The 142,303-nt window shown below is 47.6% G+C and overlaps 20 protein-coding genes and 1 non-coding gene across 21 annotated transcripts; 10 read left to right on the top strand and 11 right to left on the bottom strand.

The window, feature by feature from the left end:
* Window positions 1-10,466: 10,466 nt before the first annotated feature.
* MFIFM68171_02248 (uncharacterized protein) lies at window positions 10,467-11,256 on the bottom strand (the record flags this gene model as incomplete). Its single annotated transcript, XM_071057670.1, has 2 exons — window positions 10,467-10,886; window positions 10,972-11,256. The coding sequence occupies 2 exons, from the start codon at window positions 11,254-11,256 to the stop codon at window positions 10,467-10,469; spliced, it is 705 nt and encodes a 234-aa protein (XP_070913771.1).
* A 900-nt stretch (window positions 11,257-12,156) lies between these two features.
* Window positions 12,157-12,483, bottom strand: MFIFM68171_02249 (uncharacterized protein; the record flags this gene model as incomplete). The annotated part of the gene is made up of 1 exon (XM_071057671.1): window positions 12,157-12,483. One exon carries the CDS (start codon window positions 12,481-12,483, stop codon window positions 12,157-12,159), a length of 327 nt encoding a protein of 108 aa, XP_070913772.1.
* A 1,304-nt stretch (window positions 12,484-13,787) lies between these two features.
* On the top strand, window positions 13,788-14,264 carry MFIFM68171_02250 (uncharacterized protein; the record flags this gene model as incomplete). The annotated part of the gene is made up of 1 exon (XM_071057672.1): window positions 13,788-14,264. The coding sequence occupies one exon, from the start codon at window positions 13,788-13,790 to the stop codon at window positions 14,262-14,264; it is 477 nt and encodes a 158-aa protein (XP_070913773.1).
* Window positions 14,265-19,040: 4,776 nt separating this feature from the next.
* Window positions 19,041-19,122, top strand: MFIFM68171_t16. Its single transcript is given in 2 exon segments — window positions 19,041-19,077; window positions 19,087-19,122. It is a non-coding gene; the product is annotated as a tRNA-Lys (tRNA).
* Window positions 19,123-19,990: 868 nt separating this feature from the next.
* MFIFM68171_02251 (uncharacterized protein) lies at window positions 19,991-20,461 on the bottom strand (the record flags this gene model as incomplete). The annotated part of the gene is made up of 1 exon (XM_071057673.1): window positions 19,991-20,461. One exon carries the CDS (start codon window positions 20,459-20,461, stop codon window positions 19,991-19,993), a length of 471 nt encoding a protein of 156 aa, XP_070913774.1.
* An 816-nt stretch (window positions 20,462-21,277) lies between these two features.
* MFIFM68171_02252 (uncharacterized protein) lies at window positions 21,278-22,000 on the bottom strand (the record flags this gene model as incomplete). The annotated part of the gene is made up of 1 exon (XM_071057674.1): window positions 21,278-22,000. The coding sequence occupies one exon, from the start codon at window positions 21,998-22,000 to the stop codon at window positions 21,278-21,280; it is 723 nt and encodes a 240-aa protein (XP_070913775.1).
* A 2,959-nt stretch (window positions 22,001-24,959) lies between these two features.
* MFIFM68171_02253 (uncharacterized protein) lies at window positions 24,960-26,835 on the bottom strand (the record flags this gene model as incomplete). The annotated part of the gene is made up of 4 exons (XM_071057675.1): window positions 24,960-25,804; window positions 26,095-26,325; window positions 26,433-26,709; window positions 26,788-26,835. The coding sequence occupies 4 exons, from the start codon at window positions 26,833-26,835 to the stop codon at window positions 24,960-24,962; spliced, it is 1,401 nt and encodes a 466-aa protein (XP_070913776.1).
* A 5,534-nt stretch (window positions 26,836-32,369) lies between these two features.
* MFIFM68171_02254 (Heterokaryon incompatibility domain-containing protein) lies at window positions 32,370-34,109 on the top strand (the record flags this gene model as incomplete). Its single annotated transcript, XM_071057676.1, has 1 exon — window positions 32,370-34,109. One exon carries the CDS (start codon window positions 32,370-32,372, stop codon window positions 34,107-34,109), a length of 1,740 nt encoding a protein of 579 aa, XP_070913777.1.
* A 4,841-nt stretch (window positions 34,110-38,950) lies between these two features.
* Window positions 38,951-39,316, top strand: MFIFM68171_02255 (uncharacterized protein; the record flags this gene model as incomplete). The annotated part of the gene is made up of 1 exon (XM_071057677.1): window positions 38,951-39,316. The coding sequence occupies one exon, from the start codon at window positions 38,951-38,953 to the stop codon at window positions 39,314-39,316; it is 366 nt and encodes a 121-aa protein (XP_070913778.1).
* A 652-nt stretch (window positions 39,317-39,968) lies between these two features.
* MFIFM68171_02256 (uncharacterized protein) lies at window positions 39,969-40,507 on the bottom strand (the record flags this gene model as incomplete). Its single annotated transcript, XM_071057678.1, has 2 exons — window positions 39,969-40,000; window positions 40,069-40,507. The coding sequence occupies 2 exons, from the start codon at window positions 40,505-40,507 to the stop codon at window positions 39,969-39,971; spliced, it is 471 nt and encodes a 156-aa protein (XP_070913779.1).
* Window positions 40,508-41,906: 1,399 nt separating this feature from the next.
* MFIFM68171_02257 (uncharacterized protein) lies at window positions 41,907-44,014 on the bottom strand (the record flags this gene model as incomplete). Its single annotated transcript, XM_071057679.1, has 3 exons — window positions 41,907-42,067; window positions 42,237-42,342; window positions 42,446-44,014. The coding sequence occupies 3 exons, from the start codon at window positions 44,012-44,014 to the stop codon at window positions 41,907-41,909; spliced, it is 1,836 nt and encodes a 611-aa protein (XP_070913780.1).
* A 16,275-nt stretch (window positions 44,015-60,289) lies between these two features.
* Window positions 60,290-62,208, top strand: MFIFM68171_02258 (Retrotransposon nucleocapsid protein; the record flags this gene model as incomplete). Its single annotated transcript, XM_071057680.1, has 4 exons — window positions 60,290-60,733; window positions 60,861-60,870; window positions 61,302-61,710; window positions 61,755-62,208. The coding sequence occupies 4 exons, from the start codon at window positions 60,290-60,292 to the stop codon at window positions 62,206-62,208; spliced, it is 1,317 nt and encodes a 438-aa protein (XP_070913781.1).
* Window positions 62,209-63,697: 1,489 nt separating this feature from the next.
* MFIFM68171_02259 (uncharacterized protein) lies at window positions 63,698-64,288 on the top strand (the record flags this gene model as incomplete). Its single annotated transcript, XM_071057681.1, has 1 exon — window positions 63,698-64,288. The coding sequence occupies one exon, from the start codon at window positions 63,698-63,700 to the stop codon at window positions 64,286-64,288; it is 591 nt and encodes a 196-aa protein (XP_070913782.1).
* A 228-nt stretch (window positions 64,289-64,516) lies between these two features.
* MFIFM68171_02260 (uncharacterized protein) lies at window positions 64,517-72,205 on the top strand (the record flags this gene model as incomplete). The annotated part of the gene is made up of 2 exons (XM_071057682.1): window positions 64,517-71,836; window positions 71,903-72,205. 2 exons carry the CDS (start codon window positions 64,517-64,519, stop codon window positions 72,203-72,205), a joined length of 7,623 nt encoding a protein of 2,540 aa, XP_070913783.1.
* An 809-nt stretch (window positions 72,206-73,014) lies between these two features.
* Window positions 73,015-82,527, bottom strand: MFIFM68171_02261 (BTB domain-containing protein; the record flags this gene model as incomplete). The annotated part of the gene is made up of 2 exons (XM_071057683.1): window positions 73,015-79,406; window positions 79,500-82,527. The coding sequence occupies 2 exons, from the start codon at window positions 82,525-82,527 to the stop codon at window positions 73,015-73,017; spliced, it is 9,420 nt and encodes a 3,139-aa protein (XP_070913784.1).
* A 906-nt stretch (window positions 82,528-83,433) lies between these two features.
* Window positions 83,434-86,786, top strand: MFIFM68171_02262 (uncharacterized protein; the record flags this gene model as incomplete). Its single annotated transcript, XM_071057684.1, has 6 exons — window positions 83,434-83,974; window positions 84,055-84,261; window positions 84,326-84,346; window positions 84,413-85,148; window positions 85,207-85,584; window positions 85,646-86,786. The coding sequence occupies 6 exons, from the start codon at window positions 83,434-83,436 to the stop codon at window positions 86,784-86,786; spliced, it is 3,024 nt and encodes a 1,007-aa protein (XP_070913785.1).
* Window positions 86,787-99,524: 12,738 nt separating this feature from the next.
* MFIFM68171_02263 (Heterokaryon incompatibility domain-containing protein) lies at window positions 99,525-100,708 on the bottom strand (the record flags this gene model as incomplete). Its single annotated transcript, XM_071057685.1, has 2 exons — window positions 99,525-100,397; window positions 100,520-100,708. The coding sequence occupies 2 exons, from the start codon at window positions 100,706-100,708 to the stop codon at window positions 99,525-99,527; spliced, it is 1,062 nt and encodes a 353-aa protein (XP_070913786.1).
* Window positions 100,709-106,658: 5,950 nt separating this feature from the next.
* MFIFM68171_02264 (Enoyl reductase (ER) domain-containing protein) lies at window positions 106,659-107,664 on the top strand (the record flags this gene model as incomplete). Its single annotated transcript, XM_071057686.1, has 2 exons — window positions 106,659-107,246; window positions 107,302-107,664. 2 exons carry the CDS (start codon window positions 106,659-106,661, stop codon window positions 107,662-107,664), a joined length of 951 nt encoding a protein of 316 aa, XP_070913787.1.
* A 14,406-nt stretch (window positions 107,665-122,070) lies between these two features.
* On the bottom strand, window positions 122,071-124,261 carry MFIFM68171_02265 (Vacuolar sorting protein VPS1; the record flags this gene model as incomplete). The annotated part of the gene is made up of 2 exons (XM_071057687.1): window positions 122,071-122,331; window positions 122,387-124,261. 2 exons carry the CDS (start codon window positions 124,259-124,261, stop codon window positions 122,071-122,073), a joined length of 2,136 nt encoding a protein of 711 aa, XP_070913788.1.
* A 763-nt stretch (window positions 124,262-125,024) lies between these two features.
* Window positions 125,025-126,536, top strand: MFIFM68171_02266 (uncharacterized protein; the record flags this gene model as incomplete). Its single annotated transcript, XM_071057688.1, has 2 exons — window positions 125,025-125,107; window positions 125,168-126,536. 2 exons carry the CDS (start codon window positions 125,025-125,027, stop codon window positions 126,534-126,536), a joined length of 1,452 nt encoding a protein of 483 aa, XP_070913789.1.
* A 2,005-nt stretch (window positions 126,537-128,541) lies between these two features.
* On the bottom strand, window positions 128,542-128,742 carry MFIFM68171_02267 (uncharacterized protein; the record flags this gene model as incomplete). The annotated part of the gene is made up of 1 exon (XM_071057689.1): window positions 128,542-128,742. The coding sequence occupies one exon, from the start codon at window positions 128,740-128,742 to the stop codon at window positions 128,542-128,544; it is 201 nt and encodes a 66-aa protein (XP_070913790.1).
* Window positions 128,743-142,303: the final 13,561 nt, after the last annotated feature.

The raw sequence follows: 142,303 nt of genomic DNA on the forward strand, positions 1-142,303 counted from the left end.
CCGAGACCACTAGTATTTAATAAGATCTTACTACTTTTTTAAGCTGCTAAAACAATACGCTAGTATTATACTCAATATATCCTAGGGTAGACTACCTAGGATAGTGAGATACTGCCCCTTTCCAAGCTTTTCCCTAAGTAGAAGTAGTATCTTCCCTACCTCTTTCTTTTCATTATACCCGAAGAGTATAGCGTATACCGTTATTTAAGTGATATTGCCCCTATAATCGTCACTTTCCAGCGAACTCTTAAGAGGTATATAATCACCGTTATAATTACCTCCTTATCAGTAGCTAAGATATCTATAGCGCTATGTAAGTTCGGTAACGGATTCGGTACTGCTATGCTATTCGGACCTATAGTATTAGTAGGCTATAGAGCCGTAGCATCTCTCTTAGCTTTCTTAAGCGCATCTCTATATTTAAAAAGATTATAGAGATTATTGGTTGGGGGAGTAGAATATATAGACTCCCGGGCCTCGAGTTCAATAAAGATGAATAGGTAAACTTACCTGGTCCTACTAGTAGTTAGGAGGGTAAGGGGTTTATATAAGATGTATTTGTAAAAGATTCAATACTTGCCTTTGACGACGGTCCGACCTAGTAGCAGTATCAAGCTGCTCTAGATCTTCTCCTCTAGTACAGTAAGCTGGACCGTATTCCTAAGGTATAGAGGAGGATCCGAGTTATAAATAATCCTGGGGTTAAAGGTAGCTTAAGCTTCTTTGTTTTTCTAGGGGATATATATAAAGAGTATAAGCTTATTCTCGAGGATTAATTAGTAGGAAGAGAGCTCTAGATCAAGAGATTCGTATTAAGTAACTCCAAATATAATTAAATATATAATTATATATATAATTACCTAACCTAGTCTCGACGTACTGTACTACTAAAGATCTTTAATATTTCCTGTATAAGCTTAAAATCTTTTAGCTGGACAGTAACACACTTTGTATAGACTATATAGAGATTAGAGGCTATAAAGTGTCAGTAGAAGATAAGTATGTTAATATACGTGACTTACCTATAAGTATATCAACTAGATATGCCTCTACTGATTCCTGTAATACTTTAAGTACGCTCTATTGGACCTTGAGACTCTTATTCTGCTTATAGAGGATCTCCTTAACTAGTCTCCTTATTATAAGCTTAGGGATAAGGAGATCTATCAACTTCTGGAGCCGCTTTACCTCTCCGAGCTACTTATCTAGTTAAATTAGTAAATATCTGTAATTATCTGTGTAATTACTTTATGATATTGTAGCCTCTTCCGGATATACTTCGACTCTTTGTACGCCTTCCTTAATAACTGTCCTGCTATAGATGTAGGGTCGATATACGTCTTGACTACAGCTGTTTTAGCTATTCCTAGGTAAGAGGTCTGATCCTCAAACTCGGATTCTAGGACCTTATCCTACCCTATATCTAGCTCGACAGAACCCCGGCTATTGACAGAACCCTAGCTATTATCTGTAGTTAAGTTGTTATTTATTGTATCTAAACGAATAACTGTAGGTAAGATATGTATTTCCGGTAGATATGTTGGAAGATATAGTTCCTGTAGCGCTAGTAGTAGATATTTTCGTGTTGGTAATTTTGTTCGTACTATTGTAGAGTAGGGTATAGGTATCAGCTAGGTTAGATATATCAGTTAATATAGCTTTAGTATATTGCTATAGGTAATAAATTGGAAATAAAAGAGGGATATAGCTCGTCCTTATCCCTTTACTCTAATATTTTACTTAACTACAAGTACTATGTTACCTGAACTGCCCCCTACCTAGGGGCTATTACCAATTAATAATATACTTACCGACAGTCTTTTGGATCAACTCGATACGATTGGCGATATCCAATCTGCCCTATTTACCTAACTAATCGGAGAGGAGGATAATAATAACGATATACTGGACAATAAGTTTGACGGTAATGGTTTATTTAGTAATAATGAACCTCAATAGTTAATTAGAGGGCTCTTTATATTCGAGTTAGAGATAGAATTATTTGGTAATAATAACGTATTTAGTCTGTTATCTACCGAAGTAGAGCGGTCTGTTACCAATAATAATTCCCCTAGCTAGAGGATCTGCCCGGACGTAGCTGCAGGAGCTATAAATACCGAATTCATACGATAGTTCTATAGGTAATGTTAGTACTACGTCGAGTTCGACCTAAACGGTACGAAGAAAGAACTTATTAGAAAGGCATTCAATCTTAAGATACGGTTATTAGTCTAGGAGGAATTCGAATAAAGAGTAGATATAGATAATAGAATACCCCTAGTCCGATATAAGAGATGCCTTGCTCTCCTCGCCTATCTAGGCTTTATATCCTAAGGGACCTTATCGATATCGAAATATCTCGGGTCAAAGAAATACTAGTGGACAGACTCTTTATTTGCAGGTAATATATTATGCGATAGAGACGGCCTAGCTAATAATAGAACATTTGTAAGTGTAATTACCTTTGTAATTACCATTATCTACTTATAGCTTAATTAGAAATCCGGCTAGCTCTAGAAAGAAGATGAGTATTAGACCCGGCTTATTGAATTTATTATCGCAATTCGTCGAGATATAAATATTATTACTAATAGTATATTCAAGGAGTTTCTAAGTATACTGAATCCCCTGATAAAGCAACTTCCGTATCTTTAGATACTCCGAAAGAAGGTAAAAGAGATAGTATGTATATCAGTAAAAAAAGGATTAGCTGTAATCCCTCCGGATACCAAGGTTGCAGTAGTCTGCGATAGATAGAGCTCTATCTTCGTCTGTTATACGATATAGGGTATTTATATTATTTTTATCGATAGGGACTAACGAGTGCAACGGGTCCTTATTGACTGTCGTGCCTATAATAACAGTAGTAAGAAGACCTGAATTTGTCGGTTAACAGCGGAGATCCTTAAGGCGAATAACCTAGGTACTAGCGTCCTTAGTTATACCTGTAACAACGTATCGACCTTCGATACGGACCTTATAATATAGTATCTAGTAGAATAGTTAGGGGTTACTCGTAGTATTATACCTAATATATATTAGGTCAGATGCCTAGCCTATATCCTTCAATTAGTAGAGGGTATATTCTTCCGGTTCTTCGATATTAGTATCGCTATAGGGAAAGGGGAACTTACTGCTAGAGCTCTAGAGGAACTTAATAGACCTTCTGGGACTGCAGTAGAGGAGGACTCAGTTAAAATAGTCCTATTTAAAGTAAGTATAATTACCTTTATAATTACTAACCTAAGAATATTATTAATAATTTATAGATCCGAATCCTCTCTATCCTAATCAGTATTAATACTAAACGAAAAGAATTCTTTAAAAGATACTAAAAGCTCTCTAAGGACAAAGAGGCTAATCGAGGTCTTCTGAATATTATCCAGGATATATCAACCCGGTAGAGTTCTACGATATCGATACTAATACGGGCGCTAAAACTCTGCTGGTCTCTCGACCTCTTTATTACTGAGTTTACTGATATCGAGAAGAGGAAGTACCTATATTTCAGTCGGCTTATAATTAGTAAAGAGGGCTAGTGAAAGGTCTGATATATAGTCGATTGTACGAGGACTATTACCTATCTCACTTCCTAGTACGGTGTTTACAGAGTCTACTTACTCGGTTATATGATCCTAGGTCTAGTATAGTATATAAGGTATTTTAAGAAGGTCTTTAGTATATTGAGAATAAAGGAACAGCTAGGGGGGATATTATAGGCCAACGAATTCACTACTACAATCGAGAAGGCCTAAGACAAGTTAATGGATTATACTAATAAGATTAAATACGAAAGTATGTTCCTAGTATATATCCTTTTAGCCTTATTAACCCCCTCTAGTAGCGAGGATCGTTGGTTTAGGAACTGGATTGAGATTGGGATCTAGGGGTTAGAGAGGGAGTTTAAGGAGAGGGTAAAGCAAGTACTAATCGAGGCTTATAAATAATACCGACTACGCTAGCTGCTCTCTAATAGGGTATAAAGGGTAGTAACTAACTCCTATAATTTGACCGAGATTCTTATAGACTTGAGTCCCTAGAAGAGAACTCTATAGAGAAATAGGAGTTAGGATCCGATTGAGAGTAAGATTGAAGAGGAGATTAATAACTTTATATAAGAGAGTAAGTCTATTTAGTATACTAAATTTGATAGGTAGTTACTAAGATGATTATAGCTACTTAACCAGGAGAGGATGTTTTTACTTAGTGGTGTAAATATAGCTATCGCTATCAAGTTCTCTTTCAACTAGTAAGGGATTTCCTGAGTATTCGGCTAATGTCTACCGATATCGAGCGGATCTAGAGTCAGGCATCCGGGCTTACAGAAAAAAGCTAGTTTGGTCAGTAGGACGACCTGATTAGTACGAACCTCTTGATATACTACAACTAGGTAATAGAGATACCGGAGTCTGAGGAGGATAATTCCCTTGAAATACACTAGGCTCGGCTAAATACTATCCGTAAAGCTCTTGATATTCGGTATATCAGTGAAGAGGAGTTGGAAGATATAGAGGGAATTGAAGTTGCTAGGGATAGGAGTTATATAGCGAGTTTTATTCGCTATATCCGCGACACTACTCTATATTCAGACAGTTCTTAGTCCTAGGAGTTGGAACAGACGACAATTCCTACTCAGGGATTGCAGGAGCAGGCAAGAAGGGGAGTTGGCACTTTAAGTAGAGGTAGTTTAAGAATAGGTCAGCTGAATCTAGATAGTAGTAATAAGGAGCTTGGTCGTGAAACAGAGTAGGTGGAAAGGCAAGGGGTAAGGAAAAGGAAGCATCAGAGGCAAGATGCTACTGAGGAGAGTGACTATGATATTACCCTTTATAGTATACAGAGGGGGAGGGCGACAAAAAGAAGGGATTACTATAGGCTTGCAAACGGATTATAGGAATATATGGGAGTCAATATAGTTGAATTTTATTGCAGATAATAGTTATAAGGGTGATTACATTAATTGATATAGTTATATCCAATCACTTAAATTATGGTGGGTAATACCCACCCGAAATATTTTTGACCCATGGGTTATAGGTAAAACCTATACGTACCTACATACATTTGAGTACCTACCCGGCCTACCCACGGTTCAACGGGTTTAACCCATTCGGGTACCCACAGGTTTTTCCCTGGCCTACGCACACATTGAAGCCGCCTCGGATCCATCGGTCCCGCGGCTCGACAACTCGGAAAGGCATAGCATCATGGAAAACCTCGATGACTGGCTCGATAGCGATTATGCTCTAAATTACGGAACCCCCGAACTTCGGACTTCCTACATCCCCAGAATCCTCCTAGCCGCCGACGAACGAGCCAGCCCAGTCACCGAACAGGCCGATCAGCCAAAGTAGTGAGCGTACATTACTACTTCTCCGACTAAGTGGGTGGGTTAGAAATAAATAGTATGATAAGACTAACCCTGAATATATCTACTACGACTTTCGGTAGAAGGTCTCCCAACGTGAGAATATCAGAGCTAGGTATGTTTATTTAGATACAAATCCCGATCTTGTCCTAGCTCCAAACGATTTCTAGAAGATCAACATCCAAGCTCAACTTAGAGCTCTTCTAAAAGACTAGGATAGTTTCTAGGAGATGTATATACGTACGAAGAAATGATTATCGATATATCTATCGAGAGAAGCTATTAGTATGGTCCAAAGAAACGGTTTAAAGCTCTAGAGATTGATTAGGAGATGGTGGACAGCTATATAGAGAGCTTTAGTACTTTGTTTAGTAAGAGAAAAAAGATAATACTTAGTATAAAGTTTATTTATAAGGAAGTTATAAGTAACTCTATAGTAAAGGATAAGAAAAAGAAATAAAGTACTACTAACACTTAAAAGCTTTAGAGAGCTACTGACATTGATCTTTGGATCTAAGTCTATAAGCATCATCGTTATAGAGATAAATAGTACAAGCGAAGACTCTACTGCTAGTTAGACGAGCGAGGAAATTACTATAAACTACTACTAAAGCACCTAGAAGATATTTTCTATTACATTAAAGAGAATATAAAGGAAGGAGAGAAGGAAGAGGAGATTGATATCAATATCGAGATCATATCTAAAATTATTAAAGATATATTGGATCAAAGCTACAAGTAGAAAGTAGAGAACTTTATTGACTATTGTAACTATAAAGTCTATAATAGGTATAAGGTCGAGATGACTCTTAGTAAAGATCTTTGTATTGATATATAAGCTTAGAAAATAAAAAAGAGCAATATATATAACTCTAAGCTATAACTCTAACCCTAAGCTAATATCCTCTTAGCTATATAAGTGGCTCTATATATATTGCAATTGATTTAATTAGTCTTAAACAGGATTAAGATGTTAAAACCTAGCTTTATAGAATCGGATCTAAGGTACTTATATCACACTAGCTCAGACATTAATCCGGATTATTGTGATCCGAAGTTACGAATCACAGTAATTAGTATCTATGCTTGTGAGACAGTTTGTATCTCTGTACCTGAAACCTAGGTCTGAAACTATAGATCTAGAACACTGTGATCTGATATGATCAAGTGTGATCCGAGAGCCCAGATTATTGAGATCTATATGCTCAGACCCATATCCGTATATCTAGATCCCAGTAGTTCAATGCAAGGAAATAAGAATAAGAGGGAGATTCGCTCTCATCTTTAAATTCTGGATAGTGAAGAAGTTAGTGACGTAGGTACATATATACAAACAATTAAAATATACGATCAATTGCACTTACTTTAAAAATACGTTTTGCACTTGAGATTTTAACTCTGAACCTCTACTCTATCAATCAACCTACTTACCACTATACTGGCTGACCGTATTCTCTATTGCAAAAGTCTCCTACTCTCATAGGTTAAGTAGTTCCATCTTAATCTTCTGCTTCTCACCTTGCTCTATGCTAGGCAAAAAGGAGATCTTTACCTCTGGACAAAGATAATAGTCGATCTTAATAACGTATACTTCCATCAGAAGTGGTAGAATATTAAGAAGTTTGTCATGTACTACACTATTTACCAAGAGAACTAGAAAGATAATCAACTGCTACTGGGTGAATTATAACCTATTTAGTTACAGTTATATTACACAATTATAATAGACTTTATAATAGATCTCCTACTAGTTCCTATAGAGGATATCATCTAATATATCAAGGAATTCCCTTTATTCAATATTCTTTATATTACCACCTATAAATTTAGTAAGAAAAAGCTACTGTTAGTAGGAAGTAAGAAGTATTAAGTAAAGGAGTACGCTATTATACTATTCTAGGTCTGGACTTTCGTTGACTAAGATATTCCAGTTGCTATTATTAGCAATAAAGACCCTAAGTTCACTGCTATACTGTTAAAGGAGCTGTTCTAACTACTTAGGACCTATTTGTTGTTCTCGACTATATATTACTTATAGACTAATAGATAGTTAGAAAGAATAAATTAAATGGTCGAAATTGTGATCTAGATAAGTATAACTGATAAACTGGATCTACTATAACTATTACTACTACCAGCCTTATAATATAATCTAAATAACTTAGTAACAGGCCCCGATTAATGGATCTCTAAACTAGATAGTATTAAGTTTCAAGCTACGCTCTATACTCGATATTCTTAAAGAGACTAGTTTAATTAGTAAGAATAATGAACTATTTAATATCTTATACTAATAGTAGTAGAATAAAGCTACGGAATTAATTAACTATACTAATACCCTAACTAAGCTATATTTTTTGATAGTAATTACTAATCTATATAGTTCGATATAGGTGATTATAATAAGAGCTCTCTAAGCCAGACTGGGAGAACTGGCCGAATAACAGTAGATGATATCATAGTACTAAAGATAGATAAAGTCTCTATAAGAAACCCTCGCACGTAAAAGACTTCTGATCTACAAGAATCAGTCTCTATATAGTCAATAGCAATAGGAGGTTGTTTACTACAATATCACTGTAAAGACCAGCTGAGCGGGGCCGGTATGAGGCGCGGTCCGGAAGCCTCGGAGCTGCAGCGTAAGCGAGCCTCGGAAGCAACAACGGTACTAAGCTGGAATAGCATAAATAACGTGTCAGATGAACGTCGAAGGAGCGCACTAACAAGGAAGACGACAAAGCAGCAGAGCGGGGAAGTAAGCCCTAGCGATACTACTACGGGCATAAGAAGGAGGGTGAGAGACAAAGCTTAGAAGGAGGCAGAGTTCAATGAGACCACCATCCCACCCCTAACGAGTACTCTGCTCCTGCGTTGTGTGTGCACTGCTCGTACCCAGTCACTCTGGTCTTACTACCCTTGGATCCTTGATCCTCACAATCGCCCACTAGCTAAAGTCTTTTCGGTACTGAGATATCATAGTCCATCTCCCTCAACGTGTTCCTAGAACAACCCTTTTACACTGTATAAAGTGAGTTGTTCATTTACGACCACAGTCCTCATTTCCAACACCAACCTCCGCCTTTCCCGATTTCAGATAATGTGAACCTGAGGACAGGTTCTATAAAGAGGAGGATAAATTGTAACGAGAGCCTCTGGGCCAGACTAGGAGAATTAGCTAAATGACGGTAGATGATGTTACAGTACTAAGGTAGATAAAGCTCTGGTAGAAAACCCTCCTATACAAGGGACTTCTGATCCGTAAAGATCAATCTCTATATAGTCAATGACAATAGGAGGCTGTTTACCACGATATCGGCCATTAGCCAAGGTTTTTTTAGTATTGAGATATTGTGGTCCATCTCTCTCAACATGTTCCCAGAATAACCCCTTTACAGTTATACTCTTAAGATTAATTAGCAAGGTAATATTACTTAGCTAAGATAATAAATAGTAGGATAGTCTAGCTTAAAGTATTAACTCCTTAGATAACTATAGCCTACTTTCGATTATTAGGCTAGATCTATTTAACTTAACTATAGCTATCTAAGGTAGTAACTACTATAGAGGCGATAATAATGTCTATTATAAACTTAGTTTTATCGAAATTGTATAAATTGTTGTCGAAAATACTATATTTGACCTTAATATTATATATAAGTGTAAACTACTTCCAAGTAACTTTTAGATCTTCGTATTTAGCTCTCTAGTAATTATATTGATATATAAAACGCATTCGAAGTTCTGGTTAGCAGTTAATAAAGTTATAAGTCTATCATACGCTAATAAGAGGCGTATCGTATTCACATAGCAATTAGTTAGCTATATCTTCTATATATAAGAGCTGAGAATAGAATGCATATATATATAGCTCAATTATATATTAAATAATCGTTTTCTCTTCTAAATCTATAAGTTTACACGAATGGCTAGGGCATTATATCACGCAAACCAACCAACGTATCGATAGGAGAGAGTTATTGGTGTCGGAAACACGGCACTGTCAAAAGGATCGGGTGCCAAAGGATCAGGATCACAGGATCTAGTGCAGGAGCTAAACCCATGTACTCTATTGAGCTAAGGAAGACTGGCAGCTAACTGCGCCACTGTACGGACGTCATCCTGTACGCGTATCTCGTCTATAAAAGGAGCAAACTCTCCAGCATAGATAGACGGGCGGAAGACACGAACACAATGAACACAATCAACTCAAGATACATAAAATTCTCAACTGTCATTTTCCCAAGATTCAGAGGTGCCGTGTTTCCGACAGGCACCTCTGAATCTTGGGAAATGACAGTTGAGGATTTTGTGTGTCTTGATTGTCTTCACCGTCTATCTTTGCTGGAGAGTTTGCTCCTTTTATAGACGAGATACGCGTACAAGATGACGTCCGTACAGTGGCGCAGTTAGCTGCCAGTCTTCCTTAGCTCAATAGAGTACATGGGTTTGGCTCCTGCACTAGATCCTGTGATCCTGATCCTTTGGCACCTGATCCTTTTGACAATTGGCAGTACATTATAGATTACAGCTGCATATCGAAGACTAAGGTTTGCGTCCTTTATTAAAGCTTCGAGAGCTAGAATTATTCGAGATTCGGTTGCAAGCGAATCTATAGCGAATTAGTAGTAGGATTAGTGAAAGAAGTTGGAAGGGTGCGTTATACCAAGAAAGTGTACGGCTCGCTTATCTGTACGGCTCGCTTATCACAGACGTTATTGATCCGAAATATTGAAAATATTTAATCTCGCTTATTTGACATCGATATTCTCCTCGGCAGTCCAATCAGCCCCGACTTTTTCCAATGCTTCAAACACTCAAGTACTTCGGTAGTACGTGCTCCCAATTGCATTCTCTCCCAAGATATCGTATAACGAGCTCCTGAAAATACCTATTCGGGTTCCGCGCTCATCACTAGGATCGACAGGACTTTGATTGCAAAATGTGAACTACACAGATAGAATGCGGGGAACACACGTCAACGATAGTTAAGCGCTCTAAGGATCCAGAAACTTCGCCAGCTACGAGTATTCAACAAACTCTCCACACAAGTCGAAATTGGAATCATGGGAACGAGCGTTAGAGGAGTCCGATTATGGCGCTACGGAACGCTAAAACTAGCAGCACATACCCCACGCATACCGCCACGGCGGGCCGGTGCGCCGTGGTTACCGTAACCTGCGTTGGTGTTGAAATTGCCGCCTCTGGGCGCGGCCTGTGCCTGCCAATGTTGCTGGTAGCTGTTGTTGGCAGAGAAGTTACACAGACCGCCCTGGCCTTGGCCATAGTAACCCTCGCTATAGCCACCGTAGCCGTCGCGCTGCCGGTACTGGCCGGCCCGGCCGCCGCGGTTGCCCTGCTGGCCCTTGTTGGTAGGGTTCCTGGACTTCCGGGCGAGGTGGCCCGCCTGGCCGCAGTTAAAGCACAGGCCGTCATTCATACGGCGGAGCTTCTCCTCCTCGGGGATCCTGGTGAGGTTGGCACGTATGGTGTCGACGTCCATCGCGTCGGGATCTTTGGGCTTGCATGTTAAGCGCCTCGCGCATCCTGCGCGATAGCTTCTCGCGGAAACCCCGGACGTGGGCTGCGCCATCCCAGTCGCAGACGTCGGTCAGGTTGGTGAACTCGGTCAGAAAGTCCGTAAATGCTGCGAAGTCGTCCTTTTGCGCCAGCGTGCGGAGCTTGTTCTCGGCGTCCGCGGCGAGGTCAAGTGTAGCGTACTTGCGTGCCAAATGCGTCATGAACTCGTTAGCCGTCTTCCACGGCCACGTGGCTGAGTCGGTCGAGTTCGATGTAACCCTCTCGATGCCGGCAAACACGCCACCGGCGGCGGTGCCTTCCAGGAGTGCTGCAGCGTATAAGGTCTTCTTGCCGTCAGTGTTAATTCCCATTCCCTGGGCCGCGCGACCCAGCGGGCCACGACCCGGGTTTGCCAGGTTCGAAACTGGCTCGTTCGTTTGGCGGTGTTCTTCTCGTCGCCTGTGAACCTGGCCAAACCATGCAGGGTCGGGCGCCTGCAAAGTCTGCGTTTGCTGCAGTGGGAGTGCTTGAAACACATTTTCCATCTGAGAAGTCCATTCTTCGAGCTTTGCGATTATTTCGCCGAACCTAGATAACCATTAGTCCAATCCATACTAGATGGTTAGAGAGACTTACCCTCCATGAGCCACGTGCAAGGCGTCTTGCGTCCTAGTTTCTGATCAGTAGTAGTAGACCTAAACTTCACCTCGACATCCTCAAACCCCCCAGCCAAGTTCACATAGCGTGTCTTCTCTTATCGCAGTAACTTATATTCTGGATATGGGAACAGATTATATACGACTGGATTTCGTTGGTGTACCTCGCTTCTACGCCATGGTCTTTATGCTATCCCTTGTCGTTGCTTTTGTGGTGGTGGTATCTCCTCTTCCTACATACAAACCACCTATCCCGCCGGCTCCAACTCGGGTTAGAGGGAGTGCGTCTGCGCTAGACCAGTCGAGTATAGCGGGAAACGTTGAGGCGGCTAAGGACCTGGTGAGCGGAAGATGCGAAGGAGTAATGGAGCGATTCCTCAGAATTTATCTAGAACTGGATCAACTCTGCCTCGGCAGAGAGCCTCCTTTCTCCAACAGACTCCATAGCTTCCCTCTCGCGCGTTGATGGTCTTCCCCTCCTTCCCAGAAAGAGTCTCGTCGATTGGCTTGTCTAGAGCAGCAGCGTAGCCGAGGATGACTACCACCACTGGCGCCGATCAACCAAATCATAGTGCCAAAGGCGTCCGAGATCAGTGCGATCAGAATGGCGATGACCTACAAGCCCGTGTACAGCTGCGCCGTCGAGAAGCGCTGCTGACCAAACTCGGGGTCGCGGCCGCCGAGCTTGCCGAGCTTGCCGATCACGTACATGCCGACGACGACAAAGATGATATCAAAGAGTAGCCAGAAGTTGGTGAGTAGGCCATAAATGCAGAGCATGGTAAAGACGACGACGTAGTTGCTCAAGAAGTAGCCGAAGTTGTAGTTGACGCGCGACTGCATCTGGGGGAAGTTGTCCGGTCTGTTCACGCGCTTGACGTTGAGAAACTCGGAGATGGGCCGCAGGTTGGAGAAACGGCCGGCAAGCGATCTGGAGCGCATGCTGACAGAGCGTCCAGGATGTTGAGGCGCGATGTCATAAGGTTGCCGACACGTAATCTAGATTATGATATTACGTTGTCCACTTATTGAAATGGAAAATGGAGATGCAGGGATTTATTTGTTTTTGGCCAGGGGCAGATGGTGATTCCCGAAACGGAGCTACAGGCTGGTCCTAGCATCTTGTCCTATTGTCTACCGGCGAGCCTGCTCTTATTCTAAAGGACAAGCTAGGTACGCTAATATAGTAAGAGGGAATAAATAGACTGGTGCTAGTCTGCCTTCTTTAGTGGAGTGCCTGTTTAGCAGCTGTAGAGCGAACTGATCTGGCTCCTCCTTCTGTCCTTGTATTATAGGGCGCGACGAATTGCCGCGCGCGGGTCCTATCGCTGCGTTGGATTTATACTTCAACCAATTCGATTGGTCGGGTTAGTCTTGAGCGAGCTATAGCTGCTCGATGGACAGAGAAGTCCGGATCGCTATACGTTGCTTTGACTCCTAGCCTAGCGCTTGGCTAGCGCTAGAAATGGCTCCCAAGGATATTCTATTCCCACGCCCCAAGTTTTTCCTTCTGAATTCTGACAGTGTAGGCCAATTTTGGCGCCTGTTTTTGGTCTTCACTCTCAGCGGGGAAAAGCGGATAGCGCAAATCTTAGGCTGGGGTTCCGCCTCGTTTCGCCAATAGTCCTCTGACACACTAGTGCGGACGTCGAGAAGGCTAGGGTGATGTGAGATTTGGGATATCACAGAGCAGACCGCAAACGATAAGGTATATGGGTGGGGAAGAAGACGCCGCGAGTTTGAGTATCAAACGGCAGATGTCGCTCTTTGGGCCCTGGGGCAAGATCAACACACACTCCCTTCACCTAACTATTAATTCCTGTATCTGCCCAACTTCCATGTTCCAGACTTGAATATCTGGACCATTATGAAGGGCTTGGGCTGGCAAAGCGCCGAGATGAACCCAAAGACCACATTTGACATGCTGTCTCAGTACTTCCAGAAAGGCGCTAGCGACAGCGACGTCATGATAATTATTGCAGGAATTCGCTACCATCCGCCGCGGATCCTTTGACAGGATGGGGTCGTATCAAGTTCGCATCAACTTCCTGCGCCAGCATATCCATACCTCCGACTTCAAGATGCCAGAAAAGGCGTACTTGTGACTTGCGATCAATGGCATCGCCACTGAGTACTTGGATCTGTACAACCATTCGACAACAGCCCTCCAGAGCGACGGACTCACTTGGGCCGGCTTGATGGCTGAACTTCAGCAAGTGGCCGTCTCGGAAAACAGTCAACTCGCGATGACGAGCGTCAAGACCGACCAGAAGACTCCCAACAGCAGTTCGAAGAACAACAACAAGGTCAACAATGAGGAGAAGCTGGACTGCCAAGTCTGCGACAAACCTCTATTATGGGGGGGCGCTTCTCACTGCAGTGACTGCGGCTACCACCACAGAAGGGACATCTGCTGGTGGTGTAACCCTGAGAAAGCTCCTGACAGCTGGCTAAAGAAGAAGGAAGCTCTCACGAGGAAGGCGGCGAAGAAGTCGACCACGGCTCCTCTCCACCAGCAGTCGGGCATTGCTCACCCCAGTATAACCGACGACCTGCGCTCGATCTTGAAGAAGGGCAAGAAGCCCGCCAACCCCTTGTCCATCACGAACCACGACGACGATGGCGACGATGGCGACGATAGCGACGATGGCTACAATGCCATCGCCATGACCAACATCCCAGTTCAACCGCATTTTCGCGGCGGCCCCCGACGCCGGTTTTAAGCGTCGAAGTCCAACAGGCCCTTAAGGCAATGTCAGGCCCATCTCGACAGGCCATCAGAGATGTGGTCATCTTTGACTCTGGATGCGCAACGACCATCTTCAACGACAAGAAGTAGTTCAAAACAATGAAGATACTCTCAGAGCCGGTCACTTCGCTGGCTTCGAACGGCTCACTGGCAGAGATACTATACAGTGTTCATTTTTTAGATTTAAGGGAGAATCAAAGTATATTGGGCAGGTCCTACACAGGTTGTGCTCGTCTACGTCGTGCTGAGTGAGCTGACTTGGGCTATCGAAGAAGCAATCGTAAACGGTATAGCAATTGTGTACTGTCTCTGCGTGGTCGTCTAGCTCAGACTGGGAGTCGAAATCAGGCTAGTTGGGGGACCTCTCGCAAAGCTGGTGGGAGTTGGAGTCAGCGATATATTGCTGCTTGGTGTGCCTGGAGGGGAAGAGTCGCTAGCATCGCGTACACTTATACTAGGGTGCTTACTCTGAGTATATTGTTGGAGCAATCCCCAGTCATTAACGCACCGGTCGCAATACTAGCAGTCGTTCATGGTAGTGCCGTACTAGCGGGGTTCCAAGCAAGAGGGTGGACGATCAGGAAGAGGTAGGTTTTCGGGCTGAACGTCGTCGAGGTGACTAGAGTAGCTCTAATGCAGGGTTTTTTGGCGTGAGCTCGTGACTCAAGCTGCCGTTATACAAAATGACTGCGCGAGCAGCAAACAAACGTTGATATACTATCCGATTGGTGCCCGAAGCTAGCCAATTTGTTCCTTCCTGGTACTGTCCTTATATAGGTCGCCGTTGCCGCCTCTGGCTGCTTAGCGATCTGTAGCGCCAGTGTAGCAAGTCCCTACATAGAGTTGATCATTGCTACCCTCCAGTCCAGTAATATCAGGCTTCTATCGCGTGAAAAGGAGTCTTTGTCCAAATATTGGTTACAGCTTCTAGGTAAGGAAAGCGTAGAGAGGACTATAATGTCCTAAGATCTGTTATAGAAGCCGAAGAAAGCTAGTGAGGTTGGCAAGCCTGTTCGGGATTACCCCGCATTTGAGTGCTAAACGCCTCAATTGCTGCAAGCCGAGGAGAGATGTCGGTGGCTTGCCCTGCGGGACGTGGCCCCGGCAGGCCATACAAACACCTGCCTATAGGAGACGTAAACCGCAAGCGGCTTGTCCCAAAAAAGCCTCGCAGAGACGTACCGTATAGCACAAAGAGCACCACATAGCAGTTATCTAGATATAGCAAGGTAGATGTCCTTCGCCGGTCGGCTACGAATATCCTTGCAGTCTCTACTATCACGTCAAGGTGTTCTAGGAGGAAGTCAAGCCTATCCTATACTCCTAAGAACTTAGCAGAGCTAGCCTCTATGATAGTATTAACTAAATACGCTCACGCCTATAATCTAACGCTGTTGACGCTCTCTATGCAGCTCTTAAATGGTTGAACTCCAGCGTCTCCCTCCTACACTTAGTGTAGTTGCACGATATACGGTTCGCTCCCTTCAATACCAAGCTGCCGTGACAATCACGTGCTCTCTCACATGCTCTCATTCTATCCGAAGACGACTTCTCTAGAGTAGGGACCTTAGGACCAAATGCGTTGAACTTCATAATATGATCGCAGGTAAGAAGGATAAGGAAGGAGAAATATATTGTGAGTAAAGAGATTAAACGGTGAGAGGAATATTGTAAGCGCACCCAATCACGTCTTTTGTATACCATTTTCCAAGTTATTCCGTTCAACAAAGTCCCCCCAAATCCAAACTAGCTGTTGTACACGCCGAAAGTTGCCCTCGTCCACCCCCTGCCGCCCACAACACCCCTCGCCGCTTTTGCTCAGGTTCCGTCAGGCCCTGCTCAGGATGTCTCAGGATGTCTCAGGAGGAATACTATGAATGGCTTAGACAGGCAGGCAGTGCTTGAAAGTCGGTGGAGTCCGACGAAATAAACACGTCAACTCTTCGCGAGGGTCTCGGCAGGGGGTCAGTTTTCTGCTACCTGTGTGATACCGGTTCCGGTATCTTTCCCAGGATTCCACACCTAGTCCAAGCACCTAGCCCAAGCACCCTAAGCTGCAGCCCACTTACTTCTTACAACTGGAGCTCCCTCTCTTCCTTACTGAATTGATCAACTACCTTTTGACTATATTCTGAATGCCCTCATTTCTGCGTGTATTGCGTATCAAATGGTAGCTGTGACGTAAGTTCGCTTGACCTCACCATCTTCTTCTTGATTGACGGCCTTAAGGCTAGTTATCGCCATCAGAGTATTCCGTGTAGCGCGAATGCGCCCTACGACGGCTCAGTAGTCGTCGAACTGACGAAGTTTCGATAATTGGTCGAGACAACCACCCTCCCATTCTCACTACTGCGCCTGGCGAACTTTGGGTAGTCAGACCCGGTAACCAACTTCCTTTAAGCGAACCCCTTAGCGTTGAAAGGCAAGCTATCCAATTTTCTTTATATCATCAAGCTTGATCCAGATCACCACAGCAATGTTTAGAGTGATATCAAGAGATGTATTTCTATCAAGGTTGGCGAACTCTCGAGGGAGTCGCGCCATCCTTCTGAGCCAGAGGAGAAGGTCCGGCAAGTCTTTGTTCAGAGGTCCGGAGGAACTTTCCTGTAGGTGGGATTAGTTTGCGGAAGACCTTAGAAAAAAGAGCCTCTCAGAGGTAGAGGAAACACTAGCGACTCTTCCCAAAGGGCTTCCGAGGATTTACACACGAATGCTGCGAGAAATTGGCCGGAGCCAGTGGGAGACTGCAGCTGCGATATTGCAATGGGTTGTTACCTCATTACGCCCATTGAACCTGGCTGAGCTCGCAGATGCTACAAACGTCCCAGCATCTGATGTCTTTTCAAGAGATCAAATAATTAGAGACCAAGCTCGATTATACGGGTCGCTACTCACGGTGATAGATTACGAAGTGGAACTCGTTCACCAGTCTGCCAAGGATTACCTACAGCGCAAAGACCCTGACGAAGACGCAGTGTTGGACTGTTTCCGCGTGAAGAGGGAGGAGGCCAATTTGGTCCTCCTACGCCGTTGCTTCAAATATATCCGTCAGCCCCTTGAGTTTGGCCCCATCAGTCTGAACGATTCGACCTCCTCGCGCAACTTTCCGTTGCTGAATTACGCCGTCGTCAGCTGGCCGGAGTACGCTCGACTTTCACCAGAGACCGTGGCGGACATCTTTGATTTCAGTGGTCCCTTTTGCCTTGAAGGATCGAAGCTGTTCAAGCATTGGTCGCTATCTTACCGCTCCGGCCGAAGAGACAAAAGAGAACCGGAATCGTTTTCCCTCCTTCAAATGGCATCGTACTTCGGCAACGTGCCACTAGCTCGAAAGGTCTTTCACGACCCAGACTGGAAAAGAAATGTGTGCCTCGACAATGCCACTAAAGTTGTAGACAGCGAGAGATGGACGCCGCTGTTTTACGCTGGGTACAAGTCAAAAGGCGAAATGGTCCGGCTGCTCTTGCAGAATGGCGCGCGGATATTATGTCAACGGACAAGTATGGCCGGACGCCACTCTTGTTGGCCGCTCGGGACGTTGGTGAAGCGCTGGTGAAACTGCTAAAGAAGGTGCGCGTTCTCCTGTAACGGCCAACTCGTCCAGGTCCGTAATGCCTGGGTAAAGGGGCGGGTCGGGAACGCAGAGGTCGTGGAGGACAGGCGCGGGCCCCTCCTAGGGGTCGGCCGGGCAAGGCAGGCAGCCTCACTGGGGTAATGTCTTGGTTGAAGACGCGGTTGCGGGAAGGCGTCTAGTTCACGTAGAAGGAGCGGACCCGGGACGTTGAGGCAGCGTACCACGATCCTGGCGTGTCAGTCCAGTCTAGCCCTACATCGACGCCGCCCCCGCTGTGGCACGCTGCGCAGCTATACTCCTACATGCCCTCCGGCCTGCAATTCCCGTACCAGCGGGCAGGCTGTCGGGGCGAATCTTCCACGCGGGCATCCTTTTGCTCAGCTCGGTGAGTTCTAGCGCGGCGCTCCAATACCGGCCCCATAATTGGGTAACAAATTAATTGCCGCCCAGCGACCCTCGCATTGCGTCATACCTAACTGGAAACAAAGTCACGGCACACGGCTGCTGCCCAGTGCTCCCCTCTCTTTTCCCTACGTTACGAAGTTCAATTGCAATTTCCATTCCAGCGCTGTGGCTGATCAGGCCGTCCTCCCTTCGCGCGTTTGTTTCAGTACATATTTGCCGTCTTCTGGCTCCGCCGCGGTGGTGGCGGTTCCACGACGCACCATGACATGTCAGCTACGCGACGCGGCGATCGATGCTCGAGGCACAAAATTGCAACAGGAAGTTGACGGCGTCATTACAGCGCTGACCAGAACTGAGCGGGCTGCGCAGTCACGCAGTGTGCCTACGAGGGGGAAGTACCGGCACTTCAAGATCATCTTCTCAAAAATGAGCAGAGAATCCAGCAACTGCAACGAGAGAACGAGGGAATTCTAAAGAATATCGAACAGCTGCCATCCATGGATCCCACGGGCTCCGCGGGTAGCGGCTGAGAAATCTCGCTCTCCTTAAGGTCTGGTGTCTGTCTGTCCTGTTTGCCTCGGTGTTACTGAGCCCCCTGAGGACTGCTTAGCTCTTCACCTCGCCTCTGTAAGAGTAATTTTCCTTCTCGTCTCCTGGATTGCCTTCTTCAGATCCAGCTCAGTCTCTCGCCTCCTGTCGTTCGCTGTGGTGGGCTCCTCGTTAGCAGGTTATGGGGCAACTCCACCTGCTAAAAATAACATAAGACAGCCCGCCCGGCTAGCTTAGTTGGAAGAGCGTGAGGCTTTTAAGAAAGAAGACCTCAAGGTCGGGGGTTCGAGCCCCCCGCCGGGCGTTTTTGCGATGGTTTTTTTTTCCTTCCCCTGGTTCTAATCATGACCCTAACCATCAAGATCGGGTGAACCCCCGTCGGGCAATTTTTCCCCTGGCTCCTGACCGCATCCTCTGGAGATACTTCTTCTCCCTTTCTTGGCAGAGGCGACCGGCAATGGAGAAATGCCAGACAAAAGCTTTGTGACGAGCGAGCAATACTGATCAGGTTAAATGGCACTGCAAATACCACTCAATTGTTCGAATCTAAAGCTAAGGGAAAAGAAGGAAAAAGGGGGGAGAGGCTGCAGGCGCGCATCGGCGGGGGAAAATAGTTAGCGTCGTCGAGCCAGAATTCCACACAGGCTCCACATCATGCATTCTCCGTCGCAAGCTTGGAAGAGCAGTTGGAGAAGGATACTATAGATAAACTTGTGCCAGGAACTGCGTTACCTCTCTACTCTAAAAATACACCAGCGGATAAGGAATTGCATATACATTGAGGCTATTCATACTTCCCGAGGAGGACGAGTTTTCCTGAGCAGGGCCAGTCCCAGGTGTGGTGGTGGGCACATACACTGCTCACGTGCGCTAGCCCCACTTGCTCTAGCATTGAACCCCTTGACCGCAAGATTCTAGCTTCTCTTCCTTTTCTCCCCATATTGTGATTTTACACAATTGAGTGGTATTTGCAGCGGCCTTGAACCTAATATATGCTGCTCGTCCGTAACACAAGGCGAGATTTGCTTAGCTATATCGCGGTCAAGCCCTCCCGTCTAACCTCTAGAACATCCTTGCTGCCTTCATAGTCGGCGACAACCCCTTGTATATACAAAGTCGCCCAACAGTCCCAATGCCCTTTCCGCTTCTCCACTTCTCTATGTCCTATAACGCTAAAAACCCGGGGTATACCACTCCCTTTGTTTGCCGTCGGTCGTCTCTCTTGCAAATTGCTTCGGACAATGCTGGAAGGTGTCGCGTGTAAGGAAGCTGTCGAATCCGGGTTCGGAGCAAAGCTCCTCGGCAACCTCGTCCTTGGCCTGATCAGTAAGCGCCTTTTCCATGTCGTAGTATTTGGCGTCGCGCTTGTTGAGTATACCGGAGATGAAGGCAAGAGCCGGCTCGTAGATGTCATCGAAAGGCTGGGGATCCGACCTTTTTCTCTTCTTGCTGCCTTTGCTATTGGGCAAGCTTGGGGCTACTGTTGTCTTCGGATTACGGGGCAGAGCGTGAAGGAGTATCAGCAGTCCGGCGGATAGAGAACCGTCGGCGATAGTCTCAAGGTTTCGGATATCCTCTTCGCTTTCAAAGCCTTTTCGAACCAACCAGAGCTTTAGTGCAGGGTCCAAGGTGTCGGTCGTCATACGGACAGTAGATCCGTCTCCCTCGTTCCTGGCAATGCCTAGGATGCGGCCGACTACGGTTGAAGACTCAAGAAAGTATGGCCGGACTCCCTCGGTACCCGTCGTTCGCGTCGCGAACCTCAGGGTCTCGCAAAGTCGAGCAGCATGGGTACCTGTCATAGACCATTTGTCAGACGGGATCTCTGGACACCGGATGAATAGGCGCTTTGGTTCAGGGCCCTGTGCGTCGATCAAGGATAGAGGGTACTTGAATCCGCGAAGATCAAGATCCTTTTGTCTTGAAGGCCGAAGAGCTTGGCGAACTATGTCTTCTGCACGGGCACCGCAGACCAAAACGATTCTCGTTTCGCTTGCATTGATGAGTGCCAGGTGTTTGGCTAGCAGGTCTGGGTCTTGAATCTCGTCAGTCGCTATACTACCTCTGGTATCAAGGTAGGAAAGCGTCTTGAAATTGAATGTCCATACGAGAACATTGTCCTCGCTAAACTGGCATCCTCTTATCGCCCAGGGTAGGTTGCTTTCGAAAGATCCGATACGACTGCTGTCAGATAGAGGAGACATTCTCGCAAAGTCAAGTAAGAAGCCAATCTTTGCAGAAAGGCTGCCAGTAAAAGGTATATCGCTGGCTAGATTGCTGGGTCCCTTTCCCTTTAGCTCTGCGGTAAGGGACTGTTGAAGAGGCTGGAAGATCTGGTCATTTCCGACAGCCTCTTCCAGCGCATTCGAAAAGTCGACACGAAAAAGCGGGCGAGAAGCTAAGTGCTGGATGTCGCGTCTTGCCTGCTTCAAGGCTTCCTGAGCTGCGCGAAACTTGGGCTAGTATGCGATTTGGGCGTCGGGAGACCTGAGGAGTTGTTCTTTAGCCTCTGCCTTCAGATTCGGCGGCATCCTTCGGCCTTGCACTAAAGGTGTCATAACGTTGAGGCCAAGGCCGAGCGAGCTATCGCGAGTGCTGCCGGAGTGCAGGAGTCCGTAGTGGAGAGAGAAGGCTTTGATGTTGATACTCTCGTAAAGTATCATCATGACGTCCGTCCACTCCTGACCTCGGCTCTGGCGATACCCTTCTGGCAATTGCCATACCTTTAGGAAGTTCGCCGTTCGATGGCCGTTTCCTAGCCAAAGAAGAAAGTAGTGGAGGCTATCATTACGGCCTCCAACAATAGCCTGGCCGTGATCTCGGGTTATCCGCCGATGCGCAAATCCGGCCTGCCCATGGTACATCCGGAAGTATTTGTTGTCGCGATAGTCAGTAATGTAGTCGATGTAGCCCATATCTAAGGCGGCGGTACTCCATAGGCCCTGGCTGACCTGCAGCTTCCAGACCTTATCTAGAATACTGCGAGTCACAGTTTTGCCCTGGAGGTCTTGGATTTCTGGGAGAATGTAGCGTTTGACCTCCTGAGCGGCAGCGTGCGGTCCTCCATTCTCCAAAATGCTTCTTGCGTAGTCGCGGGCCTCTGATCCAGGGAGTCGGCTAGCCACGACATCCCTCACCGCCGAGAGGCATATCTTGTCAAGGTTGGGAAATACAAACGGCATTGACTCTGGTACAGCCTGTGAGAAGTAACTCGAAATTCGCGAGTGTGTACTATCTAGACACGTACTTCCAGTTATATACTGATATAGAATACAGAATCTTACTCCAGTTATTCTACCAACCTAGCTAAACTGCAATAAACTATATATTATAACAGAGGCTTGACACTCTCTAACTTATAGTTGCTAGCTAATTCAGTATATCCAAGAATAGGATAGCGCTATACTATACCATTTCCTCGATAGGGTTGTTAATAGAACGTTAGTCAGCTTTGTGACAGGCTGAGCCTAGTGTAGGCCTCGGCAACCCTCGGCCCACTCCCTAAAGCACGGACCACCGAACCTCCTGAATGAAGCTATTCCAGAACACGCCTATGGTGTGCCCGGACTACCGCACTCGCTCTAAATCAGAGGGCCTGTATATCTCTAGAATCTTCTATTCTTTCCTTCTTTCCTTAAGTTTAGTGTACTCGTAGAGTTGTTACTAGATAGTTGTAATATACTCCTAGGACCGTTATATTATACTGAACTTCCTTTCTCTTAGAAGTGTTGGACGCTAGATATATAGGCTAATTAGTGGAGGCGGTGTGCCTGAGTTGCGTACTGCAGCAGTGAAAATCTCGATGGAGTTCGAGTAGGTAGTGATGACCTCGGTATACAGGTTCGAGTAGTTATAGCGGTTCTACAAGATACCGGTGATTTCGACCGGTTGCGCGAAGAGCGAGATCATAGTATTATCAGTTGTATAAGCTACTACGTACCTGCAAGATACTAGCCTGTAGGACTAGTTGAGCTGTATATCGGTGAGAGGATCCTACTTCCAATAGTAGTTAGTAGAGACAGAGACTTTAGTCCAAAGGAGCTAAGTAGTCTAGACTACTAGAAGTAACTATCAAGTAAGATCTTAGTTTTTGTCACTGAGTAAGTACCTCGACTATTAAAGCCTATAAACCGAAAATACCTTTGAGAAGAGAGAGAGATAGAAGTAGTTAGAATATCTACCGAGTTGTAGAAGGAGACTGTTACGTGGTGGGACCTCAGATGGGTCAGACGGCCAGGATCCCAGGGGTCATGTGATCCCAGGATTCTGGAACCTTCTCTGGGTACTGACCTATTCCTGTCATATATTACTGGGCTCCCGCACTCTTGACAGTGAAGATAGACAACAACGAATTCTGATCTTATTCTTTCCATTCCCACGCGACAAGTGGTGCCCACTACCAGGTCAGCCTGGCGGCTGAATTCGAACCTGACGACCAATCTCCCGTGTGAATATACACGATGCCATCCCTTGCGTGAAGATACGCAATCCCGACGTGTGAAGATACACGCCTTCTTCGCTCAATGCGACGACCCTTTCGTTAGGCTAGTCGTCGCTTGGCCCGGCTCCTTTCCTTCTTTTTCGCTCAATGCGACGACCCTTTCGCTAGGCCTGTTGTCGTTTCTCTTCTTCCGATCTATATCGATCAGGACGTCGTTGCTCCGTTGGATTCGACTGTAAGGCCTGATCAACCTTGCAGTTAAATTCAGCTCCGGCCCGGCTCCTAGATACTATCTTTTTCTTTTTCCTTTTTCTTTTTTCTTGAATGGAACCCCCAGAACGCAGTCAAGTTCAGTCAACCTTGCCCGGCCGGCCCAGTCAGATTTGACTTCGGTCCCGCCCGCCTACCCAGCCCAGCGATCGGATCCGACAGCTCAGTCAACCTCGCCTGCCCGGCCGCCCCAGCGGTTTGATCCGACAGTTCAGTCGACCTTACCCGCCCGGCCGCCCCAGCGATCCGATCTGACAACTCAGTCAACCTCGCCCGGCCTCCTCGCCTGCCCGGCCAGCCCAGCGATCAGTTTCGACGGCCCTGCAGTCAGATGCAGCCCAGTTACACACTTGCAACCGCTGCAGCCAGACCTTTGACAAGAGACGCCTCCTGATCGGGCACATCTTTCAAAGCCACCGCCCGGCCCAACAATGTCGTCAACAACGTCAGCAACAACAACGCCAGCAACAACAACGTCAGCAACAACAACCGACGGAGAGCCTGTCAGACTTCCGAGGTAGGATCCAGGGTTCAGAGGAATACCAGGAACTTGTGGGCTTGATATCAGCCCGGATGACAAACAATTTGACAGAATTTTTATAAATGGCCCGGATGGCCCTGACGGCTTTATAGCCCTAACTACCTTGAAGATCTTGATGGCATTGACTGCCCTGACTGCCTGATTACCCTTACGACAGCTCCAACTGTCCTGACTACTCTGACGACGGCCCTGACTGTTCTGACTACTCTGACTTTGACGGCCCCGACTACCTTGACGACCTCGACGGCCTTGACGGCACTGACGGCCCTGACTATCCCGACTACCCTGACGACGGCCCTGACGGCCCTAACCGCCCAGACAATACCCGGACTGAATATAACGCCCCTGTCGAAGATGATAGGGACGAGCATCACGATAGGTATGATGCAGTTGCATGGGATAGATCTGACAGATACGACGATAAATGGGATAGATACGATAGACCTGATGGATACGATGGGTATGACGATAGACACGACGGATACGACGACGGGTACGATAGGTTCTGATAGTTGGGAAGTACAATGGGGGCATGGTTTTTTCAATTCAGTCCCGGGCACTTGTTACGTGGTAGGAGCTCAGATGGGTCAGACGGCCAGGATCCAAGGGGTCATATGATCCCAGGATTCTGGAACCTTCACGAGGTACTGGCCCATTCCTGTCATATATTACTCGGCTCCCGCACTCTTGACAGTGAAGAGAAACAACGTGAATTTGACCATCATTTTTATCTTATTTTTGAAATCCTACATAACAATTCCTGATTCTGGTGACTATCAACCGACACAATACTGGTTCATTGCAGACTAGAAGTATCTGATGCTGAATTGAGATAACGAGTTTTTCACCATTCCTGTTGACAAAAGTGACCTGCTTAACCCTACGTCATCTAATTATACTTGGCTTCAGGGAAGTTATTCTCAACATCGTCCCACAGGTCCACCTTATAGACGCCATCCCGGTGCCGTGTCCCATACCTCATCCGCCTGCTTTCACCCTTGGAGTATCCTTTGCTAACCTCGATTTGAGTTGCAATCGCAGCCTTTGTGTCGATACTCCTTCCTTGGGCATGCTTCATAGCCGTATTCAAGAGCCGTGCGATAGGAAGGAAGCTATCGTGGTCTTGGAGGATAACTTTGCGACAGTAGAAAATAGTAGCTGCAATTGTTATTACCTGCCCGGTCAAGATGGCTGCGAGTATGCCTGCGACCCTGTCCCACCTTACTTCTAGGACGACTGTAGCAAAATGGCGTTCGGTGGCCCCTGCTACCTTTTCTATACGCGGTAATTCCGTTTCGGCGCCTATCACGATGGCAATCGGGAGGCGCGCTGCTGCATTTGCGATATGGAGTTCGGCCCCTAATGGTATACTATCCTCAACCCAGGATGCATTATAACCAAAATCCGCTTCTGTAAAGTTGACGATGGGTTGAATTGTGAGGTCGCCGCTAATAGGATACTCAGCGATGGAAATCTTCCACTCCCATTCCATAACCTCAGTGTCGGCGATGGAGCTGAAGCTGATGGTCATGGCTCCACCTCCGTGCACGCCGAAGTAGAGAAGTGCTGCGGCACCAACGGAGGCATTTTGAGTCGGGTGGCGGTTGAAAAGCAATGTCTCGGGAGCGGCCTTGGTATCATGGTCCATGAGGCAGGTTGTGCACTCGTAAAAGCTAGCCACGCATTCCTCAGGCCTATCTAAATCGGTTATAAGTAGTTGCTCCATCCAAAGATCTGTAAAGAAAGAAATGTTAGCCACAAGGCCTAGATACCAGCTGCCGGACTCATCAATAGATTTAATACATGTTCTAGAGCAAGCCCCGTTGTGAGTGTTGAACCCGTCAGGCTGCCATTCGGCCCACATATATCCCGTCACCTCATTTTCGCAGAGGGCCTGAGCAGCATTTAAGAATGTCAAGTTGCTCTTAGGTTTCGTACCGTACTCTAGATGTGAGGCAGAAGAAATCAGCTGTAAGTTTGACTTGCTGCCTGTACATCCGTCGCTCGGGGCCAATATTGCTTACCGAACATTCCGACTTGCCTTCCATCTTCGTATACCGTATTGTTATAAACCTTTCTCCCGATACAACTTGCTGAACTGTGTAATACCGATGTCGTAGATAAGATCTCCTCAACATAGCGATACTCCTTCAAGACGTACGAGTATGTAACGTTATTGCCTTCCACCTTCCGGTCTAGAGTTCTTCCGCTTATGTTCCTCATATTATAGGACGATGTATCCGTATAGCTGAATTCTGGTGTAAACATTGGTAACGCCATCCTTAGATAATTATTCCAATTCTCTAGTACCTTCAGTTAGTTTAAAAACCTTGTAATTATATACAATCGGTGGGGAGCATACTGTAACTCTCGAGACTGAGGGTATTGTGTTCTGTTGTACTGAGCCAGGCTCGAGAGCCCCAATCTGGGACCATGATCGGGTATTCGGTGCGAGGAGTCTCATTCACACTATACGCCAACCCGAGTGCTGCAATGCTTACTCTGCCGAGGAGATTCACGAGCAAGTAGAATAGCACAGCCCATGTCGTTCGTGTCCATCGCCAATGCCGATTTATAGTATGATGCCAAATCAGCCTGAATGATCCACTAGGGTTCGGGATGCCTAGCACCATATCAATCTCCAAGTAGACGTCAGTATTTACCTGCTTAGTGATATATCCACACTTATACTAGAAAAATGCAAATGTTGAACCTACTTCTAGTGGTGTATGCTCCTCCCACGCCAATAGGGGCCAACGAAGCATTCCACCCAATAACCCGAGGAGAGAGCCTAACGACAAGCTCACAAGGGCCGAGAACATGATAGTAAGAACATTGAAGCCACGTTTTTGGGTAGTATCAAGGTCACCTATTTTCTCGAATATATAAAGGATAATAGTAAGAAGGCAACCGAATACAATAGCGCTCGCAAATCGCCAGGCTATATCCATTCGGAAGAGACGACGGCCAGGTCCGGTACGGTAAGGTGCAAACGAAGAAGGCGACCCGGCCGACTCCTCAGCTTCACTAACGAAACCGTATGGGCAAGGTGCTAGAGTCATTGTATAGACAAACAAATATCGACGGGAGTGACAATTCTCTAAGGAGGTAGCTAAGTTGTCCGATCTTGGGAATACAATTCTTTCATTCTGATATATCGGATGGGGAAAGAGGAATTGTTCGCTATAATATAGAGCAGGGCTGCGTTGGGGCCGAGTGGATGCCTTGAGCTTTATAATTAATTTGCCTTGGATATATCCTCTGGCGCTACGCTACTAGTTACACTACATTCACCTGAGTTCAGATGCTAAGTACTCTCCAATACGTAGAGTGTGATAGCACAGTGGAGCCGGTTGGAGCCAGGGTTGTCTAGTTAATTTATATCTAGATCAGAGTTGGAGGAGGTGGCGCATGTAGATAGCGATGTACTACGCCGGGACGTGGTGGCTAGCTAGTTCAATGGGGGCCGATTAGGCGGTAGCCATACACAAAAATCTCACCGAACTCAGGGGTGAGAAGCAGGAAAAAAGGAGTAATCACCTGGGGTAGCACAGGATTTTTTTTGAGACAGCCTTTTCGTACTATAGCAACCGTCTTCCTATACTATGGCCCCACTTAAAAATGGCCCGTGCGTGTACACTAAGCCGAATTCAATTCCGCCGCCTATACCGCCTTTTTTTCTATCATTGCCAACTCACCACCACCATTACCATCACAACTTCCTTTCTACCATACGTACAACAACGCCGACAAGAGTCCTTGAGAGCCCTCAATTGTGCCCGCTTGCTTACGTAGTAAGTAAGTGTGAGAACCGGCCGGGTAGGGTCGGCGTTGGCGCGGGACGGAAGCCCCGGAGCCGCAGCGTCGGCGGGGTTCCCAAAAGCAACAACAACGCTAGGCCAGAAGGGCGCAGATATCGCGTCAGATGAGCGCTGAAGGAGCGCATAAGCAAGAACGAAGAGGGGGCAGCGAGCGGGGTAAGTGAGTCCAGACGCTGTCATCCCAGGGCATAAAGAGGAGGATGGAAGACAGGGCTTAGGGGAGAGACAGAGTTCAATGAGACCACCACCCCACCTCTAACGAGCACTCTGCTCCTGCGTTGCGTGTGCACTGCGCGTACCCAGTCACTCTGGTCTTACTACCCTTGGATCCTTGATCCTCACAATTACCTCCGACGGCGCTATTAAAGCACTAGACTGAGGTCGCCGGGTATACTAGCCGTCCAACTGAACATCTACGTAGATAGTAGCCTAGAATGCCATCTCGTCGTCTAGCTCAGTATAAGACCTAGAGCTCCGGGTCTTCGAGTCTTTTAGTACAGATCTGTAGATAGGAACGCCCGGGTCTCTGATACTAGTTAACCCCGACCTGCGAGCTCTACACTCGGGTCCCCCCTAATTAGTTCCTTTCTCGTTAGAAACGATTAATTAGAGCGGGGTAAATACGTTAGGTGTCCTACTTACGTACAGATGAAGATCGTAACATAGGGCTCTTCTGGGTTCCTTGTAACAAATTATATTATCGCTATAGTCACGACTCTGGGGTCGTTCCTTCCTTTGTTTCTTTAACCTACAAATATACAATTAACGTATATCATTGCTACAGCTTTGTCGCCGTCGATTACTTCGCCGTGACATATGTATTCGATTGATTTTCAGAGTTTCTACGGTGACTGGGTGCCACTAGAATCCATCGTAGATATACCCCTCTCTTCGGGCTTCCGTTTCTCCGAATGCTGGGTCTAGCTGCATCTGCCGTGCCGGCCGACAGTACCCGCCCCCTTATTCAGGGGCTCGTATAATCCATAAAGGCCTAGTTCAGCCCGGAACCCTAGAGCTTCACCGAGGTTCAGATTATATTTGGGGGCCGGTTTAGGAGTTTAGGACAACTATTTATTGGCTACGATAGACGTCGAGGCAGTCGCACGGCACATTTCGGCCCTTTTTTCACCTCGTACTCCATTGCTCTAATTGGAAAGCAGCGCGAATAAAACGGCGGAGATATGTTTATTCGCTCCATTCCTCTGTAAGCCTCGTATCACATTCAGCGATGGCTCTTGACCAAGGCAGCAATCCTCAGCTAATGACAATTCGATCTAGTTTGCCTACGACTCCACTTGTTTAGCGTACCTCGCAGCATTTCTTATCCAATACCTATAGTACTCTGTCGTCTGTTTTCTAATTCCTAGATTAGTATTACTGCTAGCGAAACCCTATACCTATTACGCAATATATTTAATTGATTGTTACTACTACCTACTTCTCTACTATATCTGCTCACCTACTAAAAAGTTAAGGATCAACTTCGAAGATTTTAACCCCTTTCAAGTTCTTCCTGATAAAGAGGATCCGGATACTACGGATCCGGGCTTACTATCTTTACCTCAAAAAGAGCCGACGATACAGAGTATATAAGGATGCTCTTTACAATTTACATAAAACCTCTTAAGGATTATACTAGCTATTCCTTTTCCTAGGTATATCAGTCCGGATAAATTATCTTTAGGATGGACGTTTGCTGAAAGAAGTATCAATTCTTATAATCGTCGCGGTTAACTTGAAGAACCGTACTCCATCCCCTTGGATAAATAAGGTATTAGATACGATAAACGTTGTACAAACCGTTTAGCCCGGTGCATTTACAGTAATAATTGGCAATAGGTTGCGGTCATATGCCTATTAGAGGCTCGAAAAGAGTGTTGAGTTAGGAGTAAGCGTTATTTAAGTTCTTATAAGCTAATATAGCTAATATAAGACGATTTTAGTTCCTCGAGCAGCTTATGATCTTTGACAATAGGTAGTACTCTATAAAGTCCTTAGACCTTTCGTTCCGTTTCGATCTCTACTATTCTTCTCATCCTCCTATAGAGCTTAAGCCCACTAGGCTCTCAAACAACCTCGCACTATATTTTTCTCCAACACAACAACCTAACAAATAAGTCTACAATTATACATTATCGAATAGATATAAGAGTCTTGCTGCTAACCGAAATCAACTGGGGTAATAGTTTTATAGCTTCTCTTCAGTCTACCGATACGTAGCTCCAGTATACTAATACCTCGGACAACTTATCGGCGGCAGATACATTTATCAACTTTACTTCTTACCTAGAAGGTCCTCGGAATACTGGGTTTTTATCTACAGCAGACTTATAGGGAAATATTCGTATTCCTAAACTCGAGTCTTTACCAAAATATACTATTGATAACCTAAAAAAATAGCTGGAGATTCCCTAGGCTAATATAGTAGTCAATTACACCAGTTTTATCGGCATTCCTTTCTCTATACTTAATCTATTAATAGCATCAAGTATATATATATACATTAAGCCTACTTCGACTTCTCAGTAAGTCAAATCTTATTGCTCTTACATATTTGTACTATAGATAGCAAGCTTATAATGTCTTATAGGAATGCTCTTCTTAAGAGACTATACCTATCTAGGATAACTGCCCTTCCCGGAATCCAGACTTATTAGGATCTGTAGCAGGCTATACACTTCATGTTACGTGGTGGGAGCCCAGATAGGCCAGGTGGCCCAGATCCTGGGGTCCCCGTGACCTCTGAGATTCTGGAACCTTCTGCGGGTACTGGCCCACTTCCTGTCATATATTTCGGTGCTCCCGCACACTCTGCCCAGAGCTTTCTTAGAGAGCGCGAATTTGATCTTTTTTATTATTTTTGAAATCCCACGTGACACTTCATATAGAAATACAGGCTTAGATACAATTATATTATAAGACCCTGATTGCCTACTATGAGCTAGTATACGACCAAGCCTCTTATCTAGATGCATTTTACACCGTGTTTCCCTATTCTAATGATTCAATGATAGGTCTCGACGGACGATTCTTTATTAATACCACTACTTCCTAGAACATAAATATCTATTGAATCTACTAGCCGGTATTGATTCAAACTTTATCTTGGGTATTTGATTATCTTCCTACAATCCTATTGAATAATTGCTATCGACTACGAGGTATATCTTGTCTATGAAGTATTACGACGTGAAAGTCACTTGCAATCAGAATGGAATCTGCCCGGCAAGAGGCTTCTGTGCTGCCGTAGCTATTCGTCAAAGCCCTGATCAGAACTTTACCGCCATACAAGACTGCTTGGACTCTATAACGATTTACGTACCAGGCCTAACGATTAACCAAACTTAGAAAGACTATCTTACGTTATTTCCTGATACAGTCGATAGGGGTTTATTAGCAAACGGTGGTCCACAAGGCGTTAGTTAGATTAAGGAGCTGCTGATAAACCCTAATATCGTAGACCCTAACTTTGGGGGCCAAGACATTCAGAATTTTATAGTCCTAGATAGTTTATTCCAGCAGCGCCTAGCACTCTTGTTCAACACGAGGTTTATCTCCGCTGGGCTAGGGGTAGGTGCCCTCCAGGGCATCAACGGCGAGTCTCAGGCAGACCTTATATGCCCCGGGGTAACAACACTAGTCGTAAATGAGACCATCTTAACTTACGTAAACCAGACCACAACATTCAAACTACCGACGGTATACGCCATTAACTCGCTATAGATGATTCTCTTCTTCTTCTCCGACGCTGTTATAATCGCCGCAGCCCTGGTACCCTTGCTTCTTAGACGCTGTTATACGGGCCCGGATATCCTGGGCTGGGTCGTGAGCCTTATGAGAGATTCGCCCTATTTTGTGATGTAGCTCGTGGGCCAAGCACGGGGAGTAGCACGGCCAAGGCGGTCAGGATGCGACAGGTCCGGGTCAAGGTGGGGGATGTCCATTTTAGTAAACGAGAACACTACCCCAGTGCCATCGCTTTTGCCCCCGAGGAGATGGTTGGACCAATCTTGGGGGAAAAGGCAAAAGTTTATATATATAACAGGTTGAAGTGGGGTATGATTTCTCTTCCTGGTATAAATACCTATACGCCTCGAGTGGGACAAACATTACACGTAAACACGAGGCACGTCAAGGTCCGTGCTCGGCAGCTTCACCACAGCCCCTCGCCACCTAGCTTCGCCACGGCGGCTACACCACAGCTCTCGCGCCGCCTTATCCCCGCCACAATCGAGCCGCCACCTCCTAAGCACGGCCCATTTGCCACAAAAATCAAGGCGTCAACAAGCGCCTTACTTCCAGGGCTCGGTGTTCTATTGTGCCGATTCCAGTGGGGCTGACAGCCAACGTCGAACCAGAGGTGATCTGAAAGCTCATAACCTCTCTTCTTCCCTTATTTAACATCGTTCCCAGGCGCTCAAGTTTGACCGCAAGCCTGGGATGAGCTACAATCCCCTTCCGATATGACAATGCCCAACATGGATCCAGCCCAGCGGCAAGGCGAAATTGGGGCGCAGCGCCAGGTATATCAACCACTGAGCCCCCGGCAGACAAGAGTGCTTCGAGTTCATCCTTCGACCGACTCCGATGTCGAGCTTAAATGCGACCTGTTCACAGTAGACCTCAAGAAGAAATCAGGCGCAACAGTTGCGGGGAGCTCCAAGAAGGCCGGGTACGAGGCATTGTCGTACACTTGGGGAGATCCCGAGCCAACCAAGAGAATCTTGGTAAATGGGCTACCGTTCTGGATCTCTGAAAATCTCTTCGTGGCGTTGAGACAGCTTCGGCTCCCTGAACGACCTCGAGTGTTGTGGACAGATGCTATCTGCATCAATCAAAACGACCTAATTGAGAAAGCAGGCCAGGTGGGGATGATGTTCAGCATCTATCTCAAGGCGTACAGGGTCGTTGTCTGGCTAGGTCAAGCGACTAATGATGACGAATATCTCTTCAGCCTGCTCAAGACCCACGGCACGGAGGGTATGCGTGGTATTCGTGGAGAGGTCGAGGACCCAAGAGCACGCAGAGCAGCGACCGAGCTCATCGAGACCAAGCCATGGTTCCAGCGGACTTGGACCCGACAAGAGGTACATGCGGCTCACGAAGTCTACGTGGTCTGTGGAAGTCAGGAATGTTCTTTCGAAGACTTTCGGTTGGGCATAGATCGCCTGCTTCCAGACGTGGATCAGATTCGGGATACGTTCAAACCCCATCGCGACCCTCGGGAACGAGCGTTGAGCGTGAGGAGAGCATACGTCTTCTTCAAACAGCATTGTGAGAACGACATGTACACTGAGGACGGCGGATTTCATCAAGCCTGGTTCAGGATGATTATGCGAAGCAGTCTATATGAAGCGACTTTACCACAGGACAAGGTCTTTGCTGTCCTCGGAATCATTGCAGAGATGACCAAGGAGGCCTACGACGTTACAGAAGGGTTCCCGGAGATTGATTACTCAAAATCGGTTTCGGCAGTATTCGAAAGCTTCCAGAAGCACACAATCAACATCAGCCAGACTCTTCACAGTCTCCAGATCATCTACGACAGAGACGCCATAGGACAGGACTTGCCATCCTGGGCTATCGATCTGCGCCAAAACGTTACCCGCTTGATGCTTCGATTCGGCGTATTCCACTTTGACATGCACTATACGGCGCCTCCAGTGCAGGCATATGACGAAGTTGGGCTTTTGCGTCTCGAGGGAGCACGTATTGGAGTTATCACCTCGACAGAGAGTCTATGGAAAGACGGAATGCACCGGGAGTTCAACTCCAAGATTTTGGTATCTTACTCTTCAGGGGTAGGACTGGAGAGCTGCTATTCGAGCCATGACTGGTGGATGCCCGACAATCAGGGCAACAAAGGCATCGAAGAGGTATACAAGATTCTTGAGAAGCGCTGCTCGTACAATTGGGCAGCCTTGGAACCCAGGAAGAACGATGTCATCGAAGAGTACGATCTATTTCGACATCGCTGCCTAGTATTTGTGTCGCATCTGGTGCGAGAGGGAGATATCATGATTTATCCGTCTGGTGCCGACATGCCTTTCATCTTGCGGCCGGATACAGAAGCAGGACGCTTCAGCTTTCTAGGTCCAGCTATCATTGCGATGGGAGTGGTGAGGAAACTAAAGGACAGGGATATGTTCACATATGCTTTTCCTCGCCGTGGAAGGGGCTGCGATGCCGGCTCGCCCGAGAGCTTTGTGCTCATCTAAGTCGAACTGTGGTCTACGTAACAAGTAGCAACAGAGCATCGCTTGACCGTTATAAGTAGGGGGATCTAACCTTGGTGTCATATTTATGTAACAGTCGACTGAAAGAGTTTCGATGCATGTGGCTAGTTTAAGAAGCGAGAGATTATACTGATTCTCGCAACTTTTTTTTCTCGACGGGCGAATCAAGGTCCGTCTTATGGTTCTGGTTCCCCTCCATGAGCTGATCTTTCTACTACCTTCAATCGGCGCCTAGACTTCCTTTCATTATTTAAGCCCAACCCTGGACGGCGAAATATGCATCGTTCAGTGAATCATGTCTACCGAGAATGATATGGTGAGAAAGTATGTCCAATATCTCGGCCCTTTCAACGCCATTACCAGCCTCAAAGAGACGGTGAATATAACATCCATCAGTCGTCTGACGGGGAAATACAGGATTGCTGCGGAAAGACTTCACTCCTCCGCGCAGCTTTGTCTAGGAGCTTTCCCAACGGTATGTGCTAGCCAGGGCCGCAAAGCCTCATAAGATTGATGGCTGACTGAAACTTCGAGACCGTACCCTTCGAACAAGTGCCCGGGACCTACGAGTGTTGTATAGCCGGCAAGAATGGTCTAAGTACAACGGTGCAGCTAGACTTGCAGGATACGGCCGGAGCCCCCAGATATATCCGCCTAGAGCCGCTGAAGTGGACGAAAGTAGACGTATTTGTGTCTGTTTTGCGATCGACTCAATGGATTCACTCGACAGAGTTCAAGAGAGCGTGAGTTTGACTGTTTCTTCAAATCCGATCAATCTGACCCCGACTAGATACTGACCACTTTGTGTGTAGTGGTTTCCAGAGATCAACCTCTTCCCCATTTTCTCACCCTTTCAAACTGCCATTAGACTCTGCATAGCGTGCCATACACCAAGATCTGAAAGACTCGTTCCGAGAGGCATTGGCGGGTCCAGTAAGGGAACCGGTCTCCTGTCTCCTGTCTCTTTTCCTAGAGTGACTTTGCACTGGAGGAGTTTCTACTGGTGGACTTTCCACCGGTGGAGGTTCCGCTGGTGGAGGTTTACTGGTAGAGGTTTTCTGCTTTCCCGCTTCTAACTCTCCGCTGGTGGAAAGTTCTTCCTCACCAGTAGATACACCACTGGTAGACTTTCCGCTAGTGGAGGCTTCCTTCTCTCACACTCTCTCTGCGGTTATTTATAAGTAGGAACCTACCTTTTCTATCTCTCTATTACTCGATCTACGGCTCGAGGTTTCTTCCCTCTATTTCCCTTCTTTGGGATCTTTACTAGTAGGTCTGCTACTGGATCTGCTGTCTCTTGTGTTAGTAAGTATCTCGGGGTTGCCTACGAGCTGGATCTGTCCGCTAAGTGGAAGCTCCCAAACCTTAGATTGCACCTCTCGCCGTCTCCCCCACTAGTGGGTCTATCCTCAGAGGCTCTCCTTTCTCTTTTCCCATCTCTGAAATTGCTGATCTCCGGCTCTACATTTTTGTTTCATTTTGTTGGAACCTGAGATGTACCAAGCCAAGGCACTGTCAGCTGACCAACAGCCAACCTGGCGATTTTTAGCCTGGTGGTTGTCGTCATCCATCAGAACCCCTCTTCTTGATCAGAACAACCAATTCAATCAATCAAATCTATCAACCATCATCTCCATCTATCTGTTGCTTGCCCACAGCTAGTTACAGAAATGTACTCGATTGCAATCTGATCCTCCCATTACAGCTCGGAAAGAGAGCGTCCAGCCCCAGTCCCTTGTACCTCTGCCAATCATACAACTACTGGGGCAGACGCGAGGCAGCTGGAGCAGACGTCTCTCGCGAGAGATCCTCGCCGCTGCGAATAGCGTCCCAGATCGGACGGCACATGGCCTACAGCGTCTCCGCGGGTTGCCTAGGATAGCTGAGCCGACGTGATAGAGGCACGACAGTCTCCACTTCTACTGCCTTCCTGCACCTTTCAGGTGAGCTCGCCCTCCATGATCGTGCCGTCCCCGACCCACCAATAGCAAGGTAATACTATGCTGAGCTCCCCCAAGAGTTCGTATTTGCCTAACCATCGCTCTAACGAAGCTGTGGAACGTCTGGTATCCCGTAAAGGACCAGATCCGTCGTCAATGCCCCCCCTGTAGCGTACTTCACAAGCGACCCGCATGTAAGCGAGGCTACGTCATCTTAGGGTCTGCCTAGCTTCCTTACCGTACTCCCCTCCTCGCTACAAGAGAGAACCCCCCTCCTACTCTCCACAACTCATCCCATATAGGCCCTTTTCGCCACGGCCTCATTTCCGGCTCGGCTTCAATCTTTACTCGCTCAGCCTGAATCACCGGGCTGTACATCCTGAAACAGGGCAGCTACCGAATCTAGCCCGCACCCGAGCTCCCGTATAACCTGCCTCTATATAGTTCGCTGCCGCTGCGCTAGCAATCGGTCCGACCACGACCAACGACACATCCAGCCTGCAGACGGTAAGGTCCTAAATAAGCCATACAAAGGAGAGGAGGCCTAATACACTGTATTGACAGCAACGACTCGTACAGCAATTTCGTGGCTGGCCAGACAAGGATCCTCCACGCAGACGGAGGCAGCTCTATAGACGAAAGAGGGGAATACAGTAGGCGGTACTAGCGGTTAGATGCTGAGGTGTCATAAAGGAAACGGCAGGCTTTTCCAGCGCAGGCGAAAGTCAGTAGATGAGTACGAGGTCGAGGGCAAGATTGAGATTAAGAAGAGCAGTAGGGGTTAAGAGGGTAGGAAGCACTCGATAGCACGTAGTGGGCTCGCGAAGGCGGGAAAAGTAGGCGGGAGGGGTCCATTACCAAAAGGGGCAGGGCCAGGGTAATTTGAGGGAGACAAAGGTGAAGTCGAAGTCAAGAGTACAAAAAGGGGACGTTGGGGGATAGAGCTCTACTTATGGGCGGACGTCAACACGTGGCGAGCATCAAGCAAAAGCGGCGCGGCACTATACCCGCTCGGGAGGGCCGCTAAGCCCGGCGGGCACAACAGTATATTCGCAATTACAATAGATATTCGATCCTTTATTAATAACGATCTATTATTCACTCTTAACGATACGATATTACTATATTTAAATTGAACAAGCTATTTATTAGCCTTACTTTAAGAAGCTTTTTAGAGTTTAAAAGCTTATAACTTATATAATAAAAAGATTCTGATCTTACTACTTTACTAATACACTAATATGCGTAGAAGGCAAGCAAGTAGTAGAAAAGTTGGAATTTACACGCTAACTTTTAATATCCTGGAGGAGGTGTATATCCCATCTGCTTCTTGGCAAATTAGGTCTGGGAAGCAGTGCTCTGGTCGGCACCCTGATCTGTTCGAATTCAAACCCCGGCGGAGGTATAGGGCCGAATGCTAGAGTAAACTTCCTTCTACATCGGGCCAAGTCCGCAGATGCTCTCCATTGTCGGAGTTCCCAGGTTGCGCTCTCGTGAGTGGCTCAGAGCTTACACTCTCCATCAGTTAAACAACGTCCCGCAGTACACCAATATCTCATGGGGCGGGCACTTCCCCTCCCCCCCAGTGTAGCCTTGTCTGTGGCGACGGCGGTATCCGAGGCTGCTGATTGGCGGCCATTGGACCAGCCCCTCGAAAGGAAGCTCCCGAAAAGGAGACCGGAGAGAATCAGCTAGCGATAACCGCGAACCGGAAGGGTACATCGACCGTCACGGTTACCCGATACGCCCGCGGGTTCCTCGAGCCGTTCTCTGCGATGGTGGGAGCTGGCTCCCGCCGTACGCGCCTGGCTATCGACACCGCTCCCGCAGCAAAGCGTCGAGAGCCTCAGGGGCGGATGGAGCAACAGCCATGCACCTTAACCAATCACCCACCAAGGACAGGGCGACTGTGGCCGTATGCTGGCGAGCTCGGTACGTGACTGTTCACCAAATGGACGTGTGGCCGCCGTCTCATTCCCCGGTCTTCTCAATTTCCACTGCGCCCCTGGTCTATACGAAATATTACCGGGATCAGACATCACAAGTTGGTTGACAAGATGAACGTGGGGCAGTCACAATCATCTGGGCCACGTCAGGGGGAGTTCTCGGCGCGAAGTTGGTAATTCGGAACGAGTGGTTCAAACAAGGGCAACATCGAAAATGAGCCATTTGCGACCCGCATAGGGCCGTTGAAAGCGACCACCAAGTTGGTCGGGTGACCCCGGAGTCCGAATGCTGCTTTGTCGGAAAGATATACACCTCATATGCTGTCGTGCATACATCACAGTACTAGGCTGTTAGTCGCACCTCCGATTAAGACGAGTTCGCTCATTTGGTTTGGAATGAGTCCAGCAGCCCGTCCGCGCCAGAATCCTGTCCACGTTGGCAAAAAAAAAAAAAAAAAAAAAAGACCTCTGTACCAGCCTAGTACTCATTGTGTTGGCGATGAGTGACTCAGGCAAGGCTTCAGAGTACCATTGCCGGAGAAGGGGGCCAGTCAGAGATCGCCGAGTCCGTCCGATACGGCCGTGACAGACGGCGTAGTGGCTCTCCATGCGGCCGTAGAAAAACGGCCGCCGAGCTGACCAGTCCGGGCAGACCCTGGCGTTGTCTTGTTGGAGAGCTATCATGAACTGGCTGGATGAACCGGCCTCGTTGCGTCTCCCCGAGGCGGCTTGACAGTTGCGACCTCCCGGTGCTCTTTCTCTCCAACAATGTTCATAAGCTATTTAATAAATGTCAGGCTCTGTCCATCCTGTGTACTTACAGGACCTCGTCGTGTTCTGCAACACTTCTGCCCAGTCTTCTGTCTTCCTTTGCGGAGGACCCGACAAGTTGAATACTAAGCCTATCGCTACGTCTCCAGCTTCCTCATCAGCAACTATGTCGTCGGCCTATTACCCCGATGATAACGGCTGGGCCTGCTACGTCGACGGTAACGGCCAGACCCAGTACCTCTTCAACGCGGCGGGCAATACCGTTCCGTATGACGAGGTCGCCCCGTCCACCTCCGCGTCCAAGTCGGACAGCGAGAAATCGGGCAAATCGGCCGGCTCCAAGCGCTCCAACTCCTCCAAGGACTCGAAGGGTTCTAAGCACTCCAGTTCCTCCAGGAACTCGAAGGGTTCTAAGCACTCCAGCTCCTCCAGGAACTCGAAGGGTTCTAAGCACTCCAGCTCCTCCAAGAACTCGAAGGCCTCCACGTTCGATAGTGGCGTGAGCAGCAACACCCCCGCGACAGTTGGGTAGGAGTGCGGCTGGTGCGGAACGACCAACTATACGGATCATCAGATGATTCCTTTCATGGGTCCGTTGAGGGACTATAACGGGAATATCCTCTATGACCAACAGGGGAACGTCGATTTCGGCGAATACCCGTATATCTCTTGTAGTGGCTGTAATGGTCACTGCACTCCTGCTTGCAGGCCTCTCGTGGATCCTTTGTGACAAGGCTATGGAAGGCAGAAGGGAGAGGACATGTGAAAGGTTTTGCCGGCGGAGGTGAGACGTCGGAGAGTCTGGGTGTTGGATACCGTACTGGTAGCTTTGTGTGGCAGTTTTTGTCGAGGAGTGAAGTGTTGGAACTGGGGATCGGGGTGTTGGAAGCCATGTTCGGCAGAGTATTGAGTGGCAGCGCAAGACGAAACATCCAAGGATCTTTGCTTTGTCTTTTGCTTTTGGCATCCGGCTTGGCCGACTGGATAGCCTGTCATTATCGATGGTTTAGTGTTGTTTTGCTTCCAATTCAAATCGGCAGCCCAGGTAGTTTGGCTTTGCGTCCGACTCCTCTGGGGGCTACGTGCATCCCAAACTCTGGTGCTGCGTCTAAGACTTCGCATCGTCTTTGACGTTTCCTCCTCCCTTCCAACAACCCTCCACTTGTTCCACCTGCACTAGATCCTTACGGCTGAGCAAGATGGAACAAGTCGGCCCCTGTTTAAGTACGTTAATTAGCACGGACCTAAGGATGCTAATGATGGAGAAAGACCTTGTTGACTTACATTTGACCGTCTTGTTAAACGCTGTGGTTCTGCGTGTTTGGTCGCTAATGCTAATATTCTTGTTGAGCTCTGTGTTCTTGGCTGTCTCATCGGCGAGTTTCTTCTCCTCCCAATATTGCCGGATGTTCGCTTGTCGCATTGCTAGCCAGGCCTCTTCCGTCATGCCCGGGGGTATCCGAACCCCCGGACTCCCACTCGGAAGACGCAAAGCTTGGCCTTTGTTGGCTTGGTCGCAGGCTTGGTCGCAAGTGACGGTGTCCTTGTTGTGCTCTGTGTTTTCGGCGGCTTGGTCGCCGAGCTTCCTGTCCTCCCGAAATTGCCTGCCGTGCGCTTGTCGGGCGGCTTCCATTATCCCAGGGAGGATCGGAACATCCATCCTCTCACCCGCGGGATGGGAAGCCCGGACGTTGTTGGCTTGACCGCCAGCAGTGGCGTCCATAGCGAGATAAGAAAGTTGTTTTGTTATGTGCAACGAAAGTATAGCTGAAGCCAAAGCAGCAGGAGTTGACTTGGTCCAGGCGCCAATACGGTGGAGACAGCGGTGACTGCATTGGCTGGGAGAAGATGGAAGAAACAGTGGAGAATGGAGGATCACTTGATCTCAAGAACAAGTCAGACCACTTACGTCATCCGTCTTATCGTTATCGTACTCCACCGCCTGCTTTGCTGCAATTGGGCTGCGCGGGACAGCTGGTCTGCGAGGCCGCGAAACGCCCATGTCTCCTTCGCCGCATCAGCCGTCGAGGGTTTACAGCCTGTTATCGTTCCACGGCGACACGTCGCAAATGAAGGCCTAGCGAGAAAAAGAAGACGAGAGAGGGAAACAAGAGAGACATCCCGTGGCGAGGCGGACGCTGGGGTGCTTTGTGGCGTGCCTTGGCCACTGCCTGGGCCACCAGCAGACCGCCCAACGACTCTGCCATGTCAGAATAATAAAATCACCCATCATCGTCCGTCCGCCTCACCCACGGTGCTGTACGCGGAACGGGGCCAATTAGTTCCGGGATCTCGCTGTGAGCTCGACTGTGCAGGGATTTCTCGTCGACAAGTGTCTCGGGTGTCCCCAACTTCGAGATCACTGGGATTGGACATGCATACTTCACACAGTTCATGCAGGAGGGGAATTTGCGAGCTCGACGAGACGCATTGTGGAGATGATGGTTTGAAACATACTGCCTCACTCAAAGAATCTTTCATGCAGACGGTAGGATGTACAGTTAGGGCGGCTCTTTGCCTGCGGCGTTGGACGTGCGTGCGGTGGAGCGGTCGGCGAGGCCGCTGGTCGCATCACCTTCGGGGACACGCGTGGCTGATGCTCAGCAGCAGAGGGGTCTTGTTCCGAGCATGCCGGAACAAGCACGCTTTCCAACATGCGAAGTCGAGGATGCAGAGATATTAGAATACATAAAACATCACAACGATTAGAGAATCCATCACTCTGTAAAAGCAAACCGAAAGAACTTCACTTTGGTCAGAGGCCTGCCCAGACGGCCAAAACGCCGTCGTCGTATCCTTCCCGGTACTTGAGCACCATAAGTTTGTGACCGATGAATGCGTTGACATGGTCTTGCAGACGTTGAGTGTCTAGCTCGACAAGGGATCTGGAAGCATCTGAGGAGTTGGTACCTGGATCCTTGAGCTCGGCGAGAAGGTCAACTTCCGGACGGCTAGAGAGCAGCCATCTCACCTTCTGTAAGAGGCTGAGGGAAGTCGAAAGGAGATCGATGAGGTCCAATCGCCCTTGTGTGCAACGTATTAAGTGCGTCAACCGCGCTAGCGCAACAGGCGAGCGCTGAAGTGGAAGTGCAGGGGTGGGCGGGATGACATCCCGCAGATATTCATGCGTGCTTCACACGATGCTCAAGCAGCGTAGTGTACGCGTCGATGCACTCGATGGTCATGCGTAGGCGGCCCAGCATGATGGCGATCAGGCCGCTGGTGCTGGTACCGCCAATCATGTCGTCGGAGTAGTTAAGAAATAACCATCTTCTGCCCGCCACTGTGAACTGCGTACAACATGTGCCATATCAATGTGCCCTGAAAAGCTGCGTTCAACTCTATTGCATTCCAACGGTGTACCGATATCAGATGCGAGTTAAGCTCGTCGCGTACCGTTCAAGCGCATGCCAACGTAGAAGCTGGAACAAATAGCATACTGATCCACTTACGGAAATTCCCAGCCATCCACCCGGCGAGCTGCCGTAGAACCGCGGTAATCATATACATACCAGCGATGGTCCTAGTGTCGCCTATGTGCATGTCGGTAATGATATCCTGATGGCGGTCGCGTTGTCAGTCCCGCAGTACAACGAGAACAGAACGAGAACAGCAGGACAGGGCGGGGGGAGGTGAGGGGTTGAGGGGACGGAACACGTACAATCGCATCCCCTGCGTCGACAGCGAAACTCAACCTCCACTCGTGCTCCACAATGAGTAGCAATGGCAACGTCACGATCTTCTTCCCCCTCATATGAGTCTTTTGCGCCATTAGTGCCTGTATCCGCCGGTGCCAGGCCGCTGTGCAAACACCAAGTTGTCGTCGTCCTTCCTCGAGATTACTCATGCCCGTCTTGGTCTCGACTCCGACCGCAATAGGCGAGTACCGCGGCGGCGCGTATGCCAGTTGGTTCACGCCCACGGACATAGGCATGCTCGCCACTGCCTCGCGGATCGCCTCCGCGAGCGTCGAGTCTGTCTCCCGCTGTCGCCCGGGCCAACCGTGCTGCTCACGCGGAAAGCCCGGGTCCACAAACAACGCCAGGACAAAGTCAAGTCTCTTAGAGTCAACCGTCTCGCGGGCTTCCGTCCCATCCAGTGCGGGCTTCCACGGCGGGAGGAACGGCGGTGCGATGGACGCGTGAGTGACGGCTTCGACAAGCACGTGGGCGCAATCTGGCCGGTCGAGGGCAAGGCGGAATAGCGGGTTGTGGACCTCCATGTTCCATGTGGCCTCATGCCGGCCGAGCACCCGGCAGCTGTTTGCGGCGGCGATAAGGTCGACGAGCATGTCCAACTCGGCAAGGGCGGCCATGCGCGGGCTGGGCTGACGCCGTTGCCGTCGCTCTGAGTACGACGGCCCAGGCGGCTGATCGTCGTCGTCGTCGTCGTCGTCGTCATCATCGTTGTTATTGTCATCGTCATCATGGTCGCTGTCGTTGTCATGGTCATGGTCGTGGTCGCTGTCGTTGTCATCGTTGTGGTCGTTGTCTGTCGTGTCCTGGGCGGCATCGCTGTCCGACGGGCGGGTGTCTACCTCGGGCACTCCTGCGTCATGGTAGAACCATGTCTTTGGGTGGCGGTAGCCGGCGGCGCTGTCAATGTCTTCTCTGATTGAGAGAGGCATGAACGCCTCGTGGTGCACGACAATATTCCGGACGTGCTTGTACAGGCCTCGCACATCAGCCGGCAGCTGGGTTACCGCGTTTTCTGCCATGGCCGGGAAGCGTACAGGCTTGTCGAGATTGCTAAGCGCGATGGTCGTCTTGGCCGGGCTGGTTGAACGCGACCTCGACCGCTGCGCCGTGCCGCCAGAGGCGCCGGAGGCGCCCGACATGGCGGCGCTTGCCTCGCTGACGGATGAAGACGCAACTGATCCCGACGGTTTTGGCCTGAGGTCGGGCTGCCTCATGAGCGTAAGAGCCGTTCCTGACAAGGAGGGCGCGTTAGAGACGACGGATTTGGCCGTGGGTGTCTTCTCCGGGTCCGCGAAGCTGGCGCCATCCTCGGAAGTCCAGCCATCGGTGCGGCGCCGCTTGGCGGGCGACAGAGCCCGGCCGTGCGATGGTGGAGGTGTCGCCATCTCGCCGCGTTTGCGTCGTCTCCTGGCGATTGCGTTGCAAGTGGGGCCGGGCGAAGCTGTGCCTTGCAACCACTGCTCGATAAACCAGGATGCGCCGAATTCAAGTTGTGAACCAGAACGGTCATCCATTTCAAGCTGCGATTGCATCGTCGACGTGTTTTGCCGCAGTCGGGCAGGATTGGTGATTACTGCCTGACCCGATGAGGTGTTTGTGGCTCGATTGGTTGGGTTTGGCGGTCCAAACCATCGCCCGCCCCACGACAATAATCAGAATTCGAGCCCCACTCAATTAACAACACGTCGCTCATTGGCGGGTCCTGCTGAGTGGACACCACCTTTGGATCGCGAACAGCGCGCGCTGTCCAGTGACCCCCCAAAACCGATCAACCAGGTGAAGCGCTCGGGAGCAAGCCACAGGATACAGTAGCACGTGCGGTCACGTGACAGCCTACCAGACTGTGTGGGTTCTGCCGCGCAACCCTTTCTCGGACGTGTCTATCACCAGCTATTGCGCGGGTGGCCGCTCCAATGGGTGTAATATGAGCATAGAGGCTTGATAACGAGTAGAAAGATACTAATAGATGTCGGAAACACGGCACCTCTGAATCTGAGGAAATGACAGTTGAGGATTTTATGTGTCTTGTCTTGATTGTCTTCCTTCTCCTCCTCCCGTCTATCTTTGCTGGAGAGTTTGCTCCTTTTATAGACGAGATATACGTACAGGATGACGTCCGTACAGTGGCGCAGTTAGCTGCCAGTCTTCCTTAGCTCAATAGAGTACATGGGTTTGGCTCCCGCACTAGATCCTGTGATCCTGGTCCTTTGGACTGGCACCTAACCCTTTTGACAATAGATAAGACTGGGGAGATAATGCTAACTTTTCACCTTTAGAATGGCAGAGCTACGTCTTCTCCGGTTATAATGGTCTCAGGTGTGTATTTGCAACTATCTAATGCCGATTCTATTAACGTATATTATAAGCGAGCTGATCATATAAGCGAGCTGACTACTTTCCACTACCTCACCACAACTATCCTCAATTACAACCACCACTAGGAAATAACAACAGCTGAACTAGAAATAAATGAATCGGACGATTCTCCAGCCTCCTGACATATATGTGTATTATAACCAGGCTTGCCATACATACCATAGCACCGAATCTTCGTAGTAGACCCCTTTATACTACTACTATCTTGTTGTCTTTCGTAGATTACCTACTTATCTGCAACCTTTTGATCCAGTAGATCCTATACCTCTTATACGGTAACAGACCCTCCAAGCCATATATATGTTTTTTTAACTCTCTGTCACTTACTAAGCCCCTCATTAGCCTTTCACAGTACCGAGACCTCCGTACATAAAAGGGCTATTTCGTACATCACAGCCATCGTACCTTTAGTTAATTAATCTATAGTAGCTAGTATAGGTATCAGAGAACTACCTTAGTAATTGGATATCCGGCCTTTAATAAGGTTTTTCTATAAGGTAACCTCTTAGGAGTTTTATAGTATTTGAGATTGCTAAGGTAGTGCCATACCTAGCCACGAGATTAATGGAATTAGGGTTTAGAGACATATATCCATCTTAGAAATAACTCTTTCTAGATTGTACAGTATAAGTGTAACGAGAGCCCTCTGGGCCAGACCGGGGGAACCGGCCGAATGACGGTGGATGATATCACTGTACTAGGGTAGATAAGAACCCCGTGGGAAACCCTCTCACGCAAGGAACTTCTGATCCGTAAGGATCAGTCTCTATGTAGTCAATGACAATAGGAGGCTGTTCGTGAAGCTATCGTCCACTGATCGAACCCTTTTCGGTACTAAGACATCGTAGTCCATCTCCCTCAACGTGTTCCCAGAACAACCCCCTTTACAATTCTGATCCTTCTGTTCTACCGTTAGCCGAGATAGCACCTACAATGAGTACCTCCCGTAAGCTGGAAGCAGAGTCGAGTCCAGGGGAAAACACCCCCCAATCACCTACAAATCCTGTACGCCTTCATCGGTCGGAATCACCAGGATTTCGACCTCGTATATCTTCGTATACCCTTTCGGGCTCCCGGGTTCCGCGTCAAGCTCCTTACTATAATAACCTATTGGAATCAACTCGTCTTCGGATACAGCAACTAGAAGCGCTGAAACAACTACGAGAACAAGAAGAGGGTTTACTTCGGAAGCTAGGCATCTCACTAGGCGAATCCTCACCGAAACGCAGGCAATATCGTTCTCCTTCAGCAGGTTCTAGTGACTATAATAAGGACCGAAAGGCGATTAAGGTAAAGCATCTGATTTAGTTCCCTGATAATACTACCTATCGACGCTATTTGGAATAGCTCTAAGATTTATAGCAAGTATTTATAGGAGACCCGAAACGGTTTAAAATAGGTATAAACCGGATCCTTTTCGCCTTAGATCAAATAGAAGAATGTCCTTATAATCGATAGTATAGTTATTATAACAATCTTCCAATAGATATACGATAAGAGGCTGAAAATAACTAGAAAATATTTGAAGATTAGATACTAAACTGTATTCGAGATCTTATAGATTAAGAATCTACTATTATAAAGCAATTTAATGATATTAAGTAACGAGAAAACCAGTTTCCCTTAGACTTTTATTAGTACTTGGAATCCCTTAAGGCCTAATTCCCGAAGTAGGACGAAAAGACTCGTACTCTCACCTTTTATACGAAGCTTTCGTCTATAATTAGTAACTATATCGACTTATATATCTATAATAAGCTAGAGACTTAGGAAGAGATAGTTAAATTTACTACCTAAATTTAATATAGTTTCTAATACTAAAAACCTCAGGAAACCTCTAAATATTCGTCCTAATATCCTTCTTACTCTTCTCCTTTATTGCATTCTTCCCTAACCTACAAATCGTTATTTTATCCTCGAAGAGCATTATTATCCCGTTATCACCAACGAAATATATAGTCAACGACGTTATATACGAAACCTAACGACTACTTTATATCAACCCTATCTCATTTTAATCAGCTGAACCCTATAGATAGTTAGGGAAACCCTTTAACTTATTTTATTTATAGTAGTAATATCTATTTCGCTAATAACTGCCTATAAAAGGAAGTATTAGTGAACAAAGCTACTAGATACCCCAGTCACCGAGGTAGTAGATCGCGCCTAAATCGGTAGGGAAATAGAAGATACTAACGGACGTAAACCCCGATCACGTCGGTAAAGACGATATACTAGGGGTTCCAGTTAAAGAACGAATATATACTTCCGCAACCTTATTAAACTATATCCCTAAATCTATTATAGTCGATCTCGATACTGGAGTAGAGATTGATATTATCAGTCTGGAGTTCGTAAAGTAGAGGAAACTCCAATAGATCGGGATATAATTACCCTATATTCGGTTTATAGATTATTATATCGTTAAAGCATTTAGTGTTTATAAAGTTCCTTTAGAGCTAACAGACTGTTAAGGAATTACTAAAAGGATATATATTTCTTATACCGCTATCAATTACCCCCTTGTTATAAACGATTCCCCTATTCTTCTTAGGATACTAAGTTTAATATCCTATAAGATCTTGTTATACCTAGAAGGGAATTTATAGTAGTTTATAATGGAATCGGAGTGTATTCGGATTGAAAACCCGAAGAAATTCTTAAAAACATGTCGAGGAGAAGCTTGTATTTACTCCTTGATATAGTACCTAGACGTACCGGAGGCGCTTTTTCCAGAGGAGAAGCCTGACATATCCCCTGAAATTTCAGACTTTACGGATATTATAAACTCCAGTAATATAGATATTCTACCTTTTTTTAAAAGTACTGATTATATAATTGATCTACTCCCTAATACTGTTCCTCCTATTAGACCTCTTTACCCTCTATTACAATATGAACTTTCGATTTTAGAGGAATATCTGTACGAAAACCTGGTAAAAGGCTATATTCGCCTATCCTAGAGTTCAGCTATAAGTCCTATCTTATTTGTCTTAAAGAAAGATAGTACTCTATGCTTATATATAGATTACTGTAGACTTAACCGGATAACGGTTAAGAATCGGTATCCTTTACCGTTGATCTTAGAACTCTTAGACCGAATATCCGGAGTAAAGTATTTCACGAAGTTAGACCTGAAAGAGGTATACTACCGGATTCGTATCCGAGAAGGAGACGAATAGAAGACGGCTTTCTATATCTAATACGGTCTATTTAAGTATCTTATTATATCTTTTAGCCTAATAAATGCTCCTACGACCTTCCAAAGTTATATTCAGACTGCTTTAGGTGGGTTACTGGACGATTGTTATATATATTATTTAGATAATATTTTAATTTTCTCCCTAGACCGGGAAACCTATATAACTTACCTCCAACGAATTCTAGAACGCCTAAGATAAGTGCAGTTATACTGTAAGCCCAGTAAATATTCATTTTATTAGGATAAGGTGGAATTTCTAGGTTATATTTTGACTCCCGAAGGTATCGATATAGATTCGGCACGAATTCAGACTGTTTAAGATTAGCCTGAACTACAATCCTATCGAGATATCCAAGTTTTCTTAGGATTTTACAATTTTTACCGTCGATTTATTCGAGGTTATTCGGAGATTATACTACTATTAAGTAATTTACTAAAGGGGTTATAGAACAGACGAAAACCGGGAACCCTCCGGTTAGAGGCCGAAGAGCGTACGGTATTCGCGTAGCTTAAGAGAGTATTTTAAGATACACTAGTCTTACATTATTTCGACCCCGAACTCCCTATCATCATTGAGATAGACACCTCTGACTTTACAATAGGAGCTGTCCTATCGCAGGTCTCGAAAGGGGGCCGAAAACGTCCTATTATATTCTAGTCGGTAAAGTTTTCTGGACCGACCTAGGACTATAGAACTCCTGATAAGGAGATAATAGCTATTATAGAAGCCTTTAAGCATTGGTAATACTATATTAAAGGGAATCGCTATAAAGTCACTGTATTTTCGGATTACAATAACCTATAAAGGTTTATAAAGCAAAACCAATTGAATAGCCGATAGGCTAGATAGTATATATATCTAGCAGGATTTGATTTCACTATCAAGTACCAGTCTAGGAAGCGAAATCCGGCCGATAGCCCCTCGAGAAGACCAGATTATAAGAATAAAGAACGTCCTAACAGATTCGAGTAGATACCTACTTTTAAGAGCAAAATTGCTCGGGTAAACCGGATTAGAAAGCTAATCGCAGAAAGAAATAAGATTGCCTATTGTATAGAAGAGAGTAAATTAGCTTGTATAAGAAACCCTAGCAAATCAGCTAGTACCCAGGTCGGAAAGACGACTGCAGAAGGGGTTAGAGAGCCTATTATATACTAGAGAATAGCGAAGATACTAGTGTATAGGACCCTGGTAAACTAGCTAGTTAGAAACCCGAAATAATAGGTTGTCCTTTAGAAGTTACTATAGGATCGCTAAGTATTTACCTACTAGGACCTTAAGATTACCAAGAAGCCGATTGGCTTAAACGGGAATAGATTATTACTCGTTAATATATAAGAGAGTATGCTCGACTAGAAGCGGTTTATACTACGGAACCGTCGAAATCTATAAGAGAATTGATCCTAGAGCTATAAGCTACGGATCCGGTAACTCTGAAAATCAAGGAAAGGCTAGTAAGTCTAACCTAAAACCAGAGAATTTCGTCCGAATAGGTATTTAGATATAAGTAAGAATTGCTGTATTAAAGACGATTGTTCGTCCCGGTAGAGCAAGCCGTTAAATAGGAGTTACTCTAGCTTTTTTATAACGATCCGTTAGCAGGTCATTTTAGTATCGAGAAGACTCTCGAACTATTGCAAAGAAAATACTTCTAGTATAGTATAACCAAAGATATCAAAAACTACTGCAAAACCTACTATACCTACTAAGTCAACAAGATAAGACGATATAAGCTGTATAGGTTACTCGAATCGTTGCCGATTCCTATACGACCTTGGAGCGAAATCACTATAGACTTCATTATAGGTTTTCCTGTAGTAAAGAGTCCCGATGGCTCCGAGAAGGACGTAATTCTAGTAGTTGTCGATCGGTATACGAAGATAAACCGATTCTTCCTAGTATCTACCACTATTACTAGCCAAGAATTAGTAGAGCTTGTTTATAAAGAGATTGAACTCAAATATAGTCCTATTAATAATTGCATTAGTAATCGAGGTTCTGTTTTTATATTACAGTTTTAGAACGATTTGTATTATCTATAAAAGGTATATAAACGGCTTTCGACTGCTTTTTATCTACAAACCGATAGGCAAACGGAGCGAGCAAATTAAATACTCATTTAATACCTCCGTTACTTCGTATACTAAAACCAAATTACTTAGGTAAATCTCCTCCTAGAAGTAAAATTTGTTATTAATAGTGCTATCAATTCTATAATTAAAATAAGTCCCTTTAAAGTACTAATAGGTTATTAACCTCCGATTTCCTACTATATCGAGGGCAATATATAAGAGAGGAGGATACCCAGTATAATTAAAAGAATTAAAAAACTTGCTGAACTAAGAAAATAGTTAGAATAAAACTAGGCTGAAGCTATAGCAGTCTAGAAACGATATTACGATAAGAAGTATACGAAAAAGGAGTTTAAGAATAGAAGTTTAGTATTATTGTTAACCCGGAATTTGAGATTCAAGTTACCGAAGAAATTGGTACCTAAGTTCATCGGTCCATTTCGTGTTCTAAACCGAGTCAGATCGCTGGCTTATCGTCTGGCATTCCCGGATAAGTATAATCGTTTGTATAATGTATTTCCTATATTAATATTGGAACCGTAGTATAGCCGAAAAGGAGACGATTCGTCTGTAATGCCGATGCTAGACCTTGAGGACAACGGAGAATAGGAAGTTGAAGAGATTCGAGACGAAAGAAAATTCTAGGGTGAAACCTTCTTTTTGGTTAAATAAGTAGGCTGGCTTTCGGAATACAATCAATAGATATTAGAGGAAGATATAGTGAATGTACCTAAGTTAGTATTGTAATTTCGAAAAATATATGAAAACCAGTGAAAACGTAGGCGATAAGACGTTAATTAATATCTATCTATATCAAGTTATATACCGGGGTATCCCAGATGCTAACCCCAATCCAAATAAAAGAAAAACCTCCTGAAAACTATATAATACTTAAAAAATTAAGGTCGGTACTAATACCAAGTCCGGAACTACCTCTACCTAAACCTGCTAGGCGTCCTCCTCTATATTGGTAGCGACCTCCTCCTTTACCGTATTAAGGAAACGGCGTTTAGTATCCGACTAACCTACGAAACCAATATCGCTGAGTAACAAACGAGTAATAGACTGTACCTCCTAGGCACGTACCTCGGACTTATACTATGAAAAGTTAGCGACAATATAGCGGAAATATAGTAACTGAGACTGACCTCGATATTACAGCTGCAGTTCCGGCTAAGGCGGGACGACTACTATAGGCGGAGTTAGCTGTATAGCATAACTATAGAGCAATATACTATATAAGCTTGCTATCGAGATGTCAGCGAATTATATACAAAAGTAAACGAGATAAATATATTTATAGAAGACGGCTTAGTAGTACCGGAAATGCCGAATTAGCGGCGATAAGCGGTCTCGGCGGCGTCGAAAGCCCTAACTAGATCTTTAGCAGTAGTAGCAATCTTTTTACAGCTATAGCGAGATAGTACGGAAACTTGAAGGCGATTACCCTCTTCGTCGAGTTCGCCCTTGGCGTCCTCTATACAATAATCGACGATAGCACGAGCTATATTAACGAGAATTATAAGGTCAACGGAGTCGCTAACTATTCCGGTAGCGGCCTACAATCGTTAGCAAATCCCCTGTTAATCTACTGAAAATGTATATAACTTACCGGCGTATACAACTCTTTCTTTACGTTATAATGGGAGCAACGTAAGGAGGTCGACTATTCGAAAGAACAGTCAATTATAAGAACCTCGCTAGAGCAAGGATTGGTGTTTTTAAATGCCGAACGAATACACTTTATATACGGCGTGACCTCGGCGGCGGAGGCGGTAAAAGCGTCTATCGCGACGGAAAAATAGCCGAAGCGACGACGAAAAGAGAGAGTAAGAGAGAGGGAGAGTGAGAGAGAGGGAGAGAGAGAGGCGAGAATAGGTAGCGAGCTATATGCAGGATCAGAGTGAAAAGCAGGCGAAACAACGTGTAGAAGAGGGCCTGAAGAAGAAAAGTTTTAGAAGAAGTGAAAGAGGAGAGGGGTATTTATACCCGAGTAAAAAGGGTTAATATATATCTGTAATTTGCAGTTGTATATAAGCTATGTAATTGCAAAAGCGTATATACTATTCAAGTTCTGCGAAAAGAATAATGCTTAAAATCGGATGGAAATCCGGGCAACTTAGCGATAATTCGGAACGTGTACCGGAGCTGGAAGAGTGGAGTACCGGTACTATAGAGCCGTACCCTACTAAACCTAGGCAGCAACCGAAATTTTACCGAAAACTCCTCGAGTATAAAAACTTGTTACCCCTTACCAAAGTCACAATTCTTTTTCACTACGCAATCCCCGGAGCAAAGGAGCCCTATAAGGTATAGCGCTTCAATCCTTATCCAACTTTGTGCGGTTCGAACAGTACTCGATACCTACCCGATGTCATCCCAACTACTACCCTTCCCTGAGTTCAGATAATGTGAATCTGAGGACAGGTTCTACAGAGGGGAGGATAAATTATAACGAGAGCCCTCTGGGCCAGATCGGGGGAACCGGCCGAATGACGGTGGATGATGTCACTATACTAGGGTAGATAAGAACTCTGTGGGAAACCCTCTTATGCGGGGAACTTCTGATCCGTAAGGATCAGTCTCTGTGTAGTCAATGACAATAGGAGGCTGTTCGTGAAGCTATCGTCCACTGATCGAACCCTTTTCGGTACTGAGACATCGTAGTCCATCTCCCTCAACGTGTTCCCAGAACAACCCCCTTTACAATAAGACCTACTCTAGCAAAGGCTCTTTAGATATTCTTCTCGGTAAAGAAGCAAAAAACATTACTCTAAACACATAAAGGAATTCTAATTTAGTGATATATATAATATACATATATATAAGTTCCTCGATTTAGTAGCCGTAAGCTCTCTTCAATAATCTAAAACAACCAATATCTAATAGTTGTACTAGGTACGAAGAGTATAGAGATATATAAAGTATAATAATATTGTATTCCTAGTAGTAGACCTCAAATTAGTCGGAGTAGTAGCTCTCATGGCTATTGAGAACTAGGAGCCAGTATTTGCCTTTAGTATGAGATGTTATATAAAAATCGAAGTATCCGATCTAATCTAGGCCTTTCTTATTGGTAGTCCAACTATTGAGTTGGGGAAAACAGTCCCCAGAGGGCAGGGTCCCTCTGATCAGAGGGACACAGTTGCTAGGATGGTACCGCGGGGGCTGGAACCTGCCGTGGGCCCATTTTTCTTTCGCACCATAAGTAGGGCCGTCCTGGCCATTGCTCCTTAGACAGGACAATCAATTCAGTACCTTTCTTCACACTTCTTGCAAGCTCAATTGACGAGCTCTCCTTGCGTGCAAAGCGATCTCCCTCTGATCAGAGGGAGCTCTATCTGCACATGTTGTTTTGACCTTGTTTAGGCTGCAGGGATCCGATTTGTGGTGGTGTCGCCTGGCCTGTCTTGTCTATCTTGTCTGTCGGGCATTTGACCGTCTTTGCCCTCCCCCTTGTTTTTGGTGGGTATGTGGGTGTAGATGTGTATTTCTGCACCATTTCACTATTATCGGTTATACTAATATACTAAGTAGCTAGAAGATTACATTCTCGATACTAACTTTTCTAGTGATATTTCTCTTTTAAAAAGATGAATAGTAGAATAGCTTAGCCTTAAATATTTACTCCTTAGATAATCGTAGCCCATTTATAATTACTAGACTGAACTTTTTTAGCTTTTCTATAGCTATTAAAGATAGTAACAACTATACCAGTAGTAATTATACCTATCATAAACTCGGTCTCGTCAAAGTTATATATATCTTTATCGAAAATACTATATTTAGCTTTAGTATTATATACAAGTATAAATCACTCGCAAATAACTTTCGAGTCTTCGTATTTAGCTCTCTGGTAGTCGTATCTACATATAAAACGCGTTCGGAGTTCTAGTTAGCGTTTGACGAAGTTATAAACCCAGAGCTTACTGACATGGGGCGTATCACATTCGTATAGCAATCAGTTGGCCATATCTTCCACAAAACGAAGCCGAGGAGGAAATGTATATATATACAACTCAGTTATATACTGAATAATCGTACGCTCCTCTAGATCCGTAAGTTTCTATAAGTTGAGTCAAGCATCTTATCGTACAGGTATACCCTTACATCAACTTCGAAGAGTGGTTTTATTAACTCCGTAGAGCTTTATTGCAACTCAGATACTAAGTTTTAGATTGTTTTTAGGAGTGTCGATAGCCAGGTTTATCTTAGCTTCTTACAAAGTTATTACCATTATTAGTTGTAAAGAAATTTAGTATTTTGTGTAAAAGAGACGTGTCACGGTAGGTAGTAGTCAGCTCGCTTATATAGTTAGCTCACTTATAATATATGTTATACATAATATACATATATATAAATTCCTTGATTTAGTAGCTATAAACTCTCTTTAACAGTTTAAAATAACTAATATCTAATAGTTAGACTAAGTATAAAGAGTATAGAGGTATATAAAGTATAATAATATTGTATTCCTAATAATAGACCTCGAATTAGTTAGAGTGATAGCTCTCATAGCCGTCGAGAACTAGGAGCTAGTATTTACCTTTAATACGAGATATTATATAAAAATCGAAATACTAGATCTAATTTAGGCCTTTCTTATTAGTAGTCCAGCTATTATCAGTTATACCAATATACTAGGTAAGTCAACGTACCCACCTGCCGGACACCCCACTTACCGGACAGCCCCCAACTTATACCGAGATTTTTACCTACCTACTTCAATTTACCATAACACAATCAATTCCAAACCAAATTGTACCAAATTTTACCCACTTCTTTGTCAATTACCGATAATGGCCTATACTGAACAGGATATTCAGGAAGCCTTTGGTTACCTAGAAAAGGGCTGGTCTTTCCGTAAGGTCCAGACCCACTTCGGAATTCCACGCTCTACTTTACACGATAGAATTCAAGGTCGGGCAACCAAGATAGAGGCATTCGAAGCCCACCAAATCCTATCTGTATCGCAGGAGGCTCGATTGACTGAATGGGCCTTAACCCAGGAGGCCCTGGGCCTCCCCCCGACCCACGCGCAGTTACGGGAATTTGCTGGCCGAATTCTGGGCCGCGATACCAAGTCTTCAGCAGTCGGGAGATCCTGGATTCGGCGGTTTCTACGTAGGAACCCAGTCTTAAGAACCAAAAGGACCAGGCGGATAGATTCAGCCCGGCTTAATGGGGCTACGAAGCCAGTAATCAAAGAGTGGTTCAAATTCCTGACAGTCCCTGCCATCCGGGACATTCTTCCCGAGAATCGATGGAATCTTGACGAAGCTAGGATAATGGAAGGTCAGGGAGATAACGGCTCAGTTGTTAGAAGCCGCTTTTGCAAGTCGGTTCAGAAAAAAGACCAGGGCAAGCGTACTTGGATGTCTTTCATTGAAGCTATCTCGGCAACCGGGGTATCACTTCCTTCAGCTGTCATTTTCAAGGGCAAGAGTATTTAACAATAGTGGTTTCCTATCGACAAGGCCGAATTCGATAACTGGCTCTTCACTGCTACCGACAAAGGTTGGATTACCGATACCGTGGCACTGGAATGGCTGCAACGGGTCTTCATCCCGGGGACCCGACCCCGGGACCCTTCTTCGAAGCGGCTACTTATCCTGGATAGCCACGGCTCCCACATAACAACTGACTTTATATAGGAGTGCTTCAGCAACAATATCTACCTACTTTTCCTACCTGCACATACCTCCCACGTCCTCCAACCCCTTGATTTGGCTATCTTCAGCCCCCTGAAGAGGGCCTATTGAAAGAAGCTCAATAACTTAGTGGCCTGGATGGATTCTACAGTCGTAGGTAAAAGGAATTTGTTGATCTGCTTAGCGGCTGCCCGGAAGGAGGCACTGACGGCCCAGAATATTAAGGCGGGTTGGAAAGCGGCCGGGTTGTAGCCGGTATCAGTGGCCAAGCCACTGATGAGCCCGTTATTGTTGGATAATTCGAACAAGACAGCTGGACCCCAAGAAACGGATCTCCCTACAAGGCCAGGACCCAGGGCAACGGATCCACTAGACTGGCGGGTCAATGGGCTTGTTATTCCGACTCCCAGGAAGAGGTCCGACTTACAGTCCCATCTTACCACATTGACTACCGAAGAACGACACCCAACAGCTCGTCGGTATCTGCTCCGCAAGGTCGAAAAAGCATTCCACGACAAGGACTTTGAATTAGCTAAACTACGGTACGAAAATGAGGCTCTGAAAGCCCAGATTAAGAACATTCGACCTGTCAAAAGGAAGAGGGTTGAAATTGACCCGAATACCAAGTTCGCTACAGTCGACCAAGTCCACCAAGCCCAAATCGAGGCCGGGCGTATTGAAGATAGCCTAGATGAAGAGAGTAGGTCAGAAAGTAGTAGTAATAGTAGTAGTTCAGTAGTTTTCTGTATATTAGTCCAGGTAAAAAGAAGGTAATAGATGGGGTGTGGTTTTTGGTGTGGGTCTTACAGACTGTCCGGTAAGTGGGGTGTCCGGCAGGTGGGTACGTTGACTTAGCTAAAAGATTATATTCTCGATACTAACTTTCCTAGTAATATTTCTCTTTCAAAAGGATAAATGGTAAAATAACCTAGCTTTAAACATATACTCCTTAGATAACCGTAGCTCATTCGCGATTACTAGGCTAAACTTTTTTGGCTTTCCTATAGCTATCAGAGGTAGTGTTACGTGGTGGGAGCCCAGATGGGCCAGATGGCCAGGATCCCCGGGGTCATGTGATCCTAGGATTCTAGAACCTTCCCTGGGCACTAACCTATTCCTATCATATATTTCGGTGCTCTCGTATGCTCTGTCTAGAGCTTTCTTAGATAGCGCAAATTTTATCTTATTTTTTACCATGTAACAGGTTGTAAATACTATACTAGTAGTAATTATACCTATTATAAACTTGACCTCGTCAAAGTTATATATATCTTCATCGAAGATACCATATTTAGCTTTAGTATTATATGCAAATATAAACTACTTACGAATAACTTTTAAGTCTTTGCATTTAGCCCTCTAGTAGTCGTATCTATACATAAAATATGTCTAGAGTTCTGGTTAGCATTTAACGAAGTTATAAGCCTAGAGCTTACTGACAAGGGGGTATATCGCATTCGCATAGTAGTTAGTTAGCCATATCTTCCACAAAACGAAGCCGAGGAAGAAATACGCATATATATAACTTAGTTATATACTGAATAATCGTATGCTTCTCTAGATCCATAAGTTTGTATAAGTTAGGTTGAGCCTCTTATCGTATAGGTATACTCTTACGTCAGCTTCGGAGAGTGGTTTTATTAACCCCATAGATTTTTACTACTAAAGTGGGGAATAGTACACTGGCCGGATGGCGCTCTAAGACAACTCTAGGATTTCGAGTCCAGCAGTATAGGTCTGGGATATCGGGTTCCCAGCTCTCCAGGCTGGGTCAGGTGATCGGACTGAGGACCTACTTTTTTTTCTGTATTTAAGACTGTCCTGACTGTCAGCCTTCGACAGTCAAGAACAATCAAGATCAACAGTTTAACCAATTCTTTCTTTCGATTTGCTTGCTCTATTGGGAGCTGTCTTTGTGGCCTTCCTCTAATCAGAGGGAGTCCTACCTGTCTTTATTACTACTTTGGTCTAAGCCGCGTTGCTAGGAATCCTGGTTTGTTGTCAGGTTTCTCAGTCGTTGTCCCTCCCCTTGTTTTGTTATTTTGTTGTTTTGTTGATAGAGTGGATGTATATTTTCCGCTCCATTTCAATACTAGAATAGCTTGCTCAAGCTTTAGAAGAGAGATTTGTATCTATATTAGTAGCTAGATAGATCATTAGCTAATAAGGATGAGTATCTTCGATGCTATGAATTCGACTACATTCAGTAGTTACGTAGCCGTCTGCACTATATAGAGGTCTTCATTGCAGATCCTTAAATACTACGTTCGACTACGCTTACCACTATCTAGACTTCTATTTAGGGCTCATAACGTTTTGGGATGACAGAATTACAACCTTCTATCCGCTGGTACATATCGTAATAAGAGAGTACTAACCTAGCCTAGGAAGATGATAATGATAATACTAGTCAGGTAAGATTCTAATGAGGAAGGTGTGGAAGAGGGCGTAGAAATAGAGGAAGTGTGAGGGTCAAAGACCCAAGAGTAGTAGGACTAGAGTGCCTGGGTACGAGCAGTGCATGCGCAACGTAGGAGCAAAGTGCTTATTAGAGGTGGGATAGTGGTCTCATTGAACTCTGTCTCTCTCCTAAGTCCTGTCTTCTACCCTCCTCTTTATACCCTACGATAATAGCATCTGGGTTCACTTACCCCGCTTGTTGCCCTGTTATTATCCTTGCTTGTACGTTTCTTCGACGCTTCTCTAACGCGATATCTGCGCCCTTCTGACCTAGCGTTGCTGTTACTTTTTATGACCCCGCCAGTGTTACGGCTTCAGAGCTTCCATTCTATGCCCATGCCGACCCTACCCAGCCGGTCCTCACAGGAAGATTGGGTATAGAGGATAGGAAAGGCGAAGGTACCCAGGAAAATAACAACAACAACAGCAACGATATCGCTAGCCAAGCGGTATTATAGGACATGCTATGAGAGTATAGGAGAGAGTGTAGGTAAAGGCGTAGAAGAGCACGAGGTAGTAGAAGAGTTACCTAAGTAAATTTACGATAGTTAGATAGACATATGAGTCCTACAATTGTATAAAAACGACGTTTATTTAGGCCAAATAAATGACAGTATTAGATATCGTCAAATTCAAGTAAATTAAGTACTTTAACAACGTCAATTACAATTGCAGGATTTGGTAGCATTTTTACTTGAATTGCGTACCTTTATATCTATTGTTATATCCATTTTGATAGATAAGATCCTATCAGAGTTGGGGTTATATATTGGCAAGTGTTATGTATAGACTACTATAATATTATAAGATCTTTTCTATAGTCTGAATATACCCTCTCTTAATTAATTAGCTCTAGCTACGAGTAGTGAATTTATTTAAAGCTAACGTATATTATAAGCAAGCAGTGGATATAAGCGAGTAGTGCGTATAAGCGAGCAGTAGATATAAATGAGTAGTAAATCTACTAATACTATAAGGATCAACCACGAGATCCTAAGGAGAGATAGAGGAATAAGATAACAGATAAGGGCAGGGATGCTAAGGAAGTAGAATACTATTATAGAGAAATACTCTACTACTGCTGTAGAAGACTCGGCTATATCGCGGCTATATATTAATTGGCATCTAAAGGATGCCCGTAGTACTCTCGAAGAACCCAGGTCGGTCAGGCTACACCTACCACTCGCGAGGATATAGTCGATGACCACAGCCAGACAGAGAGTTCACCGTCCGACCATACAGACAACGAGTCGGAAAACGAGTAGCCTCTGATGGAAGTCGCCGTCAGAGACACCAAGAGGCTAAGGTAGTTTGGAAGGAGGCTGAGAAAGAGATGGACGGGTCACCATTCTATATTAACTTGGAAATCAATGGAATTATGCTTGTTAAGACTCTTGTTGATACTGGTTGCCTGTGCTATGGAACGATAGTAAGACTCTCTTCAACCGCCTACGCCTCCCACGTATCCACATCGAACCCTGGGACCTCGAACAGGTCAACCTCGTTACCGAGAGCGCCATCAAGCATGTAACATACGCAGACATCGACATCGACGGTCATAAGCAGAAGCGAGTATTCTTCTACGTCGTTCCTAACTAGAAGGACGATGTAATCCTAGGAAGGCCATGGACCAACTCGGAGAGGGCTGTCATCTCGCCCGTAGAAGGGCGGCTCTACATCGATACGAGTGGGCTAGTTGTCCGGGACAGGAGTCTCGACGAAAGCGCCAAGCTCGACATTTTCCAGCAAATGGCTAGCGTATTCGGCGCTCTCGTAAAGAGGGCGCGGAAGTCTCCCCCTGATCAGAGGAGAGCCACACAGATATTCGCCGCAAGCCTACAAGACCTCGAGAAAACGTTGGCCCCAAAGAAGCATAGCAACCCACGCTAGAAGCTACGAAACACTGCCACGAGTTCCTCCTGTTGTTCGACCGGACCGCAGCCGACAAACTGCCACCACATCGGCCTGGTATAGACCACGAAATCCCACTATTAAGCGACGAAACCGGTCAGGAAAAGCAGCCACTATGGGGGCCACTATACGGAATGCCCCGTGAGGAACTGATCGTCTTGCGGAAGACCTTGACAGAGCTACTGGATAAGGATTTCATTCGAGCTAGCAGCTCTCCAGCAGCCGCGCCAATACTGTTCGCCAAGAAACCGGGAGGCGGCCTTCGGTTCTGCGTCGACTACCGAGGGTTGAACGCTATTACAAGGAAAGACCGCTATCCACTACCTTTAATCCACGAGACGCTACGGTCCTTAGCAAAGGCGAAGTGGCTTACGAAGTTGGACGTCATTGCAGCCTTCCACAAGATCCGTATCAAGGAAGACGACGAGTGGAAGACGGCTTTCCGGATTCGCTACGGCTTGTTCGAGTATCTGGTTACCCCTTTCGGCGTTACCGGAGCCCTAGCGACCTTCCAGCGATATATCAACCGCGCCTTGCAACGGTATCTAGAAGAGTTCGCCTCAGCATACCTAGACGATGTATTGATCTGTCAAAAGGGTCAGGTGCCAGTCCAAAGGATCAGGATCACAGGATCTAGTGCAGGAGCCAAACCCATGTACTCTATTGAGCTGAGGAAGACTGGTAGCTAACTGCGCCACTGTACAGACGTCATCCTGTACGTGTATCTCGTCGATAAAAGGAGCAAGCTCTCCAGTAGAGAGAGTGGAGAGAAGGACACACTGAGAGACAATCAAATCAAGATACACAAAAAATCCTCAACTGTCAGTTCCCAAGATTCAGAGGTGCCGTGCTTTCCGACATGATCTACTCGGATGGATCCCTCTCTGACCACAGAGAAAAGGTCAAGAAGGTTATGAAGAGACTCCTTGAGGCCGGCTTACAAGTCGATATCGACAAGTGCGAGTTCGAAGCTAAAACAGTCAAATACCTTGGCTTCATTGTAGATGCCGGAAGGGTATCCGCGTCGACCCAGAAAAGGTCAAGGCTGTAGAACTCTGGCAGCGCCCAAGACCGTGAAAGGGGTCCGTAGCTTCATCGGTTTCGCCAACTACTATAGGGAATTTGTCCCTAATTTCTCGACTATAGCCGCCCCTCTAGTTGCGTTGACCAAGAAGGGCGGGCCGTTCCTCTGGACAGACGAGTGTGAGAAGGCTTTCAAGGACCCTAAGGCACTGCTTATCAGTGCCCCGGTAGAGGCCCAGTGGGACCCAGACCGGAAGACTGTGCTTGAGACAGATTTCTCTAGCTACGCGACCGGTGGAGCACTCTCCCAATACGACGACAACGGCCTGCTACATCCTGTAGCCTTCTTCTCGAAGAAGAACAACCCCGCAGAATGCAACTACCCGATCCACGACAAGGAGCTACTGGCTGTAATACGCCGTCTAGAACACCGGGACGCGGAGCTGCGGAGTGCACCCTCCTTCGAGATCTTGACGGACCACAAGAACCTCGAATACTTCCAGAAGAAACGCCAGCTAAAAGCGAACGACAGGTCCGATGGGCGGAGACCCTCGCCCGTTATAACTTTACGCTAAGATATCGGCCCGGCAAGGAAGCAGTAGTCCAAGACGCGCTCTCAAGGAGGGAGCAGGATATGCCTGCGGGCGGCTTCGACGAAAAGCTAGCGGGGAGATACTTCCAGCTTCTGAAGGTCAGGAAGGGGCATGTTACGATATGCCGAGGGCAAGTCGGCACCCTACTAGCCCTTACAGCGACAGGAAACTCCACCTCGTCGCCTAGACAGACGGATACGAAGGCGGGCGACCAAGATAGGTCGAACGACGAGCCCGCGGATAAGTCGGACCCTCCTCTCAACCTATTCGACGGGAGCCCTCTAAAGGAACTCTGGGACGAGGGCTTGGAGGCTAACAACCAGTACTGGCTGCTTCGCGAGATGGTTCGGAGAGGCGAGAGACAGATCTCACCGCAATGGGGACTCCCTATCTCCATCTCGGAGTGTACAATCGACGAGGGCGGCCGCCTCTGCTAGAGGGACCGAATCTGGATTCCCCACTACGAGCCGCTGCGGACACAAATTATCCAGGAAACCCACGACTCACCACGGGCTACTGCGGGCGATCGTATCCGATAGGGGCCCGCAGTTCGTCAGCTTGATGTGGGAGCGAGCCTGTAAGCTATTGTGCATCACAAGGAGGCTCTCTACTAGATCAAGTAACTCGGAGTTTGTATACTTGACCTCCCTTGTTGTATATTGCGAAGACATTCACGACACCTTACTTTATCGCCGTACCGTACACACGTGCTGTCTTGTTCCTGGCAACGTCAAGAACCACCCACGCTTCGTCTGATTAGGCTGGGCTTCGAGAAGCTGCCACTGCACTTCCTCCGGAATCCTGTCCTCTAGACCCATTTTTTTCTCTTTGTTTGCGCCGACGTTGCTTTGGGACAAAGCCTCTCCTGCACAGAGCATCAAGATTCAGGATCTTCAATCCGTTCCAGACATGCTTGTTGTACCTTGGTGTTGCTATGATTGTATCCCCTGTGCAAAGTCAGAGCGAGCTCGATAACTACCGAGAAGAGTTCGAGTAGAAAATCGGTAATAAATCTAGCGGCTTGTTCTAACAATATCCCTTCCCTGTAGGAAGTTGTGTCCCAATATCGAACATGTGATTTGATTAGGGTAGATACAGTGCCTAGGTAGTTTGTCCAAGTAGGTCTATAAAGGTGGATCAGTAGCGACTAATGGTATTGTTACTGTGCCTCGCGCCTAGCAGGTTTGAGTACTATACAATCTGAGACTACGATTTGTTAGGAAAGACGGCCCCACCACAAGTGCAGCAGCTACAACGGATAAACGCGGCGACTTACACCATGGCGCACTGCTCGCCGGGGCCGGGTACTTGCTACAGGACAACCCCCCGCAGCTTTTTGGCACTAGATCATCCGCGGAAATCCGTGCCAGAAGCGAGCCGAGTGACGCCCTTGTCTTTGCAACGCCGCTGTCACAAGAGTCCTTAGACCCACAGCCAATCACTCCGGCAGCTGCTGTGCACGAGCTGAATCTGCTGGACAATATACCGCGCGCGGTCTGCCAAGCCCGTTCTCGGGGTGTCGATCTCGGGGTGTCGATCTCGGGGTGTTGATCTCGGGGTGTCAATTGGGTCTCGGATGCGGCACTGTGCAGGATGTCGTCACGTCGGGCGGCAATATCTTGCGCTGCATTCCATTCCACAACCGCCGCAGCCGGCTTCTTTCCTTTTTCTCCTCTTTTTCCTCTTTCTCTTCAACTGAGACATGGCCAAACGCCGGCCATTCAAATCTGACCCCCGGAATCCATGAAGAACCTGGAAGTACTCGTACAATTGTATTACTTCGTCACAGCTAACCCTACCTACGCACTGACCCCATCCTGCATCTGCACTATTTCAGCTGCTCTTCAAATCATCAACCATCACATCCCCGACAACACTTTTGCTCTCGCCAGTCAACGACAGCAACCTTCATAGCAGACATCATTGATGGCAGCCCCCAACGTCAGTGAGGAAATGCTCACGGCCATCCGTGCCGGGGTTCATCCCTTCATGCTTCGTGTTCTGGGATTGTCGGCGGCAACCCAGGCCTTGTCAGATTCCAGAGTCCGCTACGACGCCGCCATGGCCAGCCAGCTCCCCGCGCCCTCCGACGCCCGCGCTATCCTCGGCTTCTTCGGCTTAGATGCCCCTGCCGTCGATCGCGTCTTGTCGGCTGCAGGCCAGAGCGTCTTCTCCCTCCCGCCCAAGACTCGAAATGCCCACGGGGGGTGGGCCTTCCCTCTCAGCGACGCCCTGGAGCAGGCCTACCACCGGAGTGCCCCACCCGCGCAGCACCCCGTTCCGCAGACTTACGAGGGGTATTTTGCCTGCGGCCTGCAGCAGGGCCTCCGACCCGAGTTCGCATGCACCGTGGGCTTGCATCCGGAGGACCCCCGCTTCTCCGAACTCCAACAGGACTTCTATCAGATGGTCGACCCGCAGAACGCCAGCCGGGACAAGGTGACGTCCAACAAGTACCTCTTGGACGCCCTGTGGTGTGATAGGATGAAGCAGGAGGGCGACGAGTCCGTCCGCTGAGTCGCGAGAATTGCAGGGGAGGCAGTGGAGAGGGCCTTGGTTCCTATGGCACGCGGTTATGCCTAGACAAGCAGACTTCTTCCGTGGGACACAATCTAAAGTATACCTGTTGTTCCTATTCAGCGCCACCGTCTTCGTATGTATGTGTGACTGTGTTCGCGCCTCCTCCCCCCCTTCTATTAGCACTCGACCCATACCCATGTACGCCTCCAAAGGTCAATAGACGGTATGGCTTCGTTCAGCCGTGTTCCCTTTCACGACTCGGACGTCTCGACTGCCGGGGGCTCGTTCCACACCGTTCGACGCGACGGTAAACCGGCCAACTCTGACAATGCATCGCCCAACAGCACGGGCGGCAGCCCGCCGTCTACGGGTACGGGGGACGCGCCCGCTCGAATGGCGGCGGATGGCGTAGGTCGTCGCTCGCTAGAGGGAAGATTCAAGGTCGACGCCCAGACCGGCGGCGTAGCCTGCACCATTCCCATCGAAACCTCCCCAGGACGCAACGGCGGCCTGGAGCCTGCATTGAGCCTGCAGTACGGATCCGGAGCTGCGGGTACCAACGGCGTCTTCGGCATGGGGTGGCATCTGGACGGCGTCGACCGCATCGAGCGAAAGACGCTGCTGTCCATCCCGACGTACGACGATGACAAGGATACCTTTGTGCATTCTCGGGCGGGCGACTTGGTCCCTGTCGCCCATGCCGAGCCATTGGTCGTCGAGGGCTATCGTGTCTACGAATACCGCGCTCGCGTTGAGTCGGAACCGCTGCGCATCCAACGGTGGGCCAAGCACGGCGGTGACACGTTCTGGAAGACTATGGCCTCGAACAACATCGTCAGTGTGTACGGCCGTGCCGACGACGACCGGGTTCAGGCATCTTCGGGCGAGAACCCAGATTCACCAAAAAAAGTCTTCGCCTGGCTCGCGTCAGAAACGTACGACAACCATGGAAACCACATGAAGTATGTGTACAAGGCAGAGGACGGCGTCGGTCTAGGGACCAGCGTGTTTGAAGCCCACCGCGACGCGGTGCGACCCTCACCACAGCGATACCTCAAGTCGATCCACTACGGAAACACTGTCCCTAGCCGCGGCTCACAAGGCTCAGGCTGGAAAGCCGTGTCGACGCCGACAGCATGGCTGTTCGAGGTTGTGTTTGATTACGGCGAGCACGATAATGAGCGTCCCACCACGCACCCAGAGGGGTCGTGGGATCTCCGTCCCGACCCCTTTTCGGCCTACACCAGCGGCTTCGAGGTGCGGACGTATCGCCGCTGCCGCCGCATCCTGATGTTCCACCATTTCCCGTCCGAGTTGGGACGGATGGACTGCCTGGTCGCCTCGACATCTTTTCTCTACCGAACCGACGAGCGTTCAGGGGTCACCCTCCTCCAGTCGTGCATCCAGAGCGGACACAGCCGCAAAGGGACGGCGGACTACTGGACGGTCAGCCTGCCGCCCGTTGAGTTCACGTATACGGCGGCACCAGATATGGCTGGGCTACCGGTCCAAGAGATGGACCTGCGAATGTCCGGTCTGACCACCTTGGCGGCGCAATGGATCGACCTGGACGGCGAGGGCGCGCCTGGCGTACTGACCAAGACGCCCGATGCTGGCTGGTTCTACCAGCGCAATCTCAGCCGCGACGGCCGGCCCAAGGTCGGGGACCCGCGGCTGGTGACAGCCGTTCCCAACGTCGCGCACCCGGACGAGTGGGACTTTGAGGATATCCACGGCGACGGCCTGCCGGACGTCGTGGTGGAGGCCGAGGACGGCAGCCTCCGCGGCTTTTACGAGCGCCGAGAGGATGGTGGGTGGATGAACTTCGTCCCCTTTGAATCGTACCCCGTCCTGGACCACACCAACTCGCATGCCCTCCGCCGAGTAGATCTAACGGGCCGCGGCTACGCCGACCTTTTGTGCATGACTCCAGCCGCCGGCGGACAGCTCAACTGGCACACATCTCTGGGCCCTCGCGGCTTTGGCGCTGCCCGTCCCACGACGGGTGCCCCTACGCTGCCGCTTGAGGACGCGACGTCGCTGATGCCGCTTTGCGATATGACGGGCGACGGCCTGGCTGATATCGTCCAGATTCGCAACGGTAGCATCTGCTACTGGCCTAACACGGGGCACGGCACGTTCGGGACAAAGGTCGTCATGGGAAACGCCCCGTGGATGGCGCCGGACAACCTCTTCTCGCCCGAGCGCATCCGCACGGCCGATCTTACAGGGTCCGGCACCACGGACCTGGTGTACGTGCGGCCCGAAGGCGGCGCGGTCGTCTACTACAACCGTTCGGGGAACGACTGGAGTGAGGGCTATGTCGTGCCGGGTTTACCCTCCCTAGACCGGGGGTCTGCCGTCGACCTGCTTGACCTCGGCGGCCGCGGCACGCCGTGCCTATGTTGGACATCGGATCTACATGTCAGCGCCCACAGCGGGTTGGCCGCTGTCCGTTACGTGCAGCTCGCCGGAGAGCAGCGGACCGGGTTGCTAGCGGGGTGCTCTAACGGAATCGGGGCCGAGACGACCTTTGCCTACCGGTCGTCGTTCGCCTTCTACCGAGAGGACGAATCGCAGGGCAGACCCTGGACCACCAAACTCCCGTTTCCCATCCAGTGCGTTGCCCAGACCAAGACGGTAGACCATATCGCCAAGACATCGTACACCACCCGTTTCGCCTACCACAACGGCTACTACGACCACGATGAACGCCAGTTCCGCGGCTTTCAGATGGTCGAGACCTGGGACGCCGAAGCGTTTGACGCCTCGTCCGCACCACAGTTCCAGCGTCCGCCAGTGCTTACCCGACGATGGTTCTACATCGGCCTGCGACGGGTAGACGAGCTCGACGTCGTGCCGCATAGCTACGCTGTGGACGCAACCCGGCATGGCCCCCTACGAAGCGCGGCCATTCCGCCTGGCCTCGACGTGGCCGCCGCTAACGAAGCATATCGGGCACTCGCCGGCCGGGAACGGCGTAGCGAAGTCTTCAGCGCCGACCCGTCCGACAAGCACGTTGCGCTTCCCTACCTGGTCACGCAGCAGACATACGACGTAGTCATGCCGCTGGTCATGCCGGGCGGCATAGTATGCCGAGTGGACGAGCGCGAGGAGAGGGGTGCCCACTACGAGCGAATGCACGACGAGGAAGGACGGCTCGCCCTTTCAGAAGGCCGGATCCAGCACCGTCTCGTCCTCCAGGCGGACCGGTATGGAAACGTGTTGCTCGAGGCGCTCGTGAACTACGGCAAGGCCGCCAGTCAGCTATCCGACCCTGAAGAACGGCGGAAACAAGAGGAGACCCTCATCACATATACCGAGTCGGTGTACACCAATGCCATCGAGGCGGCTGATTACTTCCAGATCCCACTTGTGGCCGAGACGCGGCGCTACCGGGTCCTGGGCGCGCCTGTGGCGGCTGTCTTGCAGGCCCAGGATCGGGACTTGTGGGAAATCATGGCGCGACAAGATGCCGTCCTATTCAGAGGAACTACCGAGATCCCCCTCGATGGGGATCCAGAAGCACAGGTTAAGACGGCCAACCAGACAGGGTACCGTATCCTGCTTGCGGAAGATTGTGTGCTATATAGCAGGGAAGACCTAAAGGGGCCGCTGCCGCGCGGAGCCATGGAGAATTTCTCCATCGTCTACCAGAGCTATCAGCTGGCCTTCACATCAGCTCTCCTAGACAAGGCGTTTGACGGTGCCCTGCCGGCCATCAGCCGGGATGTGCTCGCCCAGGAGCTAAAGCGTGGTGGTTATGTTGAACTGTCCAAAGGGGTATGGTGGATCCCATCATCGCGCCCTCTCTTTGGGGACGATACCCCGGAACGCCGGCTGCCGGCTGCTCGTCGCCAGTTTTACATTCCGAACGGCGAAATCGACGCGTTTGAGAACGTCTCGACAACCGAGCTAGACGCGTACTGCCGACTGGCCGTAAGCGCCACGAACGCGGTCAAGAGCAAGATGACATTCGTCAACGATTATGCCCGGCTGCGGCCAGTCCTGGTCACGGATGCCAACAAGAATCGAACCGGGACGGCCTTTGACCCGCTTGGACGCACCATCGGCGTGGCTGTCATGGGTAAGGAAGGGGACAAGCTACTTGCCAACCATCTAGCTCATGGGTTCGACGACAAAATCAACAAGACGGCCATGGAAGCCTTCCTGGAAAATCCCTCGGGGGACGCTGCACGGTCACTGCTCTCCACGGCCAGCCGCAGGACGATATACAACCTCGACTGCTACCGCCAGGCGGCAACAGACGACGATACAGCAGCGGCAGCAGCAGCGCCAGACAAGCCGGCATGGTTTGCGGAACTAGCGCGTCACGACCACGTCGGAACGACCACCCCCAACACACAAATCTCGGTCCGGATCACCTACCTGAACGGCGCCGGCGCCGCGATCCAAACGGCCTCACTGTCCAGCCGCCCGGAGAACGAGAAAGGGGGTACGGCGGCGTGGGACATTAGCGGGTGGGTGGTGAACGACAACAAGGGGCAGCCGGTCCAGACGTTCCAGCCATTCCGGGCGTCGTCGCACGCGTTCCACCGACCGCCCAAGGACGGCGGTGGCGGCGGCGGCACGCTCGCGACGACGTCGCTGCGGGACCCGCTAGACCGCATCGCGGCCGTGCTCCACGCCGACCACAGCTGGGCCAAGACGCGGCGCACGCCGTGGGCCCGGGTGGAGTTCGACGCCGGCGACACGGCAGGTATCGACGATCCCGCCGCCGACGGGGATGTGGGGCCGTACTTTCGGCGTCTGGACAGGTCGTTGTACTTGCCTACGTGGTACCGGAAGCGGACGGCGGTGGCGGTCGCGTCGTCGTCGTCGTCGTCGTCCCATTTGTCCCCGGAGGAGAAACGGGCGGCGGACCAGTCCGCAGTGTACGCCGATACCCCGACCACCGTGCATTTGGATGCCCTCGGGCGTCCAATCGTGAGCGAGACGGGCAGTGATGCCGAGCGGCGGGTCATCTGTACACAGTACGACGCCTGGGGCCGGGTGTCCGCGGTGCGCGATGCCCTGGGCCGGGTGGCTCAGACGACGCGGTACGACCTCCTGGGACGGCCGCTGTATAGCAACAACATGGATCGGGGCCGCTGCTGGCAGCTGCCCGACGTCGACGGTTCGTCGCTCCTCTCATGGTCCGATCGAGGCACCCGCCGGCGGATCGAGTACGACGAGCTCGGGCGGGCGACGGGGGTGTGGGTCCTCGAGAATAAGGCGTCGTCGTCCCCGATTCAGGTGGTCAAGAATGTGTACGGCGAGGCTGCGGACGATGTGGCTGCGAGGAGTGGTAACCTGCATGGCCAGCTCTACCAGCGCTACGACCAGGCGGGACTGCGCACCAACTACAGCTTCGACGTGCTCGGGGGGTGTACCAAGTCTTCGCTGCGGTATGCGACAGAGTTCCGGAATTCGGTGGATTGGTCGAAGATCGAGGATGGGGAGGAGACGGACGCGGGCATGGGCATGCTCGAGGCGAGGGAATATACGACTAGCGTAACGTACAATGCGTTGGGCCTCGCCGTCGAGACCATCGCTCCCGACCTGGGCTGCATCCGGCGCAAGTACGATGTCGCCGGTCGGTTGAAGGCGCTCTGCTCGTACGACGGCGAAGGGAAAGGGGATCCTACCGCCTCGGTGGACAGCGTCGAGTATGATCCTGACGGCCAGGTTACTCAGATCATATACGGCAACAAATCGCAGACGATACGCATCTACGATGCTCAGACACGAGCGCTCGTGGAAACACGCACCGTCTGCACCGACGACCGGAAGATAGTGTTACAGCACGTCTCGCACACGTATGATTGCATGGGCAAGCTGGTCTACACCGCCGAGAAGACGCCCATCGCCCTCACCGGCACAAGCAAAGACCCGTCAGTCCAGCAGCTATGGTATGACTGCTTCGGCCAGCTCGTCCAGGCCACGGGCCGGGCGCAAGTCGATGCGGGGTCCAAGCAGTTAAAACCCCACGGCTCCAATTCGGGCGCCTCTGACGCCGTCGCCGCCGGTGGTAGTAGTTCTGTCGTTAACTACACCGAGACGTATACCTACGACAAGGCCGGAAATATTCAGACGATGCAGAATACCCCCGGCGGCGAGTACTCGGGCTGGACGAGGCGATATGCCTACGAGGAGCCGAGCTGCGTGAATCCGAGCGAGAAGAGCAACCGACTCACACGTACGGCCGTCGGCGGCGAGACAGACGAGTATGCATACGACGATGACGCTGGGCGACACGGCTGCATGACGTCTGTGCCGGGCTACTCGTCGCTGAGCTGGGACCACGACGACCGTCTGCATTCCTTCTCGACACAGCGCGTGGCAGGGGATGCAACTCCAGAGAAGACATGGTACGTCTACGACGCGGAGGGGACGCGTGTGCGGAAAGTCACCGAGCGATGTACCGGCACCAGCACCAGCATCAGCATCAGCACAAGCACCAGCACCAGCACCAGCACCAGCACCAGCACCAGCACCAGCGCCAGCTCCGTTCCGAAGAGGAGCAAAGACACGCGCCACCTACCAGTGGGCGACATCTTCACCACGTACCGGGGCGATGGCGAGACCGTCTCCCGGACGGCGGCGACCTTATTCGTGAACGACGAGACGCTGGGTCGCGGGCACACAGTTTTTGTAGAGTGCGCCTCCGACATGGCTCAGCCGTTGACTCGATACCGCATGAGCGAGCGGCTCGAACTCGATGGCGACGCCAATGTGGTGTCGTATCACGAGTACTCGCCGTTTGGCGCGAGGACCTATCGGGCGGGCAACCCCGACGCCCCTCGCGCGTACCGGTTTGCTAGCTATCGGTGGGATAGCGAGAGCGGGCTATATGCCTGTGGCGCGAGATACTACGCGTGCTGGCTCGGACGGTGGACATCAGCGGATCCGTTGGGAACGGCAGACGGGCTCAACTTGTATGCCTACGTCGGGAATGATCCTGTTAATTTCGATGACCCCAGAGGCACGTCGAGCCGGGGACGAGGAGATTGGCACAGGCCACCTGCTCGGGGGAGAGGCGGAGGGGGTGGGCAGCGACGCCAGCAGCAGCAACCCGCCCGGTTCCAGGCAACAACATCCACGGGGGCCACAGGCGCAGGGGCAGCGGCATCCAGTTCTCCGAACCCCGGCCCGTCAGCCTCCATTGGTGGTCGGCCCACTCCAGCTCGTCATAGCCACCCACCCTCGACCTCATCCGCCGCCTCCCCTTCTCCCGCCGCCGCAGTCCCCGGCCCCTCGGCCGACTTCATACGGCTCTACCGTGGCAGCGATCTTGTTCGCGCGCAGCAGTTTGTGGAACAGAACCAGGTACACGCTGTCACGACCCGCGACACGGGCGACTTCAACCACATCGCGGGCGGGACATCGTACTGGGCGGCGAGCGAAAAATCGGCCTGGTTTCATGCAACAAGGTACTACGGAAGCCGTCAGCCCACCATCATCAGCATGGATGTGCCACGGGCCGTGCTAGCTGGCGCTAGAGTTTTCGACTACGGGCCGGAACCCACGCAGGAATGGCGGATGGTGGGTTCCCTGGGCTACCCACTTTCTCGGATAACATCATGGGCGTTGCTGACACATTAACCGTAGAGAGTTCACTTTGACCGACGCGGAATATCCGACGAAATTGTCTCGGCCGGCTATGGCAACACGACCCTCGTCCAACAGCGGGCGCAAGGGGCCGACGTCACCATTGGACCCGAGTCAATGATCGCTACCAAACGCTATACTACCAATCCCGGACAATTGCTTCCTATCGACGGCGAGCATGGCATGTCTCCGCTGAGGTTTCCCCGGAGCACAGAGCCATACGAGATGCAGTATGCCTTTAAAAATGATGTCCTCGGCCAGCTGGGCGGGTTTCAGAAGCGCTATAACCTGGTACGCCGGTGACGGGATGCTCAAGTTGGCCTAGTCTAGCCCAGATTCGTCGAAGTTAATTACTGTGGATATTGCTCCTTGTCTGAAACAGATATTTCTATCCAAAATAGGGGTCTATCTTATTACCTGTTTCTTTTTTCCTTTTCTTTTCTAGGGACTCGAAGCTGCTTGATATTCCTCACTCGCAGATGGTTCCTTATACCTTATGGCGCATCTCCCTAGTCCAGGATTATAGTTCAATCGAGCCCCCTTGGAAACAACATTGCTTGGAAATCATCCTTCACTTTTAAGCACCTTTTGTCCGAACCGCTACGTGGTACGCGAAGGAAAAGTAAACAGTGTATTACGACGATCTCCACAGTGGTTTAAGTGTGGTCGGATTTTTGGTTGTTGTTCAATTGGTTGTGGTCCTTGGGCGAAGCCCATCACGTCTAGTATCGCCAACTCAGGTGAGCCCTTCTTGGCACCCCCTTAACCAGGGCCCACGTTCTAACACCTTTCGCGCAGCTTGAGCAAAACTGAGACAACCTGCCATACTTTTGGCCGGTCCTGGAAATAAGACTAGTAGGTAGTACGGCGTTTCAATTCAACCTTCTTACCGCTACGGATTTTACGTTTCTTGTTGATAATTACTACGGCAGAGACTGATTAAACCAAGGTTCCTCAGTCATTGTACTGTATCTATCTGTGAAGAGCTACTATGTAAATAGCATAAGTTATCAGTCTGGGGAGCACGACTACTTAATTTTTGATCATAACAGAATTATCCAAGCCACGAAACACCCATCTCCCTGTATGAAGACAAAAGAGGAACGTTGAAGTTACTTGCTGCCGACCAGAACGTAGCGGACCAACAAGTACACACCGTCCAGAACCCCCTTCTCCCCTAACACGCTGCTCGTGGCCCTGATCTCCCACCCATGCAGCTTCCGCTCACTGTCGCTTAGCTGGCTGCGCGTGCGCAGCCTCCAATCCCCCACGGCGTCGGCATCCCACTTCTGCTCGGGCTGGGAACCACCATCCTTACGGTCCGCAGCGGCCGACAGTTTCATGCCATCGACCAGCGTCGCGTCCCTAGAAACCAAGGCGACGGAGCGTACTTGGACGGGCGCGGCGCCGTTGCCCTGCTGCGTCCAGTACGGGAGCCGCTCGCGCAGACCGCCCAGCCCCATGACGGCCTCGGTTTCTGCATCGTTCTTGTTCTTGAGCGCCGCCAGCTGCGCGCCGAATCCGTACCACTGGTTCGCAAAGTCGTTCTTGAGGTCCCACATGGCCCAGAGACCCCCCTCGCCGCCAGCCGCGGCCGAGGCCGCGGCCACCTGCGTTGCCGTCCGGATCGCCGCGTTGGCAGCGGCCCGCAGGCACACGCCGCCCTCCCGCGCCGTGTACCGCACGTGCAGCAGCACGTCGCTGATGGTCTCGTAGTCGAAGCGGCGCAGCGCGCCCGGCAGCTCCAGCCGCCACGTCGAGATGGCGCCGGCGCCCTCAAACGGCATATAGCGCGGCCCGGAGAAGGCGAGCTCAAAGACGCCCGCGTCGTTGGCCCCAGAGCTGATGGCCACCGACGAGATGGGGACGTGGTCCGTCCGGAAGGCCTCGTGGGCCGGCGCCGCGCCCGACGCCGCGTACTCGTCGCCCGTAGACGCGCCGTATTGGGATACGCGGTACTTGTGCTGGAGGAGCGTGAGCGTGGCGTTGACGCCGCTGTACGGGCCGACCACCGCGGGCATGGACACGGCGACGGAGCGGATGCGCCGGATGTAGTGGCCGGGGAAGTCCATGTCGTACGCCATCTCGGGGATGGTAAACGTGGTGCTCCCCGTCAAGCGCAGCCGCAGCAGCGCCAAGGGGTCGAGCTGGCTGAGCGACACCGTCTTGGTCACCTCGTAGTCGTGTCCGCGCCCCTCGAGCTGTGCGTTCTCGAGCCGCTTCAGATCCAGATACAGGTGGTCGGCCGCGAGCAGCCCGTCGCGCGACGCATCCCAATATCCGCCCGGCCGCAGCAGCGCCACGTTACGCCCCTGCTCGAACGAGAGCGCGCTCTCGGCTCGCCGCGCCGCGCCCAGCGCTAGCGTATAGGCCTGGTAGTAGAGGCCGCGCAGCTGCTTCTCCATCCACCCGTATAGCTGCTCGCCCGAATACTTGGTCCGGTACCACGCCTCCATCTGTACTGCGTCGTCAATCTCGGCCTGTTGCAGCTCTACCTCCTTGACGGCGCTCCGCACGCGCGTCTTTTGTATCTCGATCTGCTGGTCGATGGCCTTGATCTCGCGCCCGCGCAGGTTGGCCTGGAGCCGGCGCTCCTGTAGCTGGCGTACGAGCTGAGCCTTGCGCCCGGCCTGCGTGCCCTGGTCCGCGATGATCATGGCGCCCACCTTGATGGCCGCGGACCCGGCCTGCACCACGCTCGCCATATTGGAGCCGCCCGCCGACACGCTCATACCGATGCCCATCGGCTGTACATTGAGGGTAGCGGTAGGGATGGCGCTGAGCGCCGCAACTAGCCCGTCCACGCCGGCCGAGACGGCGTTCAGCGTCAGCGCCGTAGCGGCCTTGTCCATTTCCTCCTTCTCATACCGGGACCGCCGCATATCGTCGTTCTGGTTGACCGGCTCGATGTCCTGCTCAATGTCGTACCACGGCTCGGCCTGGCTCTTGGGGATGCGCGAGGACGGCTCGCCCATCAGCTCGAGGTAGAAGGCGAGCTGGGACTCCTGGGACTCGCGGTTCAGCTGCAGCGCTTCGATGGCCTGCTGTGCCTCGCTGAGCTGCGTGTTCTTGATGTCGAGCATGAGCCGGTGGATCGCCGTCGTGTATTTCGCCCGGAGCAGGGCAAAGGCCTCGCCCTCCTTGCGCTCCACGGCCGAGAGCATGCGCTCGCCGAGCCCGCGCAGCTCCGAGCACAGCTCGAGCGCGCGCTGCACCAGCACGTCGAAGCGCTGGCGCGGCAGCGGGCTCTCGCGCTGGCCCATCACCATGGCGAGCGCGTCCGAGAAGCCGGCCCCGCCCCTTTGGCCGCCGCTCAGCGCCATCAGCGCGCCCGGGTCGATGAGCGGCTCCACGAGCGAGTACGTCACGGGCCGCCCTTGGATGTCGAGCATGTTGCGGATATTAAAAAGGCGCTCGGTAACCAGATCGCGCAGCTGCTTCAGCTTGGGGTTCAACGGCACGCAAAAATAGGCCGTCCGCAGGAAGCAGACCACCTTCTCCCCGCGAGGGTCGGTCTCGTCCGGACGGGTGGCGCCTTCGACCCTGCGTAGCTCGGCCGAGAAGGGCAAGCCGAGCTCGAACTTGATGTCCTTTTGTTTCAGGCCGTCGTAGGAGAAGCCGCTACCCTTCCGCTTCCCCAGCTGCGGGACCTTGGGCGGCGCTGGTCCCAGCACGTGGGCAGCCTCGACGTAGCGCTGCGTGGCGAGGGGGAGGCTCTCGAGCGTGCCCTGGCGGAAGTGGACGTCGCCGCTGGCGATCAGGATCTCGGCGTACTTCATGATGATCCATTTCATGTACGCCTGGGGACGCCCCCGCGCCGCGGCGTGTACGAGGGCGCCGTGGGACCGGCGCTCGAGCACGGCCGGCCCGAGGATGGTGGCGAGCTGGTTCATGTCTACGGGAACCTCGCCCTTGGCCGCGGCGATCTGCGCTGCCATGTCCTGGAACGGCGGGAATCGCCAGCACGACTTTGTCGGGCGCGTCTCGACGGCCATGGTCGTCTTGGACGCCTGGTCGGGGTCGAGCAGGGCTTCGGCGCTCGACACCAGGGGCGACACTACCACCTCGACCGTCTCGGTTGGCTTTCCGCTGCTGTCGCCCGGTTTCTGAGTCGTAACCCGCTTCACGAGGCGTTCCACGTCCCCATCCACCGTCGGGTCGAACACGAGGCGCGCCACCTGCAGCGCCTCTTCAAACTGCTGCGTGGCGAAGAGGCGATCCACGGCCAGGAGGACCGTGTGGAGACCAATCTCCCAGTTATACAGGGCGCTCGGCTGGCCGAGCTCGTGGCTCGTGTGGCCCTTTCGCGCGCCGAAGGCCTCGGTGCCGTGTTCGGCCGTCGATCTCCTAAGCGTCGCGAACACGGCCGTCAGCGGATCGGTAGGGTCCGCCGCGGCTTGCATCAGGTTGCGAGAAAAGGTGTGATCGAGCACCGACAGGTCCATCTCATCACGCAGCTTGTCGGCGCTCCACCACGTCGTCAGCAGGCTTGACTTGGGGACGTTGAAGTAGCTGAGGCCGGACCCGTCGCTATGCTTGACGCTGAGCACGAGGCCGGTGAAATTCTGCCCCGAGCTGCTCGGCGCCAGGGTCCAAGTGATCGAGGCCACGGGCTTTTGCGGCAGGGGACTCGTCTTCTTGTCGCCCGCCGAGATGTGGGCATCGAGCGCTGCCGGAACCCAGGCAACCTCGGCGCGACCCGTTGTATCGCGGTCCCCCCCCTTGTGCGGATCGCGGTCGGTGCGCAGCGCCATCAAGTTATAGCCAGCCTTCCCCTCCGGAGCCGCCAGGTCCACCGTGATCCGTTGGAACGAGGTAGGGAAGAGTCGGTTGGGGGCATCGAGGCCGTCGTGGTTTTTCAGCTTGCCGATATGGCCCTCGCCAAATGCAAAGGCCCCAAAGACGGTGGCCGCGCCGCTCTGCTTGCTTGAATGGCTGACAGCCAACGAAAGATAGTTGTTGACCATGAGGATGGGATCGATTCGGAACTCTCCTGCGCTAGCTGCATCCGCTTTGATCGTCAGGGCGCCGGCGCACATGCGCTTTGGTGCCCAGCTCCCACTCATGAGCTCAGTCCAGCCCATCGTCACCTCCCAGTCATTCTGGGGCGTGGTGCTGCTGATGTCGGTGGTCCGGAGGTCCTCGAACTTCGTGGCCTTGACCACGCCCGTGCCTTGTGCCAGTGTCTTGGGCTGAATCTGCGGCATGAACAAGTACAGCCGCCCACGGTTGAGGAGGGGGAGGAGGTAGGTGCCCGCCTCGTCCAGCCGCCTGCCGTCCCACTCGGAGTCAACCAGCGGGATGTCCATGTCGATCTTCTTCCATGGGCGCCAGAAGAGCTCGCCACCGGGGCCGTAGCGGAGAACCGTCAAGGTGCGGTAGTAGAAGCCGTAGGGCGCGGCACGGGTGCGGCCGAACAAATGGAAAACATCAGCGATGCCAGGCTGCGGCTCGTGCAAGTAGGAGACCACCTCGAGACTCGAGATATCGTTCAGGCCGTACACGTAGGCCTTGATGCCCTCGAGGAAGGTAGCCAAGTTAAGGTCCTTCTGCATGAGGGTAGCCTCGAACTCTTCGAATAGGTGGCTCTTGTCGTCGCGTAGCGTTGGGTCGAGCCAGTTCTCGGGATAGAGGAACAGCTTGCGATGCGCCTCCCATAGGCTGTACTGCTGCATCCATTCCCACCGCTCGCGCCGCACGACGCCGCGAGGCACTTGGGACTCCAACCCCAGGAGGCAGCGCTGTACGAACAGCTGCACCGACGAGATGGCCTGCTTGATCCGCGACGTACGCAGCTGCGGGCCCATCTGCACGTCGATCAAGAAATACTCGAACAGGCCGTCGGCGTTTCCGATCCCGAGATCGCGGACGTAGCCTTGCTGAAGGAGGAAGCCCACCAGCGCCCGCCTCTGGTTCTCCATCAGCTGGTCCTGCGCCATGTTGCGCTGCGCCGGCCCCAGCCGTGTGTGCAGGCTCTTGGCCACGCCCGTATCGTCGGCGCCCAATGTGCGCCGCGGCTGCGCGAGGTTGAACAGCATCGACATGGACGGCTGCGCGGCAATGCCCGACACGGCGGCGAGTCGCTCGTCTAGGCGCATGACCGCCTGCAGCGCGAGCAGCGTCGACGGCAAGCGCAGGGCAGCGGCCCGCGCGGCGTTGCTATACAGCTCACTAGGGAACCTCGCGGCGAGTGCCTGGGAGAGGCGCTTGACCTTCCATCCTGTGCAGGCAGCTACCTCGGAGGCGAGCACCTCGGACGTAGGCGCGTCGGCCGCCGAGAGCCAGGAGAAGAGGCTGACGAGGCTCCTGCCGCTGCTGCTCTTGGTCTTTGTGCTGCTCGAGGAGGCGGCGCGGGAACTATCGCGCAGGTCCCTGTATTGGTGAAGGCAGACGAGATCGCCGAGCGTGGGTGCGTTGAGATCTACGGCTAGCGTGCCAGACTCGGCGGTTGCCACATCTGTTGCTGGTTTTGTCCCGACCTTGGAGCTCGCGAGGCTCAAGTACTCCACCTCTTCGGCGGTGAGCTGGAGCGTCTGGCAGATGCTGGCCACGCGGGTAATGGCCGCGCTGATATGGGCCGCGCGCCGTGTTGTGGTTGCAGCGAGTAGCGACTCGGCGGTGAAGGTTGACTTGAGCACCTTGGGCGTGCACCAACGGAGGCGTGACAGCGGGAAGGTCGCCTGGAGGTGGCACGGCTGACCGCCCGTCATCCGGAAAGGCTTAAAGGTGTTGGTGGCCGTGTTAAAAGGAACCTCGAGGCCATTGACGGTGAGTCTGATAAGACCTGAGTCTTCCTTGCTCGACACGTACTCCAGCGTAAAGAGATCGGTAGTGCTCGGAGTAAAGTACGCATCGGGGCTGTCTTCAGAGAGCGGTGATGGGGTGGCGCGGCCAAGTTCGGTCAATTCCTGCAGCGCTGCCATCGCCGAGATTGGTTTACTATTGACCTGTGAGGTAGAGGGCGGCACTTGGACGATGTTGGAAACGAGAACTGAAACCATGGAGGCATCGAGGTTAGGCACCAGACCCATTACGGCGTTGATGATAAGCGTCTCGAGTCGGTCTTGGACGATTGTTGGGCTGGCCAAGTCCACGAAGGCGCGTCGGCGCTCACGCACTTGCATTTCCGCCTCCATCTGTTCCGCTTCTGTCGGCTCTCGGGAGGACTCCGCGGGAAGCTTGGTGGGGGGATAGTCTTGGAGCAAGATGTTGGGTGACGCTTCAGGGGCGTTGAAGCGGGTTCGGATCAGCTTCTGCGGCTCGAGCGATCGCGTTATCAGCTTCGCGAGCACGTCCTTGACAGACGCTGGGAGCACCGCATTTTTGATCTCTTCCTTCTCCACCGCAGTTAAGATGCCGGTCAGTTTGAATTCAACACGATGGACGTCTTTGTTTCCAAACTCTGGTATTGTCGATAGCTTTCTAGGCCACTTCTTGGCCGCTTCGAGCAGCTTCTGAACGTCTCCCTTGTCCATCGAGATGGTTTCAGACTGGACCTGAGTGCCTGCAGAGTTAATTGGTAACGTTAGCAGCATGGCGTCTCATGGGAAGAGGACAGGGGACTCGGAGCCAGAGACGTAATTAGGTTTGTACGTACCCTCAACGAATTCGGTGACTAACTTTGCCGTGGCGGCGTCAAACGCGTGGGCTGCACTATCCGCTACGTCCTCGACCGTCGGAGACTTGCCCGCGTACACAAACGGTAACGACTTGCGCAACTCTCTGGCCCCGTCTCGGATCGCCGCCGCAATGCGCAAGCCTTCGCTTTCTAGCGCGCTGTCGGTTACGGGAGGCGGCTGCAGCACCTTGGTCAGTGACTGGAGTGTCCATCCTCCATCAAGCAGTGTCTTCCACCGCCTGATCGCTGCCAGTGTTGCCGTGGGGGTGGCGAGCGGGTCTCCAGGTGTTTTGTCGAAGAACAGCGGGAGAAAGCGGCCGGCTTCGCTAGGTGGCACAGCCAGGATCCGGCAGAGTAGGACGTGCCGGTACAGGATGGAGAGAGTGTCGACGTCGAGGTCGGCATCTTCGAGGCAGGTTACCCCGAGAAGGCTGTCGATATGCTCGAGCGGCCACTCGAGGCTTGCGCAAACACCCGCGCGGTGCTGATACAGCGGCGTGGTGCCGCTTCCGACGAGAAAGTACCGGCCGGACGCGGGGATCTTGAAGAGCGCATCTACTTCTCCGGCCGCTGGAGTCAAAAATCGTCGATGCAGCAGTGACTTGTTGCCGAAGCTGTCGATGGGACCCCAGAGCGGCAAGAGCGCGGCTGGCTCGATGCCAGTTAGGTCGCTGAGCATGACAAGCGACGCGATGCCCCTGACCACGAAAGGAGATATCGATAGCAGCTCAGCCAGTCGCGGAGGTGCGGAAGTGCTTGGCGCTCGGTCCGACCCTGTTCGTGTAGTGGTCGGCGACATGGCCATCTCCTTGTTCCGCAGGCAGAAAATGGCGGCATCCAGTTGTTTGGTCGGCCACCGGAGCTTCGCCTGCAGACGCATAAATGACTGTAGTGCGAAGCAGATATCCTCTGTCAAGGGCTGGAAGGGAGGCTGGGCCGCATAGCTCAGCAGACGAAGCTTCTCGAGTGAATTATCAAAGTCGGCAGCGCCCCTGTCGTTGGTGATGACCAAATGATGGCCGAGATATTGCGTCTGGACGAGATCGAGGACGTCCTGGAAAGTGAGGCCGGAGCGGGCCATGAGTTGTCGCTTGATGAATGACAGTCCAGTCCCGTGGGTTATATCCAGCATGAGTTCTACTGGCGTCTGTTCCGAGCCGGGTTTCGCCTTGTAACCCCATAGCGTTGCTGCGTCCCAAGGGCAGCCTCGATCGACGGCGGCCCCCTTGACGCTTGAGGACGCAGTCAATATGTCGGCCAGCCAGCCAGGAAAGAAGGTCTCGCCGGTTATAGCCGCAAAGTCTGCCTGCTGAAGACCCAGAACCTCAGCCGTGTGCTGCCGCTCTAGCACTTCCTCGGCGCCACGAGCGAGCCTCTGCCGCAGCATCACTGCACTGGCGTCGCCAGCGGCGGGGTTTAGGACGGCTGGAGCTAGATCTTGCAACAGCAAGTCGGGTGCCCCGAACACCTGGAGAAGCTCTTGCATCGACACCTTGAACGTGGCAAAGTACTGGGCAATGGCATCCCGCGCCTGGTTGTACGGGAAGACGGCGAAGGGGAACATTTGCTTGCTTACGATCGTGTACACCTCGTAGTCGGTGTTTCCTGGTCGGTAGACCGGCTCAGCGGAGTGGCCGTCGGCGCTGCCTTCAGGCTGCTCCGGCGTGTTGTACGTCCTGACGGACCCCCACCAAGCCTGTGTTGACGCCAGTCGCGGCTTGGCATTGTACCTGATGAAGGACTCGAGAACCTCGTTGACGAGGGCGATGTATGGGATGAGCGTCTGGGCGTTGGCGCAACTGAGTTCAAGTTTCCTCAGGTCTGGCCGGCGCTCGGAGAGAACTGCAAGCAGCGTAGCCCCAGACGGTGCCCTGATCGCGTCGAGCATGCCCAGCAAGTCGGCGAAATATGCGGAGAGGCTGGTGACGGAACAGCACATCTCACAGGCCGTGTCTTCCAGCAGGAAAATGTCGGTGAGGTTGTTGCGTAGCGTGCCCGGCCGTCCGCCGTCCGGTTCGCCCGCGGCTTCTTTGGGGCTTCTAGGCTCGATGGGAATGAAGCCGGCACGGCGGGCCTGCATGAGTTCCAACCAGAGGTGCTCGTTCCAGCAGTCGACGTGCGTCGCGCAGTCGTGAATCTTGAATGCGCTGTCCCTCTCCATGCCGACCTTGAGCATGTCCGCGGTAAATTGGCCCTTGGCGGTTTGCGAAATCTGCCGCACGGATTGGTATCTTTGGTTGAAGAGCAGCAGGACATGCTCAGGATCCTCGGCCAAGCGGGAGAGGCTCTTCAGCGACGCCACCAGATCGACGGCATCACGGAGCTCCTCCTCTGTGGCCTCCAGCTTGAGCGCTCTCACACTGGCTAGCAACTCTGAGGCGCCCATCTCGAGCCCGCCTTGGACCATGGCGGACAGGATGTGCTCCGCCGCCTTCGTGATGCGTTCCACATTTCGCCCTGCCCCGGGGCTGACATAGAAGTCGACCCAGCGGACCAGAACCAAGAGCACCGTGAGCGGTTCCGCGTTATAGAGCGCTGTTCCCACGCTCTTCAATGCTGCGACTGTGACCCCGGCGGGCGCCTTCGCTGCGGTCTCGTCCAGGTCAGCCTTGGGAAAGAGGACTTCTGCAAGACGCTCTAGCAACGGCTTCGTTGCCTCGGGTTGGCTCAGCTTCTCCAACATCCACCCGCAGACAACCAGTCTGGCGTCGCTAGGGCCCACATTCTCTGTGAAGCTATAGACGGCCTTGATGAACCGCAGGTTGGCAACATCAGATGCCGAGAGCCGGCCTGCCTCCAGAGCGGCGTCGATAGCCGCAGAGAGAGAAAGGATCGGGGTCTCAGTGGACGGGGACGGCTTTGCGATTCGCTCAAGTCTACCAAGAAGCTCCTTGGTAATGTTTGCGGCGAGGAACTTTGCAATTGACGAGTTGGCCAGAAACTTGGCAGCCTCTGTCGACGGCTTGTCTGTCTCCGCCGTCGGCATGGCTCCCCCTGTCGACGTCATGGCCGTCAAATCTCGATTACCTTGGTCGTTTGTCACTGTGTCGATCGTTTCAGAGAGGGCGACATGGCGCTAGTTGGGACTGAAGCAGACTCACCTTGTGAATAATCGCGAGGCCTGGCTTCCACGAGGCAGGCTTGGAGTCGCGGGGTAGAGATCAAGAAGGGCCATCTCCCCAACAGCGAGATTTTGTCAAACCGACAAGGCCGCCATCAGCAAATACCCTCATACCCACGCCGGTCGAGATGCCGACAGACTCTCCCCAGCATGTGAGGCCGTCACCGGTGTCCGTGACTCCATGGACAATCACTGGCGAAAGTCCGAACCCTGCTCGGTTCTCCTAGTTCCGATTCAAAGTTGATCGCGCTTTTGCCGCTGACGGTGAAGTGAGACAAGTTGCTGTGTGATGACGGCATAAGAACGACCATTGGTGTCCGTCCTTAATTACCTCACCTGAATAACCCCGCGGGGGCGCTGATATTGGGCATTGCTGCATGCTGCAATCGTCGATCTTAACAACGCGCCTGCATGATTCGGCCCCCCCGGGAACAGAAGGAACGGAAAGGCTAAAGTCCAACAATGTCCATTTTGTATTGAGGGAGGTACCTGATACATTGACGAGACAGTAGACACCTAGGTACTTAGGGTTATCTGCGGAGTCTGCCCTACCGTGGAATAACTAATTAATACGCTACAACCTTCCTATTCATTAGTAGCGACTTGACCCTCAGGATGGCAAGAGTGTGACCTTGGTCTGAAAATCATATCCCTCGTATACATAATCTCATATCAAGCCCAAGTTCTCCCCGCCACCTCAATCCATTTGTGAGCACCCGTCCCCATCACCTTATCACTCCTCTGTGGCATCTATCTTTTCCTAGTCGGCGCGGAAAGACGGCAACGTCCACAATGTCGTCGCTGCCGAGTATCAAAACGGTCTCGCTCAGTACAGAGCGAGGCGAGATTGAGTACTATGACCAAGTGGCCGCCTTCTCCGAGCAAGTCATCAACAAGAGCTTTGAAAAGCTCTTCCGAGAGCGTCCTGCTGTTGCCGAAATGAAGTATTACAGCGGTGACATATCCGAGGGCATGCTGAGTGCAAAGCTGGATGCCCCCATGATCGTTATCGAGATGGACTCGGCCGAACATCCCGAGCTCCAGTTCCACGTCCGCTTTAAGGAGGGTCACCTGACCAACGGCACCGAGACAGTCGACCTTGCCGGCTGGGTCGTCGTTGTCAAGGCTAGAATGGAGGAGATGCTAGCGTCCCCTGACCCCAACGACAAGGACTCGGATCGAGCCAAGGAAGCCGCCAAAGCCTTGAAGGAGCTGAAGCAGGACTACGACTTTCACCAGCCTGTGACGACCGACGAGAATGGCCCCAATAACAAGCCGAGGAAGGTCAAGGCGGGGGAATACTCCATCCACCGGCTCTTTGCCGCCATCAGTGGTACGTCCCCCCCGTTACTGGGACTTATTATGAAACGAGACAGCTGACACGAACACTGACTCGGTGTTGTCGGACAATAGAGGGTGGCTGGAGTGCTCCTCTTTGGAGTCTTTCCACCTGCCCGGGTCCTGACGGGAAGCGCATAACCTTGAGCGAATGGGGGAAAGACAAGGACAATTACAAGAAAAGGGTCATGGTGACTACCACACTGAGCCTGTGGGCCGAAACCCATCAGCACTCGGCCTTCTTCACCCTGGGTCTTCAGATAAAGGTCCCGAGCAGCGAAGGTCAGGCAATGCCCCCGTCAAACTTCATGCAGAACCAGGGCTGACAGCTTCTAAATATGCTTAGACAACGCCCTCGCCACCTACGGTAAGCCGGTCTAACCCTTTCGAGTCAGGATCCCATTCAGTTGTGACTAATCCTCTCGCCGACAAGCCCCGACGACCCTCTGGCTTCAGGGCTATCCTTATTTCACCGAGGAGGAAATAGAGGAATACAAAGTTCCCCAGCGCTTCCCCAAGGGAACACCCGGCCGCGAGCACAACTGCCTTCTCTACTGTGAGACAACCAACGGCAGAGCCAAAGATTCCTCTGGCAAGCTGCTGCCACCACCGTCTTTCAAGCGACTCCCCTTTTCCGGTAACTTGGCATGGCGTGGCGCTCCCGGCCACTTTGTGATTGACCACCGGCTCTTCCTAGACCAGCATATACTACCCTTGCTAAAGGGTCTAACGGTTGCCACCCAGGTCATCCCCTTGTGGCCAGACATGAGCATGAACGACGGCTGGCCCCAGTTCAAACCACGCTTCAGCTTTGCCAGCGACCCGGTCGACGAGAGGGATAAGCAAAACCTGGGCGGAATCCCCCGGGGCGATGCCGCCAACCCCTTTTTCCTATTGAAGCCCGACGGGCCGGCACGGTACAAGTGGTCCGACACGCTCCACGCCCCGGGAAGCAGATCTTACGTTGCCGAATATCCGGGGGCCAAAAACGCCCCCTTTTACCGCAAGTACGTCATCTTCTCGGAAATGTCGGTCACCCTCGCCTGGACGCCGGGGGACCACCGCTTCAGGGTGGAGGGGCGCACCCTCTACGACCATTGGGAGGCCTACTTCAGCAACCGCGACTTCCCCTGGGAACGAGCCGACCCAGATGTCAATTTGTGGGGAGCGTGAGTAGAGCATCGACCTAGATTAGTATGCAAAGATTGGTTCCGATTCGGCTGACAGTGGCGAATGCAGTTTCAAGGTCGAGGCGACGTGGAGCTTCACCATCGACCTGCTAGTGCCCCCTGCATCATCGTCAGATGCTAAAACTCCCAACGGCGTCATCAAACCAAAGGTTTTGGGGATTGATTCGACGGGGCTGCCCAAGGACTTCCGCGTGAACGGAAAGAGACCGGAATATTTCCTCGACGACACCCCGACAAAGGTGACGACAGCGATCCGAGACAACATTTCGGATGCAGTCAAGAAAATAACCGAAGGACTAGAGGGCAAGTTTGACTACTCTGGGCGTTTTACGTACCCAGGAACCAGCGAGTTGGAGTTTGGTGATCCCAAAATCAACCAGTGGGGGGACATATACGCTACCATCAACTACATGGAGTGAGTTTTCCGGATACCAACACAAGATGTGCCTAGCTGATAAGCATTTCCTCACCCGCAGTCGCCCTGGTCGAGTGCAGGTAAGACCGCCCGGTTACATGAAGTACGAGGTCCCGGCCGAGAGAAAGCCTGGGGTCGTCGTGACCAACCCGCTACTCCGGGGCAATGTCAACCCTCCACATGTCAGCTGGCAGGTTGGGGTGCCAGCGTTCGATCCTAACACCAAGCGCGTCAAGATCTCACTCACTGGGTCCAATATCACGGGTGAGAATGTTGGCTTCTCCCGTGTCAAGGTTGTCGTCCCAGCGATCAAGGATCTCAACTTCAGTGCCCTCTTTGCCGAGCGTGATCCGAAGAAATGGGTCAAGAAGGAAGAACCCAAGCCCCAGCCGCTTAAGCCAAAGCCAAAGCCGGGTCAGTCCGAGCCGGGCCAGTCCACGCCGGGCCAGTCCACGCCGGGCCAGTCCGCGCCGGGCCAGTCCAAGCCAGGGCAGCCGCCCAAGTCAGAACCAGCAGGAGAGCCGGCCCCAAGTGGCGGTAAAACGGGAACGGATGACAACACGACGGGCACAGAATCTAGCAAAGATTCGCCTGTCAACACCCCAAAGTCAGACGAGACTAGCGGTGATACCGAAGGCAACACGACGGCCAAGGGGGGCAGCAGCGGGGAGGGGCAGCCAGCTCCTGATGCCCAGCCCGTGCCTCGCAAGACCAAGCGGCCCATCATCCCCACGCAGCCTAGTACGAAACCGAACGAGTCCACCGATACTACAGAACCCAACCCGCCGCCGCCGCCCCAGCAGACCTGGCACATGCAATCGAAGAACGTCATCGGGCGCAACCTGGACGTGAGCGCGCGCATCGAGGCCGGGAACCTGGTGTTCGACGTCATGGGCCACAACGCCAAGGGGCGGCCGGAGAAGTTCATCCTCGACTCGAGCTCGCAGTTCACGCTAGAGCTCGAGGGGACGGTGCCCATGGTCGGCACCTACGTGCTCCAGCTCAACGAGGTCTGGGCGTCGCCCGACCCGGACGACGACACGCCGTGGTCCGACAAGTGGGCCGACACCTTCATCGGCGTCGAGCTGAACGCCACCGGCGGCGGCAAGAGCTACTCCGTGGGCGTCGATACCTACGAGAAGCTCCTCGGCGTTCAGCCCAAGCCGGATGCCCCTGCCGGCGGTGGCGGTGGTGGTAAGTAGGGTCACTGTTGATTTTGTTGTTGCTGTTGTTTTTGGGGACGCGACGGCCAGGTATAAGTGGAAGAAAATGGGGAGGCGGTAGGGTAAGAGCAGAATTGAGGATCGATTCAGCGTTGACTTGAACGGTAGTACAAAGATTGTTAGTTTCTTCCTAGTACAAATCAGTATATCTCCTGTCCTGGTCTGCAGCAAATTCTGGTTGATTCTAGGCATGGGAAAGCCTTCCGTCCCGTCATCAGTGTCGAACAATCATCAGTGCTGTAAAGTTTGTGGAGATGCCATTCAAGAATAAAACAACGGCTGAGCGATGCTGGGTAGTCTCTAGGAAATAGCCTAATTCCTCTCAGAAGGGTGAGGGTGTAGGAAGGCTGTTGTGGGCCGAACGGTGTAGAGGTAGGCCACTTGATGTTAGGCTTGGGCTACTCCCCCAGGACTCGGAGAGCTGCACCCGACCTTCAGATGCCGGCAGCCAAGAGTTCGGATATGAAATCTCTGATTCTAGTAATATGTCCCCCTTATGGGAAACTGTATTCTGATATCGAATACAGTGGCTCTCGTGTTGCATGGGATGCGTGATGAGAAGTGTATCATTCATCATCTAGACCCCCAACCACGTCTTTAACACAATTCCGTCGGATTCCCTGCCCCCAGACTGCCTGGAAAGCTCATGTTAGGCTTTCTCGAGCCACCTTAGCTTTTCCTCTTTTACATGAGTTCTATGGCCACCAAGTCACTTCGGGTTATGAAGCTTATGTTTGCCACTAACGTAGTTATATAATAAGCGAGCGATGCAAATAAGCGAGTGACGCACTTCCCACTAGCTCGCAACAACTATCCTCAATTACAATATAACAACACCAGGAACTAACTACAATTACATCAGAAACACCTAAATTAGAGGCTTTTATAACCCCCTGAGAAGTACGTACATTATAACTGGGTATACTGCATACACTACAGCGCCGAACCTTCTTACAACCTCTCTTCCCCATATTAATACCATCCGACTGTATTTCCTGTCCTACGTCACTACCTACAGCCTCTGGTCTAGTAAATCCTGTAACGTATTTGATAAGTGAGCGGCGAATATAAGCGAGCGGCAAATTTACTACCACTCTACCACAACTATCCTCAATTACACAACTACAACACTAGGAAATAACAATAATTGAACCAGAAATAGATGAATCAGACGATTCTTCAGCCTCCTGACACGTACGTGAATTATGGCCAGGCTTGCCACACAGACCATAGCATCGAACCTTCGTACCAAACCTCCCTGTACCACGACCATTTGGCCGTGTTTCCTGGACTAACTGCTCATCTACAGCCTTCTGGTCCAGTAAATCCTGTACCTCTTGTACGGTAAGTGACCTTCTAAACCGCACACGTGTTTTTTTTGACCCTCCGTCTCTTACTAAGCCTCTCATTGGCCTTGCGTAGTAAAGAGACCTCAGTACGCAGAAGAGCCACCTCGTGTATTACGGCCATTGTACCTTTAGTCAATTAGTCCACAGCAGCCAGCATAGGTGTTAGAGAACTGCCTTGATGGTTAGATATCCGGCCTTTAATAAGATCTGTCTGTGAGGTGGCCTCTTAGGGGTTTTGTGGCGTCTGGGATAGCTAAGGTAGTGCCGTATCTGGGCTTGAGGCTAGTGGAGTTAGAGTTCGGGGCCGTATATCTATCTTGGAAATCACTCTTTCTGGGTTGTACGGTATAAGGCCGGCTCTAACAATAGTGCCTTGGATATTCTTGTCGGTAAAGGAGGTAAAAAATGCCTCTTTGAACGCGTAAAGGGATTCCAATTTGGTGATGTACGTGATATACATACGTATAAGTTCCTCGATTTGTTAACCGTAAGCCCTCTTCAATGGCCTAAAACAACCAATATCTAATGGTTAGACGAGGTACGAGGAGTGTGGAACATATAAAGCGTAATAATACTGTGTTTCTGGCAGTAGGTTTCGAATTGGTCGGAGTGGTGGCTTTCGTGGCTGTCGAGAACTAGGAGCTAGTATTTGCCTTTCGTACGGGATGCTATATAAAGATCGAAATGCCGAATCCAATCTAGGCCTTTCTTATTGGTAGTCCAGCTGTTATCGGTTGTACCGATATACCAGGTAGCTAGAAGACTATACTCTCGATACTAGCTCTCCTAGTGATATTTCCCTTTTAAAAAGATAAATAGTAGGATAGCCCAGCTTTAGATATTTACTCCTTGGATAACTGTAGCCTACTTACGATTACTAGGCTAGACCTTTTTGACCTTACTAAAGCTATTAGAGTTAGTAACTACTATACCAGTAGTAATTATACCTATTATAAACCTAGTCTCGTTAAAGTTATATATATCCTCGTTAAGGATACTATATTTGGCTTTAGTGTTATATATAAGTGCAAACCATTTGCGAATAACCTTTAGATCTTTATATTTAGCCCTTTGGTAGTTATATTTACGTGTAAAACGTGTCCGGAGTTCTGGTTAGTATTTGACAAAGTTGTGAGCCCAGCGTTTGCCGACAGAGGGGGCGTTGCATTCGTATAGTAGTCGGTTGGCCATATCTCCTACAAAACAAAGCCGAGGAGGAAATGCATGTATATAGAGCTCACTTATATACTGAACAATCGTATTCTCCTCTAGATCCGTAAGTTTACGTGAGTTAGCTGGTATATCGCGTTGTGAAGACCGATCAGCGCGTCGATAGCGAAGTATTGTTTCTAGAACGTTGTAGATATTGGCTGTGGAAAGAACATTGGGTTTTTTGCTATTTTGGATCGATTTGAGAGCGAAGAGTATCCTGGCTTCTTTTGAGGGGGTAGCCATGGTTTGTTGTAGTAGAATTGAGGATTGAAGGTGGAGAGTTCCCGTCGCGGGGAAAATTCGCCGCTCGCTTATATTCGCCGCTCGCTTATCAAATACGTTACATCCTATACAATAAGTGATACTCTAAACTGTATACGATTTTTTTTAGCCTTCTGGCGCTTGTTTAGTACCTCGTTAGCTTTATAGAGCAAAGAGATCTCTTACTGAAGAATAGCAACCTAGTGTATTATAGCTAATATACCTTTGGTAAGTTAGTTAATAGTAGTTAACATCCTAATTAGAAAATTATTTTGATAGTTAGTAATATATTCTTTAATAAATATTGACTGCGAGTTAGCTTCTTAGAGGTTATATAGTATCCAGGAGGTCTAAGGTTACGCTATGCAAGATGGTGAGGTAAGGGATTTAGTATACTAAGCTTTACATCTATCTTAGAAAGTACTCTCTTTAGATTACATAGTATAAGGCCTACTCTTACATAGCTACCCTATATATTCTTCTCTATTATAGAAGTAAAGAAAGTTTATAGAAGATATAGAGGAACTCAAGTTTCTTGACATAGTTAATATATATATATATATATATATTATATTCTCAACCTAAGAATTATACCCCTCTGAGTAGTCTAAAGCAGCTAACATCAAATAGCTACAGTTTATAGAAAGAATATAGGGATATATAGAGTGTAATGATATTGTTATACTAGTAGTATAGTTTAAATTCAGTTGAATAGTAGCTTTTATAGCTGTCAAAGATTAATAACTAATATTTACCTTTTATCTGGAGTGTTATATAGTAGTTGAAGTTCTTAATCTAATCAAGGCTTACTATATTAGTAATCTAGCTATAGTCAGTAGTTGTAATATACTAGGTAGATAGTAGGTTATACTCTTTATACAAGTTACTAACATAGTACTATATAGCTAGAATAATGAACAGAGATATAGCTTAGCTAAGGATATTAACTCCTTAAATTATAGTGATCTATTTATAATTACTAGACTAGGCTAGTTTAGCTTTATTACAGCCTTCTAAACTCATAACTATTATATTTAGGAAGATAATATCTATTATAAATCTAGTCTTATCGAAGTTATAGATATCGTTACCTAAGATACTATATTTAGCTTTTATTTCTATATAAATGTAAATTACTTACCAATGATCTTTAGATTCTCATATTTAGCCCTCTAGTAGTTATATCTATATATATAATATATAGAGAGCTCTAGCTAGTATTTAACGAAGTTATATACTTATTTATTCTTCTTACACCGTTTTACCCTACGTTGAGTGTGCTGGACCCTCTACTGCTAGATACTAAAACCATGCTAAATCAGCCGGCTAAAAAAACCTATATTAACAAGTAATAGAAAACCACAGTAAAAGATACCAGTTAGCTACAAAAGAAAGGAAGGCCTTGTATATAGCCCTGAAGGCTAGAAGTCTTCAACTTCAGATTCATCCTCTACCACTACTTCCTCCACTTCCTCTTCTTCCTCGGCTTCTAATTCCAGCCGTCGAGCTAAGTTGTATTCCATCAAACGGCTCGAATCCATTAGCTAGCTCAAAACCTTCCTTAACAGCCTGAGGTTCTGGGAGCCTTGTCCCTACAATACAAGGCTAAAGTCCTAGTGGGTTTGAATTTCTGATCTTAGCTAGGTTCTAAGCTTCGGTGGTATTGGATACTATATAACAAGGTGTTCTACTATTTCCTGGCCCTCTCCACAGCTACGTGGGGAGTAGGAAAACTGGGAACCCTCTACTGGAAAAGGAAGCTCTATAGACCAATAGCTCCTATCCTAGCTTGTATTAGTAGCGAGCTCTGGGCTTTGGTGAGGTCCTGGTGCTTTCGAAGAGCTCTGTCGGTAAAAAGAAGTTCAGGGGAACCTTCGTCGGCTAGTCTAGTAGGCCAACCTCTAACCTTCTTTTTCCAGTATGCCTCCCATGCTCTCCTTAATGCTTTGTCTGCTATAGAGCCTTGCTTCTAACCTTGCTCCTGATTTTGGTCCTACCCCTGACTTCGCCTCTGAGTCTAACCTTGGCCTCGGCCTTATTTCTAGCTCTGGCTTACCCACTGACTAACAATAATAGCAGCTCTTTCGGATACTGTTAGTTACTGTGGCAATGGGACTCTACGGTCCCGTCTTCATCTCTAACATCTCCTATACAGCCTGTTACAAGCCTCTTGGACTAGGGAGCTTAGTGGGCACCTCGGGGCCTATGGACCCTGCCCAGACTGTAGAAGAGGAGTCTGTAACCAGGCTTCGAAGTCTGCGAGCCTCTTGTTGAGGTATAGGTCTAGTGGTGGTACCCAAGTCTCTATCTCAAGGTTCCGGGTAGGTGTGGCTTTATAGGCCCCTACAACTATCCGGAGGCTTCTTATCTGGGCTTTGGTAAGCCTAGTTGCTATACCTTGAGATTGGCTGTCGACTATTATAGGCTGGTGGTAGTTGGTAGCTCTAAATGCTATAGCGTTAAAGTTATATACTTAGTATTTACTAATTGAGGATATTGAAATGGAGTGGAAAACACACATCTACTCCATCAACAAAACAACAAGATAACAAAATAAGGAGAAGAATAACGACTGAGAAACCTGACAACAAACCAGGATTCCCAGTAACGTAGCTTAGACCAAAGTAACAACAAAGATAGGTAGGACTCTCTCTAATCAGAGAGAGGTTGCAAAGACAGCTCCTAATAGAGCAAGCAAATCGAAAGAAAGAATTGATTAAACTGGTGATCTTAATTCTTGATTGTTGAAAGCCGACAGTCAGAACAGTCTTAAATACAGAAAAAAAGTGGGTCCTCAGTCCGATCACCTGATCCAGCCTGGAGAGCCAGGAACCTGATACTCCGGACCTGTATTGCTGAACCCGACGCTCCGGAGTTGTCTTAGAGCGCTATTCAACTAGTGCACTATTCCCTATTTCAATAGTAGCAGCGAGCCTGGTAACGACTATAAAAGCGAAAAGCTATATGATTATGAAGAGCCTAGACTAGAATTCGAACCTGTAGTCCTAGAGTAAATAGACTGTTATATAAGCCTATTATGTAAGGGTATATTATAGTCGTTATTTATACTTGCTAACTATAGAATACTAGCGGTAAAGGTTGTTATATCGTATATAGTTAATATTGTAACTAGCGAATTACAATCATTACCTTTGTATATAAACCTTAGTATCTTTTAATTAAGGAAGTTAAGGCAAAGGACTTTTGAAGATAAGTTGAAGTGAGTTTGTTCTAGATACAATTATAGAACTAATGGATAATATTTAAGGGCAATGTCCTTAGAAGTATGTTAGTAGGGTTAATAGATTTATACGATGTAACAAGAAGGCCCTATAAAAACGACTATCTATATATGTCGAGTATTATACTACTAAAGAGATATATGAGAAATAGACCGAGGTAGATACCTAAGTAGCAAGACCGAGATTCTAAGTATAAGAGAGACCTTATATACCTTAGTACATATTTCTACAAAATTAGACCATAAGTAACTTTCAGTAGAATTCCTGTAAAATAGAGAGTGTACTATACTTCTGAGGACAGACTTAAATTAGCTGCTTTTCCATTCTTCAACGTTATATACAGCTCTAATATCTTCGTTCTCGGGTACTCTAAGAATTCGGTACAGTAGACAGTTATGTAGGCAGTGACGTATAGAGCGGCGAGGCTAGCGCGAGGTTCTCCTCAATACTGCTACTACAGCTAGTGATAACGGTAACAGCTATTGTGAGGGGTGGGGCAAATCATAGATACAATGAAAACTTCCCATCACGAGTCTCCATGCCTTGTTCCTACTCCTAAGTATTAGATTCCAATATATACCCTAGGGGTTCTAACTCTATCTTTCGTTCTAACCGAGGTTCGAAACTATTTTGCTCTGATTACCTAGAGAATTACTCTGACGATCTTAGTCAGTATAACCACTCTGCGTTCTATAGCTAAGATACTCCTGCTACTCCTGTTACGCATTTAGCGCAACTGCTAGAATACTCTAGATGAATTTCCGAATGTCTTGTATCTACGTAGAGTGCAACTCCCTTATATACTAGAGGTCAGTTAACTTACCACTTTCAAGGAAGAATAAACTACTCTAAGGATTAGAGCTCGCTTAATCTATTAGTTGTCTAAGGTGAATTCAAGGTTAAATATATAATATCTCTTTGAGTAGTCTATCACACCTTCTTGGCAATATACTATCTATTTAATACTATAGTAATATATTATAGTTAAGTAATAGTTTATACTTTCCATTATATCTAAACTCTTTAAGCTAATCTGCAACGTAATTATCCTCAATATAAATATCTCTTACATTGCTAATGATCCTTCAAAGGTTTAGCCATTAGGCTGTTATATATATAAGTCGATTATCTGAACTTAAACCGGTTTACTAAGGTTTCTATTAACTTTAACTTTGTTAAAGAGGTTTAGACTAAAGACTATAATCTATAACTGATGTTATTATAGAGATCTATACTTCGACATTGCGTCTAAAAGTAAAATAGAAGGCTTTGTTTTTGCGATACAACTGTTATAGCCCAATCGGAAGAGGAGTTCGATAAGGCTACTAAAATCAAATGGGTGTACATTGGCTTTATCACCTATACACCTGGCAACGACGAGATTATTACCTTTAACTACTCTGTGTCAGGTGCAAGAAGGGAATTACTAGGGTCAGGGATACAGCTACTGGCGTCGAGTACGGGGGAGCTATAAAGGCCTATAAATTACTGGCTTTGCCGGAAGTTTTAGAAGGTTCAGAGTTCAACACCGTTATCCACCTCCTCCTTAGAAGCGATAGCTATGCAGATACTGCTCCTACAATGCAAATCATCCTTTCACTCTCATTTTCTCACCTACAATCCCTATTTCGATTTGACACTCTAACAATACATATTTCTACGTTATCTTCGGTAGAAAGAGTGAGAGCTAGATCTCTAAGAGCCTTCAACTATCTACAACAAGCTAAGCTCCTTCAACAAACAATTCCAAATGGTTAAAAAGAGGTAAGTAGATCTGTTTAGAGGGTATTTTGCTATAACTAACACATTCCCCTCCTAAGTAAGTTCCAGTGATTTTATTTAGGTTATGCTCTTATCTATAAACTTAGCTACTTTAGCTACGTATAGCCTTAATTCAAAACAGAGCTCATCTAGTATATAAGCAACTTTAAGTTTATTCTGCCGAAAGTTCTTCCCTACTAGGACTTTAATACATTTATATAATAATATTTATATACCCAAACTTTATCAAAGAGTATTAACTACTGCTACTTCTTCATATCATGTGCTGAGCCCTATGTTAAAGGACCTTCTACTATTACACCTCCTCGAGGTTACCAATTTCTATGTACAATTCCTTAGCTATCAATAGTAGTGGTTTAAGGCCGGGAATTACGCTGATAAAGAATGTTGTAAATAAAGATAACGTACATTATCAGCGAGTGACCTATATTAGCGAGTGACCTACTTTCTACACGACGCGACACCTTTATACTCAACAATACATTTCTCTACTATCCAAGATGCCTTCTTTGTCAAAAGAAGCTGGGATAATCTTGGCCCTCTAAGCTCTTCAAAACGATAAGAATCTAAGCAAACGAGCCGCAGCTAAGATTTATGAGGTCGACTGGAAGACTCTAGCCTGCTGACGTGCCGGCAAACCTGTACGATACGATACTATGCCCAACTCGCGTAAGCTCACAGATCTGGAAGAGAAGGCAATAGTTCAGTATATAATTGAACTATCTATACATGCATTTCCGCCGAGACTGTGTGGTGTGGAAGATATGGCCAACCAACTGCTACGTGTACGCGACGCGCCCCCTGTTGGCAAGCTCTGGGCGTATCGGTTTGTTAAACGCCAGCCAGAGCTTTATATGCGTTGGACGTGTCGGTACGACTACTAGAGGGCTAAGTGCGAGGATCTGAAAGTCATTAGCGAGTGGTTTACCCTTGTACGGAACGTTAAGGCCAAGTATGGTATTGTAGATGACGATATCTATAACTTCGATGAGACTGGGTTTATAATGGGTATTATCTTCGCGGGTATGGTAGTTACAACCTCCGATGGCCGTGGTAAGGTAAAGCTGGCTCAGCCTAGCAACTGCGAATAGGCAACGGTTATCCAGGGAGTCAATGCCTTTAGCTGGGCTATCCCTCTGTTTATTATCTTAGCTGCGTAATACTACCTCGCCAACTGGTATATCGAGTACGACCTCCCAGCCGACTGGGGCATTGTAATAACCGATAATAGCTAGACTACTAATGCGGTAGGACTAGATTGGATTAAGGACTTCGACTACTATACAACATCTCGGATAAAGGGCAAATACCGGTTATTGATCTTCGATAGCTATGAAAGCCACTACTCGACCGAATTCGAGCTCTACTACCAGAAGAACAATATTATCACGCTCTATATGCCTCCGCATTCTTTATACCTCCTACAGCCACTTGATGTTGGCTGCTTTGGACAGCTGAAGTAGGTGTACGGTCGCCAGATTGAAGACATAATGCGTATGCATATTAACTACGTCAGCAAGCTCGAGTTCCTCTGCGCCTTTCGCGAGGCTTTCTTTACCTCTATTACCAAGAGAAATATTCAGGGCGGCTTTGTAGGGGCCGGCCTTGTACCGTATGATCTAGAGAGGGTACTTTCTAAGCTGGATATTAAGCTTCGTACGCTAATACCCCCGACCTTACGGCCTGGCACTGTATAACCTTGGGTCTTCCAGACGCTGTATAACCCCTGCGAAGCTGAATCGCATTTAACGTTTATTAAGACTCGTATTTCTAACTATCAGAATAGCTTTCCAACCTCGATATTAGCTGCTGTAGATCAGCTTATTAAGAGTATAATAGCTGTAATGCACTAGGTGGCCCTTCTTCAGACAGAGAACTCCGTGTTCCGCACGGCCAACAAGGCATTAAGCAAGCGTCGGAGAGCTAAAAAAACACACGTGTAGCTTGGAGGATCACTTGCAGTAAAAGATATAAAGGATCTAGTAGGTTAGGAGGCCGTAGTTGGGGAGGTGGCACAAGAAAAGGAGCAAGATAGTGGTAGTGCACGGGAGGGTCGTACGAAGGTTCGATGCTGTGGTATGTACGGCAAGCCTGGCTATAACGCGTGTACTTGCTAGGAGGTTGCAGAAGCATCTGATTCAACTGTTTCTGATGTGATTATCGTGGGTTCCTAGTATTGTTGTATTGGAATTGATGGTGGTAGTAGGCAAGGTGGTGGGGGGTGGGTCACTCGCTGATATGGGTCACTCGCTGATAATGTACGTTATGCTAACAAAGCGGAATATAGTTAGGCTATTCTTAGTTGAGAGCTATAAGATATCTAAGGATTTGAGCAAAAAGATCCTAAATATTTAAGCGTCTCCAGGGTTAAAATAGAGAGTTAAGCTTAGTATATTTGCAAGTATCGGAAGTTCCTGATACGTTATAATCAAGTAGCAGCATAGGTAACTTCAGCTCTAACTCTATATAATCCCTTCGGCAGACGACAGAAATGTCAGCCATTTCAAGTACAAAGGGCTTATAACACAACAAAGGACAGCTTGGATCTAGCAATATCCGATTGAACTAGATAAAGCCTCTTTAAAACCCTTGAAAGATTCGGAACATCGTAAGCTACGCTGAGTTCGTTAGGTGAGAAGTGAGGGCGATACTTACAAATGAGAAGGCGTAGGATCGTCTAGGACGCAGCGAACTATTCGAGGAACAGCAGCAATAGTCGTTTAGTAATGTACAATCTCAGCTTAGAAGGTTGCGTCGTCCCCTCTTCCTATAGCGTACTGAGCTAAAGATCCACGAAGACCAGCAAGACAAACACTACAATGTACAAGGCGGGATATACCCCTCGGGCAGAATCTCCCGTTCCACTGCTTAGCGATAGGAGCAATGTCCTAACGAAAACTCTTGGACCTGCTGCTAGCTGCAAAGCCAATCGTTACCCTCTTGCAGGTAGCAGCAGTAGCTCATGCAGATAAGGACCTGGACTATAAGAATGTAATGGATAGTGACGAGCAGTAAGTAGTGAACCGGGGCAGACTCGCCTGCGAACGCATTCCGCTTCGGGTTTGAAGAAGTTGCTCAGCAGGGTAAGCCGAAGAGCATACAAGCACCACTCAGCATCTTACACATACAACGCAAGCTCCTCCACACGTATCACAGCGTGGAGCTGGATCGGGTGACCTACGTAAGCAGGATAGTGATACTGATGATTTTGATCTCCCGGGGCGCTACTTCCGGAGGTGACTCGGTCTAGACGATCCGGACCACTCCCAGAAGACCCTCAAGAAGGCACTGGAGGGGCAGTCGCCGGCCGCCCATAACGACCTTTCCACGGGCAGGACTGTGTTGATGAGCCGCTCATCAATCCTGTAGGGTATGCCTGTCGAGACGTTGGCGTATTAGTCGAGGCAGGAGACGTACTACCAGACGAGTCGCCACTCCTCAAGCTTTCGCTCGCTCATGGCCCGCCACTTCTGAGACGCTTGATGCACTTGGTCCATCTGGTAGAGTCCGATCCAGTACACACACCGCGCCAGCTTGTTCACCTGCATCCAGGCCTGCTGACCAGGACGCTCGTGGAACTCGTAAAAGGAAAGGATGCATGATTGACGTAACTGGTCAAGACCTGGAGAATCACCGGCAATGTCCTTACGAAGCGAAGATGCTTCTAGCATCCGGTCGGTACGGGCGCTCAGCTCTTCCTCGGTCACGGCTGCGAGCGCGTGCCGGGACAGTCCACAGTACGCCAGTTGAGTGGATGGAGGTATACGACGTGGTCGTGGCGAGTTCGTCAAGACGCTGCAGGTAGTGAACGCGTATGTCAGTAGGTCGCGGATGTGGAGTGGGAGGGAAGGATACCGGGAACGGGGGGGAATGGTGTGGCAGACAAGCCATAATCTGGTTAAGGGGATGGGGCCGTATTATTCCATGGTCGAGACTGAGTCACTCAGGTTGTTGGAGATGACACTTGTGTCGGTCACGGAGTTCAGCTGTCCTTAAATGGAAGAATAAAACAGTAATAACTGACAGCGTCCATAAGAAAGAGGAGTCGGTGTCATGAGGTCAAGTTGCTGATTGACCATGCCAACCAGCTTTTGGACGAGGTATGTGATTATACAACCGCCTGAAATCTACTGTCAGCACTGTCTGACTCTGGCCGTCATCCCCAGATCGAAAACCGCGGCACCCCGACTCGGCTGAGAGACCTTCACAGGAAGCTGCGCTGTGGCGCCCAGCTGGCCGCTGTCCATGCCATCGACACCCGCGGCGCATGGTACGCCAACTACGTGGAGGTTGGCGGGAAACGTCTTCCAGGAAAGCGACCCCTGGTGGCGTTCCAAATGGATCACGGTGTCCCTCGCGTTCATCTTGTGATCAGGTTGGAAAACGGCTCTGTGTTGGGATTTACGAGTATGAAACACACTCAAAACTGCTCTCCAGATTTTCTGCAAAGACTGCCAGAACGGGGTACCAACATAACACGCAAACGCCAGTAACAGAAAGAACGAACGGCGAAGCCGACGATGACGGCCTCGTCAGCTCACATTCTTATTCAATTTATGCCCCGTCCGCACCGTTATAGACATTCCATATGGTGGCTTCGATTCCCACTGTGTTGCATTGGGTTCAATGTTGGTTTCTTCTACGGCAAGCCGCCCTCTCGTGACATGTTGGAGTAGTTCAACCTCATCAAACTCCTACCGCGTAGTTGGATACTGGGCAACTTGGAATCGTAAATTGGACTAGAAAACGGCAGCTTGTCGAGAAGACAGGTGTCACTTGGGTTTCTCTCCTTCAGTTTGTTTGCTTACCGCCAGGCTAAGTTGTTTGCTCCAACGGACATTTGATATACGTACTGGTATAATCCCAAAGGATCAGCAAAGCATAACATCCCTTAGGACGTCACCACCATCAGGAACCTGCCCAAAGAAAACCCCAGGCTCATACATATACTCATCAGAGCTGACATCGTCGCGGAATTGAATCAGTGCCGGTGCCCCAAGCGTCCACCTAATCCCCGCAGCGACAATGACCTTGACCTGAGCTGACTGGGGTGCCGGGTTTTGCGGGAAGACCAACCCGCACTCCGTAGCCAGATACTCCCCGCTCCCCGAGTACCCCAGCACTCTCAGTGCTTCATACGCCGCCCTTTCTGTCTCCAAATTCGGCCAGCTTCCATACTTCATCCTCTCAAACGCGACTAACCACTCCTCAATAAACCCCTTCGCCCTCTCCCCAAGCTTCCCCAGTTCCAATACCACAACCCCGTCTAGCACGACCCTCCCCCCATCAACCCTCCCTCTCAGACCCCCTCCCTTACTATGCGACTTTATCACAGGCCTCAACTCACACTCCACAGGCCTCCACCTCTTCCCCATCCTCTCCTCCCTGTTTTCCTTACAAAACAAAAAACTATAATCCCCCTTCCTCTCACACAACCTCATAAACGCCTCGCAAGGCCCAATCCCCTCCACCGCCTTTGCCGGCTCCGTAGAAATCGCACCCATCATTGCATAGAAATGATCTTCTGGCTGTGTTTGGGTTCGTTCGTCCATGATAGTCATTATCTGGAGGGCGGAGCGTTCCAAGTACTTGGCGACGGCGCAGTCGGCGAGGAGATCCTCTAGGGACGAGAGGCGCGGGTAGAGTTTGCGCTGTGTGGGAGGGAGGGAGAGGAGGGCGGAGCCTATGAGGGAGAAGAAGGGCATCATGTCGATTGCGGTGGAGGGGGGGCTGTCGTCGCAGGTCTGTGGTCTGTATCAGCTACCTGGTATGTTCCACGAAGACTTTCCTAGGGGATCTATCACTGAGACAACGGAGACAAAGAGAGGACAAAAGGGGAAGAAAAAACGCTCGGATTGGTACATACGATGCGTAGCCGGTAGGCGTTGACGGCCTCTTGGTAGGTCCAGGCGCGCGTGACCCAGTCTTCGGCTTCGAGGATGGCAAGGTGGGATGGGGAGAGGGGACGGGAACGGATGGCTTGTTGGAGCACCGGGATGGTGGAGGAGGTGAGGGCCACGAGGACTTCGGAGGCGCGGGAGTAGATGAAGCCCATGCTTTGGAGGGTAGAGGCGCGAAGATAGGGTTCCGAGGGAGGAGGCACGCAGAAGGCGTCGATCCAGATTTTGCGAGCGGTGGGACGCTGGGCGATGGTGGTGAGGAGGACGGGTAGGGTGCGGTCTGAGACTTTAAATTCGGGGTGAAAGGGGCTTGGAAAGCGGCCGGCGCCCCAAGAGTAGGAAACACAGATGAAGTCGGAGAGGGTGCCGAGGGTGGAGGGGATTTTTTGCTCGAGAAGGCCCCATCCGGTTCCGTTGATATTCAGACGTTAGTCTTCGGGCGCGCAGTCGGGGCTGATCACGAGGAGCTTCATTTTGCACACTAGGCCTCAAAGAAGTTCAGCAGCTGACAGATATTGACCTTCGTGTGGTGAATGAATCATTTTTGTGTTCGAGGACAAGGCTCCCGTGTCTGTCTTGGGAAGACATAAGATATGTGTGGTTACACAGCATGAGGGGATATCGCTTTGCGATGATTTGCTGGTTTGGGCGCTATCGGAGGAGAGCCGAATGCCAGAAACAGTGAGAGACAGAGGGAATCTCATATATAACCTTGAAAATTTCAGATGCTAACTTTGCCAATACTGCATCTATAACCCTGGAAATTTAACGACTAGTTATTTATTATAACTAACGTAACGTGCATTATCAGTGAAAGTGTTATATCATCGAAAGTTCTACTACTCTCACCAAAACATATCTTCTACATCTCATCATACTTTCCATTGCAATGTAATATGTAACGTACAAGAAGAATAGCGAAGCTGAAATGCAATTAACGTATTTTATAAGCGAGTCGTGGGTATGAGCGAGTCGTGGATTCTCTACTGCCCACTAACAGCTATCCTCAATTGCAATGTACTAACACTAGTAACTAACTACAATTTCCTTAGAAATAGATGCATTAGATGATCTTGCGGCCTCTTGACAAGTGCAGGCATTATGACCAGGCTTACTGTACACGCCATAGCACCGAACCTTCGTACGATCTCCCCCTGCACTACTACTATCTAACTGTGTTTCTTATACTCCCTCTCTATCTACAGCCTTCTGATCCAGTAGATCGTGTTTATCCTATACAAAAAGTAATCCCCCAAGCTATATATGTATTTTTTTGGCTCTCTGGCGCTTGCTTAGTACCTTATTAGCCTTGCAGAGTGAAGTGTTCTCTGTATGAAGGAGAGTTACCTAGTGCATTACAGCTGCTGTACCGTTAGTAGGCTAGTCCATAGCAGCTAATATCGAAGTCAGAGAGCTATTTTGATGGTTGGCAATGCGAGTCTTGATGAGCGTTAATTGCGGGTTGGCTTTTTGGGGGTTATGTGGTGTCTGGAATATCTAAGGTTGTGGAGTGCTGACTTGTGAGTTTGGAGGTATTGGCGTACGAAGCTTTATATCTAGCTTAGAAAGTACCTTTCCTAGATCGTACGGTACTAGGCCAATACCTGCAAAGCTAACCTGTATATTCTTCTCTGTTATAGAGGTAAAGAAAGCTTTATGGAAGGTATAGAGAAACTCGAGCTTGCTTATATAGTTGATATATATATATATCAAGTCCTCGATCTGGCTACTGTATACCTGCTTCAGCAGTTTAAAGTAGTTGATTGTAAAGGGGGTTGTTCTGGGAACACGTTGAGGGAGATGGATTACGATGTTTCAATACCGAAAAGGGTTCGATCAGTAGACAATAGCTTTACGAATAGCCTTCTATTGTTATCGACTGCATAGAGACTGATCCCTACGGATTAGAAGTTCCCTGCGTGAGAAGGTTTCCCACGGAGTTCTTATCTACCCTAGTACAGTGACATCATCTACCGTTATTCAGCCGGTTCTCTCGGTCTTGCCCAGTAGCTCTCATTATATTGATATCGAGTGGTTGGAGGTAATGCGAAGAATGTAGAGGTATATAGAGTGTAATGATGTTGTTCTGCTAGCAGTAGAGCTCGAATTTGGTTGAGTGGTAGCTTTTGTGGCCGTCGAGGATTAATAACTAGTATTTACCCTCTGTCTAGAGTGCTATATAGTAGTCAAAGTATTTAATCCAATCTAGGTCTCCTGTATTAGTAGTCTAGCTGTTGTCAGTAGTTGCGATATACTAATTAGCTAAGAGGTTATACTCTCTATACTAGTTGGTAAGGTAGTACTATATAGCTAAGATAATAAAGAGAGGAATGGCCTAGCCAAGAGTATTAACTCCCTAGATTACCGTTGCTTATTCGTTATTACTAGGTTAAGCTAGTTTTACTTTGCTATAGTTATCTAATGTTGTAACTGCTATACCTACGAAGATACTGCCTATTATAAAGCTAGTCTTATCGAAGTTATAGATATCGTTATCTATGATACCATACTTAGCTTTAATATTCTATATAAGTGTAAACTACTTGCTAATGACCTTAGAATCTTCGTACTTAGCTCTCTAGTAATCGCATCTACGTATATAATACGTATAGAGTTATAGCTAGTATTTGACGAAGTTGTAGGCCTAGAGCTTGCTGATAGAGAGTGTGTCACATACTTGTAGTAGTTAGTTGGCTATATCTTCTATACCACGTAACCTTGGTGGAAAAGATCGTGAATTTAGCTCAAGGATATACTGGACAACGACCCTCTCTTCAGAATCCGTAAGTCGGTGCGAGTTGGGTATAGTGTTATATAGTACAAGCTTACTAGTGTGTCAGTTACGGAGGGTTGAAGATAATACGTTATAAAGCTTAGCTATAGCTTCAAGCTTCAGTTCCTTGTCGTTTTGAACAGCTTCAAGGGTTAAGATTACCCTGACTTCCTTTGAAGGGGGAGATATGTCAAAAGGGTCAGGTGCCAGTCCAAAGGATCAGGATCACAGGATCTAGTGCAGGAGCCAAACCCATGTACTCCATTGAGCTAAGGAAGACTGGCAGCGAACTGCGCCACTGTACAGACGTCATCCTGTACGTGTATCTCGTCTATAAAAGGAGCGAGCTCTCTAGCAGAGATAGAGAGGGGCGGCGCAGACACAATCAAGACAATGAAGAGAAAATACAAAAAATCCTCAACTGTCATTTCCCCATGATTCAGAGGTGCCGTGCTTTCCGACAAGATATATTAGGTTGTAGAAAAAATGATGTTACGGATAAAGAGGACGCGTTGCGCTAAGGAAGCTACGGCTCGCTTATATCCACAGCTCGCTTATATCTACAGCTCGCTTATATCTACGGCTCGCTTATAAAATACGTTAGCCCTATACGTAATGCAAAACAACCCAAAGCTAAGTTTAAAAGCTATAGCTAAGATCTATTCTATTGATTACTAAAAACTCGATTACTACTAATATAAGGATAAGTTGCTAAGTAACGTAAGTAAACCTCTTTATAATCTAGTTAATCTTATTAAAGCTCGAATTATTTAGTATCAAAATAGCTCACTAACCAAGATTTTAAAAGTAGTTAACTTTCTTATAAAAGAGATGTTGAAATGGTACAGAAATACACATCTACACCTATATACCCATCAGAACAAGGTGAGGAGGCCAAAGGTGGCCAAATGCCAGACAGACAAGATAGACAAGACAGGCCAGGCAACACCACCACAAATTGGGTCCCTACTGCGCACTCTAGGCGGCTGCAACCCTCCCAAACGAGAGCCCGGTGTACGTCTTTTCGGACTGTAAAGCCGCCACCGTGGCGTGCACAACACAGCCGATGGCAAGGTCCAGGAAGGCAACCCTACTAGCCAAAGCTGCTTACACCAGCGCCCAAAACGTTAAGGTACTCTGGGTCACCCGGACATGAAGGCCTCGTGTCAAATGAAAGAGCAGACGAGCTCGCCAAGCAAACCGCCGCCAGCCCACAGCCCCAGTGGTGACCGACACTCGCTAGGATCAAACGCCAAACCAGGGAGACAAGCCGCTACCGACTGCAACAGTCGTGGCAAAGGACCGCCCAGAGCAGTATGGAGCACGCAAACAAGGCGTTAAGCCGGGCGCCCTCGGCCTGAGCAGAAGATATACCGCTCAACTCCTAAACCACCGGATACGTCACGGCTACTTCTGATTTCAAATCGGTTCACCTACAGTGGTATACCACAACACCCTGCAAGTGCGGGGAACAGAGGACACCGAGCACATTGCTCACCGCCCCACTACTCGAAAGAGACTAAAACTGATGGACAAACGGAAAATTGACACGGACGACTTCTTAACGTACATCCTCCCAAAAGGAGCACTCGAGCACTTCTGTGAAATTTGTAGTTACAGACTGAAGAAACCCTCAACACACTTGTAGATTTTTTCGAAGGCCGGACCGAGAAGAACTTTAGGCTCCTTAAACCCAAACAGAATTGATGAATGCTATCGACAACGCTCTTGCCTGGTGCACCGTTCTACATAGTTGTTTGGGCGCAGGGGTCTCAAAGTTTAGCGGGTAAGAGTGGGGGGAACTTTGGTCCGCCCCCACGGGGGGTGGGGGGCGCTGGTCTGGACGAAATCCGTCATGACGGAGCACTTGCAGAGCATTAGGTTAATCATCATCATGTTATCCACGCTTCTGAAAGGGATCTAGTTGCAAGTTCCACTCTATTCATTTTGTCGACAGGACAAAGTTTTACTGTTGCATCCTCCTGAATGTTGCCCCCGTCAACCTCGGCCTACCACACCACCTCTCGCCGCTTCTGCTCTAGCACTTGCCAAGGTACCGTCAGTGAACTAGATCATGTTGATAGTATTCCCTAGCTAGTAGCTAGATGCAGGCGCATGATGAAAACATATGTATGATACAACAACACCTTGGCAAGCGCTTCCGAGGATCGATGTGTCCCGTCCTCGCCTAAAATTCGCTACCAACAAGAATCCAAAGTACACTACAACTGTGCAGAACAATGGCGAAGGTGCGCACCCATGTCGTGTTATTCAGACGCCTAACCAAAGCCCTGTCTCCGGTCTCCTGGATACGTAATTGCAGTGGAACTTGGACCAGAAACGACGATCCCCAAGAGATTGCAAGCATCGTCAAGCCCCACCACAACCCAAGACGTAGTTTTCCTTTGCCTATGGCAACCGTCGGCGGTTGCACTGAGAGGTAGGCGTTGAAAATTGTGAGAGCAGTTTTGGGCATGACGTATGTGTAAAGAGCACCGCGTCCACTGACGGATTGCAGCGCTTTAAGTTGTCGTGGATCGTGAACCTGCTGCCACCCACGGAAGACGGCAGCGTGCTCCATGATGCCGCCGCAGAGGCAGTAGGAGGACAGAAGGGCGTAACCAGTGATGCTGATTGGCAGAACAAGTAGGTTGGCCATTTCGACGGTATTGGAAACTTTGCAGGACAGATGGAGTAGAGGTGCGATACAGAAGTGTAAAAGGGGTGCAAATGCGCGGCGGTCAATGGTGCCTCCTGGACGTAGGGTCGGGTCGATTATCATTGATTTAGAGTCGTCGGGGTCTCGGTACTGATGTGGTCGGTCTTATGGTTAACGCCTCGAAGCACGCCTCACCCAATTCCTCCGGTGCGGGCTGCGGCTTTACCTCATACGGCAAAGTAGCCGAGAGCGGATGATTGCAACCCCCCGTGCACCATATCAGCGGAGGCGGCGTCGGTGCGGCGGCATTGCTCGGCTGCTCAGTTCGCACTTGTTCGGACACTTACGCGCTTGGGGAGGGATGGTGGTGTTCGGGCGATCCGAACGGGCGAATCCAGCCGCGTGGCCAAAGCATTTCCGCCGGGCAGGTGATATCGGGAGGCTTCCAGGCTAACAGATGACGTTCAAAACGTTTTGCGCAGTTACATTCTGCAATCTGCTCGGAAATGGGAGGACATATATCAATAGCCACCTTGCCAAGCTGAGCCCAAGTGTCACCGGATGATACCACCCACTACCTTCCCTCACAGGTTTCCAAGCCATTTATTTACTTCCTTTTGTCTAACCATCACCACTGGTTCATCCCCTCTTAAGCCTGATGACTACGACAAGAATGAGGGCCTGCCAATACACAAACGGCGTTACCGCTAAAACTCTTATTGGCAAACTTGAAGATTCCATCGCTCTCAACGCCGCGGCAACAGCGCCTGACAAGCTGTTGCTGGCCAAAGACCAGCTCGTCATCGAAGTGCTATCAGCGGCTCTCAATCCGGCCGACTACAAGATGCCCGAGTTCGATTGGTTTGGCAGACTGTTTGGTCTGGGCAAGGAGGCACAGCCCGGATTGGACTTTAGCGGTCGCATCGTTGGAAAGCATGTACTCAACACAACTTATAGCGAAGGTCAACACGTCTTTGGCTCCCTCACCAAGGCGTCCAAGTACGGCACTCTCGGTGAACTTATCGTGGCCTCTACCTCGGAGCTCGCGGCCTTGCCAGATGGTATCGGTGCCGACCAAGCAGCCGCGCTGGGTACCAGCGCTGGGATAGCCTACAAATCTCTCCTCTCAGGCGGTATCAAGCCGGGATGCCATATCTTCATCAACGGCGGCAGCGGTGGTGTTGGCACCTACTCGATCCAGTTTGCGAAGCTCATGGGCGCCAAGGTGACAACGAGCACGTCAACTCCCAACGTTGATCTAGTGCGCGGGCTGGGTGCGGACAAGGTCATAGATTACAAAATGACGGATGTGCTAGAGGAGTAATGTCGGGATGCCTGAGAGCCTGTACGATCAATGCCACAGCTTCCTCAAGAGCGACGGCACGTTTGTCCAGGTCGCTGCGGATCCAACGGCCCGCGCCACATGGAGAACCCTGATCACCATGTCCAAATCCATGCTGATGCGAAATCGACGGGCCTTCTGTTTCGCTATAGACAAGGGAGCCTGCAACGACTACGCGCTCATTGGCGGGTGGGTCGCCGACGGGAAGATTAAGCCGGTCATAGGCCGTACGTTTGGCTTCAACGACGTGCCACAGGCATATAGGGAGCTCTGTAAGCGAAGATCCAGAGGCAAGATCATTGTGCATGTATCAGAGCACGAGAACGACCGAGTTTGAGGCAAGATGCGCCGCAAACGCACAAATTGAGAACATCTGCCCAGTACTGTCATTAGGTGGTGAGCAGAAAACGGGTATTCAGTACAAGTTGGTAAATTCGATATTGTTTTCCCAGAACAGCTGCCTAATTGGCCGTCAAACATGGCCTGTGTCTTGCAAGCACCAAGACAGCCCCAACTTTTTTAAGCTCCTCCCCTCCCCCCCTTTTTTGCCAGGCCAGACTGTCAATCTAGCAGAATAGTTGAATTGTAGATACCGAGCAAAACCGCTCAAAAACGCGTTTTCTGAGGTTTTCGTCGAATCGAAGCGAATCTAGGACATCTAACGGTCTTACCTCTCACATACCTATGAGCTACTTGTACTCTGCCTATGTGCTTATCTATTAATAGCTAACCTTACTAATCCCAAGTCGATGTTAAAAGTTTTTAGTACTACCTAGCGAGCTACCTACCTATAACGTTAGTCTCTTTAATAGATTATATATTTTGTAGTGATGTTATTACGAGGTTCGAAATATAACTAATAGGGTATCGATACAAAGTAACATTGACAAGCCATCTCCACAATACTTAGCTGCTTATGCAAGTAGCCTCTAATGTTTCTTCACTGAGAAGAGTAAGATAATAATATCTAATCAGCTAACAACACCATTTTTACTATATTCCTGAGATATCTATAGCTTCAATTTTACTTGTCATTGTATCTAACCTCTTGAGGTGTGTAGAAGAGGCATAGCTAATATAATTTACAGTGCGAGAGCTCTTAGAAACATTTAACACGTTTGACAAGGGTGTTAGCGTAGCTTTGTTAGAAGGTAAGATTACCTTCTAATTGGATTTACCACACTGCTGAAGAATCAGTAATCTCAGGGGTAGGTAATACTTAACCTGGAATTCAAAGAGTGGTAAGTGTGGTAAAAGGAAGATTTTGATGTGAGTGTAATTAGATAAAGTATTGCAAGAGAAAGAGAGATTCAACATTCAATTCTTCACAAGTGAGAGTTTTTTGAAGAGCAAGAAATCTTGTTTAATTCAGCTTATCTAACTTCATTTTCCGAGGTCAGGAAAATCCTACTTATAGATTTGAAGTTGGAAACTGATTTCTAAGCAACGAACTTTGATTATTAATTTAGGGGTAAAAGTGGGCCTCTGAAAAGGAGGTAGTAAAAATATATTATAGTAGTTTAGATGGAAAGTTAGGTGGTAAACTAGGTGGTAAACTAGGTGGTAAAATTCCGACTCTGACTTTAACCATCACTTTGACCCTTATCACCAACCCTTGACTTAACCCTAACCCTTATCTTATTTTCTTAGTTTACTTACTTTATTCTTAGCTTATATTATTATTATTATTATTTATATATTAACAAGCTTGCACTAACAAAGTCAGACCATTTTTAGCTCCACTTCTATACCTCTAAGGATACTGCTCTATTTTGCATAGAGCAGCCAGTCACCACATTCCGCAATAGTTTCCCACGGTACTGTATAGCTAAGGGTAGAATCGGCGTTCACTTTGTACTCTTTTGAAGAGTTTGGACACGGACTAGCTATATCTTATAAACATTGAGATATAATGAAACGCTAAAGAACGGTGGACATTTTCCCTATTTTCAGCAGTTTATACTACGTTAACAGGTAACCTTGAGTAGTACTAGGTAAATGAGGTAGGACAACTATAAAGGGGTTATTCTGGGAACACGTTGAGGGAGATGGACTACGATGTCTCAGTACCGAAAAGACCTTGGCCAGCGAGCGATATCGTGGTGAACAGCCTTCTATTGTCATTGACTACACAGAGACTGATCCTTGCGGATCAGAAGTTCCCCGCGTGAGAGGGTTTCCTACGGGGTTCTTATCTACCCTAGTACAGTGACATCATCCACCGTCATTCGGCCAGTTCTCCCGGTCTTGCCCCGTAGCTCTCATTACAATAACGCTCACTGAGCTATTATATAGTATAGTGACATATTAGAGTACAAGGGGTATCGTCTAAATACATAGCTATTCTACTAGTTAAGCTTGGTATTTCTCTTTTCCCTATTCTTAAATCTTACTTTCGCCTTCTTCTACAAGGATATTGGAGATTTTCTTGAACCTTTCAAAATTCATACTATACAAGATATTAGCTCAACACTGCTAATTATAATGTTTTGAGTGAGTGTACGCAGATAGCATTAGCTACCTAGGTACGAGTGTAATTAAGATCTAAGGTACAGAGTTGGGTTTTAGATATCAAACTCTTTAGCCTAATAGATAATAGTAATAGCGATGTTAGAACTAATACCTCCGATCGAACTTATCGAGACTTATAATAAGCGGTATATAGCTCTTATCTAGTATAGCTAGCTCTCTTAGCTTTAACTACTAATTGTTTATTTCTATAGATATAGTGAATCTAAAAGCTGTTCTACTACTAACCTTAACATTCAATAACTTCAATACCACTAAAATATCTTATACTACTATTTTGTCTCTATTCTATAAATCTTCTTTACCTGCAAATAGTATATACTTACTCTAACTTCTACTGTATCTAGATGAGAATTCTTATATTGAATATGTTCTCTTCTCTTATTATCTATTAGACTCTGAAACTACCTATTACTTTAAGATCATATCTTTTATATAGAGCTCTTAGGATAACCTCCAGTATATCTGTATCAATAACTCCAAATACGAAGTTGGAGAAAATCTTTACGTGCTTTTACTTCACCTCTGAGATTGTTTTATCGAATGGATTATTTGGGTAGATACTATTTATATTAACTAAGAAAATATTACTGAGAAGGAGTACTAAGTCCAGTCTATAGCTAAGATCTATATTAAAGCGAGCTGTGTACTTATCTAGCTCGGAGTAGCAATAGCTACCAGTAAGTAAGATCTCGATTATATATGTAGAGTAGGCTTATAATGTGTAGTAAACGAAGTAAGTACGTAAGTAATCGAATAAGGTATATAAATAAGCGAGTAGATAGTTATCAACCTCCTTGAGCAGCTATAGTTCCGATATATCTGGGTATATATATTATTATTTCTTCCTATACCGCTTTACCTAAGATAGGGTATGCTAGACTCTCTACTACTTGTGAGGGTCAAGAACCCAAGGGTAGTAGGACTAGAGTGCCTGGGTACGAGCAGTGCACGCGCAACGTAGGAGTAGAGTACTCGTTAGGGGTAGGATAGTGGTCTCATTGAACTCTATCTCTTTCCTAAGTCCTATCTTCCACCCCCCTCTTTATACCCTACGATAACAGCGTCTGGGCTCACTTACCCCGCTCGCTACCCCGTTATCGACCTTACTTATACGCTCCTTCGATACTCCTCTAACGCGATATCCTCGCCCTTCTGGCCTAGCATTGTTGTTACTTTTGCGACCCCGCCGGCGCTGCGGCTTCGGGGCTTCCGTCCTACGCCTATGCCGACCTTACCCAGCCGGTCCTTATAGAGCCTCCCTCCTTCCGGACTCCTACCCTCAGGAGCTATCCGGGCTACATACCCCTTCATAGGTAATACTATCGACAATCTTATTGCGGGCCTTATATATACTAGCTGTATAATTGCCTGCTCCGCGTAGCGCTCGAGGTACTAGATATTGGGATACCGCCTATAGTGCTTTCTTGCCGTACAGGCACTTGCAGCCGCCGGAGCTTGTTATTGCATAAACGCTGCGGGTTATAAGCACGGAAGTATTAGGGTCACATATAGCCTCAATGACTTAGAAGTGGGAAGAGAGGGTTTTTACTAAGAAAAGGAAGTTAGAGTAGGTAGTATAAGGTAATTGCATTTAGGTTATATGGTCATAGCAGAGAGGTAGCTCTACCCTTACTTATCGTAGTCGTCTCGGCTTAACTATCTCGAACTTCCTTTATACTAATCTTTAGCCTTATTTTTAGGAAAAGTAGGGCCTCCCCTAGTTCTAGATATAAAGAAGGCTTTCCTCCCTCTAGTTCTTTTCCTCTCTTTTTCCTTATAGTCTTCCTCTCGTAGGTTATACCCTTCTTACTCCCTTACCTCTCTATCCTTTACCTATACCTTCTATACTTCTTTGCTACTTGTTTTACACTTCTGTAGTTCAGTCTACTGACTATCTAGTATGTTATAGTCGCTGTCCCCGCTCTCGCTGCTCTCGCTCTACTCTCTTACTCTACTCTCTACACTCTCCCCCCCTCTATTTAGTCTGCTATATCAGATAAACGCCTTGTAAATAGCGCTCTCGCTGCTCTTACGAGGTCTCTGTATATACTAATCCTTTCTTAGGCTAAAGATAATAAAGAGCCTGGCAGTCCCCCTAAGAAGTCTAAGGCTACTCCTACATCCCCTAGTTCCTTAGTAGGTTTCTAGTCCTCCCTTTTCCTACCTTCGCTACTCCTAACCTACTTCTCTAGGCCGAAAACAACGTCACTCCGTCCTCCCTACCCGCTACCGATACCCCTAAGGTCTGCGATAAGCTCGCCGAGGACGCTCGCCACGTTATTCTGTAAATATTCCTCCCTCGGCCGCTAGCTCCCCGCTGATTATATATAGCTACCGCTCGTACCTCCACTGTATACTGAAGAAGGGTCTCTCCACTAGCTGCAAGAACTAGAAGAGCTCTAGTACTCGCTGTTTCTGCTATATATACTACAACTATATCTGCCTGCCAGTAGGTCCTCCCCTTCTTATTTTGTGTTACTCCTATAGTACTTATTAGCAGTATCTAACTGTTTTTAGGTCCCCCCGATACGTTGAATACGGTGGTCCAGTTTATAGAGGCCTTTAACTATATAGAGTTCCCTTCTATTAGTAAGGATATAAGTTAAATTTTTTTTTTTTTTTTTTTTTTTTTTTTTTACTTCTTAGCTATATATTTCTTGTACTAACAGTACTTTTCTTCAGGTTACTGGTCTAGAGGAGGAGGTCTAGGAGACTGGTAATACTGCCCTATACGCTTTTAAGGATTTCTCTACCCCCCGGCCCTGGTCCACCGAGGTCGCTATCTACTGTACTAACACTAACTATACTAGTCGTATACTGCGCCTCCACCGTAATAGTAGCATTGCTATAGATTCGTTTTTTACTGTCCCTACTACTACCAGTTCCTCGTCCTCGCCCTCAGGCACTACCTCTAAGCTCCCCCTCCTATTGGAGGCACAGACCGCAGTCTTAACCAATATCTGGAAGCACTTAGGTGATATAGAGGCACTGCTTTCACATCTCACAGACCACCTTACCCCTATTATAGAGAAGGGTAATACTAAGGTTGAGAGTAAGAAGGAGTAGATAGGGCACTACTTAGGTACGGGTTTTTTATAGGTTTTTTAATACTGTTTAACAAATTAAAGCTTTTTCCCTTACCTAATGTACTCTTATATACTTATACTCTATGCTGCCCTTACACCTTTATAAACCTCACTTTATAAACTCTTAATAGTAGTCTATTATCCAAGTATTCCCTAGGTTCCTAGGTATTATCCTTAGATAGATAGCCCTTCTATTTAATCAGGAACTATCTATTTCTCGCTAAACCCCTATAGTCGATAATAGCTTCTACCTCGTAATACTGCTCTTCTAGCTCGACATCGACCCTTTTACATTACTCTTACACTTATTCCTCGCTACCCTTAAATAGCTCGAACAGGGTAATTGGGAAAACTCGATGGATATAATAGTGTTATAGAAGGTCCAGCTCGTATACTATCTTCCTATTGCTGATAACCTTGAGGATGTTAAAGGGCCCTAGATATTTATTTACGAGTTTACTACTTAGACACCACTACTTAAAGTGCTTTATCGAAAGCTAGACCTACTAATTAACTTTAAACGTCTTATTGAGTTGGGGAAAACAGTCCCTAGAGGGCAGGGTCCCTCTGATCAGAGGGACACAGCTGTTAGGATGGTGCCCAGGGGCTGGAACTTGCCGTGGGCCCATTTTTCTTTCGCACCATAAGTAGGGCCGTCCTGGCCATTGCTCCTTAGACAGGACAATCAATTCAGTACTTTTCTTCACACTTGTTGCAAGCTCAATTGACGAGCTCTCCTTGCATACAAAGCGATCTCCCTCTGATCAGAGGGAGCTCTATCTGCACATGTTGTTTTGACCTTGTTTAGGCTGCAGGGACCCAATTTGTGGTGGTGTTGCCTGGCCTGTCTTGTCTATCTTGTCTGTCGGGCATTTGGCCATCTTTGCCCTCCCCCTTGTTTTTGGTGGGTATGTGGGTGTAGATGTGTGTTTCTGCACCATTTCATTATCCCCCTACTTTCGATTATACTACTTCTTGTAGTTCCTATTAATAGTGATAAGAATATTGTAGATCTTTTTATAGCTTACCAATAAGCGTCTTACTCGCTTATCTACAGCAGGAACTAAGCTCTTAGAGACTATTACAGGGTCTAGGGGATCTCGGAGGTAGAACCTATAGAAAAGAAAGGCTGGTATTAACCGCATTACCGTATAGTAGGAACCGTTATAAGTATACTCTATAAGGCATAGATAATATATCTAATCCGTTTAATCGTAGCTACAGAATATATATAAGTAATACTCAAGTATCTGGTTCTAATACTCTGTCTGCCTATCTATCTGCAGGTAATATACAGTGTTTAGGCACCGCTTGATACCCAAGAGCTTATATAAGGTCTTCTAGAAGGAGCTTATAAATAGGCTGCCTCTATCGGATACAATAGACTAGAGAAGTCCGAAGGGTCAGTAGACATAGTCGAAGAATAACTCTACAAAGGCACTCGCTATAAACATCGCAGTTATTGCGATATAGAGGGCGTACTTTATAAACTTATCTACTACGACTAGGGTAGTATTATATGCCTTGCCTATCCGAAGGTTGATCGAGGTTAGTAGGCCTATAACGAAGTCTACTATAATCATCTACTATAGTCCGTCAGGTACTAGTAACGCTACAAGTGAGCCGTAAAGGTGGTATATATATAGCTTCGTATATTAGTAGATCATATAGTTGCTGTTAATATATATTACTACGTCCTCTCTTATAAACGGCTAAAAGTAATTGCGCCCTAGGCACTCCTATATCTTCCTAACGCCTCTATAGCCCGTAGTCAGTACATTGTAATAGCTCTCAATCAGCTCGTACCTAAGGGATAGGGGAATATATACTCTACCTTAATAACGGACGAGTCCGTCCTCTCCTTCTCTCCAAGAGCCTTCGCTACTCCTACGCCGCTACTTATAAATATTAGACTGAAGCTATTAATCTTTTAGTTACTCCTCGAATAATACTTCTTCTAAAGATAGCTACCCTCCTATCGCCTGGGTCCTATAATCTCCGTTTTTAACGTCTATAGTGCCTACAATAGATATACGGTAATTAGGTACAGCTTTATCATAAGAGTCATTCCCTATATAACGGTAGAGGCCTCCGGTGCCGAATATAGAACGAAAACTATAGGATAGTCTATTGGGGGGGCTAGTGCTAGCGACATGTATCTACTTATTAGCATCCGATATAGTATCTTCGTCCTTATCTATAGAACCGCAGCCATACTTCTCACCGTAGTCCCAGACCTCTTAGACTATAACGTTACTCTGGCCTTCTTAGTTTAGCAGCAACCTCTTAAACTCTTCTCTTTCTTACTTAATGACTTCTTCGTCTTCTACTATTCTTATACGTAGCGGTAGTATAACTGTAGTAGACGGTCGGAGCAGTCTTCAGGCTACAGTAACAACAGGGTAGGGACTAGGGTTCTCCTATCGCCTATACTCAATCCTATTCTGTAGGAGTTGAAGCAGTAGGTTCTTAGTGTCTTCATCCGCCTCTTCTTCTTCTATATAGTCTGGTCTATACAAAAGTCCATTAGTAGGGTTCTAAACACTAGGGCGGTACTTAATAACGAAGTTAAATACAGCTAAGTCGTCGCTCTAATACAATTACTATAAGCTTAGTCTCTTCTTAGTCTTCTAGTACTCTAGGTTAAAGTAGTTTGTTAGGACTACAACTAGGACCTAAGTATAAAGGAGATACTAGGACTAAGTTCGGAATATATCGACAAATACAAATAGCTCCCTATCTCCGGTACTATAGTATATTTCTTCAGGTATAAGCTTCCTCGATCTAAAAGCAATAGGGTATCAACGATCCTTATAGAGCTACGAGAGCACTACTCCAATTATGCACTTCGAGGTATCTATCTCTATACGGATAGGCAGGGAGAGATCGAAGTACCTAAGAATAAAGGCCTCGCCAAACTTATATCTAAGTAGTTCAAACGCCTCGGTTACCTCCTTCATAAGCTCGAATAGGCACTTCTGGTTGCTATACAGGAGGTCTGTCAAAGGGGTACAAATCTTCGAATAGTTCCTAATAAAGCGACAGTAGAACCCTATAAATCCTAGGAAAACTTGAATATCGTATACACTACGAAGGAGCGGCTACTATATAACGGACTCGACGCGGGACAGCTCTATAGCGATCCCCTCAGGTAAGATTATATACCCTAGGAACTCGACTTCAGTAGTATAGAATTAACACTTCTTGAGATTGGCATAGAGGTCAGCCTTCTCCAATCGATCGAGGACTTCCTTTATATACTACTTATACGCTACTTCGTCATCGCTATAGATTAAAATATCGTCTAAATAGACGATATATATAACGTCCACTAGCCTAGATAACTCTTAGTTGATATATATCTAGAAGGTCGCTAGGGCATTAGCTAGCCCTATCGCCATTATATAGAACTCGTAGTAGCCGTATTATATACAAAAGGCGGTCTTCCACTCATCGCCCTCGCTGAGCCTAATACGATAGTACATATCCTTTAAATCGATCTTAGTATAGATCTTAGCTATTAACAGACAGTTAAGAATCTCTCTAATTAGCGGAAGAGGTATACGGTTCTTATATATTACCGCGTTTAGCCCTCGATAGTTGACAATAAAACGTAATTCGCCCCCCTTTTTTAGAACAAATAAGATAGAAGCGCCTATAGGGCTTATAGAGGGTCGTATCTAGCCCTTCTCAGTAGTAGCCCTAAGCCACTCACACAGGGTCTCAAGTTCTATCACCTGCAACAGGTAAATTGGTCCCTAGAGTGGCTACACGTCATCTACGAACTCAATACAGTGCTTTACCGATTTCTTAGGGAAGGGCAGAATCCCCGACTTATAGAACAGCTTTTCGTATATCCGGAGCTACAGCTACTCCAGCTCATACACTACGTTAATAGGGTTCTCGTTAGAGGGGATAACAGCTACAAAGGCAAATACCGATCTAACCCACTATTACTTAGGCTCAACACATAAGCCCACTCGTAGTACCTCAGGTAGGTAAGCCTATATCTTGGCCCAGAAGTCGATATCGAGGTTAGCTATTTCGAACCAGGGCTAGCCGAGTAGGACGACGAAGGGCTTAATATCCGCGACAATAAAGTGCAGGAGATATATCTAAGCTCTACCTTTATAGTCGACGGCACGTATATAAAGGGGACATACTCTGTAAGTCCATACAGGTTAATTTCCGATACCGGCAATCTCTACCGATAGCTCGAAGTACTTAAAGAGAGAGTACTTAGTAAGATAGCTATAGCTAATCAGATTATACGTATTATCCTATTTCTCTATCGCTACAGCTTCTATACATTTCTATAGAGCGATTTAGTTGCTACTAGTAGTAGGGTCGTCACTGGGATACCGAAGTGATATATACCCTACTTAATTATAGCACTAGTATACTACCTAAGGGTAATTGGTTGAATAGTACCCCAGCTAGTTACAGGTATAGCAGCGTTATTACTGCTTATCCGCTCTCTCTGGTACTAGGGGGTTAGACGGCCCTAACAGACAGTTCCTAGCGATATAGCCCTCCCTTCTACAATTGTAGCAGACGATATTATACCCTAGTCGCGCCAGCGGAGCTTAGGCACCTCTCTCGACAGACTCTAGTACTATAAGGGGTTCTAACGGAGGTCGTAGTCAGAAGCGGTATCCCGAAGTCCCTTCAACCCACTAACTATCCTCAATCTGACAGGTAGTACTTACTAACTGCTAGTAAGTAGTAGGTAAAGTAGCTTAGCAGGTAATCGCCAGGCGAATCTCCCTATAGAATTTCGGGAGGAGGCCAATTACCTACTAACTCTCCTCTATCTAATAGAGGAGGTTGGCAGTAATAGTTATATATCGATCTATGAATTCCGTTACCGTCTCGTCGTTATACTGATATAAGTTATCAAGCTGCATAGCTATAGAGAGGGCGTACGTCTCCGGATCTGAAAGCTGACTATAAAAGAACTCAACGAATTCTTCCTACGTTACTAGGGCAGGGTCGAAGGAAGGGTTATTTTCCTACTCAGTAATATACTTGATCCAAACGTTCTTAGGGGTTCTGTATAGGCAGCTTACCGTATATATAACGTAGTCGCTACTTAGAACGTTGCCGAGAAGGCAGAAATTCGCCTTACAGTCGAAGAGAAAATTGCAAAGAGTAGTTACATTAGACCCATTGTATATAGGATAGGTAAAAGTCGGGGTCTTCTATATCACTCCCACCTATATAACTGTCCCAAGCTACTAAGGCACTACACTCGCGGGGGTTGTAGGAGCGGGCTTAGGAGGGGTCAAAAGGGCCTCCCGGGATAGATATACTATAGAATTAACTAGAGGCGCTAGTTCTAGCATACATTGATTCTGATAGAGGAGCAGCTTAAGCTCAGCTCTCTTGCAATATAGTACAGCCTCCCGGCACGCAATAGCAATCTACTTATCAAACCGTCGTTCCTTATTAAATAGTTGCTACTGTTACTCAGACAGGGGTACGTCTGTCTGCACTACAGGAGAGCAGTTGATAAGCGGCTCGTCTATAGGTAGGCGCTCTTGGGTCATACTAAGGGAATCAAGGACCTGAGCATCCGAAATCTCAGGAATATCAGGAAGTTATGCGATACTAGAAGGCTGGCTATTCGATGTAAACGAGCCTTCTATTTCGCTTACAAGCTGATTAAGAGTAGTACGCTGACGCCTTAGTGCTATACTCGCCCCGGACGGTCTAGTCGCCTAGAAGGTAAAGAGTTCAACGTATAAGGGTCAAGGACCTAAGGGTAGTAGGACCAGAGTGCCTAGGTACGAGCAGTATACACGTAATATAAGAGCAGAGTGCTCGTTAGGGGTAGGATAGTGGTCTCATTGAACTCTATCTCTCTCCTAAGTCCTATCTTCTACCCCCCTCTTTATACCCTACGATGACAGCGTCTAGACTCACTTACCCTACTCACTACCCCGTTATCGACCTTGCTTGTACGCTCCTTCGACGCTCCTCTAACGCGATATCCTCGCCCTTCTGGCCTAACGTTGTTATTGCTTTTGCGACCCCGTCGACGCTACGACTTCGGGGCTTCCATTCTACACCCACGCCGACCTTACCCAGCCAGTCCTCACACTGCTAAATACTTAGGAAAACCGTGCTACAACAGCCAGGTGAAAAGCTATATCGACAAGTAATAGAAAATAATAGTAATAGACACTAGTTAGTTGCAAAAGAAAGGAAGGCCTTATACAAGGCCCTGAAGACTTCTAGTCTTCGACTTCATATTCGTCCACTACCTCCTCTTCTTCCTCAACCTCTTCAGCTTCCAATTCTAGCTGTCGAGTTAGGCTATACTCTATCAAATAGCTCAAATCTATCAGCCAGCCTAAAACTCTCCTTAACAGCCTGAGGTTTCGAGAGTCCTAACCATGTAATATAAGGCTAAGATCCTAGTGAGTTCGAATTTCTGTCCTTAGCTAAGTCCTAGGTTTCGGTGGTATCGAGCACCACACAATAAGGTACTCTACTGTTTTCTGACCCTCCCCACAGCTACAGTAGGGAGTAGGGAGATTTGGAACTCCTTATCGAAAGAGAAAGTTCCGGAGGCCAATAGCTCCGGTCCGAGCCTATACTAGTAGGGAGCTCTGGGCTTTGGTAAGGTCCTAGTGCTTTCGAAGAGCCTTGTTGGTGAAAAGTAACTCAGGAGGGTCTTCATCAGCTAACTTAGTAGGCCGATTTCTAACCTCCTTTTTCCAACGTGCTTCCCAAGCTCTACCTAACACCTCTTCAGCCATAAACTCCTGATTTAACTCCTGGCCCTGATTCTAGCCCTGATTCTGGCCTTGGTCCTTATTAGATAAAATGCAGATTTAGCATTCTACAACTAATAATCGTGGAGTTTCCCACCTTTTAGGTGTGTAGTATAGTTGGTAGTTTGCGACAGCCCTAGCCCTGAGCCTAGGCTTGGCCTACCCACTAGCTGATGGTAATAGCAGCTTTTTCAGATATTGTCAGCTGTTATGGCAATGGGACCGCTGATAATATACGTTATTTATAGCTAATCTAATTAATTTAATATATTTATTACAGGAGATCTGACTTTAATAAAAGGATACTAACTTTTTAATGCCTTTAATACCATTTATATAGTTAGTTCAGGAGATTGTAAGAGATTATATTACCAATATTTGGTTCAAGATAGCTATATTATATACAATTTAAAAGGCGGTAGAGTCATTCTTTATAGACTACTTTACGAGTAAGTTTCTTATTGTAATCACTTATATAATTACCCTAATATAATCTAGCGAGTAATCTGGTAACTATATATGCTAAGAGAGTTATGTTGATGTATAAGGATATATATCTAGTATAGAATATCTGCTAGATCATGGAAGTATATATAACTACATTTGTTACAATAAGTAAGTTAAGGAATTAATGAAATAGGTAGAGGGAATTAAGTCTAAAGAGACTACGTTAATTATACTAGTATCCGAATATGATGATAGAGATGATTATACAAGTGCTATTTAACCTAACCTTATACTTAAATTAAGATAGATATTACCTACCTATACTTAGAATTACCTAAAGAGATATAGAGATTACCTACTTGTATTTAAATGATTTTAGATAGGGTGAGTTATACTCAGTAATACCTAGATAACCTATGGGTATCTGTAGATAGGTTTTTCCCTACCCTATTAATAATTGCAGACAAGTAGATTGAGTTACTTCTATTCCCCACTTTAGAGAGAATCTCTTTGATTCTTTCGTAGCTACTTATATAGACTCTAAAAACTACTTCACTAATAGATGTCTAGTTGTTTTATTACTCGTTATTAACTCTGTGGTAAAGGTAACTTACCTATATTAGTACTAAGAGCAGTTTTTCTTGTAATATTTATACTCTCTTAGGTTGAGAAGAAATAGAAATAAATGTATTAAATCTACTAAACTAGTAAAGTTAGATTTATAGATATATTAAAGTTAAAGTTTATTCTAATTAAAAGTTGTTATAGTACTATTTATTACAGTATAGAGTTGAAAGCTAACGTAATAGAGTAAAGAGATTGGGAGATTAGGAGGTGAGGTATAGGGTAAACGTTATAGAGTAGATGAGTTGGAGTATAAGGTTAAATCCAAGGTATAAAGTATATAAGTTAGGATATATATAGGCTAGCTTCTAACTCATTAAGTATTAAGTCTAGTAGTATATAGTACCTAGCTCTAAAAGTATTTAGATAAAGGATTCGTCTTTCTAGCAGAGGGTAGATAGCTCTAAATAATCTTATATAGAGTAAGCTAGCTAAGAAGAGGAGAGTGGAGGGAGATAGAGTATATATTCTATATAGCTAGGTAAGAGATGAATGAATCAAAAAAAAAGAGTTAAGAAATAAGTAAGTTTCTCGAATGCAAGTGAGAGATATATAACTACAATACTCTTCTTTGTCTAAGCTTGGGAGCCTGACTATTTATCGTAATACCCACGATCGTATTACTCTATATTTTAGCCGTAGCTCAAAACAGGTTTATGCTGTCTTTGCTTGGGAGCTTTCATCCTTCGAAGCTTTTGATGGTTACGAGAAATATCCCTTCATCATGCTCGAGATGCTCCACAAGATTGCAGTGCTGGTCGAGTTTTACAAACTTCACGCAGCTCTTCAATTTTTCAACTCACCGTGGACTACTGCCTACGTGATTCCACATCGGCCCGGCTCAAAGCTAACGTTCGTAATCCTCCTTTAGGATTAGCCGAACAGATTCTCCGTTCTATCCATCAGGCGAGACAGCTTCATTCCCCCACGAGCTCCATCCAAAACCGCCACCTCTCTTCTTGTGTTTCTTCTTTGGTGAAGACCCTAGCGGCGCTTCAGCCGAAACTTCGGGTCCACGTTTTACAGGCCTGTCACCAACGATTGAGTGAGTAGCCTCTGTAACACAGGGAATTGTCACACCATCCTCAACTGGCCCACTGTCGTGCTAGCATAGCTCAGCTCAGGAAGATATACTCGGCTCGGGGTTACATACCGAGGAAGTGCCGGGGACGGATTTGACATCTGAGTTAGAATCGTCCGAAGTATACGCTTCCGGGTAGTTAGGAGAGTACCGAAGACCTAACCCTTTAGTACAGGTGCCCTACAATATGCCCACTAGAGGAGGAGTGACGTACTTCGGACACTACAGTTAGCATACCGTCGGCACGTGTCCATTCCAGCGGTGAGAACCTCAAGCTTTCTACATAGTTGTTCCCGCTGAACAGTGGTGCTTGGCGACTCAGCCGCAATCCTTTGCAATTGCTCGGCGTCCATCTGAATGATCCTTGATGGAGAGAGCAGATCTTCCAGCTTCCGGACAAGGAGTAACTCTACCGCATACGTTGCGACATTGTCAACCAAGCATTTCAAAGCCACCTAAATCGCCCACTTAGTAATCCCCATCGCGCAAATCGCATGCTTAACAGCTCACCTTATAGAATGCCATCATACAGTCGAGAATTTCTGAGCTAGCGTAGCGGTTCATGTCGGTTTCGTTTCGGCGCGACAATGCCGTGACGAGGCTGGTGGTTTTGACCCTCCGTGTTGGAAGCTCTTCGAGTGACGTAATTTGCTTAACGCCGTATAATGCGGAGAGTCGTCGGGATACCTCTTCTTCCATCCGGCGATGACGCATGTTCTGGATCGCCTCGGTGAAATAGTGGTTGTATGTGATGGGGTGCCCTTTCCGATACGGTGTGATGAGCTCGTGAAGCTTAGCCTCCAGCTCAGTCCATCTTTTTTCCATTTCGGGGCCGACTACCTCATTGACAAGAGCTTCCGCAGTAATTTCGTCCGTGAGATGTGACAACACCTTGTCCAAGAACGTCCGCGTCGCATCCCACACCCTCCTTAGATGATGCCTTGTCAGCTTCTCCCACGGCTCTGCCTGCTCAAAAAAGAGATCCCCCACTATCAATGGATTATACATCCCAGGTAACTCGCGGCCCCGCGCCCGCTTCAGGGCTTCCGAAATTTCCCCTAGAAACTGAGTGCGTAAAACGACTTCCGGCTGCGTCCTTAGTTCAAGGTCGCTAGGGGCAACCGCCTGATCATCACCAACGAAATACCTCCGATGTCCGCGTACACGCATATCCTCAGCAAATTCCAAGTGCAGATTTTGAATTACCGCGCGCAGCCGCCTGCTATAGCCTTCCTTCGTCTTAGACTCCCCAAAGAAACTATCGCCGTATGTCCCGTCAGACGCAGCTTTGACAAGGAGATGAAATGAGTGACTGAGTTTGAGGAGAAATAGGCGCTGCTCATCAACTGTACTTCGCTGATTACCAAGTCGCTCGAGTGTATCTCTCGTTTCCTGGATGGACAGTTGTATCTCTTCAACCAGGTCTGGCAGTTCGTTTCGAATTTGATGTAGTAGGACCCGACTCAGTCGTGTTCTCAGAGAGCCAATTCCAACTGCAGACCTAGGAAACTCTTTCCAGATCCCTTTCGAAAAGAAGTCCATCTCAATCGCATCCCGCGTCGGCAACGCGACCTCCCTGTTGTCATAGTCCCTGTTGCGGAGAATATGCCACCCAAGGCGAAACTCAATGTCCTGATTCCGCGCCAGATTTGCAAATGACATCTCACTCTCGGAACCAGCAGGGAGTGTATCTGGTTTCGTAATAATCCCCAGAGTTCTGTAGCCCTTTCCATCGACATCTCTAGCCATTTTCAGGACAATCTGGTTCGGGTAGTCATTTTTGGCCGAAATCACGGCCAAAATGATGCTGCGCCTGTTCGCCATGTAGGACTTAACCATCTTCTGCACCATATCCACATCTGCAGTCGTCTGCAGTTTGTTCTCTGCGTGTATAAGCCCTGGCAGGTCGACAATTGTAAGATGGGGACGGTCGGGCCCAGAGATTTCCACTCGAAGAACATCTTCCGCAAAGGCCTTTGTCATGTCCGCCAATCCCATTGCCGCTTTTGCCTTCTCAATTAGGGCAGGCAAATCCTTGACAGCTGTTAGTGGCTCCTGGAAATTTTGTAAAGAATGACGCTCCGAATCTGTTCTGTTCTCGCTCGGGACAATGGCCACAGAGACCCCGGCTGTAGGTGCCCTACGGAGAATGACTTCTGTCGCAAATCGCGTGCACATATTATCTCTTGTCGGAAAGGGAATGCCAGAGATGGCCTCCAAGACCGAACTTTTGCCAGAAGATTGATCGCCACATACGATCAGCTGGGGAAGAGATACATAATGGCTGATTCCTTGGCATCTTAGCAGATCAATGGCATCTAGAAGGCTGGCTTCATCCTTTGAACGGAGAGAATCCACGATAATCGGTTCGACTGATCCCAACATAATGGTCAGGGGTAGTTTGTCTGGGAGTGTTCGACAACGGGAACTCGCTAGATCCTCTTAATCGCAGGCGTGGTAAATTTAGTCCAAGGGGAAGGAAGGTAAGTTATCTTGCAGACTAATTAAAGCCCTGTGGATGTCGTCATACTGATATGGATGTCCTGAGACGGGCAAGTTTTCGTATGCCAAGACCAGTGACATCATTGACCAGCCTGCCGGACCCGATCAGCTGCCTGTATACCTGCCGTGCAAAGGAAACCCCGCATATATCTCTTTTCAAGGCCCTAGACAGAGCACGCAGCGAACGTAAGAATAGGTGGTAATGGACAGCCTGATTGCCGGAAGGAAAGGCCCTAGGTAGCGTATTGGCGGTTAGATAGTCTTTGGCGGATTGATGGATGAGATATACCCGAGTGTCTCGGATTGTGATGAATGAGCCACGCAGGTAAATGATCTTTTCCAGAAGTGCAATGTTGGCGGTTGGCTATTGGGCGGACGCAGCCGGCAGGCATCGATGTACACTTGCAAGGGGCGGAAGAACCGAGTTCCGATGAGCGGGGTACCTTTGAGTATAAAGAAGAAAAAGTGGTCGTCCTGCTATCAGGGCTCACCATCTCCCATTGATCGGAAGCACCCTTGAGTAAATATTTTGCTCCCGCAGCAGAAGTCTCAAAGGCATCCGCTAGTCATTTGCTCAACCGACAAACCTAACGCTAGTGTTCCCAACTTTACCAACGACAAGTACCACCAGATAGTATCTGGCAGAATGAAACCAAAAAAGAACCTGAAAGGAGGAGAGGACGGCCTCATGGATTCTGACAAAGATGAAGATGCTTACTTTGATAAGTCGTAAGTGATTATAGAACAAAAGGAATGTGCAAGCTCCAGCTGACAGATGCCCTGCCCAAGTCCCTTTAGTTCGGCGCCCATGATTCATCTCCAGTTCAAACGTGGCGACCACCTCAGCGTCCACCGGGCCGTCCTCCAACGAAATCCGAAGCTAGCCCTTCTTGACACTTCTCATCACAACCTCTTTGGGGGAGGGGCAAGTTCCCAGTCTCACTCCTTGAAACACATCTCGCGGAGTGCAGGCCACGTTCTTATTCACTACCTTTACACCGATACCTACCATACGCTGAAGTGGATGGGTCCCAAAACTGGTCGGGAGGAGACAATTGCCAAGCTGAAGACGGCCTTCGAGGTCTATGCCACCGCCCGCAAGTATGAACTCGATGGCCTGGAGGAGCTAGCCAAAGAGCAGATCTCCATTCTCAGCAAGGGGGTAGACGCCTTTACGATCGTTGATGTCGTTAACGAGGCATACCCCTCGTCGACTGACAAGGACGCCTGGTTTCCAACGTACATGAAGGCGGTTGTCAAAACCGCATTCGAAAACTCTGCGGCGCTACTAAATCCCGAGGTACATGTACCGCCCGAAAACAAGGTCGAAGACGATGCCCCTACTGCCAAGACTCTCCTTAGGAGCGCCTTGGAGGTCTACCGCGAAATGGTCAAAGATACCTCCGTCACAATCGAACCCCCCCAGCAGGAAGATGATGGATGGGAGAGATGCGCAACGACTAAGAAGAATCAGAAGGACATGGAGAGTATTTTTGCAGCTGCAGAAGAACCTTATGCAGAAGAGCCTGCAGAATTGGCCGAGTCAGCTCCAGACCCTGTAGAACCAGTCGAGGAGATTCTACTCTCGGCCGAGTCAGCTCCAGACCCTATGGAACCAGTCGAGGAGACTCTAGTCCCGGCCGAGACGGCTCCAGACCCTGTCGACAATTTTTGGGGAGCAATTAACTCCAAGGGGAAGAAGAATAAAAAGAAGGGGAAGAAAGGTGCTGCCGCGAAGGAACACAACGTCAACGAGCAGCTTGCTAAACCCGAACCGATACCCGAGGCGGGAGAACAGGACGGTACTACCGCTGGTAACACTGCTGGTGGTGGCCCTTTCCCCTTTTCCAGTGTCGGCAGCACAACAAGGACTGCATTTGGTGCCACGAATAAAGCGGCCGTTTGCGACCCCCCTAGCACAGCCAGCGTTGCGTTCACTCCGGCTACCGAGAAGGAAGCCTACAATCCGAGCCAAATCAATTCCTTCCAAAACATCCTATTCATGGACGCATACAAGAGGTGGTCAAGTGAAGAACTTAGATTGGCCGACTACAACCAGGGTCGCAAGCAAGTAAGCGCTGGTGGAACAGGCGCATTTGGAGCATTCAGCTTTAGAAGAGTTGGATTAGGAGTGAACACTCGAACAAACATTACGTGAGGTTTGGCGCAGGAATAGGAATGTTCTAGAACCTCGTAACCCGGTTGACCGCAATTCTCTGTAAAATTCTTTCGAGGCAGCGCGAGATGCCGCCTCCTACTCTGAGAATAAGCTGCATCGCGGTCAAAAACTGACTACCGTACTCGGTATCGCTTGTGGGGCTAGGGCCTGGGCGTTAACGACTCTGCGGGGAATATTGTTGAATGAGCTTGCCCTCCGGCCCGCTCGTCACACTCCAATTCGAATCGAATAGGACGGGTGTTCCATGACTTCGAAGCAGTAAAGGACGTAATTAGTTATAGACGGCACAATAATTAGAAGGAAGTTCAAAGCTAGCCACAGAAAGCGATGGCTAGAACCACGTGCAGACGCGAATTAGTTGCGCGATCGCGCTCCTTCGCTTGCTACCGGCTTTATCTCTCAGCAGACAAGCTGGCTACGGGTGGGAAGGCCATCGGGTGGGAAGGACACCTAACTGGCAGCCGTTATGGCCTTCCGGCGTCGCGATACGTTGTCCCGTCGCCGCTTCCCCCAGAGAAGCGACAAACGGCGGGGACCCACTCAAGAAATATCGTAGACTCCCGGCGGGGACCTCTTGGTTTGCCAGACTGTGCACTACGAACTGCAACTGCGAAGGCACTGCGGGTTGCTTCTCCTGTAACCCCATAGTTGCCAGTCGGTTTTTGGACCGCCTCAGGTTCGATGTGCGACACCAACCAACCTCACGTGGTCTGGACGCCCCAACCGTCCAATGACCAGTTAGGTACCTCCATGTTTAATATCGGCGGCATACTCCCACGGAGCCTGTTCACGTCATCAAAAACTTCGAAGAGGCCAAGAAAAAGAACCCCGTGCAATGGTTATGACTGGGATTACGAGCGCAGTTAGTCGTGTAGGTGCCTGGATTGACTGTATTTGAACGATGGCATGAGCTAATGATGTGTAGGCAGGGCGATGGGTGGGCAGAAATTGCGGGAAATCGATCCTTATCGGTACACTCACAGCAGCCGCTGCTTTTTTTCCAATCCTAAATGCGACCGGATTCGGCCCAGTGCGGCATCGTGGCAGGTCAGTTATCACGGATTTAACTCCCTGTAAAGCCTGTTTATCTGTACGGTTAACTTACTACGCAAACGGCTCTATCGCGGCAAGAGCATAGCGCAAAATCGGTAATATAGCCACTGGAAGCCTATTTTCTACATTCCAGAGCGCTGCTGCTAGGGGTCATAAGGCTGGCAAGCGCAACAACAGCGGTGCCCGCTAGACAGGCGGCGGCCTACCGACCTAGCCTCTGACCGGGGAATCAAGCATCGCTTATCTCATGTTAAATAATGGGAGTTAGCTGGAACGTCCAAGGCGCGTGCAGTGGGGCGAGGAGGGCCTCTGCCCGTCGCGCCCTGTATAGCATTGCCCGTTCTGAAGGGTGTGTGGGTCACAAAGATCGGGTCGTTGGCGGACTCAGCGAGCCGATTTCTTAGGAGAGCCGGGGGGAGGGGGGAAATTAGGATGGGCTTGCATGAACGAGGCGCTGACATCCCGATGCTGAATCTGTGTTTGCTCAGCAGCGGCAGCAGCAGGGAGCTAACAGACGGGTATCTCAGCGGCAAGGGAGGGATCACGGGGTATTATGGGCCATGAATGCACCGACAATAGCGGCCTGGGCCTATTCGGGTTACTCCTACTTCACAGATATAAATTCGCCCTTAAATCTAGCTCTCGCGCAAATCACATTTGCCTTTCGCCTAGAGTGTTGGAGATCGAGTTTGGCTGGTGCGGCAGCAGGCCCATATTTCACGTTCAAGATCCTGCCGGGCCGGGGAATCCTTGATGCACCAAGAGGAAAACGCCTTCCGCCCGGTCAATAATCTCCTCAACCAAAGCCGCTTTTGCTGGGGGATCAGCTGCCCGGGATGGAGTGTCCGGAGCCTCTGGTAACGCGGCTTCGTTCTGGTCTGTTCTGGACGCATTAACGTATCTCGTCACGCGTGTACAGCTGTAGGCGGATTTAGCGCACGTGAAACGAAGCCAGCTCTATGTCTTCGCGGAAATAATAGCCAAAGATGGGCCATTCGCGGCTCGATAGGCAAATCTTGATGCTGGGCTTGCTGCAAAGCACGGCGATCATATCGGCCAGCTCGTTGTGGTTGCCGCTGTATTCATCCAATACGTCGATGAAGAAGAGGAACTTGGCGTCAGGGATCGACATGCGGCAGAATCGCTTGAGAGAATCTAAAGCTCGCTCCGAGCCCAGGGATGACTGTGCTTGGGGGAGCCACCGCCTCATCGCTCCGGGGCGACTGTGAGCATCAGGAGGGGATATTCGGCCAGGATGGGCATACAGGAGCGAACGAAGCGGACTATCCTGGGATCTCTGCAAGTCGTATCCCGCTATCCAGAAGAAACGGCCACCCATGATAAGACGTTGCTGGCCGGCCCACCGCTCCAGTGCGATTCACGTCCAGTTCTCGGAGTAAGAAAATTTCATCAAGGTCGATTCCCGCATCCGGGCTTCCCGGCAATCAAAAACATGCCAGCCTCATAGGGAGCCACTCTCATAATTGGACATCCGGATACCTATTCTTGGTGCTGGACGACAGCACCCAATTGTATGTCTTCGTATGAGACTTGCAGATGCTACTCTCGCGCATCTTCATAGGGCGGTCTATAAGGCTCTCTAGGATTTTCAGATGAGAGCGACGCACTTAGGTTTCTTCGGATAGACGTAGAAGGGTCTATTGGATATCTTCCATGATTTCCTTGGTCGCCTGGCTGGTTACGTGTTGAGCCTCCAGCCGCCGCGTTAGGGACGACAGGGATCCTAAACAATGAAGCTTCAGAGCGTGGGACTTTTCCAGCAGATCGTTCAGAGTATACACAATATTGGACTACTGGATCTCATTTCTTCTCGACCGCTCGAGGTTTCCCCTGCCCTGCTCTGTAGTTGGCCGCTCGAGTTTGTCTAGTACGTAGTTCATGGTAAAATAATCGTCGCTTCGGCGAGTTAGCTACCTGATCGCAGCTGACTCTGCTGGGTAAACTTACTAAACGAGGGAGAAGAGGCAGAGTGACAGTTCCGATTGCGCCGAGACGGGCTTCCGATGCAGTTGTTGGACCTTCTGTCGGATGCACAGCACCTCTGAACGTTCCGAGTTCAATTTAGGATGGAAATTCAGGATGGAAAATTGAGGATATCTTATTTTCTCCCTTGTCTAACGGAGGTGAACTTCCTTCTTATTCCCAATTTCCTGGACCACGGAGACCCGGGTTGACGGGTCTCCGAGAGATCGGATCACACTTATCCGAGTCGCATTAATCCGGATCACACTGATCCGGGTTCGTGTTTTGCAGATCCAGGATCCAGCTTCCTGACCCTTTTTACATATAACCCTTTTTTGACACCTTCTTCTCCTTCCGAACAACCTTGATTTTAGCTAGCAAGCTCTCGGCCAACTTGTGTCTACCAGTAGCATTAAGCTTGGCAAGCATGGCGAGAAGCTCATAGGCGGCATCTTGACAATTCTTTGTGATCCTCATCAACTGACGGCCATAGTTGGGGACTGAACTTTGGATCCGACGTTGGGAGTTCCTCTTGAAAAAGTCGCTGAATAATATTGACCAAGTCCCGTAATTTTTCCGCAACCGAGCTGATCTCGATGTATTCTCTGTCGTGCTAGTGACTACCTGGTATCGCTCGAAAGTTCCTCAAACGCTGTTAGTTCCAAACTCTAAAAACTGAGTTGCAGCTATAGCGACCGCAAGCATGCTTAGGGGATCTATTTGATAATATTATATAGTTGCATTACCACTTTTTTATTGAATGTTATATAATATATATAATAAGCGAGTGGTACAGTCCCTACCACAACGCATCCTCTTTTCACCTAATATTAATTTTCTCCACAACCCAATATACCTCCTACTTCAAAGGAAGCTAGGATACTCTTGGCCCTCGGAGCTCTTTAAAACGATAGAAAATTAAGCCTCCGAGCTGCAGCTGCGTTCTACAATATACTGCCTATAACCCTCTTTAACCGACACGTTGGTAAGCCTGTACAACACGATCTTCCAGCTAACTTACACTGGCTCACTGATTCTGAAGAGGAGGCTATTGTTCGATATATCATTGAGCTAGTTTCACATACATTTCCGCCTAGACTGCCTGGTGTAGAAGATATAGCTAACTAACTATTACCTATACGTAATACGTCCCCTATCGGCAAACGATAGGCTTACAACTTTGTCAAACGCTAGCTAGAGCTCAATATACATTAGACACATCGATATAACTACCAGAGGGCTAAGTACAAGGATCTAAAGGTTACTAGCGAGTGGTTTATACTTGTATAAAATATTAAGGCCAAATATAGTATTATAGTTAACGATATCTATAACTTCGACGAGACTAGGTTTATAATACAGATCATCTTTATATATATAGTTATTATAACCTCTGATAGTTGTAGTAAAGTAAAGCTAGCCTAGCCTGGTAACTGCAAATAGGTAATAGTAATCTAGGGTATTAACGTTCTTAGTTAGGCTATCTCACTATTTATCATCTTAGCTATATAATACCACCTTGGCAACTGGTACCGAGAGTACAATCTTCCACTTACCTAGTATATTACAACTACTGACAATAGCTAGACTACTAATGCAGTAGGTCTAGATTAGATCAAGTACTCCAACTACTATATAAAATCTCGTACAAAGGATATATACTGGTTATTGATCCTCGACAACTACGAAAGCTACTACTCGACTAAGTTCGAGCTCTATTACAAGCAGAATAATATTATTACACTCTATATACCTCCACACTCTTCCCACAAGTACTAGCCACTCGATATTAACTACTTCAGGCTACTAAAGTAGGTATACAGTTGCCAAATCGAGGACTTAATACGTATATATATCAACTACATCAGTAAGCTCGAGTTCCTCTACATCTCCTATAAGGCCTTCTTTACCTTTATAATAGAGAGCAATATATAGGGTAGCTTTTTAGGAGCTAGCCTTATATTATACGAGCTAGAGAAGGTACTTTCTACCCTGGATATACAGTTTCGTACACTAATACCCCCAGCGTTATAGCTAAATACAGTACAACCTTAGATGTTCCAGGTGCTATATAACCTCTGAGAAGCCAACGTATAGTTAACGACTATAAAGACCCATATTGTCAACCACCAAAATAGCTCTCCGACTTCAATATTAGCTGCAATAGACTAACTAACAAAGAGTACAACGGCTATAATGCACGAGGTAGCTCTTCTTCGTATAGAGGTCTCTTCGCTCCATAAGATCAATAAAGCACTAAGCAAATGCCAGAGAGCTAAAAGAACACACGTATAGCTTAGAGAATCACTTACTGTACAGGTTGTATATGATCTACTGACCTAGAAAGATGGAGGTAGGGAGGTAGTTGAAGGTACATAGCTGGGTAGTAGTAGTATGAGAGGGAGTTGTACAAAGATACAATGCTGTAGTATGTATGGTAAGCCTAGCTATAATGTCTGTACTTGCAAGGAGACTACAGAATTATCAGATTCAGCTGTTTCTAATGTAATTATAGTTAGTTCCTAGTGTTATTGTTTTGTAATTGAGGATAATTGTTGTAGAGTGGTAGAGACTATACAACTCGCTTATTTATATAACTCGCTTATTAAATACATTATTGTTAGAACTATAGTCTATAGCACTCTTCAGACAAATCAGACTTATTTAGGTACACAAATATAATCTGTAGACCTTGATCCGATTAATTGATCTATTGTGTTCTTCCGCTATTACGCCTAGGCAAAGAGCTCAGGAAGGCCAATCTTAGACGTGCATCACGTGATCTGACGCCTGTTGGCAGGTGCTCCCAGCTGTATAGAGTGCGTCGTTTATTTGCAACACTAACCCTCACTTCTAACACATCTTCCCAGTTGAGCCTGTAAGGTGAAACTAACCATCTGACCTATCTGGGCTTTTACCACATAACATCGATTATAGACCTCTCTATCTATGGCCTTGGTTAGGTTATCTACGATTATCTCAGCATTTTTCGTATATTTGACGTTAATTGTACTTCGCTAGACTTCTTATTATAGCTAGTAGTTATAGATATCAATATATCTTAGACTTGTTTTCAGTATCGTAATCTCTATACGTATAAGTTGTATCGTCTATTTATTGTCACACTTGATTATAATACACTCATTATCGAGGTTGACACTTAAGTTCTTCAGTAGATAGCTTATATAAAGCGACTTCTTCGCTACCCACGTCAAGATAAGCAGCTTAGCTTCTATAGTAGAGGTTATAACCATATCCTATTTATATATATATTAGCCGATTGTTTCCCTAAATAGCTTTATCGTATATACTTGAGAGCTTTTATAATCGAGTATAATATTAGCGAATAATACATTACTGGTAACTTGAACGCTATCTCTACCTCCCTAGAGAGCTTATCCTCTTAAAATAGAGTAATATTTATCAAAAAAGGGTTATGTATCAAAAGGGTCAGGAAGCTGGATCCTGGATCTGCAAAACACGAACCCGGATCAGTGTGATCCGGATTAGTGCGACTCGGATAAGTGTGATCCGATCTCTCGGAGACCTGTCAACCCGGGTCTCCGTAGTCCAGGAAATTGAGAATAAGAAGGAAGTTCACCTCCGTTAGACAAGGAAGAGAACAAGACATCCTCAATTTCCGATCCTGAAATTCTATCCTAAATTTAACTCCGAACGTTCAGAGGTGCTGTGCATCCGACAATATTCTATTAGCTGCCTTATAGTAGAGCGATCCTAGATTCGTAACGAAGTGCACAAGATATGAGATTGTAAAGACAACATCTAAGAATATAATTATAGCTATATAGAATCGATCTAACTTTATATAACATATCTTATAAGCGAAAGATATACAAAATCACACCTATATAACAACAGGTATAATAATTCTACTAAAACAGCTCAAAACAATTGAACTATTTAGAATTGCCTTCTTTAGACGTCTCTACTACTACCTAATAGGTGTGTATATTGTGGCCAAACTCGCTGCAGTTGTTACAACGCTACGTGCGCGTCTCGGTCCTTAGCTTCCGACCACTACTTGACTGTATTTCCTCTCTAATCTGTACCTCAATATCTCTCTAGTCCTGTAAATCTTGTACATCCTATATAAAAAGCGATTCTCCTTACTGTAGCCATTGCTTTTTAGCTTTCCAGTACTTACTTAGTACCTTATTTGCTACTTAGAGGCTCTAGTTCTCTACTCTTAATAATGTTAACTGATATATTATTTAGACATCTCTTTTGTAAGAAAGTTAACTACTTTAAAATCTCGGTTGGAGAGCTATTTTGATGTCGGGTAATCCGAGTCTTAATTAGATTAGACTACGAGGAGGCTTTAGTTGCCTTGTTTAGTGTCTTGGAAATCTAGGTGTAGATACTACTAGGCTGTGAGTTCAAGGGTGTTAGCGTTTTAAGATAGACGTCTAGCTAGAAGATTACTTTCTCGGGATTAAAAGAAATAAATCTAGTACCTCGAAAACTACTCTGAATATTGTTGTATGTTATCGCTACCTAGAAAGCTATATAAAATGTAGGAACGAAGCTCTCTTTAGTGATATAGGTTATATTTATCTGTATTATCTCCTCGATTTGCTTGTCGTACGCTGTCTTGAGTAGGTTAAAGCACTTAATATCGGGTGGCTAGAGGATATAAGATGAGTAGAGAGGTATATAGAGAGTAATAATGTTGTTCTCTCTATAGTACATCTTAAAGTTAGTTAAGTAGTAGCTATTATAGCCATCGAGGATGAGAAGGCGATAAACCCTAGTTATACGACCTCTAGTATACTTATTAAAGTACTAAATCTATTCTAGATCTCTTTTATCGATAGTCTAACTATTTTCGGATATAGCAATAATCTATAAAAGCTATGTCAGGCCTTGTGATTATAGCAGTGTATGGGATAGATATAGTTTTTTGCTAATAACTAGTAATTGACAAATGTTCTGCTTTATTATTATACGGTAATAATTTTGCTGTAGCTATTGGGATCGTAGTTATTGGATTTATTATAGCTAGGTTGACAATCTTATTAAGGTAAGCTGTTTACGATAGCTAGATTAATGTTTTAGATTAATCTCTTATAACTTTAATATCTAGAAACTATTGTAAGTTATCTTTGCTTGTAAGCTGGTACTTCTGTTGCAATAAATTGATTAGTGTCTAGGTAATGGCTACTTTTTCTTTCTTACATCTCAAGATAATATCGTCGATATAGAAGAAAATTAGGATTCAGTCTTTAATTATGATATAGGGCTTGTATAAAACAGCTTAGAACCCTAAGGTCGAGAGAGTTATCTTGAGTTCTTTTTGCTAAAGTAGTACTGACTTGTAGAGACTGTATAGAGCTTTCTTTAGCTATAGAACTTTGTTAGAACTTTTATAGCTAGAGGGTATCTGCATATAAATGGTGTCCTCTAGTATAGCATTAACGAAAGTGTTGACTGTATTGTACTATTTTAATTCAAGGTCGAATTTAGTTGTAATAGCTATGATGATACGAAATAATCTAGTGACGAGGGTAGCTGTATAGGTCTTTTGTACTGATAGTCTTTTTTAGTTACTTCTAATAACTAGCTTTACTTTATACTTCTTAAAGATTTTGTTTTAGTTGAACTTATAGGTATATATCTATATACAATCTAAAACGTCCTTGTCTTCCTTCTGTGGCTCTTGCTAGTCGACCTCAATCTAACAATCTATTTCAGTATTCACTTGTAAGTAATCCTTTTCAGCTTAAATAAATTGATTCTTGAATGGGTGGTCTTTGAGCTTGCAATAAGTGTAAAAAAAAGTACTGAATTGATTGTTCTATCTAAGGAGCAATAGCTAGGATGGTCCTACTTATGGTACGAAAGAAAAATGGGTTCACAGCAAGTTCCAACCCTTAGGGCACCATCCTAGCAACTATGTCCCTCTGATCAGAGAGATTCTGCTCTCTAGGGACTATTTTCTCTAACTCACTAGTGCTATAGATCTTAGTACCTCTGGTTCGGGTAGTTGTATCATTGTAAGGAGGTAGCTTAGTTTATCGAGTTGGAGATACAGACAGTTGTCTTTTAGAGCTTAGATATCTCTGTTAAAAATTTCCTTTTCGTTGAATACTATATCCTTTGTATTGATTACCCTATTAGTTACCGAATTCCAGATCTTGTAAATATTTGAAGAGCTATATACGATAAGGTAACTAATCTAGGCTCTTAGTTCTAGCTTTGGATTCTATTGTAGAAAACTTTTAGGTTTATTAAATAACGTACATTATAAGCGAACGGTCTATATAAGCGAACGGTCCATATAAGTGAACGGTCCACTTTCTACAATCCTACAAATACTATCTGCAATTACAATACGATAACACTAGGAACTAACGATAATTACATTAGAAATAGCTGAATCTGAGGATTCTGTAGCCTCCCAGCAAATACACGCATTATAGCCAGGCTTGCTATACACACCACAGCACTGAACCTTTATACGACTCCCTCCTGTACTACTGCCTTCTAGCTGTATATCTCCCACTACCTCCCTACCTACAGCCTTCTAGGCCAGTAGATCCTATATATCTTGTATAGTAAGTAATCCCCTAAGCTGTATATATGTTCTTTTAACTCTCTGGTGCTTACTTAGTACCTCGTTGGCCTTGCAGAGCGAAGAGACCTCTTACTATAGAAGAGCAACTTAGTATATTACAGCCATTATACCCTTAGTAAATTTATCTACAGCAGCTAACATCGAAGTTGGAGAGCTATTTTGGTATTTGGTAATGCGAGTCTTAATGAGTATTGACTGCGATTCGGCTTCTCAGGAGTTGTATAGCATCTAGAAGACCTAAGGTTATACGGTATTCAACTGTAAGGCTAGGGGTGTTGGTATACAAATCTGTATATCCATAATAGAAAGCACCCTCTCTGGATTATACGGTATAAGGCCAGTCCCTATAAAGCCATCTTATATATTGCTCTCTGTCATAGAAGCAAAGAAGGCCTCGCAGAAAGCATAGAGGAACTCGAGCTTGCTAATGTGGTTGATATACATATGTATTAAGTCCTCGATTTGACGACTATATACTTACTTCAATAGCCTAAAGCAGCTAACATCAAGTAGCTGGTACTTGTGAGAAGAGTGCGGAGGTATACAGAGCGTAATAATATTATTCTGCTTGCAATAGAGCTCGAACTTGGTCGAGTAATGGCTTTCGTAACCGTCGGGGATTGTCAGGTGTAAGAGGAGAATTGATAGAGTCAGGGATACGGCTATCGGCGTCGGGTGCGGGGGAGCTGTAAAGGTCTATAAATTGCCAGCTTCGCCGGAAGTTTTGGAAGGTTCAGAGTTCTACACTGTTACCTACTACCTCCTTAGAAGCGATAGCTGTGCAGACGCTGCTCCTACAATGTGAATCATCCTTTCACTCTCCTTTTCTTACCTGCAATCCCTCTTTTGATTTGATAAGGATTAACAACTAGTATATACCCTTTTTCTAGGATTTTGAGTAGTAGTCGAAGTACTTGATCCAATCTAGGCCTACTACATTAGTAGCCCAGCTATTATCAGTAGTCGTAATACGCTAGTTAGCTAGAAGGTTGTACTCTCGGTACTAGTTAGCAAGGTGGTAATGCCCGGCCAAGATAATGAAGAGAGAGATAATCTAGCTAAAGACATTGACACCCTAGATCACTGTTACCTACTCGCAGTTGCCAGGCTGGGCTATCTTTGCCTTACTATAGCTGTCGGAGGTTATAACGACCATATCCATAGAGATAATCCCCATTATAAACTCAGTCTCATCGAAGTTGTAGATATCATCTATAATACTGTACTTAAACTTAGAATTCTGTACGAGTGTAAACCACTCGCTAATAATCTTTAGATCCTCGTACTTGGCCCTCTGGTAGTTGTACTGATGTATCCAACGTGTCCGGAGCTCTGGCTGGCATTTAACGAAGTTGTAGACCCAGAGCTTACTGACAAGAGATGTATCGTATATACGTAGTAGTTAGTTGGCTATATCTTCCATACTACTTAGTCTAGGTAGGAATATACGCTCAGATAGTTCAACTATATACTGAACTATTATCAGCTCTTCGAGATCTGTAAGCTTCTACGAGTTGGTTGGAATATCGCGTTGCGTAGACTAGCCCTTACAACGGTTGCGAAAAGTAGTGTAGCTGACATTATAGACCTTTACTGCACCTCGTAAGCTTAGGTTTTTATCATTTTAAAAAGCGTTAAAGGCTAGGATTAGCCTAGCTTCTTTTGAAGTAGGAGATATATTAGGTTATTGAGAAAATCTGTATTGAGTGTAAGGGTAACACGTCACGTTAGAAAGTAGACCGTTCGCTTATAATTTACGTTAACCCTTTTTGAGTGCTTGTTGTTAAGGTAAAGGCTTTGTAGCTATAAACTCAGAGGTGAGCTTGGTCTAGCTTCCTATCTTCTACTACTATACTATCTCTGTAGGTAAGATAGGTATGGAATCGATTGTATGGGGTTTTCTAGTTGTACCTGTATTTGGGAGTCCGGTTATATAGGTAGACTATAGCTTTGGTAATCTCTAACCAAAGTATTATTAGAAATTTGGTACTAGCTTGTATTACCCTAATCTTGTCTGTGATTATACCCCCTGAGTATTTGACGCCTCTATTTTGCGCTGGTGTATTGGGTGTTAAAGGCTCGACTTTGATGAAGTGTTATGTGAAAACAGCTTTGATAACTAGCTAATGGAATTCGTTGTTGCATTCTATTATCTTAGGCTGTAGTTAGTATTATTGCTTTAGAGTACCGAAGAAATAATTGAGTGCTAAAATAATAGATTCGGCCTCTCTATCTTAAAAGTAGTAGTCCTAGGCTAACCTGGACTACCTATCAACTATCAATAATAAATATCGGTAGCCATTATAGCCTTCTTTGAAGTCAAAGAGATTAATAGTAAAGTGTATACCTGTGAGGATCAAGGATCTAAGGGTAGTAAGACTAGAGTGACTGGGTACGAGCAGTGCACACGTAATGCAGGAGTAGAGTACTCGTTAGGAGTGGGATGGTGGTCTTATTGAACTCTGTCTCCTTCTTAAGCTTTGTCTCCTACCCTCCTTCTTATGCCCGTGACAGTATCGCTAGGGCTTACTTCTCTGCTCTGCTGCTTTATCGTCCTCCTTGCTAGTGCGCTCCTTCAATGCTCATCTGACGCGTTATTTATACTATTACAGCTTAGTGCTATTGTTGCTTCTGAGGCTCACTTACGCTACAGCTCCAAGGCTTCCGGACTACGCCTCACACCGGCCCTGCTCAGCTGGTCCTCACAATATCTGAGCCTTCGCTATGGTCTCTAGGTTGTTACCAGATTCAAAGCTTTGCTTTAGAGACACTATACGCCTTATATTTGACTGTGGTAGGCCTCTTGATTTGTATGCCTTATATATGCTGGACAAGGTATTCTAATACCTGTGAAGTAGGATAGCCAAACTATAAATGCTATAAGTCAATAATCACTTTGCTGAGCTATCTTTTAGTATAAGTATTGAACTTGTTACCGCGTGTTACGAAAGCTACGTTGGAATAGAAGCGAGGTAGGTCTTCTAGGATAAACTAGTTATATCGATCCACTAATATCTAAAGACGAAGCTATTGAACCTCTGTAAGCAGTTATTGCTAGGACTTATATCCTACTAGATACCTTACTTTTGCAGTTACTATAAAGATATCAGGTTATAGACAAATCTAGGGTAGTAGGCTATATCTCGAAGCTATGGGACGTAGGTAGTTTGTTAGTGCTACTATATCTGTTACTATTAGGATTATAATGGCTAGTGCCCTTGAATCTAGATATCTATATCTCTATATGTTTGAATAGATACTGGGCTATTACCAGCCTATATATAGTTGCTAAGCTTAGCTTTCTTGTAATTATTGAACCTATATCTTTGGTTAAAGATGTGAATAGTGGTTCTGGAGTCTAAGATAGCTGAATTTTTTAAAGGATATTTAGCTATTAAGAAGGCTATCTTTATAATCAGAAAACTATTAGGGTAGCAGCCAATTTTTCGGTTTAGTTAACTCTGTGACTCTATTTAATACCTCAGCTTCTCGACTTCTTTTTACAACGTCGAATCCTTTAAAGCCTTGTTAGCCCTAATCCGAACATAGTCTCTTTAAGCGAATTCTTTAAATGCTAATTCTGGAAAGGTATAGTAGTATCTCTGTAAATTGTGGAACTGGCTATAATAGAGATATATAGTTATAGCTGTATCTGAGGCTTTCCTTAGCTCTAATTTAGGTCTTTTGCCTTCTAAGATTTCGGCTTTACCTGGAGCTTTATTCTACTGCCTTTCAGGCTTGCTACCATTAGAGCTACCTTATTACGTTTGTTGAGTATTATTTTGTTCTCCTCTATTATTATTAGAGCTGACTTCGCTATTAGAAGCGTCCTTTTGATAGGCCTCTTTAATACCTTTTATAGTAGTAAAGGAAGGGCTAAACATATCTTTTGCTATTTGGTAGCTACCTAGTTTATAGGCTCTTGTTAACTGCTTTACCTTCTCTCAAAAGTTGTTAGCTACTTCTTAGTAAGTTAGGGTTAACTGCGATGTCTTTACTCTTTTTACTAGTTTATAAGCTATAACCTAGTAACTTATAATCAGCTTTACTATATTAGTGAAATCCTAGAACTAGGTACTTGTCAATAGAGCTTTAGAGACTTTCTTCCTTTAGGTATTAGAGTGTTACGTGGTGGGAGCCCAGATGGACTAGATGGCCAGGATCTTAGTGGTCATGTGATTCCAGGATTCTGGAACCTTCCCTGGACACTGGCCCATTCCTATCATATATTACTGGGCTCTCGCACTCTTGACAGTGAAGATAGACAACAACGAATTTTGATTTTTTTGCATTTTCCCACGTAACATAGAGAGTGCTTACTCCTAGTTTTCAGACTACCTAATTAGGTTCTTAGGAATCTAAATGAGGAGTTTAATAGCTTATTGATAGACTTTATAAGTATCTAAAAGTGCTTTGTTGTTACTGATACTAGCTTAGGCTTAATGAGCTAAATACTATTTAGAGATTATTTTAGTCAGGTTATAGAAAGTAAGCTAGTAATATAAGCTAACTATCTTCAGAATCTACTACTTTAGCTACTTGATTTTATCAGCTTATTGCTTATACTTCTTAAGCTTAGTTTAGTAAATAGACTATTTGTTAGAAGGTAAGAAAACTTTTTTATTAGATTTACCAAACTGCTGAAGAATCAGTAGTTTCAGAGGTAAGTAATACTTAACCCAGAATTCAAAGAGTGGTAATTGTGGTTAAAAGAAGACTTTGGTGTGAGTGTAATTAGATAAGGTATTGCAAGAGAAAAGGAGGTTCAGCATTCATTCTTTACAAGTGAGAGTTTTTTAAAGAGCGAGAAAGCTTGTTTTATTTCCGCTTATCTATCTTCATTTTTATAGGTTAGAAAGTCCTACTTATAGACTTGAAGTTAGGAACTGATTTCTAAGCAAAGAACTTTGATTATTAATTCAGGGATAAGAGTAGACCTCTGAAAAAGAGGTGGCAACTTAGATACGAGCTGGGTAGCAAAATAGATATTAGGGTTGGTTAGAAAGTTAGGTGGCAAACTGGGTGGCAAACTGGGTTGCAAACTGGGTGGCAAATCTAGGTGGCAAAATTCTAACTCTGATTTCAACCATCACTTTTACCCTTATCTCCAACCGTTGGCTTAACCCTAACCCTTATCTTATTTTCCTACTTTATTTATTTTATTCCTAGCTTATATTATTATTATTATTATTTATATATTAACACTATTCGAGCTAGTAGATACGAAAACTGTCTACTGTAATATCGTTGATTCTAATTGCTGATGTAGTTGAACCTGTGGCTGGAGTTGCCCTCTACTCATCCTCAATTACAGATTCAGTACTACCTCTAGCTGTAATAGTTAACTAGGTAGTTGACTGGATAGGACTCTTATGCTTATGATGTACTGGGTCTGGAGTTTTAAGTTTGTTGAGAAATAGGGTTAGACCTTGAATCTAGGTCTACATATTTCTGGCAATAGCCTGGGCTTAGAATTGTAGATTCTAAGATTCCCAGTTATTAGAGTTAGTTAGGAAAACAGTCTTGTCATTATTAATAATTGTTATTTTGAATCAGATTTAGAGATACTTTTGATTGTGCTTTCTTTATTAGCTTGCTAATTGGACGTTGACTGAATAAGGCTTTTAATTGTCGGAAATACTATATCTCTAAATCGTAGGAAATAATAATTAAAGATTTTTTGTATATCTTGTCTTGATTATCTATTCCTTGTATTCCTTAAAGAGTTTATTCCTTTATAGACGAGATATATATATAGAATAATATCTATATAGTAGTGTAGTTAGCTACTAGTCTTCCTTAGCTCAATAGAGTATATAGGTTTGGCTCCTGCACTAGATCCTATAATTCTGATCCTTTAGCACCTGATCTTTTTAACAATTACTACCTTACTAACTAGTACCGAGAGTGTAACCTTCTAGCTAACTAGTATATTGCAACTACTGATAATGGCTGGACTACTAATATAGTTAGCCTAGATTGGATTAAGTACTTCGACTACTACTCAAAATCTCGTATAATAGATATATACTAGTTGTTAATCCTCGACAGCTATAAAAGCTACTACTCGACTGAGTTCGAGCTCTACTGTAAGTAGAACAATATTATTATACTT

The sequence above is a fragment of the Madurella fahalii genome (genome assembly GCF_045866475.1).
Source record: "Madurella fahalii IFM 68171 DNA, scaffold_1, whole genome shotgun sequence".
Taxonomy (NCBI): Eukaryota; Fungi; Ascomycota; class Sordariomycetes; order Sordariales; genus Madurella; species Madurella fahalii.